The 106,945-nt window shown below is 37.6% G+C and overlaps 11 protein-coding genes and 1 long non-coding RNA gene across 14 annotated transcripts; 5 read left to right on the forward strand and 7 right to left on the reverse strand.

Annotated features, from left to right (window-relative positions):
* Nucleotides 1–9,123: 9,123 nt before the first annotated feature.
* LOC115449251 lies at nt 9,124–11,795 on the forward strand. Its single transcript, XM_030177007.2, has 5 exons — nt 9,124–9,461; nt 9,876–10,039; nt 10,355–10,530; nt 10,816–10,904; nt 11,303–11,795. The coding sequence occupies exons 1-5, from the start codon at nt 9,373–9,375 to the stop codon at nt 11,718–11,720; spliced, it is 936 nt and encodes a 311-aa protein (XP_030032867.1). The 5' UTR covers nt 9,124–9,372; the 3' UTR covers nt 11,721–11,795.
* Nucleotides 11,796–12,503: 708 nt separating this feature from the next.
* Nucleotides 12,504–24,487, reverse strand: LOC115449262. The gene is made up of 7 exons (XM_030177035.2): nt 24,373–24,487; nt 18,085–18,119; nt 17,412–17,500; nt 15,568–17,084; nt 14,835–15,021; nt 14,224–14,270; nt 12,504–14,060 (listed from the first exon to the last, which is right to left on the reverse strand). The coding sequence occupies exons 1-7, from the start codon at nt 24,373–24,375 to the stop codon at nt 13,887–13,889; spliced, it is 2,052 nt and encodes a 683-aa protein (XP_030032895.1). The 5' UTR covers nt 24,376–24,487; the 3' UTR covers nt 12,504–13,886.
* Nucleotides 24,488–34,019: 9,532 nt separating this feature from the next.
* Nucleotides 34,020–34,868, reverse strand: LOC115449252 (histone H1). Its single transcript, XM_030177008.2, has one exon. It carries the CDS (start codon nt 34,834–34,836, stop codon nt 34,192–34,194), a length of 645 nt encoding a protein of 214 aa, XP_030032868.1. The 5' UTR covers nt 34,837–34,868; the 3' UTR covers nt 34,020–34,191.
* A 3,983-nt stretch (nt 34,869–38,851) lies between these two features.
* Nucleotides 38,852–70,445, reverse strand: LOC115449265 (steroidogenic acute regulatory protein-like). Of its 3 annotated transcripts, none has more exons than XM_030177039.2 (12): nt 70,204–70,445; nt 67,257–67,334; nt 65,376–65,524; nt 63,907–64,065; nt 62,421–62,474; nt 61,972–62,098; nt 61,153–61,319; nt 45,121–45,276; nt 44,769–44,873; nt 44,274–44,479; nt 43,756–43,868; nt 38,852–42,363 (listed from the first exon to the last, which is right to left on the reverse strand). In XM_030177039.2, the coding sequence occupies exons 2-12, from the start codon at nt 67,324–67,326 to the stop codon at nt 42,254–42,256; spliced, it is 1,416 nt and encodes a 471-aa protein (XP_030032899.1). In that variant the 5' UTR covers nt 67,327–67,334; nt 70,204–70,445; the 3' UTR covers nt 38,852–42,253. The 3 variants fall into 3 exon arrangements, with proteins under 3 accessions (XP_030032899.1, XP_030032900.1, XP_037295758.1); XM_030177040.2 differs by having other exon boundaries at nt 70,208–70,422; XM_037439861.1 differs by lacking the exon at nt 70,204–70,445 and adding an exon at nt 70,067–70,115.
* A 481-nt stretch (nt 70,446–70,926) lies between these two features.
* On the reverse strand, nt 70,927–75,198 carry LOC115449270. Its single transcript, XM_030177046.2, has 4 exons — nt 73,934–75,198; nt 73,040–73,193; nt 72,515–72,635; nt 70,927–72,058 (listed from the first exon to the last, which is right to left on the reverse strand). The coding sequence occupies exons 1-4, from the start codon at nt 75,025–75,027 to the stop codon at nt 71,838–71,840; spliced, it is 1,590 nt and encodes a 529-aa protein (XP_030032906.2). The 5' UTR covers nt 75,028–75,198; the 3' UTR covers nt 70,927–71,837.
* A 3,972-nt stretch (nt 75,199–79,170) lies between these two features.
* On the forward strand, nt 79,171–82,012 carry LOC115449264 (UDP-glucosyltransferase 2). The gene is made up of 4 exons (XM_030177038.2): nt 79,171–80,021; nt 80,127–80,346; nt 80,574–80,793; nt 80,920–82,012. Exons 1-4 carry the CDS (start codon nt 79,206–79,208, stop codon nt 81,221–81,223), a joined length of 1,560 nt encoding a protein of 519 aa, XP_030032898.2. The 5' UTR covers nt 79,171–79,205; the 3' UTR covers nt 81,224–82,012.
* A 22-nt stretch (nt 82,013–82,034) lies between these two features.
* Nucleotides 82,035–82,479, reverse strand: LOC115449268 (late histone H2B.L4). Its single transcript, XM_030177043.2, has one exon. The coding sequence runs from the start codon at nt 82,441–82,443 to the stop codon at nt 82,045–82,047; it is 399 nt and encodes a 132-aa protein (XP_030032903.1). The 5' UTR covers nt 82,444–82,479; the 3' UTR covers nt 82,035–82,044.
* A 933-nt stretch (nt 82,480–83,412) lies between these two features.
* On the forward strand, nt 83,413–83,835 carry LOC115449269 (histone H4). Its single transcript, XM_030177044.2, has one exon. The coding sequence runs from the start codon at nt 83,455–83,457 to the stop codon at nt 83,764–83,766; it is 312 nt and encodes a 103-aa protein (XP_030032904.1). The 5' UTR covers nt 83,413–83,454; the 3' UTR covers nt 83,767–83,835.
* A 617-nt stretch (nt 83,836–84,452) lies between these two features.
* Nucleotides 84,453–85,018, forward strand: LOC115449267 (histone H3). Its single transcript, XM_030177042.2, has one exon. The coding sequence runs from the start codon at nt 84,488–84,490 to the stop codon at nt 84,896–84,898; it is 411 nt and encodes a 136-aa protein (XP_030032902.1). The 5' UTR covers nt 84,453–84,487; the 3' UTR covers nt 84,899–85,018.
* Nucleotides 85,019–85,525: 507 nt separating this feature from the next.
* Nucleotides 85,526–86,123, forward strand: LOC115449272 (histone H2A-beta, sperm). The gene has a single exon (XM_030177047.2). It carries the CDS (start codon nt 85,690–85,692, stop codon nt 86,050–86,052), a length of 363 nt encoding a protein of 120 aa, XP_030032907.1. The 5' UTR covers nt 85,526–85,689; the 3' UTR covers nt 86,053–86,123.
* Nucleotides 86,124–88,562: 2,439 nt separating this feature from the next.
* Nucleotides 88,563–96,138, reverse strand: LOC115449266 (guanine nucleotide-binding protein G(f) subunit alpha). Its single transcript, XM_030177041.2, has 9 exons — nt 96,028–96,138; nt 92,984–93,086; nt 92,585–92,679; nt 92,075–92,243; nt 91,375–91,472; nt 90,733–90,934; nt 90,156–90,286; nt 89,171–89,339; nt 88,563–88,782 (listed from the first exon to the last, which is right to left on the reverse strand). Exons 2-9 carry the CDS (start codon nt 93,080–93,082, stop codon nt 88,585–88,587), a joined length of 1,161 nt encoding a protein of 386 aa, XP_030032901.1. The 5' UTR covers nt 93,083–93,086; nt 96,028–96,138; the 3' UTR covers nt 88,563–88,584.
* Nucleotides 96,139–96,617: 479 nt separating this feature from the next.
* Nucleotides 96,618–99,538, reverse strand: LOC115449249. Its single transcript, XR_005112516.1, has 4 exons — nt 99,234–99,538; nt 98,732–98,831; nt 98,023–98,174; nt 96,618–97,573 (listed from the first exon to the last, which is right to left on the reverse strand). It is a non-coding gene; the product is annotated as an uncharacterized LOC115449249 (long non-coding RNA).
* Between the last annotated feature and the right edge of the window lie 7,407 nt (nt 99,539–106,945).

The following is a 106,945-nucleotide window of genomic DNA, read 5'->3' on the forward strand; positions in this document are numbered from 1 at the left end:
GCGGCGGTGATTACTTACCTGCTATCAGGCGACCTATTTGCACGTTTGACTTCTCTTATATAATCTACACTTATAATAAATCTGTAGAGAGGTCAATTCTGTACATGAAATATCTTTCCAAAATAACTATCAGGGGCTGATTAGGGATCGATACTGATGCCAAAAATGCAATTAGTAAAATTTTTGTCTGTCTGTCTGTCTGTTTGTATAACCGTTATAGAAACAAAAACTACTCGACGGATTTTAACGAAACTTGGTACAATTATTTTTCATACCCCTGAGCTGGTTATAGTATACTTTTCATCACGCTACAATTAATAGGAGCAGAGCAGTGAAGAGAAATGTTGGGAAAACGGGAGAAGTTACTCCATTTTTAAGCTTCCGTCGCGTGTGCAACCTTAATGGTTAAAAGTTCCTCCGATTTCACCAGGATCCCATCATCAGACCCTGACCTGACAATCGGACCACCTGCATACCACCATACATTAAAAAAACACCCCCGACAAATTGAGCACCTCCTCCATTTTTGAAGTCCGAAATCCACGCGGGCGAAGCTGCGGGCGGAAGCTAGTATAATTATATATTTGCAGTTAGCTACCAACACAATTTTGATCCTAGCTTAAAATACATATTTGTACCGCAATTATCACATGATACGAATTTTTTTTTGCTATACCATTTTCGAACCAAATATTTGCTGAATACATAAAAATTTACATCTCGGTGAGGGGCCCTACCAGGGGTATGTCACTCTCAAACAGTCACTCTATTTGTTTTTGGTCTAACCTCAAATTAATTTTGTTGTAAGATACTTTCAGTTAGATGACACTGGAGAATAAGTTTTCAAAACACTAATCATGCCTTTTATCCCTATTTATAAAATAATTATGTACGTAATTAAATTAGATAAGTAAAAACATAAAAACAAATGTCAGAGGCTATTTTAATTAATTAAAAAAAATATGCATTACTGAAAATTCCGAACGAAATACGATAAAAAATTGACTGACACAATGACAGAGATTGTGGCAAGTCGTCTGACACAATTTCAAACGAGTTGCCACAATATCTGATGATTGTTATTAAATGGTAAAATATTAAAGTTCTCTTTTTGTTGTAACATGACAACTGAAGCTTAATTTAATTTTTCCATTTTATTAATACAAATATAAACAAAACAACGCATACTTTTTAAATTTTATTCTAGTTTCCAATAAATTACATATCTATTTTCTCATAAGCATGTTAAAATATTTATTGCATTAAGTGGCAATATCGCCTTGTTTCCGTAATTTGAATTCCGGTTGAAAATTTTCAAATTTCCCATTGCAGTTTGTGTGCGATAAGTTCGATTACGATTTCCTCAATAATGAAAGAACTTTGCTTATTCAAACGGACCACCGCTGCCTTCTTACTAATTCACCCCCGGGCTTTTGTTATTTGTTTTGCACGCGATAAGGAACTGATAAAATATTTGGACAAAATGTCTCATGTTATCTTGGTTGTGCGATTGATGGTAAATGACATTTATATTTTTTATAAAAATAATATCGATAGTACTCATTAAAATCGTACATAATATTTACTTAGTCACCGCGATGGCGAAATCTGCGCATTTAAATAGTCTTTTTAAAATACGTGTGGGAATCTGCATACCTTAAAATTATGCGATATTCATTTTTGATTTTAAACTATGAAAAATCTGTTGGTAGACAAGATTGTCGTTATTACGTCATCTTGGTTTAATATACTTATTTTGGTTTGACTATTGAATAAACAAATTTCAGAGCTGTATCTCTAATGGACTAATTCCTTGCATTTGTATTGTGTTATAAATACATGGCATCATTTATTATTTATTATATTTTAATAAATTATTGTATTATTTTTCAGGACCATTACATTATGTCCCTAAAGCAACTAGTTATAGGTGGAAATCCTGGCAGGACAAAAGGTTTCAAGTTTGAATTAAAGTTCTCGACAAAACTCTTAACTGAGGACAAGAATATACATAAAAAAAACTTGCGGTACACATATACATAAGCACTTTGAGAGCTGTTATAAATTATATATTGGTGCTTTATGTAGAACTCCATTTCCCACTTTGAATCTAGGTAAGATATTTTCCACATGTTGCGCCAAGAAATTTACAGGTGGAACTGATTCAGATACTTATATATTATATATCTCCTTAAAAGTGCTTAGACTAGATGTTGTACCCTTAGATATATCACACTGACGGCATACGATATATCACACTGATATATCAAATGCATAATGAATTCGCTGTAAATTCGCGGCGGGCGTGCAGCGAACAAGCCGTGGGTGCGTAGCGTTCACGCAGCGGGCTCACAGTTGGCTACGCATTTTAGACAGTTAGTAATAGAGTGAATTCAGATGAGGAAACATTTCTATTAGCTTTGTTAATTGGAAAAGTAACTAAAAAAGGGATATTGCCGTGGTTACATGCCACCGTATTAAAAAAAAGTATGTAAGTTGGGACTAAAAGTACAGGCGACAGCACAACAGCAGCCTGAGTGCTTACTAATATAATTTTATTTAATTTTTTTATAATGTGTGTATAATATATGTGTGCTAAGCGAATTTGGCACACGGAAAAAGTTGCAATAATATAAGATAGGCTGGGTGCTTTTTATCCCCTGGATAGTATTTTAATTGTGAATCTGAGTATAAAATAGACAGTGCTATGCATCGATACTGTTATTTAGGCATTTTTCTAGCGGGAAGGGCTTTTAACGTGCGTGACACTACGAGAAAATCTTCTCTAAAGATCTCGGCTTTCACTTTTCTGTCCGTTCATGTCTCTCATATCGAATTATGTTACAGAACATTATACACCGGATATTCATTTCATGAAAACATGGATTTAATTGCCGAAAGAAGCACATATCTCACCGGTAATGCTATATACATATCTTACTTAAAGTCAGATTACTTAGAGATGCTACGCTTCTTAAAGTTATAAAAATGTTTACTTAAGGTGGTAGCTCAAGGTCCATTTTCATACATTTTGTTTCGGCTTTAATCTGGGTAACTAAACAAGTATTGGCAAGTAAAGAATTTAAATTCACGTCTAGTTAGTGATTAGTTCTCGCAGTTGAAGAAAAACGTAAAAATAATTAATAATCATGGATATTTCGGCCTTTAAAATTTCGTCATATTAAATTTTAAAGGCCGAAATATCCATATTAATTATTTTACGTTTTTCTTCAACTGCGAGAACTAATCACTAACTAGACGTAATTAAATTCTTACTTGCCAATATGTACAGATTAAAAAAAATGTATAATCTTAAACTTTTAAAATTTAGGATGTTAATTTTGACAAATCACACTAATGATGAGGCTAAGGTATAATCGTTATTGAACGTATTCGATTATCGATTACCATTTTTATAAAACTTGATATCGATAGTTGCATAATTATTTGGTATGTTCAGATGATATAAATATTTTTTTTATTGAATTATCTATTTATTATTGGTAAGACATTTCCATTTATGTTTTTTTTAAACCCTACACCACTTGCAGTTATCATTGTGTTAACTATTTAAATCGTGAAAACATTAGATATATGAATTATAGATTTTTTTACCAATAAATGTGATAAATTACAAACAACTCGAATATTTGCAAAAAAATAATATAATTAAATCTAAATGCAAATTTTTATATTATCGATTTATTTTATTTCAATGGCGATTTGCGATAGTCCGTGATTGTTCATTATGATAATGAGTGGCACTTCAAAATAAAATATGATATTACCTGTAGTAAATTTTACCGAAAAAAAAATACGAAACTTCATGTGAAGGAGCTGTCAAAATTATCATCCTATATTTGATAACGTATAGTTACTAATTAGAATTGGGTAGGACATGACATGAAAAAGAGTTTGTAAGAGTAGCCTCATTTTAACATTGAGCCGGTACAATGTCCTACTTCAAATTAGGCGAGGCGTACTGAGGCGAGGCGCTTTAATGTGCGCCTTACAGTATTTTTGTAATGATAACACTCAAAATACTTTCCTCTGACTCGCGACTCGAAACGCAGTACCATAATGTTCATTGTAAAATAACGTCCTATTGTAATTGTCTACCTCTCTGTCCTCGTCCTATAGTTAACCACGGAGAATGAGTAACGCGACTGCCGCGACATAAAGTTTAAAGTAGTACAATATATAATTTTGAGCCACTCTTCCTTTTTGACGTTATGTACGGGACAAATGTACCGCTTCTGATATGTCCTACTCAACAAGTTACTTTTCCTTGCTCGAACAGTAATATTCATTAATGTTTTATTTTTCAGATATTACTAAAGTATTTTCGGACCATATCTACTGCCTTACAAGTAGGTCCCGAAGACACGCGGTATACAATACTCAAATTGGTTTATTCCAAAAAATATAAAACATTTACGAAAGCGAAGGGAAGACGATTTTCACCAGAGGAAAAAAATTGTCATTGTCTTTATTCAAAAAAACGTCCTAAATATTACAAACTTTTATGCAAGTATTTTACTCTACCATCATCAAGAACTGTAAAAAGCCAAATTAATATAATCGCAGGAATAAATCCTTTAATTTCCCACTGTTGGAAATAAAGGAAAAAGATTGTTTTTGCTTTGGTCTTTTTGTCTGTGTCATATGATGCATACAAAGATACAAGAGTTTGCTTCACATTAAAAATGCTCTTTTTCTAACTACGCTTTGGTTTTTATAATAAAAGGCATAAAAAAATATTTTAATCAGCCAATAGCATATTATTCCACAAATGGACTTAATAAGATAGAGCTAAAAATATTAATACGAACTGTCTTGGAAGATGCCATTGATGCTGGGCTTAACGTAATCAACACTACATGCGACCGGGCACCCGTTAATGTCGGTCCCATAACAGAGTTGGTTAAAGAAAGATGTAACTAAAGCTATATATTTACGGAAAGGAAAAGACTGGTAACATGACATAATACGCGTTAAAGGACAAATAACAACCCCGTTTACGAGCTGTTGTGGCTGAACATTTAACGGCAAGAGCAGAATTCCAGCAGAATGTCGTCAGTTAGTAGATTTCACACTTTTACTTAAGGTGGTAGCTCAAGGTCCATTTTCATACATTTTGTTTCGGCTTTAATCTGGGTAACTAAACAAGTATTGGCAAGTAAAGAATTTAAATTCACGTCTAGTTAGTGATTAGTTCTCGCAGTTGAAAGAAAAACGTAAAAATAATTAATAATCATGGATATTTCGGCCTTTAAAATTTAATATGACGAAATTGCACGTGCCTTAAACAAAAATACCATTTCTTAATTTTTCTACTCTGAGTACGATTATGTATTTTTCATATTTTTTGAATACTTAATTTCAAAGAAACAAAAAAATAAAAAACCGAGAAATTCTTGATGACGTCACACATACAGTTGAATAAAGTGTTTCCTTGGTCCACCTTTCTTTTTATTAACTCTTGGTCTCTCGTGGCTCGCCGGCGAGCCAAGACAGCTACATGACATTTGCGTGTGTCACGGGATTATAACCTTATATACTACATAATAAGGTTATTTTTCCGTCACACGCGTAGCTGTCAATGTTTGGCGGCAAACATTCAGCTACCTGTACATATTTGAAAATAAAATTTTGACAAGTCATGACGGGTTAAAAAAACTAAGACATCGTCATTTATCAATGTCAAAAGATAATATTATGCCGGCGCCACAGATAACAAAAATATTTGAACTCATGTGTGGCACGGGAATTTTCGTATTTGTGCAAAGTTTGTTTAAATGTTTACGTATTATCTTGTCATTCGGTATCGGTTTTACGACCACACATGAAGCATTCAAAGTTATCGAGTTGCTTGAATGGGAACTGATTATATATGGAAACCTAAAAGTAAAAGCCATAAAAAATTTAATTTGGTCAGTGTCTGTAATAGAATACAAATACGCAAATACCCGTGCCAAACATGAGATCAAACAAGTGTTCTAATATTTGTCTGTGTGTGGCACCGGCAAAGACGTTTTACAAATAGACGCGTCATAGACTAACAAAATTGCACATAAAACGGCGCACTATTCACTATAGCATCATGACTGTACATATAATTACAAATTGGCTCGATGAAGTCTTTTAGTTATACAGGTGTCAAATTAACGAAGGACCAGCTATACCAGGTTGATAGAGGATTAATTTATATATATATATATATATATATATCTATACTATTATATAAAGCTGAAGAGTTTGTTTGTTTGTTTGTTTGTTTGTTTGTTTGTTTGTTTGTTTGAACGCGCTAATCTCAGGAACTACCGGTCCAAACTGAAAAATTCTTTTTGCGTTGGATAGCCCTATGTTCGTGGAGTGCTATAGGCTATATATCATCACGCTATACCCAATAGGAGCGGAGCAGTAATACCTAATCTCAGGAACTACCGGTCCGAACTGAAAAATTCTTTTTACGTTGGTTAGCCCTTTGTTCGTGGAGTGCTATAGGCTATATATCATCACGCTATACCCAATAGGAGCGGAGCAGTAATGGCTAATCTCAGGAACTACCGGTTCGAACTAAAAAAAATATTTTGTATTGGATAGCTTTTTGTTCGTGAAGTGCTATAGGCTATATATCATCACGCTATGACCAATAGGAGCAGAGCAGTAATGCCTAATCTCAGAAACTAGGAGTTTGAACTGAATAATTCTTTTTGTGTTGGATAGCCCTTTGTTCCTGGAATGCTATAGGCTATATATATCATCACGCTATGCCCAATAGGAGCGGAGCAGTAATCGCTAATCTCAGGAACTACCGGTTCGAACTGAAAAAATATTTTTGTGTTGGATAGCCCTTTGTTCCTGGAGTGCTATAGGTTATATATCGTCACGCTATGACCAATAGGAGCGGAGCAGTAATGAAACATGATGCAAAAACGGGGACAATTTATTAGTTTTGAGAGCTTCTGTTGCGTGCGCTGCGTAAACGGTTAAAGTTATGCAACAATAATGTATGACGGGATTGTTCCTCTTAAAAAGTTCTACAAAAATATATCATAAAACAAAGTCCCCAGCTGCATCGGTCTGCCTGAACGTGTTAAACTCAAAAACTACCCAACGTATTAGGATAAAATTTGGTATGGAGACAGTTTGAGACCTTAGGAAGAACATAGGCTCCCGGGAAAATATATAGCGTGACTTTTATAACGGAAAACTTTAGCCCGAAAAACTTTATAACGCGGGCGGAGCCGCGGGCAAAAGCTAGTATATATATATATATATATATATATATATATATATATATATATATATATATATATATATACATATATATATTGTATAACCCTTCTGTGTCGCCTAATAATATTGCATCGTTCAGAAAATATTCAATCGTTCCTGCGTCGACCTGCTTGCTTTAGTTGATGTTTTGTTAATGTTACAACCGGTACCTACATTTCTGCAGCAATTCGCATTACTTCCTTTATATTTTATGTAACAATTATCATTTTGTATACGACTTATTTATGATTTCATTGTTTGATCATAATGCTCATTTTGTGTTTATTGTATGTTGTAATTTAACCACCACGTAACCCATAATTAATAGTCAAGTGATGGCAATTTAAAGATAATATCATGTACACAAGTGCGAAATTATTTTGCTTTTATCGCGTTAATTGTTAGAATCTCTCCTTTTTTTTAGTACATACTCTATTTAGATCATATACCCACTGTTATGGTATATATCTAATATGTATTGGCAATTTGTATCGCATTCGCATTTCGCTGTTGATTACTACCCGGTTTCATAGACCTGTTTTAAATCAGTTCTTATTATAATTATTTAATCTTTCTTATTTAACAAATTGTTAAATTAATCTGTTTGATATCTACATAAAATATTTTTTATATTATTATCATAAGTAAAACAACCTTCGCATGACGAAGAAAGTATATTTTAATGAATGCTAATCTTTATAGTTCCTTTTTCTATGGATAAGTATAATGATCATTGTAAACTTGATGTTAATTTCTTTTCCAGTGAACATTTTCAATTTTTAAAAGTAGCGTGACTTATTTGTGAAATAATTTTGTTTGGCTTAGAATAAGTTTGTTCTTGTTAATATTAGTTTCACTTGTTTGTGTAGAAAGATAATGCTAGAATCCGAATTTCCTTTTTGATGAAGACAAAGATAAATAATATGGCTAGCTAGTATGTTTCAGAGTTACTTAATTGCTGTTCTAGATTTGTAAATTTTTATGTATTTCTATATTGAATCGTATATTATTAGGCAATTTTTATAAAAAATAATAAATTCACTTTTATTTGAACATTGATACTTGATATTTATTTGATGATACATTAAAATGATTATCGAAATACAAAAGAATTCATATATTTTTTATAAAGTTAAATCAATTGTTATAAAAATATAGTTTGACAATTGAGAATGTTTTAGCATATTATAAATATCAATGTTAATTATTATTCGTCACAGTATGTATTTTTAGACATAAAATAATTTTAAGTATATTTTATTATTTAGTATTTCGGAATTTTACAGTGTATTACAGTTTATTTTAAAGTAGTATCGTTTACTTTTCCATTGAATATAATTAATAACTAAGATCAAATTATCAGCGCTTACATAGCTTAATAGAGGTGTAATACTTTGTAAATCTAATATAGAATGTGAATATCATTAGTACTTACTATAAGCATTTTGTACTCAAAATGTTATAGCAAAAAAATAAAATAAAAATAATATTTTCAATATGATGTTTGTCTGATTAACGATCTTATTACTATCGAATTATTATGTATTGATAATGATAGAAGTACACTGTAAATAAGATGTCAGAAATATTATACTACGACGGCATAGCAAATACAGATCTGCTTCTAAGTATTTTAATACTTGGATTGCCGTCTTCTGCACTTTTAAAACCGTTTGCAAAATAATAAAACACAATAAACCTGAATCGTGAAACGCAACGAAAATCGCGAACGCCCTCTACCTCACAAGTATGAAGCAGCCGTAATGTCGATTGGCACAAAAACCCAACGAGTAGGCTCTCTATTTCCATATATATTATAATTCTCTTTGGGCCCTACAGCTAATTTACTTCACAAACAATTCGCGCGCAGCACGATAAAGGTTGTCAAAAACATAAAAAACTCAAAGGTTTTATAAAAAATGAATGATTACTCCATACGTCAAAGTAATCACAATTTTACACAAGTCTACGGAAACTATTTGGAAAATTCGTGTAATGCATAAATTTTACGTTCAAAATGATGAAATTCGACACTGGCCCTGATCGCAAGAGTACTAGGGTTGGATACGGGTCGACTGGCGGTTACCCAAAATGCCGGTTTTCACTGCCAACATACCAAGCCTGCTCAAAGTGGGGGATAGAATCGAAATTGGGGGCAAAATCAAAGAGAGTGCTAGAAAGTAAGTATTTTTTTTTAAAGGATACTAAACATGTATCGCTGGATTACGTAATGACAAGGGAATATTAAAACGATGGAAGTCCAGGCTTATAGCTTTAGGTTGATAAGGCAACACAATTAACACAGGCCTATAAAATTATAGGCCTGCGTTTGAAAGATACAGGATTGAAGTGATAATATTTAACACCTATGGTGCGTTTATAATTCTAAATTAATATTTTCAAGCCTGGACTCACTTCATAAAGTCAGGTACCTAAAAAAATAGGTAAATCACACCTTATAATATAGCATATACCAAACGCACTATATTTCAAACCTAAAGAGTTTTATGCTGCCTTAAAAAAGTTAAGGATCTCAACAAAGAGGTACCTCACAGCTAAATTCAGCTGCTACTTCGTTTGATATGTTTCCCCAGGATGTCGGTAAACCTGTGCGCTCAGGAGGGCGAGGAGCCCAAGGATGTGGTGCTACACTTCGATGTGCGCTTCCACCGGGACAACATTATCTCGCTCTCCAGGAAGAACGGCATCTGGATCGGCAGCGGCAACTACGATACTAACTACAACATGTTTGTCCCTGGTTTGTGACGTCATAAAAACTTTGCCTGTATATGCGCTAGTGTTTACTAGATGTATGATTTTCACCGCGTTTATGAACCAACATTTCCAGAAAAATTATTGATTCACAGCTGGTTTAAATAGAACGAATTGTGAGGAACCCAAGGTTATATCTGATTATTAGTCTTACTTAGCATATTATTATTACACAATCTTGATCTACACCAAGATATAAATCTTGTTTCGTCTGTATCAGGAACTATAAAAGAAAGAAGTGATGAATCTAGGAAGAAGATAATAAAATACGAGGAGATGATCCTCATATTTCAATTTGCAGGCACAATCTTCCGCATAATCTTCGAAGTGAAAGACACTGACGTGATCACGATCTACTGCCAGGGCAAGTTCCACTCGAACTTCTTGCCGAAGATCCCATTGTCGATGGCAAGGTACATCGTAGCGTGGGCTGACGTCGAGAGGATCACGCATTGCTACTTCCATCTGGGCAATAAGGTAAAAGACATAGAAAGAACTAGCAATAATGTGGAAGTACTGTTGGTTCTTATAAGTAGACAAACATTTGATCAGCACAATACACAAGGACGCACCAATATCCAAAAAAAAAAACAAAAGACCAGCAGAGTTTATATCCTGTGATATTGTCACAAAGATTACATTTTAGCACTAAAAGTCAATGCGTGCCTAGCGATAGTTTTCAAAATTTGGGTTAGGGATTACTTTTATAGACCGAACATGTAACTTCAGAATTATAAAAAGGCTCACACAAGTGTTTATCAGGTCGTGAATGGTGATGAAGCGGGATCTCCAGGAGGGTTCGTTCCCAAGTCCCCATGTCCTACCATGGTCGCCGGCGATACCAAGCGATGGTATGTAATAAATGAATTTGACCTTATACCAGATGTAATACATCCATGCTCTATTCACATCGAAAGACGAAAATAAACTAAGCGAACTATGGATGTTATAATTACATATCTTCCCACCCCTTGGCGCTAACTTTTGTTTAAAGAACCAGAATTTTTGTGGGTTAATTTCATTCCGATCAGCTGTTGCATCCGGTAATACATCTGATATTCTTTTAGGGCACCTTTTTACCAGGTACATTGTATGCAACACATTGTTGGGTTATGGAGTTTGTTCTTTTTAATTACTAATAGTAGTACAGTTATGTAATAATGATACTAAATTCACGTTCTTGATATTTTGGACATGACTTAGTTTCTACTCATTTCTACTTTCAAACATGGTGTATTTATGTTCATAGTCCAAGAATGCACAAGAAACCTTCTCCCGGCTCACCCACCATACACTCCTCAAACGAAAGCTCCGATGATGACCAGAAATCTAGGCAAAAGGCAGACGTCAGGACAGACAGATTTTTCTACGACACCCTCATGTGTCAACCAACGGAGCATCAGAAATTCGGCTCGCCAAACTTCAAGAGGCGCGAGGCAAGTCTCGCCAGAAGCAAAGAATATTCTAGAAAGTACAGGGAGCTGTCCGATACAGAGAAGAATGACAGTGAAGATTATTCCGAAGACGTTTCGAAGGTAGATTCTTCTATGGCGGAGTCACAGGATGTCCTCCAGGAGCTCGGGCTGAAAAAGAGGAGCAGAAGAGGGAAGTTTGCCCCTTTCGCACAAGTGGTCAATTTCATGGGCAAGACTGCAAAGAGGAATTAGCATGATTTTTTTTTTATTGTAATGTTTTATGAAGTTTATGAAAGTTGTGTAAAATATTTTGCATTGGAACTGGTATTGATATGTTTTATTTTTAACAAAGTTAATTGACACAAATACGCGCAATATTTGGGTTAGAATATTTTATTATTCTATACGTTGCAACTGCTATGACTCTAGGAGAAAAGAAGGAAAGGTGATTGCAAACTCCTTTTAGACCTCGCTATACTTATCATAATGAATAACTACACAATATCCAGTTTTCCTTTCGTTTTTACTCATGTTTCCCCTGACATGAATGTGCAAACGGCGAACAAACTAAAAGCACCACTTGCGCAGGAAAAGATCTTACCTGAATTTTTACTTCACCAGTCTTCTACGTCTCCTGATACTTTTTAGACGCCAAACACACGCTCTTTACTGTTGAGGACTGAAACCACTAAGTGGCAGCTACAGATTGTCAACATGTGATAACTTTCTGCAGTTAACAACAGATGTTTCACGCCTTAGGTTCTATGAGTGTCAATTGTGATTCCAACGACTCACTTACCAAGATAGGACATATCTTTAGGTATATAGCAAACTTTCCAGGTAGGGATGGAATCTAAAAACATTACGGTCTTTTTTGTGGCGTCTTCAGCTATGAATTATTGATTGATTTGAGTACATATATATTTGATTATAATCTGTTCGCCTTTGCACCAAATTAGACCAGCTTGACATCGACTGGCTACCTCGAGGCTGGTGACCCCAATTACGATCTTAACTTATAGGAAAATTGAAATGTCAGTGGTCACTTATGATGTTTATTCATCGCAATAAATATAATACATATTCATTTAAATGTAGATTTCTTAAAATAATATTTTACAGTAGGTCTTGAGAAACATTTGCTTAAACCTAGGATATAACAGACGCTTGGAGGATGAACACGTGATCTATGAATGTTTGTAATGTTGGTACAATCTACGAAACTATTATAGCTGTCAAATGGACATAGCTCCCTTGCACTAGCAGTCTATGTACGGACTTAATGGCCTTGCATGATGTTTAAATTTCTTGGCGTGTCATTTTTTCCCCTCATTTTGTAACTAATTCAATTGTCTAACTATTTTTTTATTGGCTTAAGTATATTAAGCTCCCAGAAGACTTATTTACTAAAGTATTTTCCATTATTAACATTTTAATCCTTGGTTAACATAATCAGCTTTTTTCTCTGTTTCTTAACTTTAATGTTGTTGTTGTTTTTCGAAAGGGAGTAAAAATTTAAATAAATACAAAAAAGTAAATTATAACTAAGTCAGATTATGTTTAAACTATTTACAAATTTCCTAATCTTTATCAATAAACCTTATTCCATATCTAGTATGATGCTTTTTGCATTACCCCATCACGTTTTACAGCCTCTTAGGTGAAGGAAGCCATGCCATGAACGTAGCACGATGCTTCCATCATTGTGTAAGCTGATAATAGTCCGCACTCTTTATAAAATAATGACCTATTTCAAAATTGTTAATTTGTGGCAGTCGTCGGAAAACTAATTTTTGTTTGCTACCTTTTATTTTGAAGTTGCTATAAAATTGAGCTTATTAAAGATAGGTAAATAATGAAACCTATAGCATGAAAAAAAAAGGGAAAAAACTAAAAGGTCGCAAACAGAAATTGGTTGTTTGACGATTCCCACAAATTGGCAATTTTAGAATGGGTCATTATTTTATTAAGAATGCGATACATTAACTATCCTCTAGCAGAAGTCAAACTTCAGGAAATTTCCGCCTCAGACGCGACTTTTAATGCCAAAATAGGTATTCCGATCAAATCGTACAAAACCCTACATCTGCCAAAACATGGGTCGCATGATCAGAGTAAAGACTTGAAGCTCGTCGGACGGCGCTTGGAGTGCAATTGTTATGGTCTAGTGTCACATTAGTTTCGATAAAAAAAATGTGCAGTCTGATTTTACTGGTTTCAGATTATTTCTGATAAAAAAATTAGTAAGCAAGTATAATAGGTAAATTGGTAGCAAAGACCGGGTACCTGCATTAGAACGGCGTGATTTGGCAAGCAAGGGACCATTTTTAAAAGTAATCACTTCAGAATAGACTTCACAAATATAAAATTTAAATAACTAATATTGCAATATACAATCGGCCTATATCTGCGCTGTAATTAATTTTTAACAAATTCGCAGATTATATCAGCGTGTTCTTCACTAATGCCTATGTGTAAGAGTTGTGCTTTGGAGACCAGGAATAAGGACTCTCCATCAATTTCATGGTCTCTGAATAGGGATGCTGGTTCGTTCCAGCTGTGTTTCGTCATGTAGTCTGCTAGCTGTTCCACCTGGAAATAAATTCAATATGATATTATTATTTATCTAAAAATTGATTGTATCGATTCAAATGTACTTTAAAAATCGATTTTACATGTAACAGTGCATAGAATTATCGATTTTATAATGTCCCTTACATATTTTTACAAAATTAATGATTAATAAGATATTTACCGTCCATGACTTCACAATATTTTTCTGCACTTTTGTGAAAGGTTTTTCTGTAAAAATACGAATAATTTATTATTACGCAGCCTCATAAAACAATAATACAAAAACTACAAACTATAACAAATCAACTCGACAGAAAGATACATCCCCTAGGAGGGATTCATTCCGATTGTAAAAGCAGCTATAATCTTGAAAAACTTTGCCCAGAATCTTAATAGGCTTATCGATAATGTATAACCGTTGTTTATAATTTAACTAATTATAATATCTAAAATTAACAATCACACAGCACGCATATATTCCCAAAGGGATATGCAGAGGCGTAGGTAACCAAGGCATCCGTTAACGCCATGTGTGTTCCGTCTCATAATGTGATAGGGGGCGAGCCTATCGCCATATCCGGCACAAACTACACACTCTGACCTGTTACTGAGCATAAAAACCCAAATATCTCTGCCTGACTCGGGATTCGAACCCAGAACCTCAGAGTGCTGCCGTACCGCGCATGCAGTACAACTACACCACTGCGGCAGGCAGTATAATATATATTTTTACTTTATTTAGTTTACACGAGTATTCAAACAGAACTAATTTTAAAGCAGAATGTAATTCACCTTCTATTTCTTCTTTAGTGCTACTCTCTTGTTTTTCCTCTTCGTTGTCTAATTGCAAGAAGTGAAAAGGTAACAGCGGCAAGTCAATCGGAACTCTCTCTATCGTAGAATCCTTTGTATCAACTCCTTCTTCTTTTATTTCTTTACCGTTGTTTGAAGTGATTTTTTCTTTCAACGGTTTTCGAATCTGTAAATAAACAATAATATTAATTTTGTTCTTGGTCTAATTCAGCTGTGAGTTTGAAGTTTCAATTAGAGGTGGATTTGAAAATACATCTGATATGCTCAGACTTGGAATTAATTATAATAATAGTCTCTATGATAAAAATACCAAACTCGGTCAACCATTGAACCGAACAACTATGAAATAGGGAATAATTATTCATCATCATCATCATCGGCCACATTAAATCCACTGCTGAGCATAGACCATCCCAAAAGATTTGCAGACGGACCTGTCGAAAGCGGCCTGCATCCTGTAGGTTCCTGTGACCTTTATCAAGTCGTCTTACATTCCATCTGTCCATCTTGCAGGTGGACGTCTCGAGAACCTTTTTGCCCCATATGCTGTCAGTTCTGCGAACTATATGCCCTGCCCACTACCATTTTAGCTTTCTAAACTACTGATAGAGAGTACTGATTAAACTACTAAAAATTAATTCACAGTTTCTAAAAATGCTCGAACTTCCAAAATAGAGTCATAGTAAAGAGATACTTTGAAATTCATACTTACAGGGAAAGCTACATTAGATTCTTGAATGACGTATCCATCTAACACATGAGTGAGGATCTGATGGCCATTCAACAGTTTGTCTCTAAATTCTATTTTCGGTTCCTTAACTTCAGCTAGAACTTTCTTTTCTGGCTCCTTCTTTTCTGGAATCTCTTCTTTCACAATTTCCTTTTTAATATCCTGTTCTACTTTAGATAATTTTTCGTCCGGATATTCAATCTTTATGATTGTTATACTATGTTCATTTTTGACTTCAGTTTCTTTAGCGATTTTAGTATCTGTTTTGATAATCTCCTTTGGTACAATTTCTTTATCACTGAGAACTCTGCCTTTTGCCTGTGTGAATACTGTGTTCCTTAGTAGTTTCTCTTTTTCAGTCTGACTTGCAATTGATGTTGTACTTGTTGTGGTGACTGGTTCATCAAGTTTCACAAGATGAGCTCCATTGCTATTTCTTTGCAGAATTGTATTTTCGTTTAACATCTTTTTAAGGACGCTATGAACTGCCTCCTTTGTGTCATTTGTTTGTGTGTTGCTCACTCGACTAGCCGGATTAATCATCATCTTCTTATAGACTTCGTCGGGAGATTCACTTTTCCTTTTCCTATTAAATTGTGTGTTCTCGACATTCGCTGGATTATTGGCGTTAACTCTATCTTTGTAAGTAGTTGCGTTAACGTGCGGAGTAGGCTGTATAAGCTTACCTATATTTGGCACATTATGCCTATATTGTGGCCTAGGTTGAACAGCTTTGAAAGTATAATTTTGTACGTTTGTTGTTTTTGGAACAGTATTGGCTATACTGTGTTTAGGAACGATGTTTGTATTTGTTGCTGTTTCTACTTTCGGTGCCATCTGTACAGGGTTGGAGGCAGCGTATGTCGCCACATTCACTCGTGGCGGATTGTTTGGCAAACTGGTTGTGACCATCCGTTGGATGTTTGATATATTTTGGCTACTAATTTGTACTGGTCGCGGTGGTAATGTCGCAAATGTTTGACCTACGTTTTGGGTCATGACATTCGGATTCTGCATGACTTGAGGCCTCGCGTTGCTAAGGTACTGGTGTATCTGAGGTCGAACGTTCATAAAAGTTCTTTGTACTTCGTTTATCGGCTGCTGTTGGTTTGGCATACTTACTCCAATATTTGGCGCCATTTGTCTATTAGGAACTATTTGATTTGGCATTTGGCAAAGGTTTGTCATTTGAACAGTCCTTTCTGGTAGATTGGCTCCAACATTTGGCACAGTTTGCATCATATTGTATTGTTGAGGCATGTTTTGTAACTGCATTGGCCTTTGCTCCTGTGTGTTTTGTGCAATTATCTGCTGCGCGATATGGTATGGATAGTTTTGTATGTACATTTGATTTGGGTCTATATTCTGTTGCATATTAGGTACGATATTGTTTGGCATCTGTTGGACGTAAAATACTTGGTTTTGCATCCGGTTTTGTATCCATGGTGGTGTGTTTTGTGGGTTTATAAAGATGGTTTGGTTTGGCTGGATTTGTTCTCCTGTGAATTAAATAATTATAACGTTATTTTGAATTTAGATATTTTTCAGTTCATGGATGTTTGAAGATTATTTAGACGCCTAAGCCTAATAGATTAAAATAGAATTTCATACATAGATAGTGAATAAAGTTCTAATCTGGGTTTTGCAAAATATTTCTAATGCAAATTATATTATATTTTCCAAAAGTATTTTTACCTATCTTCCCGCTTAATTTTTTTTACAATCTAATAAGTAGGTAAATCCACACTTAATATAAAACTGTTGGTGCAATATTTATCGAGTAGTAGTTTAAATAAATATCCAGGAACAAAATTATTTAAATTTACCTGGTGGAACTAAGATTTGTGTTTCGTAGACGACTTTGACGGGACACAACATCATCTGTTGTGACATCTGCTGGGCCATGGGCTGTTGGCTGAAACAATATATTAATTGATATCACATAAGCAGCTCATTGATGTCAAGCTGTAATTTTCCAACCTTATGTATAACTTATAAGGCCATGGTAAACCTATACCAGGTTATGTACTACAAGTGTTTGAATAACTGGTTATATTTAATTATATCACGTGAGCCAATTATTGCCCAGCGATAGCAAGTTGCAATGAAATTTTATACCAAAAATTCTATTATTCTAGCAACTCACACACGCAATGACGACTAAATGACACCAGCGTAATTGCCGCCTTGATGGCTCATACAATGTGTATTGGGTTTCCCGAGGCGCAGGAGTGGATCCACCGGCGGTTATTTCTTGAGTTTGTAATTATTCTACTAAGGGCAAAGGGTGAAGATATTCCCGTCTTCCCATTATTCGGAAGGACAACGCTATTACATCACAACACTAGCCGAATGCGTGTGAGTTTACCTCCAGCCTTGGCTAGGCAGGTAGGATTATAGACAATTTGATTAATTTTGGTGCCAAAGATATCCCTATCGACGTACTTACATACCTACAGCCTACACTTATAAGAAAACTTAAGCATAAATTAGACTTACCTAAGCTGATCCGACTGACACATTTGTTGCTGCATCTGAAACAAGAAAAAAATATAGAATACCACGTTCCGCCACAGGAATCAGCGAAGATCTCAATATTCTTATACTATTAATATTAAACTATTTTTTCGGATTTTATCTTGATATTAATGTTCCCCCCCCCCCCCCCCCTGACCACGAAAGCTGCAAAGTCTTCGAAATATCGGGAGAAATCTAAAATATTAAAACCGCGATAAAATGCGAAAAATAGTTTAATTTTAATGTCTGATATTCGCGTAAACATAGGAAATCATTATTCTAATACTAGATTCTTTATATCAGGATATCATTCAATATTAATTAGGGGAAATGTATGAAAGAACCTCAACGCTTTAGCAGTTGACTACGATTATTTAGAATTTACTTACGTGTTACATGTTCTTGTTTGGTAGACGATTAGGGAAAAGGTTGCAAATTTATCTATAATATGAATACAAGGTATGGCTCACGACTGACTAACCATTAAATACTACTGACCGTAAAAATTCCACTGTCTACTTGTTCATGATAAAAGTAGCCGATATGTGAATCCAGAGTCTATCTATGTGCCAAATCTCATCATTAAACAGTTTCGGCGTTCTTTTAACAAACATTAAAACTTCCAAATAAGTATATCTATTCACATGTGTCCGAATTATACTGGTAAGTAGTAAGAGTTTATTGAAGCTTTATTTTTTTACCATCTGATAAAGCTAGGATTTATAATAGGTACTAGTAAGAATCAAATTATTGAAGCGTTGTTGTTTCAATCATCAAATAAAAGTTATCTTCTATCTATACTTATAATAAATCTGTAGAGAGGTCAATTCTGTACATGAAAAATATTTCAAAAATAACTATCAGGGGGTGATTAGGGATCGATACTGATGCCAAAAATGCAATTAGTAAAATTTTTGTCTGTCTGTCTGTCTGTCTGTCTATCTGTCTGTCTGTCTGTCTGTCTGTCTGTCTGTCTGTCTGTCTATATAACCGTTATAGAAACAAAAACTACTCGACGGATATTAACGAAACTTGGTACAATTATTTTTCATACTCCTGTGCTGGTTATAGTATACTTTTCATCACGCTACAATTAATAGGAGCAGAGCAGTGAAGGGAAATGTTGGGAAAACGGGAGAAGTTACTCCATTTTTTAAGCTTCCGTCGCGTGTGCAACCTTAATGGTTAAAGCTACATAGAAATCATGTATGACGGAAATGTTCTCCTTAAAATTATGTAAAAAATATCCCACGACAGCATATGTCTATCTTTTATGGTTGACTCACACTGACACGTGTAACTCCCGATAGCTTAGCAGTTCGAAGCTTTCTCATTATATTTGTTTACTAATCTTAGGAACTATCGGTCCAAACTGAAAAATTCTTTTTGCGTTGGATAGCCCTTTATTTGTGGATTGCTATAGGCTATATATCATCACGCTATACCCAATAGGAGCGGAGCAGCAATGGCTAATCTCTGGAACTACCGGTCCAAACTGAAAAATTCTTTTTGCGTTGGATAGCCCTTTGTTCGTGGAGTGCTCTAAGTTATATATCATCACGCTATGACCAATAAGAGCGGAGCAGTAATGGCTAATCTTAGGAACTACCAGTTTTAACTGAAAAAATCGTTTTGTGTTGGATAGCCCTTTATTTGTGGGGTGCTATAGGCTGTAGGTATATCATCACGCTATGACCAATAGGAGCGGAGCAGTAATGAAACATGTTACAAATACGGGGACAATTTATTAGTTTTGAGAGCTTCCGTTGCGTGCGCTGCGTAAACGGTTAAAGTTATGCAACAATGATGTATGTCGGGATTATTCCTCTTAAAAAATTCTAAAAAAATATAGAACAAAGTCTAAAACAAAGTCCCCCGCTGCATCCGTTTGCCTGAACGTCTTAAACTCAAAAACTACCCAACGTATTAAGATAAAATTTGGTATGGAGACAGTTTGAAACCCTGGGAAAAACATAGGCTCCCGGGAAACTACTACTTTTATAATGGAAAACTTTAGCCTGAAAAACTTTATAACGCGGGCGGAGCCGCGAGCAAAAGCTAGTTTCATTAAATATTTAAATTATAATCTGAGCCATTAGCAGGACTCTTGGGGAACTGCAATGATATACGAAAACAGTGCTCGTCATCCTGATCTACGCCTGTATCAGCCGTATTTGTGATACGGGGACCCTTGGGCTTCTCTTGGCCATCTACATTAAACTAAGCGGGTATCTAAAAGTTCGCACTACTAGAGGGAACCCAACAAATTTTGATATAGAGCCCCATTGCTGCAAGCCACGCCACTGATTTTGATGGTTCTAGATATACAATTTAATTCGCTATAACTATTAGAAATTAATTTGAATAGCGTTCAAACTGCAACATATCAGTTATTACGCACTGCTGCAGAAATTAGTAAAGTGAAGATAGGAATTCAGATTAAAATTCGTAAACAAGAAACCTAACAATAACGAATATATAAAGTTGAAGAGTTTGTTTGTTAGTTTAATCGCGCAGCTAAATTACTCCTGAGTACTTAATTAATAGGCTCCTTTTTATCTCAGGAACATGTTTATCCCGAGAAAAAACCCATACAGACCAGCGGAGCTGCAGACAAAAGCTAGTATGTTATGATAGAGTCTAGCGGCTGAACATGGTAGTCACACTGTAAACATTGTGTTTTGAAGGTGAATGAATCGTCTCGGGAACACGACTGTCTCACAAAGAACTAAGTTGAAATGACGAGAAACAAACACATAATGGCTTTCTCCCCGAAGAGGTTAGCAAATCTGCAACAACAGCATCAGCTTTCGGTCTTATGTGTTCCATCCCATAAAGTTATGAGGCAAACCTATCCCATATCGAGCCCAAATTACTGACGAGCTGTTGCTGAGCAAACACAGAAAACACTGCTTTACTCGTGATTCGAACTCGGGACCTCAGAGCTAGTCGTACCGTGGACGCAATATAACTACACCGCGGAAGCAATTTCACAAAAAACCGGCGTGAGATTGAAACTTTACTGTTATTTTTCATAAGTTTCAAGTCTTACTAATTATTTCTTTAAGGCCGGCAATTCATCCATAAATGATACTTCTGGTGGTTATGGGATTAGGTGATCACTCATTTCATCACCATCAATGCTCTAAATAAATATAATGTCTGCACTTTACATTTCCCAGCCTAGCTTTTTCACATCTATATAGTTAATAAGTGCTCGGTATTGAAATAAAACTAATCGAGTTTTTTTTATATTATAATGTTTTCCCGACGTTTCGAAGACTGCAGCCTTCATGGTCACGGGGGGACTGAGGTGTTGGTCATATCTCTTAAGTACCGAGCACTTAGACTGACCAGCAAAAGTGGATATGCAAGATGTTACAATATGTGTGGCAATAGTGACCGAGAACATGTTAATTAAACAACTTCGAAGATGTGCCAACGGCAACCTTACGTTCCATGTAATAAAAAACAAATGTTCCTTCACTCAGTTTTTGTTATAAACCAGTTCGTTGCTGAAGATCAGAGGTCTCCAAACTTTTTTCTCATAGACCCTTTTCAAAATTTGCTGGTTTCGGTGGAACATCTTATTTTTGGTTTCACAGAGAAAGTGCATTACAACTACCGCCCAGCCATCGCGGAGGCTGTCTGGACAGTTTTGTTATGGTCACCATGCCTGTTACGACTCCTATCAATATTATCTGCATACATTAATAGGTGAAGTGAAGCCAATACTTATCACTTTACTACCAAACCAGATATATTTTCGTGAAACCCCGCTTACGAATTGTTGACCCCCCTTTTTTGGTTACACACATAGACCCCCGCCAAGTCTCCTGTAGATCTCTGAGACCAACTGGACCACTTTGGGAATCAATACTGTCAAGTGTCTACAGAACAATCTACAGCTCATGTGTATGTATTTAAATTCCCGCCAAATATCTAATGTCTTTACAATATGAATTTGAAATTGGCGCGTTTTTTCACCAGCTAGAGAATCGCTTGGCTAACAAATCCAGACTATACAAATAGATTCACACCTTCATTCGCGAGAGGGTAGGTAGACAAAACAGTCAGCTGGCAGCTTGCCGATCTTACGTCTCGTGATAGGGGTGCGTCTGTCGCCATATCGGGAATAAATTCCAGTCTCGGGCTGCACCCCTGTTCTTTATATTTTTTTATTCTGTTTTTTATCCGTTTTGCGGTTTTTCTACAACGGTGGCACGCTTTAATGATTAAGAGGTAGATATTATTATATCCTTTGCCTTAGACTGGATATTCTAGCGAGGAAGTAAGGCAGAATCTAGCTACAAGGTCCGAGGTAAAAACATACTAAATCATAATAGCAATATTCAAACTACCTATACTGCCCCGATATCATGTTTGTATAAGCATGACTACAATTTGACTATGAGTTACTTTTACTTAGGAGAGTTCAATCTCAATTAAGGGGAAAGATAAAACTCATTAACTAAACAAATACTCATAATAATTGCTTAATGGTCAAACCGTCACTAAAATATAAGTCAAATGTCTCTATCAACGAAATACGAAATTGTTAAATGCATACTCAAAAAAATTGCAAATGAAACAAATTGTTTCTGTCGAAATCGAACCTGCGTGACTTTTAACCTTGCCGCGCTGCCCGCTGCGCCACGGAGTCAAAACAATGTTTAACTACGAAGCTATCGGCCCCTATCACAACAAAAAAGGAATTGGCATTCGAAGGACTTTCGCAAAAGTTCTTTAAATTCCATCCCTTTTTGTTACCCTCATAAATCTTTAAAAGGGTCGGTTTCTATACGCTGGCCAAAGAAAAACATTTTAAACCTTATTACATAATGCAAAGGACGCAAAATAAAATGGCATCGTCCTCCAAATCCATTACGATTGACTATATGCGGTGGAGCCAATGGAATATAAACTCTATGTATATATAAATAAAGATGTATTCAGTGGTAAATAATGTTGCCGAGGGTATAATCCCAGAAAGGCAGACATATTTCTTGTTTTTTTTTGTATACATAGTGTTTGGGGTCGGCGTATCGATATCTGGTTTATCGTGGATATTTTTTTTATAGTTTAAACAAAAATGACCCATAATTTCCTTTGTACTTTTTAATTTTAGAATATATTTTGTATTTGCAACTTTATTTTAAAAGTAATACGAGAGAGTTATTCTAGTCATTACCAGTAATATCTGTGTTCATTTAATTATTGTATAAAATAAGTTATTTTATATTGATATTTTTTTTTACTATTTCATTATTTGATCCATTAAAATAAAAGTAAAAAAAAATCAAACAAAGTACAATAATGATGACCGCTATCCAAGAGTCTACGAATATCCCAATAAATAACTAGGTCATACCCAAGTAAAAAAAAAAGATTTTTCTTCACGATAATATGAATATTGTGACTAAAAAAAATAGAGTTGATTTATGCATTATGCATGTTGAGTACCCTTAAACTGGACAATAACAGAATTCCAGGATTTTTATTTCAAAATTGAGTGAAACACGGACCCTATTCCATAATGGGACGGATATACCATCAAATCATTACTGTATTAGTTTATGCCTAGCCGTCACTTCATATTAAAATCATCTGAACCTATTTAAAATACTCAATTACAACATTAACCCTTCCCGTGACATCGTTTAAATAAATTAAAATGGAAACAACGTTATTATCTGACAACGCTACGCTTTATCGACAAGAGTCTTCAGAGTTATCGATAACAGGCACAACACTAACATAAATATAGGGCACTACGGGGAACGGCGTACCCCGCCGAGTTCTCTATAAATAAACTGGCGTGTGCGAGTGAGATAGCGAGACACCGGCCGCCATGTTGTTAGAGGGGGACGCGAGAAATAATGAATGCAGGCACCCGAGTCCCGACTATTTTAGCCTCTAGTGCAATGGAATAGGAATAAATTCACATAAACATTACAGTATAAGTAGATACACGTTGTATAATTTACACATATATATCACATTATTTATGTATTGAATTTTTCAATTAAAACATAATAATCCAATAAAAACAATGATTTATAAATACTGGCAGATTTAACAAAAAAATAAATCATCATTCAGTACGGCGACCCTATTCTAATTTCACCCATCTGTGACGTCACGTTCGAAATATGACTACATTTAAGTATAACGACCGTGGGCCATCAATATTAAAAACATTTCATGCCCATACATTCAACAATACAGTAAAAATATGTTACAACACAAAAAATAAACAGAGCGTCTCACCATAACGTTAATCCAGCGTCGCACGCGTCGAAAACGTCAAAAAACAATCTTGAATCGTATCAAAACGTCACCAGTACTGTGACTCCGGACATATTTCGAAACGAAATGGCTGCGCGAATAACACGAGAGGTGAGCAGACAGAACGATGTGCCTCTACCACGAAACACCAACCGACAAACGAAAACGATGCGTATCGTTTGTTTCCTATACAAAATATAGTACAAGTACCTGAGGTGGTATCGATCTGTGTCCTTCTCAGTACCGTGGTACCAGCCCGGTCTAACCAATGGTGTAGGTCTCGGGAAAGACGCACCGCATTGGACGGTACGTGTTTCGAAATTCAAACACGTTCTGTGACCCCGATATCCTAATGCCATGACTCACGCATTAACTCAAGTATACTTTTCTCACTCTCACTAATAAGGAGCTACCGTTGGTGTGAGTGAGATAAGTATATATATTTCTTCAACTTGAAACGTTAAGGATAAGTGGAAATTGTTTTTATGACCAACGATCGATAATAATTTGTACTTTAGAATAACAATGTTAAAGATCAAAATTGTATGCCAGCTGGTGATTATGATAAGGCTGACGTCAGCGTCGTACAATGGCCGGAGTTAATAAATTATACATTGAATTTGGGCCTATAATTATTATGGACGTATCAATTGACGTACTGTTTACCCTATTGTTTAATATTATACAAAATGACAATATTTATGTTATGTAAAATGTATTGATACCTAATAAAAATAGTTGAGTTTAACATAAGTTTGTGACTGGCTCTTGTCAGAATTTTTAAATGTAGATTTCAATAGGTTAACGGTTTCCGCCAGATAACTGAGGCTGGCAGAGTTCTTCGGTTTTACAGTCTGTTACGCGAATTAAATAAAGTTATTCTGTGAATGTAGTTACAGGTTCCAACTAACAGACATTATAAATCACTTTTATTTCCATTAGGTACTGTACAATGTACTTATAACATCGTATTTTTTTTAGAACAGGTTTCCCAACCTTTTTTCGTCGCGCCCCGGTTTTTCAATATTACATCCAAGACCCAAAATCAGCATGTATTAATATACCGTGTTACTTATGGTTATTGGCTAAACGTTTAAAAATAAACATGACAAAAATAACAAAACATATGTTTGAACCTCTTTATACCTATATATTTTTCCATGTTAATTTACGAACAGATATTTTTTGTGATATTTTAATTATAATCATTATTTTTATAACTACATTAATTACACCAGTAAAGACACGTTATGGTATAACTGACTGAATTAACGAACGTTTTTTTTATATTAAAAATACTTTTTTTTAACCCAAATGTAGGGTAAAAGTCGGATAGTTGCCTCGAACGGATACATGCCTCCGTTTCGAATACACTATGATAAGCTTGTTGATAGATAGCGGTTAATCATAACCGAAAGTGCTCCCCGTGCAGGCCTCGGTGCTGCATGAGCCGTTGAAAAAGGCACACGTATTTTGTCCGTATGCGCAAATATCTTCCGCGACTAAGCTTTGACGAGCGCTGAGATTATATTAGTAAGCAATCTCTGTTGAATATTTTTATTAATTATTAATATTTTAGTAACATTTTTGTTTCTTTACATGCATAAGGGTTTAAATTATACTGTTATTACTCTTTATTCTACTAATAGAACGGGCAAGTATCCGTACCAAAAAGGATAGTTGCCCCAGAGCAACTACCTATCTGCGACTGAACGAGCCGCGAATACTTGCTAAAGAACACCTATTCCTGCCTAGGATGATTTGCGAGGCTATTCTAATTAAAAACAAGTGAATTTCAATGGAGAAGATGGTTGGAAGCTTGCACAAGCCTGGGATCTAGTTCTTCATTTAATTAAATCGAAACCCAATAGAACGGCTGCCAGACTTCAAGACACTGTGAACTCATTCTGCGTAGATTGGACAGTCAACAACTAAATTTAAAGAATTTGTGGTATAATTGTAAAATGTAGGTAAGTAGATATTGACACTTTGACTTTTCGGATGACCAACACCTTAGTCTCTCCTGTGACCTATTCCATGACCAACCTAGAAAGTCCTCGAAACGTCGCTTAGGGAGAAAATTATAATATTAAAACCGCGATAAAATCCGTTAAATAATTTAATTTTAATGTCTAACATTCGCGTAAACATAAGATATCATTATTAATGTTTTATTAATAAATTACGTGTTCTCGAATTTTATATTTTGAAACTAAAAAAGATTATTTTACTTTTAAGTGTTGATTATTAACAAATTAATACTTATTAAAGGAACTTAATAAATAATTAATATCTACTTAAATTAATCGATGCTAACGGCAATGGTGATTGCTATATAGTCATATCTTTATTATAAATAATAATATTTTTTCAATAATTTGTAAACCTAATTACCAGTTTGCGGTCTATTTTCGTTGTAATTTTATAATTTTTATTTAACTTTGATTAGTGCTTAATAAACGGTTATAGTTAATATAGACTGATTACTGAAATTAATACAAGTATATTTCTATCTGAAAAAAACCTAGAGAGACATCTATCCTCACATGAGGCAAGTATCCCCCAAAGCATTATTTATGTTAGGCTACTATCGGCTAAAGTAGGCAAGTATCCCACTTTTTAAAGGTCAAATAAAACAGAATTTATTCAAAACAAATATAATTTATATAAAAAAACGGGTTAATATAGAAGATTAATGACCTATGTTTCAATATACACTTTGAATTTAACATTAAAAAATACATATTAAGTATAACAGAGCATTTTTGAAAAGTGGCGCAATTATGCGATTTTTACCCAATGTAGCACAGCATCGAGAAGGTAGTATCTAAGTCAAAGGCGGGAAATTTTATTAGTGATTGGGAATGTACGTTAAACGGACTTTCTTCCTATCTAAGTTTGATATATCTACGTAAATTAGGAATGCATTTTCTTGCTTCATAAACAGCAGTAACAACTATAAGATAATCTAGTGAACCATGCAGTGGCGAAGCGTCCATACAAGCCGATTCCTACCGGCTTCCCTTTTAGGTTCATTTACGATTGTCTTAGTTTTTGTTTTCTGTTAAATTGGGCGCAATATGTTAACTAAGACAATTTTTTTGCCTCGGGTTACCTTTTGAAAAATTTCACCCATCGCCACTGGAAGCATGTCATAGAGCAGAACCTCTTTTTCTGATATATCTACTGCTACATCGATTACAGGGGCAGCATTGCTCTTTCATTAAATTAAAACTCAAAATGTAAGCCGGGGACGTAACCTAGATATTCTACTGTAATGTAGAGCGTTGCTGGCAGACTTTCTAACTCGAATAGTGCACAAACGAAACGGAATACCGGAAAGTGGGGACCATCACGCGGCCATCTTGCGGAGTTTATAATAGCTATCAGTTTTGCGGTAGAGGCTTACGTAACATTTCGAATTCTCTTTTACAATGTATCAATTTTGTAGGTAAGAAAAATATTTACACTTCAATACTCAATATGCCAATGATGGGTCATCTATTCAACTGTTTAGAGCAACGGGGATTCTACATATGTGGTAAACTGCAAATTGACTAAGAATTAAACATTAAGTACCTACTTGAACCCACCCCAACGCGGCTAGAAATAATTTTCTTTATTGATGAAATTACTTTTACCTAGAGTATTAATTACGTAAATAAACAGAATATGAAATGGTGTCAGTGGTAAGATATATTTTATATCCGCCCGGATGGCAACCACCGTACACAAGGTGTTAAAACCCGTCATAGTGACCCACGTTAGTATGTCGCGTTTTGGGATCGGCCTGTGCATATCCGGACCCAACAGGCCGGCATAATTATGTCGACTGCCGTAGGTTGAACATCTCTTGTCAATCGACATTCTATTGGACCCTACTCCACTTGCCATCAGGTGCAGTGACTTCAAGTGCAAGTGCAAAAAAAAATACCTACATATTTAAGTTATTAAGATAATCTAGTTGTAGGTACATTTATAGATTAACTAAGGAATAGAAAGTACCTCCATTGCGTCACCTACACCGCTGAGAAACCACTGTCTATTGCATACAGTACCTATTTCTTTTATCGAATCGATCAGTGTTCTTTTATTGAATACCATCAAACAGTGAAATCAATGTGCTATTGCGACTATAGAGGTTTCTCATTCTATCTGTCCAAGAATTATAGTTGCAAAAAAGGCATTTTTTTTTATAAGATGGTACCATAGCTCACATAGCAAGCGTCTATGGGCAAAATGAGTAAGGAAAGCCAACAAAACGTGTGGTAACACGATGGACAGATTCATCTCGTTGTGATATTTTCTTGTGGTGTTTTCTCTGTTTTCGGGTACATAACCAATACTTCCAGACAGTGAAATTTTCCGAAAAGGAACCCGACACAACACATGCGTAGGTACTAAGTACTAATATCCATTAATGCGGTGTGCATATCGTTCTAATAATAATTAGATTTTACATTAATTACGAAAGAGAAGCCGGTAGGAATCTGGTTATACTGCTTCCAGGAGATATTAGCAGATAAGAATTTACAATAAAATATAGGTACAATGTGAAATTGGACAATTCTTTTCGGCACTTTGGAATTTTTTGCTAATGAGCGGTTGAGATTGGATGTTTGCGTCAAGAGACTGAATTTGGATGTGGCCTTTTCGTATCATGATTTAAATTATATTAATATATTAGGTATACATATATAATAAATTTTTGAATTAAAATCAAACACAGGGTTTGATTTCGAAGTGGATAATCTTTCGGCTGACAGGTGACACCCTAAATATCCCGCCCATAAGTAATATGAGTGCCTATCATTATTATTATTATTTTTAGTTTAGTAAAAGGTACAAATAAGATAATACAAACAACAACAAATATAATAATATACACAAATCAGTTAATACAAATCACATAACACATAAAGCCAAAAAAAATCCCAACATTTAAATAATCCATCATCTAATTATAGTAGGTATTTTGTAATCAATAAATTTCTTGAGGGGGTAATTCACACATCCTATCCACCCTTGGAACCAAGTTGATACGCCTATATCATCATTTCAGCCGGGAATCGTCCACTGCTGGACATAGGCCTCTCCCATTGAGCGCCACAGGGACCGGTTCTGGGCCGCCCTCATCCATCGGACTCCAGCGACCCTCACCAGGTCGTCGGTCCATTTCGTGGGGGGCCTGCCGACGCTGCGTCTCCCGGTTCGTGGTCGCTACTCCAGAACTTTTCCGCCCCAACGTCCATCAGTTTTACGATCTATGTGTCCTGCCCAGTGCCCACTGAAACGCCTATATGCTTCAGTAAAAATAGCATTAATAAAAATTAAAACTACTTATGAAGGTACTAGCTTAAAGATACCATAACATTTCTAGTAGGCAATATAAAAATATAAAAAGAAAATAACTGCACACGCCTGATGAATTTTAGGCGTTCCTACTATAACTATTATTCAAGTTGATCAGAGCTTTTAAACCTGTGGTACGACAAAATGACCGGTTTGGCGAGGTCGCATACGAAATTATATGCTAAGGTTCCGGCGAAATACCAACCATTTACAAGGAAAATATGTGCCTACTAATAATATGTGAGGGAATATATATTTGTGTCTTTATAATATGTGGATTTTAAGAGCGTTTACGCATCCGCGCGCCGTATGTCTCAAAAACAGCACTTTTCGAAGGAGATAATATCCATCAAAACATTATTTTAAAAACATATGAATTAGTAATTACTATAGAAAATTTTGTTGTCTAAAAAGTTAGTAGAGAAAATTTTTAGATTTATTGAGTATTTGTAAATTGTTTAATGATTACTGAACAGAGGTTTTCAAATTTGCGCTTCGAACGTCTATTTCGAAGCTCAAAATATCTTAAACCACTAAGGAACATAACAATATGTTATTTTTATCTAACTAAAAGATCCTGAAGAAAAAGTTAGTAGAGAAAAAAATATCTTTTTATGTTTAATTCATGAGAAATAAAAATTCAAAGAATTCGAAAATTTCAGAAATGTTGGTCATTTAAATGATTTTTTTTTATCACTATATCTTACTTAATTGAATATAATATTGGATTACTATAATAGAAGAACATCTCCTTAAAAACATACCATTTAAAAATTCTACAAAATTCGTTCTGTTATTTTTCTATAAATATTTTAAATACCACTATAAAACGCAACGCGCAAATCGTTTCAAATTAGTCCGCCTTGAGGCTTTCTAGAGAGAGGACGTATCGCTCGTCGCTCCGGCCAGACTCCAGTTGGCCTTTGCTGTGCGTAGAAAAAATAGTCACGTGTATACAGTGATTGCCACATCTTAGTACTTTAGTAAGTAAAATATTTTTTTCTTTAATGAGTGACAATAATTTTCGTAGTTCTATAAATTATTATTATATTATTATGTTTCAGACACAATGGGAAGTAAAGCTATTTCTAGGCAAGAAAAGGAAACGCAACAACGCTGAAACTTCGGCTAAAGCAAAAGCTAAAAGATTGATGTACTAATGTTATAACATGCGTCAGTAGTTATGGTTGTTGCTTTTTACTCATTAAACACTTGAGCAACAGTTACTCGAAGGAAAAAATGGAACCTTAAGCTAAAAACAATTAGCCCATTGAAATGTTACATGAGCTTTGTATTTTTAGAGGACCCAATATTATTTTTAGAACATGTGTGGGGGTCAATAGAAGCTTAATCTCAAGTTTGTGAGGTCGCCCTCCTTGTCCCCTGGCGCCATCATGGAAAAAGGGGTGAAAACACTTTTTTCGCGATATCTCGGAAACTATGCGTCTTACATAAATTTTGTAAAGTCATAATTTGTAGCAAATTGTTTTGCCTACAAATATGTTAATATAACTTTTTGCCATAAATTAAAAATTAAAGAAGTTATAAGCAAAAATGTGAGAAAATGTTTATAAAAGTTTTCTTTTTTGCTCTATAACTTTTTTTACATTTTACAAAAAATTACCTCAAAGTAACTTGTAAGTGATCTTTTGAGGAAAATTGTTCCCTATAATTTTTTTTTATTTCATTCATTTAAAACGCTGTTACAGCGCTCCAAAGTTTACCGGGTTCGTCAATGCTCATGAGAATCCGGTCGAAACATAATGTTTAACTTATTTTTGTTTTTTTTTTTATTGTAAATCTATTATTACAATTTTTGTTAAATTCGTACAACTTTACTTATTTATTCCTAACTCTTTTCTTTGCCATAGAACTTACCAAATTTAACTTATCGAATGTTATGCAGGTAGAAAAGGTATGAGTTACCATTTGGGGATAAAGGAGAAAAAAAACATATTTGCAGGCAAAACAATTTGCTACAAATTATGGCTTTACAAAATTTTTGTAAGACGTTAAATGTTACGACGAGTTAGCTAAATGATTGAAATTAGCTGCAGAGGACAGGATGCAAGAGGCCGCTAGAGAAGAAACTGATAAAGATGTTGCCTGTAGCGATGTAAAGACGGTATTCCCATACTTACAGTCAAAGCTGACTGCTGTTGGTCAAAAAGTACAGAACCAACTATTTTGCTTCATCGTGTGTCGCAAATATTATGCAAAACTATGGATACAAAACTGGTAAATTGTTATACATGTATGTACAATCGGTCGATTGATGATCGATGTCACTGAGAAGCAATACCTATTAAAAAAAAAAAACTATCCAAAAAAATATAACCAACTTCCAAAAAAAGAAATCTTTTATTTCTCACTTTTTAGTTATACATCTAAAAATGACATCTCATTACATACACCTTCTGACTCAAAATATAAATTCCAATATGTAATTTCTAATGACTTAATTTAAACTTTCAATACGCTAAATATTAAATCTTGCAGATCTAGGGAGTAATTATGTGGTCCATTATAAAGATCGTAGCACAGTAATTTTCCTGTTTTTTTGTCTGATTACGGAGTTCTGGTGCCTATCTTTCGGCTTCATGATGAGCTCCACTTTACTAAGGGTACTTTTCTAAATGCAAATGCTTAAATTTTTAAGCATTTACATTTAAAAGTGAAAATAACAATTTGTAAAATTGCCGTTAAAATTTGTTAAAAATGTTTATTTTCTTTTATAATTACAAAATGATACATATAAACTATTTCATGATGAATTCTTATATATTTAATAATAGAATTCTTCATTTATCATAAATTCATAAATCATAAGTTACATACCAATTAGATAATTAGAGCGAAAAAATCAAAATTGGTTGGTCTGACTATAAAGATAGCCGACGCGCTAACTCTACGCACACAGCTACGCAACGGCTCTGTGTGAGTGAATTTTGCGAAGAATTACCTATAGTTGACTTCACGCGCGGCACGTAAACGCTCTTAAGGAAATAGACATATTTATTTATTTAATGTTTACAACAGACAATATACAGAGAATACATGATTTTTACATATTGCAATATTATGGTATCAGACAGTAGTGTTTCTCTAATTACAGTAAACTACTTATAACAGTATGCATAAATTATGATGTAATAACTCAATTAAGGTTAATATAAAAGAGTACCTAATTAAAAAATAAATAATAAAAACAATGATGTACCACTATACCTTGTGAGTAAATTTGTTTGTTGAAAGCAATATAAATTTTCATGGGTAATGTGTTCTGTGAAATTAGACAGCAATAGTCAATTGAATTTAATTATGTACCTATATATTATTGTTAAGATATCTATGCCCTTCAAAGCAGTGGTTATGTCATTATATTTTATAGTACCTAACTCTCACAATTGGCGAGTGCTTTCATGCAGATAATGGAGCTTTATATTTTTTGCACCGTTTGCACTCACCATGACGTTCGCCATGACATATTTGCTCTTTTTGTATTTTTATGTTCGCATGTTTTTAGTTCTTTTATTTTATTTCTTGTCAAGCTGTTTGTGCCAATAAATGTATTATTTTTAGCAAAACAAGCAGGTTAGTAAATGAGTCATCTGATATTAAACAATATCTACCGACAGTAAATACCCGCAATATCAAAAAAATCGCAATGTTATTGGTTCAGTATAGGTACTTGTTTATTTTCATCCGTGGCGATTAATATTTTGGAGGGATTTGCTAGCCACTAACCACTTGCTAGGGTTTGCGTGTGGTCAAACCCCTTGTGCTTCCTGCAAGAGCCTAGGTACTGTCATACCTGCCACTTATAAGTTCATATTTCAAGAAGACTGGTTTTAAATATTTTTTTCATTGTTAACTCTTTAAAAGTTAAGTGACGATGATTTAAGTGTGGTGTGTACCAATTAAATGCATCGACAAACTTACATAATTAATCAATGCTCCCCGGGAATCGAACCCAGAAATGTTTTCCCCGATGAGATAAATATAAAATAAAAAACTGGTTTAATTCTCAAATTATTTATTATACATATCAACAATACTTATTTATACATTTGTCAATATTTAACATCATTTTTAACAATAATCACAGAATCCAATAATTCCTAATCCACTATAGTTAATATAGAAGCTGAAAACTTAGAGCTTGGCTAAGTTTTCTGTCGCCATTACCAGCGTGTTTGAACACACTGGATGATTAGTATTTTTTTTTTTGTATTTTCCATTTATCTCCTTAGTGATTTCTTCCTCTTTTTCTATGATTTTCTTCTTTAATTCCACTTACAAATTTCGTCTTTCACTTTTCATCTTAGATACCATGATAATTGTCTCAAAGGCTTGCCAATATTTGTTAATCATGTTTTTGCATAGGTATCCTTTAATTTAATGATCACCTTATTATTATAATTCGATATTTTTCTAGCATTCTCGTGGTCATTTAGCTTTCGGTTTCATCTTCGGTGGTTTTATGATAGATCCAATGCTCTTCCTCTTCATCATCATGGCCCTCTTCTTGGCTGGAGTCTGAACAACTTTAGCCTTCTTCTTCTCGTCGATCGCAACTTCTTTGCCTTTCTTCTGTGCCGGTTTTGACTTTTCTCCGGCCTTACTTTTCACTTTTACCGCCTTCTCCATTGTTTTCTTCTTTTCTCCTTTAGGTTTTTCTTTTTCAGTCTCAGTTTTCTTTTTTTCTTCAGATTTCTTCTTTTCTGTATTTTTTTGCGGTTTCTTAGTTTTCTTTGGTTTGTCTTTGACTGGTGCTAGTTTGAACGATCCTGTTGCTCCGACGCCTTTTGTCTGCAGAATGGAACCATCTTCAACGCCGCTTTTGAGCTGTTTGTTGACCAGATAGTTGATTTTCTCCGCGTTTAGTTTGTATTTTTCTATGATAAACTTCTTAATAGCGTACGTAGATACTCCTTTCCTGCTTTTTAATTCCTTGAGCGCTTCATGTATCATCACTTTAGTAGTTTTCTTGTTATTATCGGCCAGTACTTCTTCTGTTGGACTTTTTGGCGTCTTTTTCTTTTTCCCGGGAAGCGCGGATTGAATTTCGATGTCGGAGTGTTCGGACGACATTTTTGTTCCGTTTAACCAAATTGGATTTTAAGTTAGTGCGCGCTTAGCTAAATGGCGGCATTACCGTAAGGAAAGCTAATTTGAAGATCCTTGCGACAATGCCATTTTGATCCTTATTGGTTGAAATATTCAAAAAATATACCTACCCACATAAGAAGTTATCATTCTATTTCATTTATTGCATGTAAGAAAGCAAGTATAATTCTACTATTTTATAGGCAGATTTATTTTGTCCTATTTTTAGTAATGTCAAAAAAATGCGATTCTTAAACTGACTGTTACACGTAGGTACCATGTTTTAAATAACCTGCATTTATTTACATTAGTGGGAGAGTATCTAATTATTTAATGAGTTAAGACAAATAATGAGCAAGAATAGCAAGCCAATAAGTATAATTTTGGTTTGTTGACCATAATAATATTATTTTTGTAGGTATTACAATTACGTAGGTACTTAACTAATTACTTAAGAGTATTATAGAATGTTTTTGAAATTGCCTTTTCTCATTTCCTTAATGAACATTTAAATTAAACTATCTTCTAATGATAGGTACATTGAAATGAAAAGCGTAGTACCTACCTACCTACTTCTAAGTAGGTCCTATGATACTTTATTACCTACAACAAAGGAATTATTAGTGATATTATTTTCCACTATAGACATACTTAACTCCACATTATTCAAAATTACCCACATCATAATAAGCATAAGTTATTCTAATAACTTCTGATTGGTCGTTACTTTCGCTATTCATCAAGCACCTTTATCTAATTGCAATATACGGTTTTGACGAGGGAGGAATATTTTTGTTTTTTATTAGGTGTACTTAGATATGACTGAAGTTTTGTCTAATTTTCTTTTATGTAAAATAGTAAATGGATATTAATATTTTTGTAACTTGACGAAAAAGCAACAGATACTTAACATTTATTTGCGTGCTTTTGTTTTGTTAAATTTAAAGTATTATTTGAAAGGCCCCATATAAATATTGGCATCTATAATAATCATGATAGAATATAAATACAATACTTACGTCATACATTTACACAACAGAATAGAGTTCGTTAAAAATAAGTGCTTATATAGGTATACTTAGCGTGGATTTATTGGGAACCCGTTTAAATAAAAAGGCTGTAAGTTTTATCAGATTCTGTGTTAAAGGCCATAATTCTACGAGTTATTTAACATGGCGGATGCTTCGCGCCAAAATCAATTAAAATGTAAGAAAGAGACAGTGTATACCGCTCTCTTTCACAAACCGGACCGCTAAGATACGTCAACGGCGTGGGGCTTGAAAATGGCACGTCTGGTTAATTGCTTTATTATGATAATTTTATTAATAGTTTTAGCTGGTTTTGCGATTATTGATAGTACACAGGTATTGGGTGAGTACCTAACTATTGACTTGACAATTTTTTATAGGTACATTAAATAATTTGGATTTCACAAATTGGCAAAAGGATATGGAATATCTACCGTATTTGCCTACAATTATTATTTACAGAATAGGCACAGATTCAACTAGTGCTAGTACTAGGCGATATAGGTACTTAAATTCGGTCATCGAAGGCGTGTAGACAAGGAAAATTTCGATTGCTGTAATAACAATGATCCGTATCAATCGCATGTAGACAATAGTTCGGTACCTGCTCTCCACAATATTCATTACGATGAAATGTGCTTAAAATGGCTAATGTAGGTATTAACTTGAAAGGGAGCTATACCGGTCCTCCGAGTGAACACTTGAGCCGCTCTAAACCTTAGCATAACCCCCCCAAGGGCCAATTTGATGCGCTCGGTCTTCACACCGAATACACGGCCATGCACAGGGAGACATTTGTCACGGCCCTAGTCACACAGTTCACATTGAGGCCTATGGGGACTTACATACATTTCCTGGCCTCCTCCCTCCTTCCTAAGAGGGTTCTTTCTCCTTCCTCCACACTTGCTTCCCCAGATATCCCCTCCCAATCTTCCTCCAGAGTCCTGCAGTCACTAAGCCATTCCAGTATCCCATTCGGAAGTTACCCCCCGTGTTGACTGCGAGGTCTGATACTCGAAAAAAACCGTTAGCATTTCATTATTAACATTTATGAAATACATATCAATGGTCAAGTCACAACATGACGCGTGACAAGATGGACAGAGTAGCAGAGTTGTTACAGAATGGTATCATAGTGATAAACAGGGGCGGTTTTAGGGGGAGACGAACCTGGCAACCGCCCAGGGCCTCGCGCCTACAGAGGCCTCGCGCGCGGTGCTTTGGAGGAATTTTTTACGATTCCAAGCAAACTGTTAAAACCGGGGAGTTTTCTTGCGCCGTCCGGGGCAACGCGTTGTATTTTTGATTTCGCCTGGGGCCTCGCGCCCTCTAAGGCTGCCACTGGTGATAAAAGAAGTGGAAGACAGCATATACGATGGGAAGATAAACTGAGGATGACAGCTGGAGATGAGAAACTCAAGATAGATAATGAAAGTCTTTGAAGGAAGATGGTATCCTAAAGACGATAAAACACGTGGAAGACATCATTTAGGATGGGAAGATGAACTGAGAATGACAGCTGGAACAACTGGAGACGGGTTAGGTAATCAAGATACACAATAGAAGGTGTTAGAGTAAGCTTTTGCCAAGACGCACACAGAAACAAGACTTGTTATAGTACAATATTCTTGTTAATATCTGCTACTCATTCTCATATTGGAATTAAAGGGATTAAGTAATAATAACAAAAAAAGTTAGGTTGGCCCTCATACAGCTGCGCGTGAATATCGGTAAATTGAAGGGTTGCAAGTTCGATCCTTGCACCGAGACGAATATGTTCGCCAATATTTGTAAGTATCTAATGTCTATAATCTGTCTCAAAATTCTTGACATTTATGACACAAGGCTTATGTAAAATTGAGGGTCTGGACTATGGGATATGTTGATATTTGTTATGGTTTAAGCTAGTTTTCAATCGCTGCTCCACTATAATGTTCGTATGTATGTATGTAAATAAAAGATAGGTAGGTATGTGGTTTTGCTAATTTTTTTTTCACTATTTACGAGCTTGCTGTTCGCCTGATTGTGATACGACCCATAAACAAAAGAAACACGATTCAACAACTTGAATTACAAAATAGAATTTGGTATTCCACTGCGCTCGCCATCTTGAGACATGAGATGCTAAGTCTCATTATGTCCAGTAGTTACACTGGCTACAATGTCCTTCAAACCGGACCAAAACAGTAACTCCACACTGCTGGTTGACGTCAGAAATAGACATTGCGGTGGTACCTACCCAGACGAACTCTCACATATTATGAGAGGCTTACCACCAGTAGTTCTGAATCTGTCTGTTTTCTGAAGATTTTTTCCTACAAGACTGTATGAGATATTCTAATAATTCAGGAAGAACGTAGTGCACTGCTTTCTAATTTAAAATTCGGTTGGTGTTGCTACTGTTTGTGGGCAGTAATGGTGTTCAAAATCAGGTAATAGGTTTGCTCATAATTAAAAATGACTAGCTTTTGCTCGAAGCACCTCCTGTGTGAAAGGCCCTTCCCGGTATTAGTTATTTGCGTCTCTGCCTACCCGTTAAAGACTTCACCTAGTTGAATGAATTCCTCCTGGCTAGATGAACGTCTACCATGGCGGCCAATTTTAACAGAGATCAGCCAGGTGCACTAGTGTGTGCGCAACACACAGGTGCACTCTTTGTTCCTTTACTCTCATAGTTCGGTGAGACGGCAAGCCGACATTACTAGAGAGAAACCCGGCGCAGGACCAACAGCTTTACGTGCTTTCCGAGGCACGGGGGTATCACACCGCTGACTTTCTGTCTTCGAACTACGACTGAATAATTTTTAAGATGGAAACAGTCACAATTATTTTTGCTCGACCCGGGAATCGAACCAGGACCTCAGCACGATTGTCTTACTCGTACTGTGTACGCATTACAATTATACCATCTAGACAGTCGAATTTCTCATCGAATATAAGTATGGGACCTTACCGTAAATAAAACTTTAGAATTGTTTAATAAAATTTTATTATTAGGTACATATAAATAACTAATTATGTAAATGCACAATTTTTGTAATATGTCATTTTGGGTGAGATAATTATGTTAAAATAATAAATAAGTTTCTATGTTTTCTTTCTCTAGATACTTTCGGGCAAATACATAAAAAATTAGGAACACATAATTTTATAATTAGTACAGATCCGGATTTGGAAGCCGAGTTGATCACAAATTCACAATTGGAGACTTTATAGGGGGGTCTCGTCCCCCAAAGTTGCCTGACATGAATTTAATCTCTACCTAATACATTTTATCTATTTTTTTCTACAAGGAGTATTAGCTTCATATATCTTTCTATGTCACCGGCAAAGTGCAAATGTAGACATTGTTAATAATTTGTAAGTGAAAAACCGTTAATTTAAACTTTCAGTAAAAATATAAATGTGTAAAATAAAATTGTATTTTTACAGGTTAAATTCAGATTAAAGTATAAAAAAATATTTTAAAGAGTAAAAGACAAGATTTATAAATAAAATAAGATTTCGATACACATTTTATTTGCGTACTTAATTCAAAGACACTCATCGTATCTACTGAGCAATAATGTGTGGTAAGCTTGGAGAACACATTGTGATTTCGGACAGAATTTAATACAAGAACATAATATTAGGCACGAAAGAAATGCATGACAGAAAGTGAAAGGTCAAAGGATGTACTGTATAATTATGTAGGAAATGATGTGATAAGATAGAAGTCTTATAAAATCGAATATACAGTTTTGGTGTTATAGTCCATGCTGAGCTGGCTGCGGTGACCGCAGGTTCGATAACGATTTGAGTCAAAGTTAGTATAACATGGAAATATTTATTTGGGATGGAAATGGGAACGTAATTTTCCGTTTCTGCATATCTGACACAAGTTTTTTTTAATATATTCTATATTCGTGATGATTAGGTCTAATTCATAGATACATTTTTAATTGGCGTATTTAGTATTGTTATATGGGTGGTGCAAGTATTTTTTTCAAGGAAGATGGATAAATAAGTTGTGGCTCATAAACTGGTGTTATAATACTGTCCGATAAAACACCGCAGAATTAATTTGCGATTTTCTTTGTTTTGCCTACGAAGAATTAAAATAAGTTTTCAGTGATAGCTAAATTATACTATAAAAATAAAAATACAAATCTAAATAGTAAAATAATTCGTAACAGTGTAGGCCCTTGGTTGGAGAGCTATTATCAACAGCGCCATTTTCAATCTGCCGGTAACATCACTTTTCAGTATTATCTGTGCAGGATGGTATCAGGTCCACCGCTTTATGTAATTTATATCACAATGCTATTTATAGAGTATAAACGTTAACTACATGTTCATTAACAGCTAAACGTGTCAATGATTACTGGTAAATTCTGTTGTTAATATATTTACTGACTGGTGACGTATTATGACGTCCTGATTAAAGTCGTGACGCAATAAGACGTCGAATTGTATTGATATGGTTTAAAATTTAATTACAGCATTCATTCGCTTGTAAAATCTATTGTTTCGGATATATTACGTCTTAAAGAAAAATAACTGTAGGAAAAAATGTTTTAATACTATTACAATTAACCCATACATTATCCTCGATCAACTTATAAAATAACCACTCTGGGGAATCATATCTAAAACAAAAAACAGGCTCAAAAAATAAATAAAATTGCTTATTATTTTCAAGGTTTTGAGGTCTTAAACGAAACTACTTATACTTTAAAAGTAATAAACAGAGCCACTGGTCATTTTCTATCTCAAGCTGTGAGTCATTTTATAAAAAAAAAGACAGAATTATTTGATTTAGTATCAGTACTTTAAAAGTTAGTTTAAAACATACTTAAGTTAGTAAAATGCATTAAATTTGATACTTTCAAGTTACTAGTGGCTTCATTTATTAATTCATCAGTTTTCTTTGCAGTAACACTATGTTCTGTCATGATTTTTACTCTACTGTGTTGGGATAAATATTAGTACAATTCATTCAATAGTAAAAATATCTATATGTACGCATTACATTGCTTATGATTATGTCGATGTATATTTTATATACAAATGCTATACACAAGTTTATAAAAAAGTTACATCTTAAAACCAAGTCAGGTGTTTTGTATTTTTTTTTTCGTATTTTTTGTTTCGCACTAGACGTTTTAAGAAATAACTGATTTACTGAATAGTTCGCTACATTCATATCGCGACCGTAATTCGTTTAAACTTACATTTAAAACGTATTCTCTCGACAGCATGATTAGATTATCAGTTGCCATTTTTATGCCGGCATGAACAGCTAATTACACATTTCAGATACATTTATATACAAAGTTAGCTTCACAAGGCCGGATTTAGGAGTTAATTTTGGGGTGTTATTAAGTTTCTTGACATTTACTGTTTAGTAACACAGCCACAATGCTATTATAAATTTATTTATATTTATATTGGTGTGTTAGCAGATTAAAGCTTACAAAACGAAGGGAGGTTGCAACTAAAAATAACCTCTCACATTCCCTCCTAAATCCACCCACGGGCACAATAAATACCAATTAACGTTTTATAAAAAAATATCTTTTAAAGCATATTTTTTCGGGAGGCTTGCAACCGTAATGGGAATTTTATAACTACACCCAATATTGGTACAAGCCTTTGCCATTTTACAATATAAAGTACGCCAAATACATTATTGTACTCATACGCCAAAATATTGCTTTCTTTCTAATTATTTTTCTGCAGCTATGACAGATGTGAGTAATCAAAATGAGGATGAAGAAAAATGGAAATAATTTTAATTTTATTACACTTTGTTCTTTCAATTACATTTCATACATAAAGACGATTTGTTAGACTTATAAATCAATTAATTACGGAACAATTCAGATAGCAGATAAGAAATATTTTGGTTACATTATCTAGATAACTATTAATGATAGCATAATTATTAAAAAAGAAAAAATATGCCTGATAAGTTCTATGTAGTAAATTTGCAAGAAATACGTTATCAAAATTGTGATAAACTCGCCGTACGCTACTGCATTTATTAAATACTTAAGGGAGGTATATACTCATCTAAGTTCCAAAATTGGTTGTTTTAGGTGAAATAAAACCCTTTTAATTATTTTTTTCTAAAACATACGTTACGATTATCTAGGGTTAAATTGTTATACAAGATAAAATATACTACGATAAACTAATACAATATGAATAGGTATTCAAATCTAAGGCACTACGTGTTTATCAGAGCACTGCCCCCCAACCTTCCTACTGGTTACGGCCCTGTAATAATTTTAAAATAAAAATCTGTCATCGCTACAGAAATATATCTTCACAATCGAATCCTAACTACCCGTGTTTTATAAAAAATTTTGAGCCCGCCAATGTTTGGCACTTTAGAACCTGCCTTGCTCCTTCGCTTCTGCTACAAACTTCCTCACGTGTACTATGTAGTCCAACATCACAGTGGAGAATGCTGCGTCCAGGACGAACTGAGGTATCTTGCCTGCAGACAAAATACATAATCCAACAATTACATATATTATTCTAAACAGCAGATGATAGACGAAGCAAAAAAAAGAAAACAAGATAATAGAAGAATATTGCATTACATGTACAAAACGAGAAAGGTAATAATATTTATTAACAACTGAATACGACTCTATTTCGAGAAATATAGATTTAAATTCCCTTAATCACCACTTCTCTTCTTAGTCCAAATTTAATAAGAACCTTACAAATAACACATTAGAACTCTTTTTCAGCCATCACACGCCCAACTATTCCTCATTCGTCTTCAATCTGTTTATTGCTTGCGATGTTGGAAGCATTATGTCGAAATCCAACGCAGTTGAAAGCGACTGTGTGGGCTGTACTATGATCCTTTCTATCCTGAACATAATTTTACTCATCATTTCTCACGTCCTTAACTATTCCATCACAATTTGGACATTTCCAACTGTCTGTAAAGAAGCTCAAAGTATTCCCATTCCGAAATAGGCTAACTCCTCTATGTTTGCCGATTTGCGACCGATATCAATCCAAAGTTTTGGAACTCCTCATGCATTCCCAGATCTGTGAATTCCTGTCCAAAAAGTATCTCCTTAATCTTCAATCTAGCTTTCGACCTGTTCACAGCACTACCACATACTTGCATGCATGGAGAAATGGATCCATGAAGAAGGGTAAGCTGAGAGTTTTACTCTTCTTGACATCAGCTATGCCTTCAATATTGTTGATTTTGGTGTTATGCTTGGAATATTGCACTCTTTTAATATATCTCCAGCGGCAATAATTTGGTTTGGCAGTTACCTCTTCGGACGCTGACGGCGGATTTGCATTTACGATAAATTTTCGTTTTATTGCGCCAAAACGGTTGGCATCCACGGGGCGGGGTTCAGACTGACTCCTCTTTGTAGTATTCTTTAACTTTATTTCCCATCAACTTCGTTCTTCCTTACGACCTTTTTGCTGACGATCTATAAGTTTACTCTCAAGCAGCATTGTATGTTATGACGAAGGAGATACGGACCGCATTTGTGAGTGGAGCAAGGCCTATGGATTATCTATCGATTCTTCAGAAACGCAAGGCTTAGTCATTAGCAGACATAGGATTTTAGCTAAATTAAACTGGCCTGTTCAGTGACACTGCCAAAAACCTCGATATATATTTTGATATTTTGCTTTTTTGCGGTCCATTGATTCAGGAAGTTAGAAAGTTGTTTGCAACAGCTGAGTCTTTGCGACGACTTCATCATTTTCTTCCTGCTACAACTAAAATTTCACTTGCATAATCCCTTCTTTACTGGTGCTTCCTTGACGGTAATTGTCACTTTATTTGCTTTAGTCACTGTAAATTTCATCAAATTAACCTCCAGGTATAAAAATGATACTTTACCTTTGAGGTCGCAGCACATGAGCCACTGGAAGGTGGTGTGTGTCTCGATCTTGCCGCCCGCGGTCTGCACGTTACGCGGCTGCAGGTACCAACAGCCCACCTTGTTGTGACCTCTGCAATTATGGAAACTCTTGTTACATTTATGATTTTTACTTCACCGTGTACTTTTCATGCGTGGGGCATATGTGACGTTATTGGTATGTTAGAAAGACTTTGCCTAAGCTGTATACTCAATTAGTATCTTTTTGGGTTGGTTGGGTAGCTCTGGGCAAGTTATGTTGGAAAATTCGTTTAAAGGTTCCTCGATGTAGAAATCGTATTACTAAAGGCCACCTTAGTCCATAATATGATCTACTATTAGACAATGCTCATCATGTAGATGTACTACATCAACCAAAAGAACAAGAACAAGGTGTGATGTAACCGATTGGATTGACTGCATGCACTCTGTAAAAATACTCCAGGGTCTGGTTCCACCACTCGCGAGCCGAGTGGTGGCGGATGAACAGGCCGCTCACCTGACCATGTCGCGGTGCGGCGGGTAGCCGGGCACCTGCACGCTGACGCCGCTGCTGATGTACGCGTCGGGGTCGCGCTCCACCAAGCGGCCGTCGCTGGCGAGCTGCGCGGAGCGGCGCAGGTTCACGAAGTCCCGCGGCGCGATGATGCCGCGCCCGCCGCCCGCCGTCACTTGGTACGTCAGGTCTATGCCGTCGCTTATTTCCTGGTGATAGATTTGACATTGCTGTACTTTCGCAGTGGAAGGCAGGAGTACAGGGATTGCTAATATATTTTTTTAATTATTTGATCACATTAATGACTTTTTCGTATTCAAAACAAGAAGCTTTATGATTTGATACACGGTATTCGCTGTATTAGAATAGATAAAACAGATTATATCTGGATATGTAGTCCCGAACGTATTTGCTTTCGATCACAATGTCTTCTTTATTACTCAGTTTAACATCCTGTAGCTGACATACCAATCCAAGAATTGATACCAAAATGCTCACCTTTATTAATTCACTCTTCAATATGGTGGGGTTCCATTCTGGCAGTTTGGTTATGTTGTTCTTGAACTCTTCGTACAAGAACTTCGGTGGGCATTCCACTACACCCTGGAATGAAATACCAAAATCAACCTTAAATTATTTCATCAAAATATCTGGTTTGGCAGTTGTGGTTACTTCCGGTATAGTCGTAATAAAACCTTCTCGTCGTAACTCGTAAATTGGGGGCAGGTCTTTCTAAATTTTATTTACTTAACAAATAGCATACAAGACTCCACTTACCATCAGGTGTAGAACAGTTTGCCTAATGCCTAGTCCTTATAAATAAAGGAAGTAATATTATGTTCATCCCTACCGTAAACCTATAAACCTTCCCGAACAGCTCGGTCCGGCGCGACTCGACCACGTCGCCCTTCTGCACGCCGCGCTTCTCCACGTGCCAATTGGGCAGGTTCACGATGCGCCACGCGTTCACCATGCTCTCGTCTGCTTGCGCCTTGTACTCATCTATCTGTTGACAAACACTGCTGTTTATACCGAGATCCGAAGCGGGTTGGACATTAGGTTTTCTATTTGCAGTTTGTATAATTTTGAGAATCATACATGTGGCATAAAGAAGTTTGATATCATGATCATGATTGGACTCCTGTGGTGGAGAGAAATGTTAGCAATACGAAACGCAGAGATCACCGGCACCTGTGTACGAATTTTGTAGCAATAAAGCAAAATTGGTGAGAACCGAAGTGGACAACCACAAACCTCGTGGAAACAACGATGGGAGAACAAAGGATATACAGTAGTCAAGGAGCTATAATTATAGAAAGAATAATTTAAAAAAAAGAATAGTAAAACATGTTTTGTTAAATGGACGACGTCTTCCTATTCTCTGTCGGCGATCAGAAGCACACTGCTGCGAAACATAAAACCTATGCCATCAAAACTTACTGATAACCAAGTAGGATTGAACTCCTCCTTGCTGTTGTCTCTATTGAAGATGAACCGCATCCACTGCGTCAGCGTGCTGCTGACCTTGGACATCTTCGACTCGTATTCCTCATGACCGTTCACTTTGCTCAACTCCTCAAGTTCTTTCTCGGCTTGTTCGGTATCGATATTTGGAGGTACCTCCGTTGGGACCAGGTGGTTATCCATTGTTCACTTGTTTATTTGATTTGATTAAAATATGGGTCTTGAAGATACTATGGTAAAGTTTGAATGAATTGGACTTTCCGAAATAGCAAGAAGCCGAATTCAAAGAAAGGCTAAAACTAAAATAAATAATGTTGAATTTTCCCTATTAGTGTTATTCTAAAATAGTTACTACTTGTTTATATTTAATTTTGATATTCCTTCCCTGAATACGGCACTGCTATCAAGAAATATATTTCAAAATGACATTGAGAATACCAGGAACACATAAAACAAGTGATATGCGAATAAATTATTTCTGTCATTTTGAAATATAATATAATGTAATATGGCAAGTGATAATTTAATAACTAAAAGCGTCTACGAATAATTCTATCTTCATTTTACTTCATGTAGTTGTCCCCTTCTTTTTGAGTACTACATTTTACATCTCACTCACAAAGACGGGCATAGTTATGAATTAAGATGACGTCCCATGCCTGTTTCAAACCTGTATGGTAACAACGTCGTTGTCTATTCAGTTATGCGCGTAGCTAACATAGTATATTCTATCTCACTCAACAATATTGCTTCATTTTCAATTATTACAGAACAGCTGATCTCTTACTCATTTCTGAACGCCTGGTACTTTCAATATCATATTAAAATTATTTATAAAAAAAAAACCTAATAATGAAAAATAACCGATGTCGTTTTATGGTATCCTGGTAACTTCGCACTAACACAAAGTACCTTGGTCAACTTTTTTTATTTGACATAAATATATAAATAATATTATTAGACACGCGCGCACTTTATCACCAGCTGCAACGGACTGTCCGAGTTTATCATCGAAGACCTAATTACATATTTATCACGCATTATACACACATTTTATAAATCCTTTTGTAAGTCAATCTAAATTATTGTAAATTGGATGGCAACTAAAACGGCGTCACGGCCTTTATCTTTTTGTGAGATAAATAAGCCCATGATTTTATCCTAGAAGGGTTAGACGGAGGCGTAAATGGCGTACCCACATTCTAAGCTTTGGTCCGATTTCTGTTCTTAGGTAATTTATGTGTGTATTTACTTATTGAAATCTAAAGTTTTTTGTGTCCGAATTAGAAAATTAAACCAGAAACTCATATCTATCAGCCTTTGTTTGCAGCAAATACACTCAATAGACATATAATATTTCTGCAGGCTCAATATTTATTTTAGGTCCCAACATACAAGAGCTATAGAACAAACAAATTTATAAGCACCATAAAAGTATCAAAAGAATGCTCAAGAACGTTTGCTTAGGAGAGCGCCTTAAGCGACTGATTTCATTTAAACCTAATAAAGTGTCGTAGCTTAGTTCTTTGTTTTCACAACACTGACAAGCGATTACTCAGCAAAACTGTGCAAGGTCAGTTCCAATCATAGCTAAATAAACAAGTATTTTAACTTTTTATGGCCATCTTAAAAAAAATATAGTGTTATTTAAGATGACCAAGACGCAGTAACTATTTTGTTTTTAATGTTTTATCTATCTATGTAGGCGAAAAAAAACATGAATATAAATAACCCATTAAAATTGTTTAACATACAAACGAGCATACGAAATTAAATCATCTAATAACTAATAGGGTACCGGACTCATTTTTGTTCTTAACAATTATCAAATATTTACATAATATAAATTATAACACCAAAGAAATTATTAAAATCCAGTGAAAAATCAACAAGTTATAAGCATTTGAATTTCGGTGGAAGGGGTAATTAACAAGAAACAGAAAAGAGACAAAATATCCACATGTGACGTCATCGGGAATTACGACGCGTGCGAAAGAAAGAGATGAAGCGATATCCCCACATCGCGCCCACTTCTGCACATTACAATATTTTAAATATGAATTACTCGCTCATTTCTTAACCAATTTTTATGCTGTTTTCGCAGAAGTGCTTCTTTTTCGTATTTAAAGCCATTACACATAGAATAATGTACAAAATCAAGCATAGGCCGGTCCCCTATTATACGTGTTATGTAGAATATCAGTTTTTTTGTGATCATTATGTAGAATATTTGTAAATTTCTTATGTTTATGCGAATGTTAAACGTTATCGCGGTTTTTTATATTATCATTTTCTCCCGACGTTTCGAAGACTTTGCAGCTCTCATAGGCCCCCATGACAGCGAGGGTTCGTCTGTTCCTTCACAATTCACCCACATCTCAAAATTGATTAATTACCACAATGATATCGATCTATCGATATTTTGGCAACACAAAGGACAGGTACATAAAAACAGTTTCCGAACGACACAAAGAAACAAAGTAGACTAGCGTACTTTGAATCAACACAACAATTTTATAAGATGCGGTCAATTGAACTACACTATTGGCAAAACGACCTGGCCATTTATAATAGTATTGTGTGTAGTTTTTTTTTATTGTTAGGACATGGACTTTTTTTTTTATTTCTTTGTATGAGACGAGCTTGCCGTTCGCCTGATGGTAAGTGATACGACCGCCTATAAACAGTAGAACACCATCCAACACCTTGAATTACAAAGTATTGTTTGGTATTCCGTTGCGCTCGCCATCCTGAGACGTGAGATGTTAAGTCTTATAATGTCCAGTTGTTACACTGGCTACAATGTCCTTCAAAACCGGAACACAACGGTAAATATACACTGCTGCTTGGCTGCAGAAATAGACATTGCGGTGGTACATATTCAGTGGGACTCTCACATATGAGACACCTACCACTAGTGAAAGTATACGATTTGGAGTTGCGTGAGGGCTTTTCAAAAGTATTTTATGCGACTATATAGTTTTTTTTTTGGTATTGGATTCCATTGTCAACAACGTGGGAAACCTAAGAATGGGATACTGGAATCCCACGGCTTAGCGACTGCATGAAGGAAAGTTGGGAGCGGACAGCTGGAAAGGAAGTGTGGTGGAAGGATAAGGAAACCTCTTAGGATGGGAGAAGGCCAGGAAATGTTCGTAATGCCTCAATGTGAATGGGACGACTATTTAAGTTGGGTTGCATAAATGCCTCACGAAGACGACAAATGCGTCAACCAATATTTTGTCACTTAATTTACTAGGCCTTTAACAAGGGTGGTAATATCGCTATCTCTTTAAGAAGCGTCTTTAAAGTTCAATATTGTTAATCTAAAATTCTGCTTAAATCAAAGATTATAAAATCGAGTCACAGGATATCTACGCGATAAATAACGTAAAGATTTTGCTCAAACTCTATATTCCAATCGATTAGATAATTATTCAACATTATTAACTCGTGTTGCTGGGCTGTCGCGACGTCGATTTATTATTGTTACAACACTTATAATTATAAATAATAATTATACTAGCTTTTGCTCGCGGCTTCGCTCGCGTGAAGGAGTTTTCCGGGATACTTATTTTTTCCGACTTACAGGCCGTTCAAGTATTACGTAACACAATGTGTGTGGGTGGGGGGGTGTTACGATGCGTTACAGGGGCGGCGGGGGGTTTCATACAATACGTTATGTAACATTGTTTCTTTTTAAGGAATAACTAGAAGGTAGAAAGGTATTTTAGCGACTTTTCGGTATTTTGCGTAAAATAATTGTGCATTGTGAAAAGTCAGTGGTGTGTGCCCTTAGGATTTGAACCTGCGGACATTCATCTCGGCAGTCCGTTCCACAACCAACTAGGCTTTAGCCGCTTTTTTTCGTTCACTACTAACAAACATACAAACTTTCATATAAATATTATTGGAAAATGCGATGGTCGTTTTTCATTTTTAATAAAGATTTATTTTAATATATTGTCAGCTTTTTTTAATAATAAATAATTAATAAAGTCTAGGTAGCTTGCCTTGCGATAGCTAGGCATGCATAATTAATGTAGAAAAATTATATTTAGCCTACACTATCTATTAATATCAAATGTTGCTTGCCTTTTTATGTTCCAATAATTATTCATTTTTGCGTAGTCTCTATTTATTTATTTTATTTTATTGTACACCAGGGATAAAAATAATAAAACAAGATAAAACTAATTTTAACAAAAAATTAAACCGCCTTCAAAAACCACTCAAAACCAAAAAAATTATATCACATAACAGGTATATACTGAATACCAATTTTGGAGTCGGTGCCTAATTAAAATTGCTAGCCTCCTAAAATACCTCTTTTTTTGAGGTCGGTTAAAAAGAGAAAAAAGTACAAATGGCGGTCTTAGCGCACAAGGCAATCTCTTACAGACAACCATGGGATGGATATAAGAGAAAACGGAATAATAAGGGACAGCATAAGGTAGAATTGTTTTAATCCTAAACAAAGATAAAAGTGTGCACGTTTTTATTTTTCACTATTATTGGCCCATTCCCGCACAATAAGAATTAACATAGTTATTTAGTTATGTGCATTAAATATTGTTGCCACTAGGCGTTGTTCGCGGCATCGCTCGCGTGAAATACATTGTATCCTACGTGTTAATCTATCTATGGTTTATGCGTGTGCCAAATTTCATACAAATCCGTCCAGCTGTTTCAGAGTTTAATTATAACAAACCTCAAAACTTTCGCATTTATTAAGCAAGATTAAGAGGATAAAACTATTGTAGTAACATTATAGCTAAGGGGCAGTTCAAGTATTACGTAACGCTATTTGAGAGGGAGGGGGTGTCTTGTAAAACGTTACGATGCGTTACAGGGGCGGGAGGGGTTCGTACAAAGCATTATGTAACATTGTTTTTTTTATTTTAAAACAATAACAAAGGTATTTTAGTGATTTTGCGGTATTTTGCGTAAAATAATTGTGAATATTCCCAAAAAAATTGTCACTTTAGAGTTACATAACTTTTGGGAGGGGGGTCGTACAGGAAAACGTTACAGCGTGTAACATAGGGCGGGGGGACCAAAAATCTTCAAAAATTGCGTTACGTAATACTTGAACGGCCCCTAACCTAATAAGAAAACCCTTAGCTAAATATTGTTTTTTATGCAAAAAATATAGCATACTCGTGAAGGTTAGTACCTACACGATCTATACGATATGGACGAAAATAGTGTTTCAAATAAAAACCGGTTCCCTCCTCGCGTCGATTCAAAGGCAAACTACTAGTTCACCTAATCGCTTGAAACAAAAAAACTAACCAACTTAGCGAGTCGGAATGAACACCGATGGTTCCGTATACTGTGGAAATTTCAGTACGCTACCTATTATACCCTAATGGGTTCATAGTATAAATGAGCCCTTTAAAGATCGGATAGAAAGACAGAACAGTCTTAAACAATACGATGATATGCAGGTGTGGCTCGTAGTTATTCGTGCATATAATTAAATGGGCCTCCTTTTTTCGGCAATCTTCTTTAGGTCACAACTGTATTTTTGTTCGCAATAGCCCTATGTCATGTGGATGACGTTCAAGTCCAACATCCTCTCCAGAATTTGGCGCTGACCACCGGGGTTCGTTCGACTGCCCGACCCTAATGCCTGTAGCCGCATGACCGTAGCTAGGGAGTTGAACCCTACTTTAGAACCGTTCTAGACCACACTTGAGAAACCCTTGCTTCACAAAGGCCCAGCGTGGCGTACACCCTTCGTTAAATTCGGCGAACGTTTTTTTTTTCCTCTCACCAACGGCCCACGTAGAAAAGTTCTAATCCATATCCAATATGCAGTCGTATGGTCGGTCTCACGGGTTTGTAGTAAGTAGAGTGCGACAATGTTTTTCATAGATATGTTATAGGATTGTAACATTGTATTTTGTTTGGATGTCTGTTGGAACTTTTGAAATGGAACCCTAAAAATGCTAATATAAACCATATAGTAATTAATTAAACATTTTCGTAGCGTTAGTGCCGGTTTTGTCAGATTAAGATCTTATAAAAAATAATTGTAAAAACAAATATGATTTTAAATTTTTTTTGCACATTTTATTAAAAAATAAAGCAATGCAATAAAGGAATGTTGTAAATTTGATTACAATATCTAAAATATAGGATATAAGAATGGAACAGAAAGTAACGAAAGAAGATTCTCAAAGAAAGGGAAAGAAGGAATGAGAGGATACTTTCCTACTTCCAGTCTTTTCATGGAGCAGAGACGAATATAATTGCAGTTAGTCCACATCTCAGACTGGAAATTTATTTACGTAAAAGTTCGTTTCCAAATGACAGATGAAAGTTCACGAGCACTAATAGATTGTTAACTGTGAAGATAAATTCGAGCTGCATAAAAATATCTTATCTCTGTCGGCACACTTTGAAAGATAGTTAGGGAATTGTATTATCAAATTGAATATTAGATTCTATACATCAAATAACTTGTAAATATCGAAATAATACTTATCTCACACATTACCTTCAACGTGAAAATATACTATATTCCTTATGCTTATGTTTGTGAAAATGATACAAATAACTAATACTAAAATGTTCATATGGCGGCTTACCAGCAAATGAGATCTCTTGCTACTCTATAAATAATGAATTAATACTAATATAGTAGGTAGTTCTAAGTGTCAATACTCAAAAAAACTCGACAGCGTCGAACAAAGGTGCTAAATTACGCGTCAAATTTCGTCTAGATGTTATTCAAAAATAAAATTGACAATATCATGTTCACATAAAAAACGAGAAATTAAATAACCGCCAAATATTCAAAACACGAAACATAACAATTAAATTTGGAACTACGTATTAGCATTGAATTATAATATGTTAGAGGTACGAACTACGAGCACAGTGCCCTTCGCCATAGTGTGATTTAGAGACCGAACATCATAGGCAATACCGTCTCAAAATATCTTTTTATAGAAAGAGATGGTGTGAGTAAGCGGCCAATACTTTCTCTTTTCTGTAACTCTGATGTGACACAGTGTATGTACAACACTGATCCGCAACTGCAAGCTTGTGAAACAGATTAATCAGAATTTAAAAAAAGGCAACTGGGCACACGTTCCTTTATCTCTTTTACACTAACAATTTTACTGTAATAGAAGCAGCAAGCACGTCTACTCTGTATGCCATAATAATAGTAACTCACCGTCGGTGTTGGACAGTCCGTCTCGATTTTTGTCTCCACTATCCCCATAGCGGGCAGAGACGGCACGTGTGTGGAGCCACGATTCTCAGATCAATAAAGTATTATTTTAAAACGTTTTCCGTTTGAATAATTTATGTTTGTCTATCACGAACCAATATTAAGGCACAACGACAACGTATGATGTTGTTTTATAAACTAAATAATACGACGAATAGGTCGCTCTCTTTCTGATAATTATCAGGTTTTATTACAAGCATTTGTAATGACATCTATGAGTTATAAAGAATAATGGCGCTACACTGTGTTCTTAACGTGAGATGTTAGTTTTTTTTATAGTTAGATTAGTTTTTTTTTTATTAGTTTGAGTGTACATTGTATCGAACGAGAAATATCGAAATTCGTCCCAATATAAATAAGTTAAATTTTGGAAATCTGACTGTAGGAGGTCAGTGGCAAATAATAGTAGAAATTCACGATCTAAACTGTGACGTCACTTGCGTTACAATGCGGTCGTGAGAGAGAGATGGCAAGATGTACCCCCTATGCGCCTAGTCTTGCTAAATAAGACATTGTTATCGTATCGTATCGTATATTTGTTTGTGTACTTAGCTAGGAATTTTAATGAGGTACTGATTTTAAAATTAGTGAGTGATAATGTTAGTTTTTGGGTTTTATTTTTATAGTGGTTTTTGAAGGCAGTTTAATTTTTGCTAAATTTTATTTTTATTGTTTGGTGTGTGTTGTAATAAATTGATCCAATAGATCCGCAAAAAAAAACCCTGGAAAAGTCAAGAAAGCAAAATACTCGTACTTAGCTTGGATGAAATTCTTATTTCAGTTATTTTGATTTATAAATCAATTGTGAACCGATTTTGATGGAAATTCTAACCAATTGGAACTTGGAACCAATATGAACGTATATACTTTTAATTAAAAGGGTATTTCCTAATCAGCTAATAATTTACTGTTGTGCTGTAAGATAGTTCTGAGGTAACTAACATTTAAAAAAAATGCACGATCTATTGAAAACCTCCTCTTTTTTTAAATCGGTTACAAGGACGGTGTTTTAGAATGCTTTAAAACACTGTCGAATCCACTTTGAAGGTACATTATGCAAAGAGATAAAAGCTATTGTACTTTTCTAACGCCGAATGACAGTAATCTACAATTTAAATACATTCCGAATATCTTTTCGTTTTAAAGCAAATTAAAGTAACCTCTTCGTATTGCATTAAGATAGTAGGTATGGTAATTACTTAATTGTTTTTCTTAATTAATGATAATCAAATGTGACGTTGCGAAATCGAACAATTAACTCAATTATCAAAGTTGCTGTAATATTTTACGAATTGTATTTTGAGAAACACTTTATGTAGGATTTTTTAACATAATTCCCAAGTGGATCTCTCAGTAGGGATCGACGAGCGGGCGGTTGGAAACTAAATCAAATTCTCAGAGCAACATGATTGAAAAACGTTTGTGTCGACCCCATATTAATGAGGTAAGAGATAAGACAGGAGAAGGTCCACCAAAATCTATACATATCATAAAACAAAGTCCCCATAAGCTGTCTGTCTGTATGTGATCGATTTTCTCAAAGTCTACTGAAGTAATTTTTTTACAGTTTTTACTAAAAGATAGTGCAATTCTTGAGGAACGTTTAGGGTAAAAACACATTACTGTTTTACGAAAATTGACTGGAATATAACGATTATATAAAAAGCGGCGATAGCCTAGTTGGGTGTGGAACGAACTGCCGAGACGAATGTCCGCAGGATCAAATCCCAAGGGCACACACCTCTGACTTTTCTAAAAATCATGTGTGTATTCTTTGTGAATTTATCGTTCGCTTTAGCGGTGAAGGAAAACATGGTGAGGAAACCTGCACATCTGAGAAGTTCTGTATAGGAATTTCGAAGATGTGTGAAGTTTACCAATCCGCACTAAGCCAGCGTGGTGGACTAAGGCCTAATCCCTCTCAGTGGTAGAGGAGGCCCGTGCTCAGCAGTGGGCAAAGTATAAAATACAGGGTTGATATTATTATTTATTTATAACGATTACTGTTGAAGAGGTCGCGTGGTTCTACAAAATATCGTAGGTCGGGATTTACGCGGGAATAACATTGTGACACACTGCTTTCCACGCGAGCTAAGGGGCCGTTCAAGTATTACGTAACGCAATTTGGGGGGGGGGGGGGGTGTCTTGAAACACGTTACGATGCATTACAGGGGCGGGAGGTGGTTCCGTACAATACGTTATGTAACATTGGTTTCTTTATGTTAAAACAATTACAAAGATATTTTGGAGACTTTCCGGTATTTTGTGTAAAATAATTGTGAATTTTCCAAAAAATGACACTTTAGAGTTTAACTTTAACTAACTATAACTTTTGGAGGGGGGGGCAGGGGAGTACAGAAAACCTTACGGCGCGTTACCCTGGGGGGGGGGCGGGGGTGTTGGTCAAAAATCTTCAAAAATTGCGTTAAGTAATACTTGAACGGCCCTTAAGCCGGGGACATAGCTAGCTTGTTATAAAATGGCTTATACACCACGACAGCCATATCTATAACAAACACGACAATCATGTTTTATTTAATACCGAATTCTTTCAACACGGAATGTTCCACTGTCAATGTCCTTGAGTGAATTAAATACGATAAATATTAATCAGGAATTTAATTTCGTCAAGCCTACAGTAATCGCAGTGGAAATGTTAAGTCACGTGGCATTAAAATGGCTCCAGGAAACGTGAGATATAGACATGGGTCAGCAGAGGCGGCTCTGGCTCATGTGGAGCCCGTATGCAAGAAATTCCTTGGCGCCCCTTAGGAGACAATGTAATAATTATACATAAAAATGAATCCCTATTTCCCTTGGTCACGCCATCACGCGTGAACGGGTGGACCGATTTCACTATTTTTTTTTTGTTGTGTTTGTTATTGTCAGGAGAAGGTTCTTATGAAAGAAAAAATGCAAAAAATTGCGCGGAATATTAGGAAATTTAAGAAAACTAAACGAAAATATTATTTTTTTATAACTGTCAATTGTTTGAAATAACTGTCAGCGATTGACAGAATGCGCGCGTGCATACATAGTTAAGATGGGACAACGTCTGTCCGGTCAGCTAGTTTTTATAAATTTGGTAATATTAAATCGAGTTATTGTGTATAGTCTTAACATGAGCGTAGGTTGTTTGAGACCGCGAGTGTCGCGGGCGACACATGTCTCTTTAAACGTGTCGCGAGCGACGCTCGGCGTTCCCTAACACACTGCGCCCGTGAGCAGCGCACACCCTGCACAATAGGTAAAGCCGCCTCTGTAGGGCAGTCCCGTGACCAAGAAGGCTGCAGTCTTCGAAACGTCGAGAGATAATAATATAAATAACAGCGAAAAAAACAGTAAATAGTTTTATTTCAATGTCTAACAAGAAATTATAGTGAGATATAGTTTCTATACAAATAACCTACAGGCCTTGAGTTCTGAAGGGATATTCGCTTCTAGAGCGTTCTATATCAAATTAGGCTATCGAGCATTTTACAGAACTTTGATTCCTAAAAGACTAGAAAGGAGCAAAATGTGCCGTTTTTCCTGTCCACAAATGCACACACTAATTCACATAGATCAGTCGACTTTGCTAACCATCGCCCGATTAACCTTAATTAAACGATTAATCAATAGATTGACATTTCTCTGTCATTGGCGATGACAGCTCATTCCAGTTTCGCGACCGACTTAACCTCAATATATATTTAGTCATTAATGTGAGAACTGAAGTGATCTCCGTCGACTTTTGTTCCGGCTCGTCTTGGTGACATTTTTAACACGTTTTCATTAGCTTCAGTCGTATGTTAGTATGTAATGGAAACTTTGAAGACAATTTTGAAGTTTTTCAAGATGTCGGATTAATATGAAAATTTATATACTTATCAAGGATTGACGTCAATGCAATAATACGAAAAAAAAAACTTAAAACACGCTTTTAAAATTTAAAATAAAAAATAAATTTGAATTAAGAATAGTGTAAAAAATTTGAAAGAATTTGAATTAAGAATAGTGTGGATAAGAAAAAACAATTGCAATGTTAAAAAAACGTGGTGTTAATAGATTTTTAAATTACATTTTTTCTTATTCTATTGATCCCACTCCTAATTATATTATTTCTATCATTTGCATCGCAGATATAATCAATATTTATGTTGACAACAAAAAAACATCCAAATCAATCAATCAATGATGGAGTTCTGTAGTAAATAAAAAAAATACACAATGTTTTTAGAGCCGGTTAATTAACACATAAATTAGAAGTAAATGGATTGAGTGATACCCGAACTAAAAAATACGTGACTTTGTGTTAAGGCGTTGGTGTATTCTTATGCTGATGTTTTAGTAACTACACTGACCCTGAGTGTTGGTAGTCCAAATATAATGTTAAAGAGGAACGTGGCGTCCCTAAAATCGATAGTTAAGAGCAGCTCTTAGTTAATAGCAGGGGCACAGAGTCACTGCCTAAAATTCCGCGGTGGCCCTTTTCGGCGCATTAGGGACGGCTGCGAGCTTCCTCTGACAGAAGTGTCTAAGTCGACATCCGCAGCCGCTCCTGCGCGGTGCGGCCTCAGAACTCGGACAACCGAGGGACGCTCTCTCAGCGCTACCGGCAGCATGAGGACAGAGTCGCTGCCTACCGTGAGGAATAAAAGACCAGGGGCCCCATTCAAGACAGTGTAAACTCATAACACAACCGTGTCATTATCAATGGTATTCTGTATGGAAATTTCTATCGCATTAAAACGTGACGCGGCGCGTTAAGGGCCTTTCAAGTATTATTTTTAAGATTTTTGAGAACGTTTTCCTGTACCCCCCCCCCCCCTCAAAAAGTTATGTAACTTTAAAATTCATTTTTTCACGAAAATCACCAAAATACCTTTATTATTGTTTTTAAATAAAAAATCCAATGTTACATAACGCGTTGTACGAACCCCCCCCCCGCGCCTGTTACGCATCGTAACGTTTTACAAGACCCCCCCCCCCTCTAAATTGCGTTACGTAATACTTGAACGGCCCCTTACGTGTTTGTTACGCCCTGTAAAATTAACGTGTGACAGAGAATAAGGCCCCATCACGTTCTACATCAGCCGGTAGGTAACCACGGTGCAACACATGTTATGCATCACGTATTTTGCCACGATTGCTCCTTAAACCGAACCATTACAGGCAATTATCTCCAATCACATCGGTTTCAACTAGGGTTGTCAAATCTATCATACTAGTTTTGTAGATATGAAATTTTTAAAAAATGTTTGGATATTTGTTAGAAGAAACCGGTGAACAAATTTAGAATAAATTTGGTGCAGAAATAGGCGACTTCGAAGAGACATTTTATCTGGAATAAATAATACTATTGTGTAAGCACAGTAAGATTTTCACATTAGCTGAGCGGCGAGCACTTTGTTTAAAATAAATTTGATTTTAAATATTTAATTACTTTCTACGATTCTATACAATTTGTGTTTGTTATTTTATTATCTGTCTCTCTTAATACATTCGTTCTAAAAAAATAATATCTACGTATATAAAATAAATGTAATAAGACATACAAGAAAAACAGATGAGACAGAAAAAATGGTAATAATTATATTTTATACAAACTATATCGTTGCGTAGATTTTTTTAAGAAGTACTTTTTTTTCTTTGGAAACAGACAAGCTGTTTACCAATAAGCAATGACTTCAATAAAATATGACTATCCCGTTGAAGCTTTAGCCCTTTAAGCAATCATAATCATAATCATAATAATCATAATATTTTATTTGCTATGAATGTAGGTACAAAAACATAGGATGGTAATATAATTTATAAGTTCCGATACATTCTGCCAGATGGCGTGCAAAAATTAAGCATTGTAAATTTTTTGACTTAAATCAATTTACAAAATGAATAACTTATGGTAATGTTAAAGAAATAATTTCTTATTACATAAGGAAACATTTACAAGTTAATGACAGCAATAAATCTTTACGTAAAACTGGCTTACGTTTACAAATAGTTTGCATGAAATTGTATTCGCAATATAAGTATTTAACCTAGTCCAATATATATTTAAAAATACACTAACACGCATTTTCGCAAAACCCTTAGTATATCATTATCAGCAATAAATAAAAATCTTCGGGTATTTATAATTAATTTATCACTTTAACGTGATATGATAACGCTGATTAATTATAGGCCTATTTGTTATCACAACTAATCCCGCCCAGGTGAAGAGATTTAGTTAAAGACTGACGGAATTCGCAAAATTAACGCATTACACGTGACTAATATGTGCACAGAGATATTATCGATATATTATTAACATATTATATTTCATATTTAATTACTGTATTTCAAAACTAAACCAATGTCTCGAATTTGTTGAAATTCTCGTGATTATTTTAATTTCAATTTAGTACAACAGAAAAATAGTTTGGAAAACTAGTTTCATAATAAAAAAAAAAATCGCCATAAACCACAGAAACTAAACTTTATTGTAAATTTGTAGTTTTTAAAAAAGGGCTCGAAAAGACCCCTAATTCATAACGTATTTTTTTCGACTCCGAAACTCTATAATTAAAATAAAAAAAAAATCTTCACACTTATATCTAATATACAGAGTAAAAAAGAACGTCTTTCAGTTACAAAAAAAAATCCCCATTTTTCCCTGCCTAGAAATCGAATCCATTGAAATGATTTCAGTAGAGTAAGATCGATGTGCAATTGGCAGACAATCCAATGCTGCACACGTGACATAAATAGGTCAGTTATATCTTATCAATATTATCTGTAATCTTAAGCGTTCGCTTATAAGTCAAGGTTGTCGCTTAACTCCAAATATCGGTATCGTTTGCATCAATGTACTTAAAAAAGTGAAACAAGGTCGCTTAAAAATATATACGGTTGCGTGACAACCCTACCCGAGTCATTTTGCCGGTATTTATAAAAAAAACATATGAGGAACTTCATATAAAATTATTACCACAATAGTTGTAGAATATTCGATGCATGGCAACCCTAGATTAGTTGAGGTTAAATTGTCTAATCAGAGCTAAATGTCAGATGCTCGGAGTACTTTTCAAACTATTGTAAACACCTTTCACTTGAGAATCGTATCGTTAGAACAACCTAAAATCCCATAAAATGTGACGTTCGGTTTTGATCTTCAGGTTAAACAATCAAATCACATTATATTTGTAAAACACGTGTTTTAGAGTATTAGAATTTGTATCCAATAAATAAGTTGTAACGTAGGACAATATCACGGCAAAAACTGAATATCATAATTACACCTCTGTCTACCCTTTGGATACAGAAGCATGAGCTTATACCATAAACTCAAGAATCACTGGATGCAACAAAGTTTTATAACATTCCTAAACACAAACACACACAGACAGTAACTTATTTACGAATATTATAAACAAGTAGAGATAGGACGGAGAATTGATAAATCGATTTTCATTTGATAAGTCAATCGATTTATAGCATCGATTTATATGAAAAGGACATTATCTGTTACTAAAATGAACGCTCTTACTTGGTTTGATTATACGGCATTAATGACAGTTTAAATAGAAAATTTAATATTTAGTTTAAATAAAATAAAGATAATATGGCAGACTAATAAATACAATTTAAATCCAACGTTACAGGATTTGAATGTTAAGGTATAGATATTATGTTGATTTACTTCCAAAAAATATTGATCAAACGAATTGACTCGAGCTAGTATTAAAGCAAAACTTCTAAAGTATAATCAGTGATTGCTTCATTAATGACATATGAAAAACAAATCACGAAACATTTCATTTATATTTCATTATTAAATATAAACGCTTACATAATATCAAGTTGATTCATTAAACGACTTAATTCTCCAACATTTTAATATAATTTCTAAAATCGATGCTAAAGTAAAATTTATAAATCGATTTCAAATCAATCTCAAGAACGAAACACCCATTCCCTACTTAGGAATGCATTATTAAATTGACATTTGAAATTGTGTTGCCAATGCGGGAATGAAAATCTCCCATTATTAAAAATACAAATTAATTTTAGCGTAATTAATTACAACCTAAATGTATTAATATTAACTTGTATAATAAATTTAAAAAATACCTTAAACGGGAAAACTCTGTATATCTGAAAAGATTTATATAAAAATTAATAGGTATATGTTAATGTACTGCTTACCTGTTCTTGAGTAAGGATGATCTGCTCGCCGGGCCTCCTAGGTCTGGGACTCGACTCCGGAGTCTCAACCGGCGAGAACCACTTGACCGTGGACTCCGCGTACGCGGACTGGGGCCCGGCCGCCTGAGGCGCCAGTAATGGACTCCGCTCCGAGACACCGTGCTGTACTGGGAACGAAAGGTCTTTTATAACCCAAGGCTGGTCAAACTTACACGCTCATAGGATTTGGAGTTAAACAAGACAACTGCTTAGTAAAAAAACAAATTAGTCACTTTGCATTAGGGGCCGTTCAAGTATTAAGTAACGCAATTTGGGGGGATGCGGGGGTCTTATAAAACGTTTTATGTAACATTGGTTTTTTTATTTTAAAACACTACAAAGGTATTTTAGCGACTTTCCGGTATTTTACGTAAAATAATTGTGAATATGACAAAAAAAAAATGACACTTTAGTGTTACATAACTTTTGGAGGGGGGCTTATAGGAGAACGTTACGGCGTGTTACATGGAAGGGTGGAGGGGTCAAAAATCTTTAAAAATTGCGTTACGTAATACTTGAACGGCCCCCTAGCTTCTAAGAAACATCAACAGATGTAGGTTGTAGTGGTGAAGGGTGAAATTTTTCGAAGGGATCACAACGGACAGGAACTAAAATGCATGAATGGGATCTACAAATCGTTTTAATGTGAATCTGATTGTACATAAATTATAAAAGAGAAGTCGGCAGGAATCGATTTCTATAGACCCTTCGCCATTGGAAGGTTATGTCTATTTATGGTATAGACCTATATCAACTGTTTTATGTTTATTGTAAACTTACATATAGAGTCGAGCACTTGTTCCTGCGGCAGTACCCGGAAGTCCAGGAACCACGCCTCCCCCCAGGAGAGCGTGAACGACGTTAGTATTAGGAACACTTGGTACACTGGCTGCGAGGCGTTTAGCCACTGTGTGGACAAAACAATTTTTTTTTTATTATTTTTATATTTACATAAAGCAAATACTTTGAATCCCTTTTTACGAAAAAACACTGACTGAGGAGTATGAATTTTGCTACGGTTAAATTTACATGGAAAAGGTGTGCAGAAAGCATTAATATTTTAAATTCAAAAATTAATTATTAATATAATTTTGATCAAATCCTTTTGAAGATAGCCAAGAACTAGCATTTTATTGGAAATTCTGAGCGAATTTATAATGTGCAGATTTTTTTCTTTTATAACTTTCTTGCAGTTTTAATTTCAATGAGTAGATTCAATGTTAACTTACGTCGTAAACAAACACTTTGGCTATTAGGAAGGCACACGTACAACTAGTTGACAGCTGAAAGAGAAATAATAATTTAAAAGGAATATACATACACATCATCACGACTCAGCCCTTTAAAGGTCGATAGATGTATCACACCAACATTCCGCGGGTGGTAATACATATTCAAGACGTACAGGGCACTAAGTCTAAAGCCTGGCTTCCTAACCTGGGGGTAATTACCCCTAAATCAGCTATTTCAAGAGGGTAAAAAAGAAGGAACTTAATTATAAAGATGTTTGTATTGTTTGTTTTGATAACATTTTGTCGGTGGGGTAAAATTAGTTTTCCATATAGATCACAGGAGAAATAATATTGAAAACGTTACGAACCATTGGTCTACAGCATCATAAAGTGAGAGTAGCATCCAGTAAAGTCGATGACAAGAAGTGTTTCCCAACAATCTACACAGTTATACTGGGAGCTTAGAATGTGACAAAATAACACACGACTCCGTGTCGTTTCATTGTGATTGGCTGAGAGACTACCACGTGACTGACGCATCGGTCTCTCGACCAATCACAAACGTCGAATTAAACGACATTGTTTTAGGAGTCGCATTTTTCGCATTCTAAAGGGGCAAGGCTATTTCCGCTTAGTTTCGATTTTATTATTGTTATTTATTGTTACACACACAGACACGCACACGCACACACACACACCCACAAACGCGCACGCTCCACAGCACACACACATACACGGGTACACACCAAAAATCCTGTTATTCTAATTTTAAGCATTAGTGTATATCAAATATTTTGTATAACTACATTACTGTAAGGCTAAATTGCCTGTTTTATTTATTTTAAAACAAAATATTATATCTGTATTTTCTTATCACTACCATAGGACAAGCGTGTGGGAGTCATTGTATAATAATGTCATATTGTAAAAAGTTTTTACTGTCATATTAAATATATTTCTTTTTCAATTTAGCAACACGAAAATTATGTAACCAATTAATTTATACTATTATATTATAAAGCTGAAGAGTTTGACTGAAAAAATGAATCTCAAAAATCACTAAACCAATTTTGATTTATTCTCACCAATAGGAAGCCACTTTACTCCTGGTGCTATATGCTACTTTACATACATAACATCACGCATTTTATCCCCGAAGGGGTATGCAGAGGCGCAACTAGGGCACCCACTTTTCGCCAAGTATGTTCCGTCCCATGATGTGATAGGGGGCGAGCCTATCGCCATATCGGGCACAAATTCCAGACTCCGAGCTGATAGCAGTAAAAACCCAAATATCACTTTGCCCGACCCGGGATTCGAACCCAGGACCTCAGAGCGCTATTGTACCGGACGTGCAATACAACTACGCCACCGAGGCAGTCATGCTACTTTATACAGAAAAATTATGGGACTTTTATCCTAGAACAAATTACTAAACAAGCGAATCCGCGAGCAAAAGTTAGTTACTTATAAAGATACTCACAGCAATAACGCTCCAGTTGTTTATAGCTAGCACGCCGTAGAACAGAAGCAAGAACCCGAATCGAATAACCGCCACCACCACTATGTCGAACAGGGAGCTCTTTATGTTATACTTTATTATCTCTTTGTCGAATATTTGTTCGAGAGTTTCGCCACGCATCTGTAACAAAATTGTTATTTATTTATTTATGTATATCCAAATTTTAGATACTATTACTGGTAGGTCTCTCATATATGAGAGTCCGCCTGAGTAGGTACCACCGCAATGTATTTCTGCCGTCAAGCAGCAGTGTGTAGTCACTGTTGTGTTCCAGTTTGAAGGACATTGTACCCAGTGTAACTACTGGACATAATAAGACTTAACATATCATGTTTCAAGATAGCGAGCGCAGTGGAATACCAAACAATACTTTGTAATTCAAGGTGTTGGTGTTTCTACTGTTTATGGGCAGTCGTATCGCTTACCATCAGGCGAACGGAAAGATCGTCTCGTAATTCTAAGCCATAAAAAAAACTTCTCGACTCCGAACTGCGACTGAGTAATTTTTAAGATGAGAAAACCCTGTCACATAATTTTTGGTCTCCCCGATATTCGAACCCAGGACCTCAGCGCTGTAGCCATACTGATTCCGCGTAAACATCAAAACTACGCCACCGACAGTCAACAATATAGTAATATGATTAAATCAGTAGCGTGCATTACGTGGTATGCTCAACGCAATTATAACAAGCTGTTTACGCATTTTCAATAACATTTAATATTATCGCTTGTGATATGAAAATTCATTTGGCTATTGCAATTAATGCGATCGATGATTAACTGAATGCAAAACAATAGCAGTATTATGTTTTGATATCCTTGTATGAATAGGAATTCAGCACTGTAGTATATACTGTCCCACTGCTGGGCAAGGGCCTCCTCTGCTACTGAGAGGAAATAGGCCTTAGTCCACCACGCTGGCCTAGAGCGGGCAGACTTCACATACCCTGAAAATTCTTAAAGAATTTCTCCGGTAAGCAGGTTTTCTCACGATGTCTTCTTTCGTCGTTAAAGAAATCAATTTACAAAGTATACACACATAACTCTAGAAAAGTTAGAGGTGCGTGCCCTGGGGTCTTGAACCTGCGGACATTCGTCTCGGCAGTCTGTTCCACTCCCAACTAGGCTATCGCCGTTTTAATGTATGAATGGCCTGAATTTACCAATGTGGTAAGTATGTTTTTCAGAAAAATATATGGTTTTACTTTGCTGTTGCCATCGATATGCCAGTGTAACTACTGGACATAATGAGGCTTAACATCTCACGTCTCAGGATGGCGAGCGCAGTGGAATACCAAACTATACTTTGTAGTTCTAGATGTTGGATGGTGTTCCTACTGTTTATGGGCGGTCGTATCGCTTACCATCAGGCGAACGGCAAGCTCGGCTCGTCATTCAGAGGAATAAAAAAAATCTGTATCACTTCTCACCATAACACATATCAGCCACATGAGACTCGTGAACAGCAGATCGAATGTGACGAAGAGACAGAAGAACCGTCGCACGGAGGACATCTTGCCGCCCGGCCGGTACCGCGCAACGAGGTCCTCCGCCGTCAGGTTCACCGACTGAGAGTTACCTGTGGAAGTGAAGAAATTGATAAAAAAGAATCATCAAAATCAGTTCAGCCAGGCAGAAGATCTGAGGTAAAGTATATGTTGAGGACACCATAGTTGATGATATCATTTTAAGTGTTTTCTGATGTATCTCCGAAGTCAAGGGTCCAACAACAATGAAATTATATATGGACATGGGACCACACAGAAAGCACCAGCTTTCAAATAAAAAAAATATCATCAAAATTTATTCACCCTGTCAAAAGTTCTGAGGAAACAAACATAAAATAAAAATCGAATAAAGAACCTCCTCCTTTTTTTTGTAGTCGGTTTATAAGGTCGGAGGCCTCTCTCCCATGCCTAACAGGAGCAGCTTCATTGCCGGAAAAACAAATCATAAATACATTTAAATCTATTGATTTCGTTGTAACTCAACCGTGTAAAAATCACTCATAAAGACCTAAGGTCAGGGGGCATTTTCCGTCTATAAGGGCAAATCCGTCTATTTGCGGGCATTCTATTCGAAGGACAACTTCGTTAGCCGTATAGGTAAGATTGTCAAAAAAATCCTATTTCCCTATACGGCTATAATAGCTGTCCTTCGATTAGAACGCCTGTAATTGCAAAAGACGGATATACCCTCGTAGACGGAATAATAGGGCCGTGCCCTTAATTAACAAACGATAATTTTAATTAGTGTTTACTACAACGTGGGTTGACATTAAGGTGGCACACAGCCGATCTCACCTAAAAACATTCACCGTATCTATATGTATAACATAAAAAGGAATCTGGGTTTTAACACCAGACATGTTTAACATAAGGCATTCGGCGTTAAAAACTAAGGCTTATCTAATTGAACATGCTAAGTATTGCGTTGACTCCACATTGGAATGACATAAGAGCGGCAACAAAAATGTCAATGAAAGCTGTTTTGATTGTGCAATAAAAATCTGCGACTTCGCCTAGAATAGTTATCAATCAGCATAAATCGAAATTGATTGACGTCATAAACGGATTTAAAGACGGAATATACATAATATTATTTTATTACGCACTAAAATAACTTCGCGTTCGGAATCGAATGTCATACTTTCACAAACTTTCGCAAAAGAATAAATAAATTATACGCCTTTCTAATCTCTTTTCATAAATTATAATATATCCCATCAGACCTAAATATTTGTTTTTTTTTATATTGCCAAAAATTGCTTGTCTGAACGTACTAGGTTATACTAACATTATTTCATAGGGGCGGAACTATGTGAATAAGCTTCGACACTCAACTCTCAAGTCTCTCGCGCGATTACTATGTAAGCTCAAAAGCTGAGTTTTCAATCAGATAAAAGTTATTTATATGATAAAAACACAAACAAATTAAAAATACACTTTGTATAAATAAAGTTCTTTAATTATAGTCTCACTTTTAATTCAGTCAGATTATAATAGACTAGATTTGCTTGCGGCTTCGCCGACGTGAAAGTTTTCCCGGCAAATGCCTATATCCTTCCCAGGCTCTCAAACTGTCTCTATACAAAGTTAAATCGATATCTTTTCAGTAGGTTTTGAGTTTATTGCGTTACAGATAGATGCGATGGGAGACTGTTTAAAAATAATTAAAACGACTTATTACAATTAATTAAGATGATAAAAAAATCAGGCCTTAGTTTTTTTAATGACTGACCGAAATTCGACTTGTCTTTATATATTATTTGGTGAAACTATCAAAAAATGAAACAAATAATATTTACTCACTCAGTGTCCTATAGGGGCTGTTGTGGCTCAGGAGGGACTCCGCCGCCACCCTGATGTACGGGTCTGACATTGTGACCTCTGAAACCATTAGGGGTCCATTACTTATCAAATGTCAATATTATCAGATAATTGGAACTCAGCTTACATTAATGAGCATGTAATTACAAAAAATGTGTCAGGGCCAGGAGTAGCAAACCACTGGCAATTTTTAAATATGTCTTTAAAATTAATGTAAATAAAGTGGCCATTGACAACGTGGTTATGAACTCCTACAACAGGCTACTCAGGCAATTATATAGTGGGATATATTTACAGAGTCTTCCCCGCCCTCACACCCACTCCTACAACTCCTGTAAGCCAGGATCAACACTGGCTCGCATTTTAAGACACCGAGCGGTGAAACTCGGCTAGTCTCAGGGAACACTAATCTGTCTTTATCCCGCAATGAAGTTAATCAAATAGAAAGATAGGAAGGAGTTGGTAATGCTAACTGTCCACTTTCCTCCATAGCAAAGCGGGAGAAAAAATAGTAACTAAGGAGGCATTTAACCTCAAGTAAGAGGATGTTTATAACTGACAAGCCAGTTGTAAAGCACCACGGATAAAAAATATATTATGGTCTTATCGTGAGTTGTTAGATTAGATTACAATATGAGACATGGCAAAAACACCGGAATGAACAGAAATTCCGTCTAGTCTCTACAAATTGCATGTATACAACCCCAGATGTTATTTGTATACTGCTTAACATATTGGCATCTGTCAATTTATATTTATATGTTTAACTGGATGAGGTTTATCAATGACGGAATACTGATCACCCATTGCATGTAAATTAAAAAGTGTGGAGTTGTAAATTTAAAAATAATAGATCTGTGAATAATTCTGATCTTTGTTGTATATCTAATTTAGTTCATGTCAGAAGGGGCCAAAGGTTGATAACCCACTTACACACTGCCATACATTACTAAACTATGCTCTAAATAACTATTTAATGCCCACAGCTTTTATAATAAAGATCATTCTTATTATACGCTTTTACACAATAAAAAGTAGCCAAATTTCATTAATGTGTTTCATCCAAATCCATTTAGTTCAAATTTCCCAAAAATCCCATCTAGAGTATATATGAATCATACATAGTACATATATATTGATGTATGAATCAAAATAAGTCATATATAAGCATGTCAAAAAAGTTGTTCTCATTGATCAATTTTTGAGATGGATCAGAGTAAGCTAACTCAGTCAATAAGTTATCATTGATGTTTCATCAATTTTGCTTACAATAAGACCTTTTGGTGAAAGGTATTAAATTATAAAAGAAGAAAAGGGAAAAAAAAATTAATAATAACAATTAACTTTCAATATACATACAAGAAACTATGTGCTTGAAAACTATCACAAAAGAGCAGTAAAATAATGATTAGTAATGACAATAGGGTACCAGACAAATTTTTGTTCTTTAATATTATCAAATATTTACCTAATATAAATTATAACACAGAAGGGATTATTAAAATTCATTAAAAAATCAACAAGTTATAAGTCTTTGAATTTCGATGGAAGGGGTAATTAACAAGAAACAGAAAAGAGACGAAATACCCACTTGTGACGTCATCGGGAATTAAGACGCGTGCGAAAGAAAGAGATGAAGCAATATCCCCACATCGCGCCCACTTCTACACATTACAATATTGTAAATATGAATTACTTGCTCATTTTTTTAACCAATTTTTATGCAGTTTTCGCAAGAGTGCTTCTTTTTCGTATTATTAACCATTACATATAGAATAATGTACAAAATCAAGCATAGGCCGGTCCCCTATTCATTTGCTATAAATAATTGCCCATCATATAAACAATGAAATTTGTCAAATATTACAAATGTGAATGTAAATTATATAAGAATGTAATGTTAATTTAAATAAGATATTATTATAAATCGCACTCGTAATAAAATAATGACCTATTTCAAAATTGTTAATTTGTAGCAGTCGTCGGAAAACTAATTTTTGTTTGCTACCTTTTTTTTAAGTTGCTATAAAATTGAGCTTATTAAAGATAGGTAAATAATGAAGCCCAAAGTAGAAATTGGTTGTTCGACGATTCCCACAAATTGTCAATTTTGGAATGGGTCATTATTTTATTAAGAGAGCGAAATGTAAAAAAATAGACAGCTGAGCAGCTAAAAATGGAATTTGGCATACAAGACCACAACCTGGAATTGAATTTCTAGAGTAATTTTATCGACCTGGAGCCTACTTGCACAATCTAGGCTAAATAGTTTATGAAACAAGGTTAAAAAGTTTTTGATCCGATCATATTGGGATAGGATTAGGACATGGCATTAACTTACATTTCTATAAATATTTGGTTTGAGGAATTTTTATTTGCTTAAATGATTGTAAGGAATAATCAACCTTATTGCTTGTTAATAAGTTGTTGAATTACTATGTCTTTGTGGCATGACAGAAGAGTAAACCACTTGTAAATAGATGGATCAGGTTCAGAAATAAACACATGTATCCAATAAACATATTGTGTTATATTAAGATAGTTTGCAAAGTTGGTCAATAATCAATTATATAAAGTTGTTAGGAAACATCTCGGGTGTTATGCAAATAATTTCTACTCGACCTCCAAAGTCTTGTGACATAGAAGACCTATGATCTCGCCTTTATTGAATTGATTATTGTTATAAAGAACTTCTAAATTATTAATCAAATCACTTCTTTGTCTATAACAAGCCTAAATAAGGTTGAAAAATTAAAACGTGAATGCAAACAATCTGAAAAACAATGACTAACTTTTACATTGAACCTGTTTGTCAGAAGTATTCATTTAAGAGGAAAAATATGGGAAACAAGCACGTTATGGAACAAAAGACTGTTGAAATCTAATCTTATTTCGATTGGCATAAACAAAACAACAAAGGGTGACATACCTACTTGTTTTTAACACAAATTGTAAACAATTTATTACATTATTCGATGGGCGTTCACTTCATATAAACATTAGCACAATATTATCGATTGCATATTGCATCTGTGATTATATTAAATTAGAAATTATGTTATCAAACTGTTATCAAATTAGCACAATAGATGCATACAAATCTCAATTGACTAGGGTCCGAGTTTTGTTCCGATAACTTTTAGACTATTAATACGACAAACTAACATGACGTACCCGCTGAGACTGGTAAATAATGCTAAAAATACAAAACTGTGTTTTTGGAACAACAGTGACATTGACGCAACTTTGACAAAACATGCGTTTCTTTTCACGTATTTTCTTACTTTCTTTATCTATGCTTTAAAAAACAACACATTGTAAATCATATAAATAAAGACCTTAGATTTTGTTTAATCATTATTACATTTAAAACAAAGCTTTAAAATTCTATATTTAGAGTCTATATTTAAACATTTTAATACGATGATAATATAATAGCAATGACAGTAATATATGAGAATTACACCCTCCGATAGATAGATAAGGTTAGGGTTAAGTATAATTATCTATCTTATTTTATAGAAACACATATAGTAAGAATATCAACTGTTTTCAATCTCTCAATAAGATAATAAGACCAGCTGTTGATAGGTAGTTAGGTATAATTGAATAAGATTCAACATAACTCAATATTACAATAAATAATACACAATAAAATTCATAAAACTTTATTTAATCTCCAACAATCGAATAAAATACACCCATTATTATGAAATAAGTACAATTTTTGGCATTTTGCAATCAAATTAAATTTTATTTTAATCGAAATATAAATTAATATCGTACACAAAATTAATAATATTATGCTTTAAAAATTATCATAATACATTGTTTTCTATATTGTAGTCTCTTTATTTCTTTGTTCTTGATTTGAAAACAATTTACAATAATGCTATGGACGCGTAGTTAATACTTATATAAATACAGTATTAGGCTGACTTTGGCCTATAATTATCAGCTCGTAATTAAGTCTCTCTCACGTATGATGCGTCGTAATCTGTCATATTCTACCATCAAGGTAATAAGATCGACGTTGACGGTATATTACCAAGTAATTATTCGTCTTATTACCGTAGAATAGGTACTCAATTGCATACAGTTGCCGGAAATCCCCAATAATGTAACCTAAATTACAAATCCGGAAGCTTTTTTTTTACTTCCACCTCCTACGTTAAGTTATTTTGTACAATATAATTTTGTCTAAAACACTGTATTGTTATCCTTGCAACACGGTAAATCTCGAGTTATACATAGGGACACATGCCCGCAATAAATATTTTTTATTGTAAATAGATGGGTCGTTAAATCGTTCATAATGATTATAAAATTGGTAATTTGGTATATTATAATTTAGATAATAATAATTATTTTACTGACGTCTGAAAAACATTGTCATCAAAACTTACAAAATTTATATTTGAGACAGTTAAAAGCAGTTTATAGACAATTTAATTGCTCAAGATTCAGCATTTAATTACCTAAAACTATGCTATATAATTTATTATCTCACTTACATGTCATCCTTCCCACATCACGCTCCTATCACCTGTAACGGACACTTCCCTAGTAATGGACACTTGCGACCCGATTGTCCGGAGGGTCTGTAACGCAACAGTAAGACGCGACAGCTCCTATAGACGCCACGCCGAGGGACAGCACACTCACACAGCAGACCGCTGCGGATGTGATGTCGTTGAGGGCTGTACCCGGTCTTGGCTGCATGGACAAGAGTAGGAGAAGTCCAAATGCACTGAGCAGGGAGAATGATGACAGCACTATGTAACCTGAAATAAAAAGTATACACTGTACGAAGATGGTAAATGTAACATTGCATAGTACGACACATTAAATTTATAAAATCGCTCAAAAGTTAAATTTATTAATTGCTTGCTAAAGGATTAGCAAGTCTTCCATCAAGTTCCTTAAATTATTGAAGATGCGATGAACAGAAACTGGTGGAGACAAATAATCCGCTCTAAATGTGGTACCTACATCCAATGATGACCACAATCCTCGGTCTTGAGGGACCGACTACAGAGAGAGATAGGATTATCGTCACGCCTGACTATTTATTAGAAGCAACTCCCACTACGGTCGTAAGGTTATCAATATCATAAGGAACAGTAATTTTACTAACAATGTCTTTTAGAAAACTTCCATCTATGAAAATAACATTTACTTACCATTAGAGGAATTATTTTCTTAATGACCTTGTTGTAAGAATTGAATAAAATTCTTACCAGAAACATAATTCCTATTGGGCAGTAGTCTTTGTCTCTTCGACCTGAATCCCAGCATGCCTAGAAGGAAGCTGGTGAAACCGGCTAGCACACTGAAATCTAGGTAGTAACGTCGGCCGATCTGGAACAAGATTTCAAACATTTGTAAATGGAATATTCAGAGCAAAGAGGTTTATCGTCTCGTTTGCAACCTTATTAGTTGACAGACGCTTGATATTTTTAATTACTTACTTGTATTAGAAATTGCAAATGTACAAATAGATAAAACAATGAGAATATTTTTTTTAAATGCTATTAATAGTTATAAATTGTTGAAACTACGACAGCATAGGTTGTGTCGAACAACTTGATGTAATTGCTGTTTTTAATTCCGTTCTAAGTCAGGCAAGGTGCAGCTTATAAAACCCGGTGCAAAATTCTGGTTACCGTCAACGTTCACCATTAATTAGTCGTTGTATATAACATTGGATACTATACTGTTTTCAGCCTAAGGTTAACTTAGGCGAGAAGACAATTGGTACTTACAGCATACATCATGTAGAAACTCAGCCCGGTGCTAAGCGCTCCACATAAAGTCAGCATCAAGGTGGCGATGGTCAATGACGCGCTTGCTGGGTTCTTTATAATAGACAAAGACTTGTAGGATTCGTCGGAATACGTGGACGGAGGAGGCGCAACCCTGTAATGTGGAGATATTTACTTATAATAACACAAATTAAAGACAGAAATATGAATGAATCCCCCCTAACCCAATTTTGATCAAGGCGGCCATTCTCGACGGAGATCAGCCGGGTACGCAAGTGCACAATTTGTTGCACAATACAAAGTTGCACTCTCTGTTCCTTCACTATAGTAGACCGGTGAGACGGTAATCCAACATGTCAAGCGCGGGACCAACTGCTTTACATGCTTTCCGAAACAAGGGAATATACTTACTCAGTGTTTATACCCGACCCGGGATTCGAACCCAGGCCCTCAGCGCGGTAGACGCACTCGTACCGCGTACGGATTACAAATCGGCCTCCGAGACAGTTAACACACAAAAATATAATCCATACTCTGGGCTTTACGGTTGGCCTCTTCTGCTACGACAAACAGGTACATATTTACTTAGGTATGTACCTTACGTACATATGAAGTATGGGTAGAAATATTTTTTTATACCTATAAAAATAATTCTCCATAGTAGGTACATACGTAAGCTTTAAGCTTATGAATTTATCACTAAAAGGGAGGTGCGTAGAGCATTCACGGTTCGTCGCATTTAAGTAGATAGGTACATAATATTTCCCCTTTTTTGTGACAGACGCGGCGGTTCGACTACACCATATGGGCGTAAACATAACTTTGTTATTTACAAAAACACTTCATCCATGTTAATTAATGGTTAACTGTTAACTTATACGTATTTCTACTTACCTGGGTACAATAACAGCCGTAGTTTTATCTCTTCTCACACTCCGGTCTCTCCTGCTCTCTCTGCTCGCATCCCTTTCGAAACTGTCCCGACTCTTCTCGCGAACGCTCGTCACAAATACGTCAGGTCTTTCAAAATCATCTGGCAGGCCGTAGTTCAATTTCTGCTGCGCTTTTGGCGATATAGGAGACGTCGCGGTACTTCTCGAGAGAGTCAAATTCGCGCAAGACTTCGACGGAGTTACTCCATGAGTTGGGGTACTTGAAACCATCTTCTGAGGCGTTGCTACGTATCTGGGTTCCAAGCTTTTGTTCGGCGTCATGCGGACGGACGGCTGTGACGCGTAACTCTTCAATTTCCTTGGAGTAGACAACAGCTCGTGCAACTTTTGCGTCGCAATATTATTTTTTGTCGGCATATTCGGCGATGTGAAGGTAACGTTGCATTTCCTCGGTTCTTCGTCGTCGGACGGAACGATCGCGTATCTATGCATTTTACCATTCACTGTTTTGACAATTTCAGTCGGGATCTCCTTAAGTTCATTATCCCCTGGCCCGTCAACATTGTATTCCTCTATTTCTGAGGCATCTGCTTCCACGATCCTCTTTTTTGTTGGTGAATAATCTACATCTTCCAGATCTTGAATAATTTCATATCTATGCTTCGCTCTGTTCTCTTCTAAGTCGTCGATATCGAGGCTTCTGTCGTACAGCATCTTCTTCTGTTTGAACTGTGCCATCTCTAAATCCTCGCTCCTGGTTCGGCACCTGACTGTGCGTGTTGGTTTGTAAATCAAAGACGACTGTCGGTGGAAGGTCCTGTGTTGGAACTTCGGAGGCTTTGGTGGCAATTCTGGAGGTTCGTCTTTGTATTTACCGGCCGGCGTCATTCGCAAAGGATTGTCAGAAATATCTGTCCTCAAAATTCGGTTGGATATTTCCATTTTTCTTGGTGAGTTTGCTCCCAAAGGCGGCATTCGCTGTCGTTCCGGTGTTACTATTTTGGTCATGCATGATTTTTGCGCGAAAACTATCTCGCTTTGTGAGCAAAATGCCGGGTTTGAATAGTATTTGTAAACAATTTTTGGTGAATCCATTTTAAGCGTATTTTCCCCTTATAAACCTATTGCATAGTTAAATTCACTCAAACTTTAGGTAAGTGGTAGTTAACTAATTTTCTAAACACTATATTTTGATTTACACTATACTCACTAATATTTTATAATCTATAACTCACTTATAAAGTAGATTCTATGTGTTTTCGTAACGACGACTAACCGTCAACTGAGGGGATTCCGTTTTCGAAAAAAACGCGGGATCGGAAACGGCGTCCGCGCACCCCTGCCGACTGGCACGCGCTTACGAATTCCAAATTCAAATGTTTGTCAGATTTAAATCGTACTCTATTTCACACATGTAAAGTTGTAAATCCCTTAAACAGGATTTTAATTCAAACATTATGCCCATATCCAAACGGGTTCTATCGACTTCCGCGGTATGAATGAAAACCTACCTTATTCCGTAGCGAGTGACTTGAAAATGCGCTAACTACAATAATTTAAGTATTTACCAACGGGCTTGTGCAATTATTGAATGAAATTTTGTGAAGGGTCCATTGTACCAGGGTGAGTACCGTTTATATAAAATCGAACTTTTGATTAAATTGAAGTGTGGCAGCAGTAAAACGATAGAAAATTTGTCTTCTTCATAAATCGGATTTAGAATGTAGTTCTTTGGAATTTACAAGCAACTATCACAAAAGCATGATGTTTTCGAGCTACTGCCACTTTCAATAAGAACAGGATCTTCTTACAGCCGTTTTGTCTTATGGCAAAACAGAATTTCAACCCCCATTTGATATAAAATTAGGTACTTATAATATATCTAAAATGTTCTGCCTTGAAAGCATTTCAAGAAGTTTACTTCTTGAAATGTGTTTTAACACATAGCCTATAGATATTGATATTGAAATAACAGTAGTCGCTTATTTATGTATATTTACGTACTTAGCTTGTTGTATATAAAGTCTAGGTAAGTAGTAAATAATATACATACATAACATAACATCACGCATTTTATCCCCGAAGGGGTATGCAGAGGCGCAACTAGGGCACCCACTTTTCGCCAAGTATGTTCCGTCCCATGATGTGATAGGGGGCGAGCCTATCGCCATATCGGGCACAAATTCCAGACTCCGGGCTGATACTGAGCAGAAAAACCCAAATATCACTTTGCCCGACCCGGGATTCGAACCCAGGACCTCAGAGCGCTATTGTACCGGACGTGCAATACAACTACGCCACCGAGGCAGTCAAATAATATACCCTAAACTAAATAATATACCCTAGTAAAATTATAACTATTCAAGAAAATCACACTCAGTACCCATCAGCTGCTAGCAAAAATTGTAAACAATGGTTCTTCTCCATAATTCTTGTTTTGTAGTCGCATATGCTTAGAATATTTTGCAATAAAACTGGTAAGTAGATTGTATGTAAACAAAACGATTATTAAGAATAATTTGCTAAATAAATGGTTTTATTGTAGGCAACGTCATCAATTAAGTGTCTAAAATTGTTCTTTAAAATAATTTATAAAACTCAAGTAAGTATATTAAAATTACACGAATATTTAACATAAAATTAGATGCGAAAGTTAACGAAATACTTTCGTGAACTACGATGAATACAAAAGCATACCTATACCTACCGGCCTTTTTAGACCGGTTGGTAAGCATAGCAAAGTTCCTTTACCTCGAAGGTAAACACCTTACCCCTGACATAATAATAATAGTGGGGTGTCGTCGGCGCGTGCGCACCGCGCGTAACGGTCGCACACAGCTGCGGCTAGCAGCTGCTGTCAGACGCCGTCAACATTTGGCGAAATAATTTTACATCTATCAACCAAGGGACCTAAGGGTACAGTCCTTTGTTAGCAAGCTTGTCTTACTATTTAATTTATTTTAAAAAAAAATGTACATTCCTGAAACTTAACAGCACGGTTGCATCTCGGAACTGTTTAGTTGCGTGGAGCAACCGCGCCGGCACGACTCCTATTTTGCACATCTTTTTTTAAATTAAATATTTCTCTGATACCTACGTGGATATGAATACGATTCTTATTCTTATTCTGGCTTGTTACAGTGACTGGTATAAGTGACTTAATAGTGGTACATTCAGTGTCTTCAAATGAGAATTAATTATACTATTGTTTTAATTACCTATAGGCATTATTAGTAGGTAGCCTTGGAACAAGTCAGTTGTTAGATGTGAAAATGAGACGATAGTAGATGGCATGGGTAGGTAAGTATTATATTATATTTTTTTTCGATATTATAGTCATTTTCTCCCTTACTATAATTATTATCGATTATCTATTCTAAAATGTATTTATTTTATTTATTTAGCACTTCAAATACAAATGTGTCCAGGTGGACATGCCATGCCTGAACATGCCAGGGGATTTTCTAGCAGTCAACGTTATAGTGGTGCAGAGATAATTTAATTATGTCAAAAACCCATCTATCTAAATCATTGTATTTTGAGCAACCTTATTTAGGTAAGAGTATTATTATTTAAACGAAATGTTGTCATCTTCTGGATAACTAGCGCGGGCCCACAAGCCGTTTCGCATGCGGGCCAATACACGACAAGCAAACCTTGAACTTAATAAATCATGATAAACATGTAATAATATTAAATATATTTGGCGCCGTATTGGTGTAGGTGATAAAGAAATCCTTAATTTAACTTAGGGAATAGTGTCTTAGAGGCTAGAAACTAGACAACTAAAGAAGATTTTGAAAGCTTCATTAAATTCTTAGTTATTTTCGTGTACCTACTACATGACTAGGTAGGTACTTGTTTGTTGAATTTTATCCATAATAACCTTGTTTCTTCGTAAGGTAGCTTTTCACTAAGAAAGGAAGTTTAAAGTTTTAACAGCCAATTTTACTCCCAATTTATTTAACAGCTAACAAACTTTCTCTTGGAACGGGCTGCCGAGACCTATGTCCACAGGTTCAAAACCCAGGGGCACGCACGTGTGTGTGTGTACCTATTCTTTGTGAATTATCACTTGCTTTAACGGTGAAGGAAATCATCGTGGGGAAACCTGCATACCTGAGAAATTAACTCTATACGAATTTTGGGATATCCTACCAAAATAGGATCACCATAGCTATACGAAATACAATGCAAAAGGGATAATTTAAATTTGACCGTGGAGTAAAAATTATCTCTAAACAAATATAAAAAAAACAAGAATAAGATAATAAGTAGGTACTTAAAAAAATTACCCTTAAATGTACACCTACTTATAATATCGACATTATAATAATCTATAATATAAAAATGAATCGCTAATTGTCTTGCTAAGCGAAAATCTTGAGAGCAGCTGAACCGATCTCGCTAATTATTTTTTTATAATATTCCTTGAAGTACGAGGATGGTTTTTACGAAGAGAAAAAATTAAAAAAATGCCTGAAAATGTCTAAAAATAACACTTTTCTATATTCCCATACAAAAGATTCGTAATTATACTTAAAAGTCAATTTGAACTTTAATACCATACTATAAAGTTAAAAGTGTTAGTGGGACGGTTCCGAGAAGGCAAAACAATTGAGTGACGTTAGTATCGAATAAAATGTTAATAATGTCAATATTTATAATGATGGCAAGAATTTTAAATGTTTTATAATTATAATTTTTTGGCATAATGTTATTATTGACTTATCAACTTTCTCTTTTCTTTTTTTTCTTACTGACTCGGAGTCTCGAATATCAGAATTAGTATTAAAAAAAATAATTAAATTAAAGAATCGACTGTTAGGCGGTACGAAGTTCGCCAGGTAAGCTAATATTTATTAGATTCGATGAATTTGATATAATCGTATATTTCTTATCCACCCTTTGACGTCTTACATAATGATTTGGTATACGACTGGACAATCATTTTGTTGCGTTTTCCTTTATACTTAATATTAATTTGTATAATTGTAGATGTAGGCAAACGCAAGCTGTACACCGTTAATTAATTATTTATTTCCACTTTATTTTTTGTTTAGATTTTTGTTTTGCAACCATTCATGGTTAGTAGTTAGTAGCTTTTAATTAAATAATTCTTAAAATTTCGTAAATTGATCTGTCATAAGTGGTACTATGTTTGACCAAGTTATTAGTAAATTATTTTATTTTAAATGCCTGTAATGAACTTCAGTTGTCCAAACATTGAAGGAATTAATTTTCAACAGAACTTTATTTTAAACTGCGACAAGATGCCGGCATTACGCTTTCTCTTATTTTTAACAATTGCATTTAAAATCGACGCGGCAAAAATATTAACAGTGGCACCCCTTCCTTCCCTCAGCCATCAGATCATTTACCGTCCGATACACGATGAGCTGATCCGACGAGGACATGAAGTCACATTCATAACGACCAACCCATCGTATCCAAACGGCGACGCACCGAAAAATCTCAGGGAAATTGACGTCGGGCCAGCATCCTATGATATGTGGACTAAGGAATTTAATGTAGACGTGTTTGGAAAGAAGGTTTTCTTAACTAAAGGCGTCAACAAGACAGTGCATCTAGCTCCCAAAATATTTGGGATGCAGCTGGCTATGGAGAAGGTGAAGAAGGTTATAGAGAACAATAATTACGATCTGTTGATACTGCAGGGCTGGTTCCGCGCCACCATGCTATTATCCCATCTACACAAAGTGCCCGTGGTCAAGATATCTTCTTTTACAATGATGTACGACAACGCGCTCACTGCCGGAGCTCCGAGCCATCCATTATACCACCCAAACAGCTTCCAACAAAGAGCGTACAATTTGACATGGTGGGAGCAGATTCAGGAAGTATACAACAGTTTGAGCGTGGAGTACACGTTCTACAAAAACGAAGATGAAGAGACCGCGATGCTGCGAAGATTCTATCCGGACATACCGGATCTAAATGTGCTAAATGACAATGTGGACATGTTGCATGTGAACGCGCACCCCATGTGGGACAAAAACCGCCCGATGCCGCCCAACGCTGTGTATATAGGTTTTATTCATCAAAAACCGCCGAAACCTTTGCCTAAGGTATGTGGGCATCTTTAGCCGTCATATGCAAGTGTTATTTCTAAACGCTATCATGGAGTATACTAGCATTTTACGTAAATTTTGTTGTGATAATGTGCCTTTCAGGACATCCAAGAGTATATGGATTCATCTGAAAGCGGCGTGATCTACATGAGTTTCGGTACGAACATCCCGCCCTCGAAGTTGCCGCAGAACGTTAAGAGGATGTTTCTGAAGGTGTTTTCCGAACTGCCGTACGACGTGCTATGGAAGTTCGACGAGGATCTGCCCGACCTCCCTCAAAACGTCAAGATATCAAAATGGTTTCCGCAATCTGACATATTCAGTGAGTTTCTTAATAAATAGACACCGAGCTACATAGCAGAATAAAGATAACGAATAACACAATGAGTCCTTGAAACTGAGAAAGAACAACGTTTTTAATTGCTTATGCTTGTATTAATTTAACCCATATACAGATGTTTAAATAGTGTAGTTTAACATATGTAAGTAATATAGATAATATCGTCCGTAATAAAATGGTAAATTAGTACCTAGACTAACCTATTCTAGGACACCCGAACCTGAAGTTGATCATAACGCAAGGCGGGTTGCAGACGGCGGAGGAGGCAATAATGGCGGGAGTGCCAGTGGTGTGCATGCCGTTCCTGGGGGACCAGTGGCTCAACGGGGAGAACTTCGTGCACCACGGCGTCGGGAAGATGCTTGATATCGAGACTGTCACCGAAGAGGAGTTTAGGGATGCGATTGTTACTGTCATTACTGATGAAAGGTTAGTTAAAACAGATTGAAAGAAATTCAATTTATTATAAACTAGTGGAGAAGGTAAGAGACCAATTCTCCAATTGTTTTCTGTTGTGTTAGTCTAGATTTATTAGGGTAAGCGTGTGTGATGCAGATATCGCACGCGCATGTCTCGGCTGCGTGAGCTGGTGCTTGACCGGCCGCTGCCGCCACTGGCGCGCGTGCTGTGGGCGCTGGAGCACGCGCTGCGGCACGGGGGGCGCCACCTGCGCTCGCCTGCCGCCAACCTACCCGCGCGCCGCTACTACGAACTTGACCTGCTCGCCATCTGCATCACCGCTGCATTAACCCTTGTCTCGATACTTGGGTTTGCTGTCTACTACTTGACGAAAAAACTTCTGCGGATGTTTTACATTAGATTTAGCGTAAAACCAATTATTACTAAATATTATAATTAAAAACAGCTTTAAATATGAACTGATTGTAAATAATAATGTAATCTGTACCTAGAGATTTTTCAGATTCCAAATTTATTTATTTGCCTCCGTCCTAACCATGGAATGATATTATCTAACAATGATATACGTTATAGGTATATACCTACTACATATATCCAGACTGCGCAGGAACCATGAACAGAAACCACCGTAAACAACCATTGGTTCTCCCACCCCCTAGCTTTGACCGCGGAAGCCAGAACTGTTCTACTAACTAATAGGTACTCCCTTCTGAACATACCTACCAAATTTCATTTACCCTCTTTAACGAAGATATAATCCTTTACTTAAGTGTATTTGAATTCATAAATATTTATAAAGAATGGAATATGCGTTGGGTATAATTAAAATTTGGATTTTTTTTAATAAATGGCTATTATTTACTTTTTGTCGTAAATTATAATGGGTATTTTATCAGATGGAGATAATTTCTTTTGAAGCCATAATTTAAGGATATATTGTAATATTTGATATCAATTACCATATTATAGTTCTTTATAATATAGACGATATAAATATGACAATGTATACTCAAACATGACAGAAGGTCTCAGCTTTTGAAAATTGACTCAAAACTGCATTGTATAAAATGATAATAAATTTTACTTATAAATAATACTGTATATTCCATATGATATAAAAACTAACATAAAAAACCTAAACTCAAATTAAATCATTTATTAATTAAATAAATCCAAATAATTGGCATTTTACAATAAATAATGTACTAATCTAATCAGGTGCGGGTCCAGTCCATCGTCCGATTGTACCATTCGCATCAGTCATACTTCAGCGGACTCCGCCGCTTGGCTCTTGTAGAACATGTTGATCGCCTTCATGCCTTCTATGTTCGCGTGCGTCGCCAGTTCTCCAGGTATCAGAAGTCGTATCGCCGACTGAACATCCTTGCTGCTCATCGTGGTCTTCTTACTGTGTGCCACCAGCCTCCCTGCCTCCACCGCGATCTTTTCCAGCATATCGTTAACAAAATTGTTCATTATCAGCATGGATTTCCTCGAAATTCCCAGATTGTCCTGCGCCACGCTGCGTAATAATTTATAAAGGTAAATTGAAAAGCTTTGATAGTTCTTCTTTTTCATCTTCTTGCTCTTCGATATCGGTTTCTCTACGAGCTTCTCCATAGATTTGAGCGGTTTCTTCGGTACTTTTGTTGGCGCCATTTTGTATTTTTAACGGATGCGAAACGTGTTTTAAGGTGGGTTAAGTAATGTTTTTAGTACGTCAACGACTTGTGGGTAAGCAAACTTATTTAGTTTAATCAGCCAATTGGAATAGGAAATTATTTGTAATTGTTTTGCATATTTTTGTATAAAATATTTTTTTCGTACCTACACGCTAATCTTCGAAAACAGCAAACCGGTTTCAATGAATATATTTGTTTAGTGACATATTTCTAGCTTGAATCATAAGGTGAAAGGTAAGCATAAAATGCGGTCTGGGGTAGAACAATATCTGCCGGGTCCAATAGATTAATTAGAATTTAAGTACGAGTAAGAACTTACTATTGGACTATATTAAATGAAAACAATTTACGGTAATACAATTTTTTTTTAGATAAAACGATCTACTAATTTTATAAGTTTCGCAGAATCATCTAGTCACAACCCGTTTTCAGGACTGAATGGCATTACTTACCATGCATAGGTACTTATATTATAACAGATATTATAATTTATAAGTCAGTTAAATTAGGTATTCCAAAAAAATTACTAGACTGATAAAAAACCTACACATGATGTTTCGTTCCATAAAGTCATCCCACATTACAAATAAACTGTTTATACCTTCGGACTACGTAATCTCGGAGAAACGTTCATTAATTCCATCTGGAAACGCCTACCGCCAGCACTGCATTTCCAGAGATCATTATTACCTCCCACTTATGCACTCTGGAATGTATTTCTTCACGCCGTGTTTCCTCAAGGTTGTTCTTCAAGAAACGAGGTTTAAAATAAGTATTTTAAGGTAGACAGTGATTTGACATTGCCTACATCCATTACGACGGTAACCACTTACCATTAGTAGGGCCGTTAGCTCATCTGCCTTCAATGGCTATAAAAAAAGTTCAATATCAAACTACCCACAAAAGTATCCAACACCAAAATAACGCAACAGGTCTATAAAAGCCAGCGAATCGCCCGCCCGTTGTCATAACACCACCGACAACCAAGATGACCGGTCGCGGGAAAGGAGGCAAAGGCTTGGGAAAGGGGGGAGCTAAACGTCACAGAAAAGTACTACGAGACAACATCCAGGGAATCACCAAGCCCGCGATCAGAAGACTAGCAAGAAGAGGCGGAGTCAAAAGAATATCTGGGCTCATCTACGAAGAGACCAGAGGAGTACTTAAAGTTTTCTTAGAAAATGTAATCCGAGATGCAGTCACATATACAGAACACGCGAAGAGAAAAACTGTGACGGCTATGGATGTTGTCTATGCCCTCAAGAGGCAGGGAAGAACGTTATACGGCTTTGGAGGTTAAATAAATTATTTTTTGTGATTTAAGTTTTTTTTTTCTTTTTGGTTGACAAAGGCTCTTTTTAGAGCCGCATAACTTTTGTTTCTCTCGACTTACGTTAAAACTAATGTTTTATTTGAAGTGAAAATAAACAATGTATGTACCTACTTACTAAGTAGTTTTCATAATAGTGCAATAAACAATGTATAAAAATGAACACATTACCCAATTGAGGATTCCTCTCGCCATCTAAGGAGACGTAGTTGTCGTGTGGACTAGACTGGCGTCACCCACCCTGTGGATTGGGCGCGTTTGGAGAATTCCCCAGGGTTACCCCGAATAATAGGTGATTAATAGGGGTCAGGGACTAATAGGTCGGGGTCGCCGGTGAGCGGCAGGGGCCTGTCCACCGTTAATTTTTGCGTGTCTAGCACATCGTGGTGACTCGGGATGGAAGGTAGCATGAGTTGCCGTTGACGCTGAGAGTCCTTCAGCGCAGGGGCTTCTGTACCCATTGGTCTTAAATTAGAATTCTTTCCTAGGCGCGTACCCTCTGATATATTAACGCTCGTTCGTTTACCTTCTCTATAAAAATATCGTAATATAGTGCACCTAAACATTAACTCTTATTAGGTGGGTACTACGTACCGAGAAATCATCCACCAATAAAACCATCAGAATCCGTAAAAATAGTGGGGATACGTCTATAAAAATAGCTTCATCCAAAGCTAATCACGGCAGTGAGATGGCGCGCACAAAGCAAACCGCACGAAAATCGACAGGCGGTAAAGCACCGCGCAAGCAGCTCGCCACAAAGGCGGCTAGGAAGAGCGCCCCCGCCACAGGAGGCGTGAAGAAACCGCACAGATACCGCCCAGGAACCGTCGCGTTACGAGAAATCCGCCGATACCAGAAGAGTACAGAGTTATTGATAAGGAAACTCCCTTTCCAACGACTGGTGCGAGAAATCGCTCAGGATTTCAAGACGGATTTGCGTTTCCAGAGTTCAGCAGTCATGGCTTTACAAGAGGCGAGTGAAGCGTATTTAGTCGGCCTGTTTGAGGATACGAACTTATGCGCTATACACGCAAAACGAGTGACTATTATGCCTAAAGATATCCAGTTGGCGCGCCGTGTTAGAGGAGAAAGAGCTTAGGATAAAAGTTCTTTTTGAGATTCGAAAGAGCAATCAAGAGTCTAGAACAATGACGGATTATTTTTTTTTTGTTAATGAATGAAGAGATCTATGCATGACAAAGCTCTTTTCAGAGCTGCAGTTGTTCTGTTTCTTGACGACAAAGTCCCTAAGTAGTTATAGTTTCGTAACTTGTCCCTACAGAATTTAAACTTGTAATAATATCTAATAACTTATGCTCCTTAACTCGTATAGGTTAATTTTTTATCAAAATATTACAGGGAGAGATTTTGGTTTTGTAGAAAAAGCAGAGAATAGTACCTACTAGATACTACGGTTAAATTCATAATAATTATATGATGAACATAAATGATGGTGAAAGAATAAGTAAGTATAAAAAGATTTTGATAACTAAATTAAGATAAATAGAATATATAACCTAATACTTAAGTAACTAATATAATTTTTAATTAACTGCAACCTCCATGTATGTATTTGAAAAAATATAATATTTAAAAAGTGTTTATCGTTAAGATAATATATCATTAAGATAATTGCGCACATTTAGTTGACCAAATAAATGTTTACTGATACAGGCACTTAATCATAATATTTTTAGCCCGTGTACGAATACTTAGTCACGCTTAAAACAAATGAATAAATTAGAACTACCTACAAGTACTTTTTAACTCACCAATAAGTGGGTCTTCATTGATTGGCCCGTTTTATAAATTCATCACTCACCCAGCACTAGTGTTGACACTCCAAAACCCTTAAGCCACTACAATTCTCATCGAAGTTGTGCAGTCACCATGTCTACAAGACCGTTAAAGAAAAAAAACAAGACCAGATCATCCCGAGCGGGTCTCCAGTTCCCAGTGGGAAGGATTCACAAGATCCTCAGAAACGGGAACTTCGCACCGAGGATCGGAAGCGGCGCACCTATCTACCTAGCAGCTGCCTTGGAATACCTATCCGCCGAGATACTGGAACTGGCAGCAGAAGCTGCTAGGGATAACAAGAAGACCAGAGTGATACCGCGTCACATCCTCTTCGCGATACGGAATGATGAGGAGTTAAGCAAGATGCTGTCAGGAGTGACGATATCACAGGGAGGCGTGCTGCCCGCGATCAACCCGCAGCTCCTGCCGAAGAAGACGGCGAAGAGTGGATGAGGACGTGGTGATTGTGTGATGAAGGTCGAATAAATGGCCTGATTATTGACAAAGTCCTTTTCAGGACTGCATGGCATTTGTTTCTTTGACGTCAAAACTACTTATTCAACAAAAGTAATTATTAAGTAGGTCCATAGTTATTATATTCATATGTTCTAGTTTTTATCGATTTTCACATAACCGTTAAACATAAGTGTGTACCTACTATTCTTTGGAACGATTTTTTATTGTTGGAGCATCCAAATATACAATAAATTATCAACAAATGAAGTATTATTTTCACTTCTCTGTATTAATAATAATAATATCAGCCCTATATTATATACTTGCCCACTGCTGAGCACGGGCCTCCTCTACTACTGAGAAGGATTAGGCCTTAGTCCACCACGCTGGCCTAGTGCGGATTGGTAGACTTCACACATCTTCGAAATTTCTATAGAGAACTTCTCAGATGTGCAGGTTTCCTCACGATGTTTTCCTTCACCGTTAAAGCGAACGATAAATTCACAAAGAATACACACATGATTTCTAAAGTCAGACGTGTGTGCCCTTGGGATTTGAACCTGCGGACATTCGTCTTGGCAGTCCGTTCCACACCCAACTAGGCTATCGCCGCTTACTAACTTCTCTGTATTAGTATGGTAAAATATTCCGATTGCACCACCAGATGACAGAACTTTCGTCGTAAACGTTGGCTATGTAACGAACCCTCAGATTACTAAATAATAAATATTATTCTTTGCAAACCAGTCGTTTATGATGTCAAATACAATCTTAAGTAGGTGGCAGCACATGTTTGTGCATTTATATTGGCTGTCTGAACGAATTTTGAAGTAGGTAAGCAAGCGCAGTATTTTTTCGAAATTGCCGGTAGGTACGTGTGAATAAATACTTATGATGATGAGCAATGACCTTCGACTGCCCATAATAGCGGCGAAATCATGGGTTTCTAGACTTATAAGAATCATGTCCAACAGTACGTAAACCTTTCATTACGATAAAGACTTTTCAATAAGGATAAAACACAATGAAAATGAATTAATGTAAGCACCAAATGTCAACAGCGCTATCCGCAGACATTTAATTTGTTGGCCAGTTTTGTGTGATCAGATGTTTACCGATTTTAATAAATATTGCCGACGTTGAAGCCAGAAATAACAGAAAATGACTAAATGAATGTCAATATTTATCTTTCATCATGGTTTTATACAATTTGAAACTAGGTATAAATGTATCAGGTTTTTGTGTTCTGCGGCCTTGGCAGTTTCTCCACTGCACCTGTTGGTAAGTGAAATGGCGTCCAGCTGTATTCTAGAAGCCTTTCTACAATTGTTAACGCATACATTAAGTACGAGAATGACTTATAACGACAGACTTTTTGATAAGATATGACGTCATGATTAATATAGATTTTATGTTTTTAATTATTGTCAATGATTGGAAACGGCATCGTGGCAATTTTTTTTTTGCCTATGGGCCTTTAATCAACACCGTGGGAATCCTGCAAATGGGATACTGGAATCCCCCGTCTTACAGATTGCAGGGCCCAGGAGGAAAGTTGAGAGGGGATAGCTGGGAAGGAAGCTTGGGGAGGGATAAGGAAACCTCTTAGGATGGGAGGAAGGGAAGAGGTCAGGAAATATTCACGTGCCCTTATAGGCCTCAATGTGAATTGGCAACCATGAAGTATACACACTTTACTATGTGCCTAGGGCCGCGACAAATGACACCCGTGCATGGGCGTGCAAGAATTACCTCGGGGGGGATGGCATCATAGATATCAAAAGGTGAAGATGATTATCGATTATCCATCGCCAGTCGACATAACCATAACAACCTGTTCATATATCAATAGAATAAGAGAAATTAAAATGTAAACTAAATCCACCTGAGCAATCCTTAATGATTGTTTTTAAAGCCAACGTGGGTTTACTGATAAAACGAATACATTAACATCCATATGGACACTATTAACAAAACGTATAATGGCGTACAACTATTGAGCCACGGGAATCTTAATGAATATGCCAAGCATCTGCAAAACTGCCATTACACGCTGGATTTAAGAATGTGGTATTAGATCGGACAAAACAGCTCAAATTCGGCAAAGAAAACTGACGTCTTCATGCAAGTATTCCTTATAAGATAACTAAGTACGTAAAGAAATCGAACAATCATTCGGTCTCGATCGATGAACGAATCTGTCACATTCGGTCGCGTTTATTCACGCTTGTATCTATGGGCGCCGCCAAAATTATATTTAGGGAGGTACATCTGTATCTACATACTATAGTAGTTAATCCATAACATCATTCCTTATTTTTTTTAAATAAAAATCGCACGGGTATTTGTAAGATTTCTGTGGTATAGTTCCCATTGTCATTCAGTTATTATTTTTATGATTTGTTCAGGACAGTGGGGTGCACCCCCTCTTACCCCCCTTCCGGTGCCCATCCTTGTAAAATCTGACATTTAACATGAAGGTTGTATTAGTACAAATAAGAAGCACAACGAGTGAAATACATTTATTCGTCAATAAACCCCGATGTTGTTGAGTATGTGCGTGAGTATCATCTGGTGCACGTCCCTGAAGACGGTGCGCACGTTGTCGGTGTCGGTGGCGGTGGTGAAGTGGAAGTAGCACTCGCGCGGGCGCGACGCCTCGAGCACCACGAAGCGCTCCGCCGACGCGCCGAGCTTGCGCCGCTCGCACTTGCGCTTCGTCAGCTCCTGGCACGTTAATTAAAATAATTTTCTAATATGTTACTTCATAAAATACCACTTGTGGAAAACTACCTGATTTTTAAATCTAAATGACACGATAAATGTTATTCGACGCCATCAAAATATATTGACTATATAACGATGCTACTCCGTACGAGATCTGGAGTTCGGTACGCTCATTGTGTTTGAATCAACTGTACTGCTATTGATTTGGATAAATTTTGGAACACTAAAAGGATCATTTTAGATGGACATAATATATTTTTGTATCCTTGCGAAGTATGCAATGGGAATTATATTCTGAATAACTAATACTGTTTAATATCCGTTTCTTAGTAAGTTATCTAACGCAAATAAAGCCGCGAGTAACTTGTAGAATATAAAGCCATATTACAGCAAACAGACTCCTGATGAACAGCTTGGTCCTGGTGTACTCGTCGCCGGCGGCCTGGTACTCATGGTACTGCGGAAAGTATTCGCCGATACTGCGCCCCTGCGACACTTTTGTCTCCAACAGATCCTGCTTGTTCAGGAACACGATCAGTCCCGCGTCCAGGAGGAATCTGGAACGTGGGTTTAGTGTTCGTTGATCTAGTTGAAGTTAGCCTGTGGTATCAGTGGTATTGTCGTAATAATAATAATATTAGCCCTGTATTATATACTGTCCCACTGTTGGACACGGGCCTCCTCTACTATTGAGAGGGAATAGGCCTTAGTCCACCACGCTGGCCTAATGCGGGTTGGTAGACTTCACACACCCTCGAAAATTCCTAATAGAGAATTTCTCAGGTATGCAGGTTTCCTCACGATGTTTTCTTTCACCATTAAAGCAAGCGATAATTCACAAAGAATACACACATAATTTTTAGAAAAGTCAGAGGTGTGTGCCCTTAGGATTTGAACCTGCGGACATTCGTCTCAGCAGTCCGTTCCACAACCAACTAGGGTATCGCCGCTTTTGTGGTAATACTTCAGTAAAAGAGATATTTTTTTTTCCAAATGATTCGAAATTGGTATTTTTATAATCAAAGATGGGTAACAATTCTGTCTCACATAAGGTGGGGGGGGACGTCGAGGTTCCGCTAAGTAAAAGAGATTTGTATCTACGATAAACAAGATACCTGAAATTCAAATTCATATCCGAAACGAGTGAGAACCTCGTTTCAAAAAAACGGATAATATAGCAGTAATAAATTTGCATCGCATAGTACAAAAAAAACCTTGAAATAAAAAAATAAAGTATCGTATATGCGTATTGATATATAACAATAATAAATTTGCATCGCAGAGTACAAAAAAAAATTGTAATAAAAAATAAAGTTATCTATAAGTGTACTAATTTTATAATCTGTTTTGCTGATTGCCGTCATGATTCTTACCTGCTCTGCCACACGTCTTCGAAGAGATTCAGTGACTCCCGCAGCCGGTTCTGCGTTCCATCTTCTCTTAATGTCTGGTCGAAGTCGCTGCAGGCTACTAGGAACCATATAGCGTGAATACCTTCGAACACCTGAAATGATAATAACTAACGTAATAGCGATACGATCTTTTTATGATATAGGGGACAAACGAGCGTTAGGTTAATTTGATGGTGAGTGCAGTAACCGCCACCCATGAACATCAGCAATGCCATGGTGATGGGTCATTTTGATCTAGGAATCTGGGTAGGCCAGTAGGTGCCTCCCCAGATTCCTATGCTTGTTCTCCCGCCAAAATACTGCCATATACTTATATATTATACGTATTTTTGCTACACCTTAGAGTTTTAAATTAAGGTCAAGACTGGTTTAACAACTTATATTTCTTAGTGATAATAAAAGCGATAGCTAGATAGACATTTTTTTCGATATACAACAATGTAGCGCCTGCCCAAACCAGTTAGCAATTACACTAATTTTGTGAACTCATTTGAAAATAAATCCTACCACCAGCATCATTAAGTACGTAGTTCTATACCTGTATCCATTTCTTCCTCTCCCCTCTCTGTCCTCCCACGTCAAACATCCAAAAGTCCTGCACACCGCCGTGCATTGATTTGGGCACTTTCACTTTAAACTCTATTTTCTGTATGCCCGTGGTTTTCTGTCGACATCTTAGTATGTCTGCGTCTGTGGGCATGTAGTCGTGTTTCGCGACAAGGTCTAACCTGTCTAGGAAACTGAAAAGATGCACGGGAATATAAGTAGGTTTCTAATAGATAAATCTTCAATAATGTATTCGCTTGAATAACATCCTTATTTAAAAAAATCATAATGTCCATTATAGGTAATTTTCCCTATTAGAACAAAAATACGAAGAATATCCAATAGTATAGGATGAACATTTCTGCCGAAAATATTTAAAGTCGGTCTGAAAATTATTCATTACTTATCTTGTTTCTTGGTAAGAAGTTTCAAAAATGAAAAATTAATAAAATTTTATCGTCCTCATTATATCTTGTTTTGATAACTTTATTTTCAGGATTTATCTGCAAACATCTAGAATTTTATTTAAACTGCGAAACGACTCATGGCCAATATTTACCACGGCCAAGATTAGGGTGAGGTGTAGGATATGCTTATTTACTGTTTTGCGTTAGGAATCAGTTAAATGCCTTACTATTCTGCACTGTCGATAAGTTGGTACTCGTTTGATCTTTTGAAGCACTCCCGTACGCCTCCATCCCTCCATAATGCTCTGACGTGGTCAAAATAATCCTGGAATTATTTTGATATTAGTACAAGCAAACCTCTTACATACTTCCGCATTAGGTGCATAGCTTCCGCAGGAACAGACGGTGCAGTACACTGCGGACACCAAGGCCAGGGAGCTTCTAAACCCAGTAGAACCTCTTTTGGGTCACCACCCTGTAAAAACTAATAAAGCATCTTAGCCACCAAAAAGTAAATCGGGATTGTGTTGGGATTGTGGGAAAAATTGGGGATTGTTCTTTTGCTCCCGCTCGTGTCCTTGCATCGGTTAAGGTGGCCACTAGTCATTACACATCACGCTGGGGGGCATTTTTTGCACGTGGGCTCTTGGTTACCTAGCTAAGCACGTAGGTACGTAAACACATATAGCCGTTGGGCCTATACCTAACCTCTCTCCGGTCATGACTGATTGCTGTCTCACCGGACTATAAGAGTGAAGGAACAGAGAGTGCACCTGTCTATTGCGCACACACTTGTGCACTATAATATCTCCTGCGTACCTGGCTGATCTCCGTTGAGAATGGCCACCATAGGTGAAATTCGGCTAGGAAGAATTCACATAGCCACGCGTAGTTTTAAATGAAGTTATAACTGTATGAGCACGATACCTCAGTATAGTCACGTGGACCGTTGGGCCCGCACTTCAGTATAATCTGCTGCGACTGCACGTTTTTAGGGTTCTGTAACGATATGCTCAGCCCGGACATGTTGTGGACTATCTCGTATATCGACTCGTGTATGTTGAACCTGATGTGTTTTATCTTTTCCTGTCTTTCACTGAAATGATAATCGTTAAGAAAAGTAATACAACTACTTTTCCTACTAGCTAAGTTGATTACCGTATTACATATACATTGTTACCAGGATGTAAAGATAAGCAACTAGCAAAGTCATTCGTAAGTTAAGGCGCTGTACAGACGATGTTATCTTGTTTCTACGAAATATGTTATGGAAATTAAAATTGCTCCAGCAACTTCAACTGTCAGTTTCATAGTAGAGCTGTGTTTTGGTCTCAATTTGACAGCGTCTGCGTGACGCCTTAAAGCTTTATTCTACTAAATAGATTGACTGTTCAGAATATTTGTAACTGTTTGATATATCATACTGTTTCATCGTACCTGGCAGTGAATCCTTGCACGTGTAATATCTTCATCTGTTTTATTATGGTAGTTTTCCCACTCTCTCCCGTGCCTAGTAGAAGCAGTTTTATTGCCTGAAAAAAAATCCACAGGTGCATTTAAATCTATTAATTTGGTTGTTGGTAACCTAAAAAGGCAGCATTTTTCCTAGCCGTAGGTACCTACTAGGCGTAAACATCAAAAATGTATTCGTATTTGAAATAAACGATTTTCACATAAAAATAGAGTTTAATTTACTTATTATTATTATTATTATTATTATTAATTGCAATTGCAGTATATAACTATAGAACTACGTCGTTGGTTAAATCATTGAATACAATACGGTTCAATACGGTACTTAACTACTTTGGTTTTATGATAGCTATTTCTACTCACACTGTTATAAGTTTTGATCCATTGTTTGATTTGTCTGTCTATTTCAACTGAATGCTCTTCATCTTCGTCCTGGCTTTTCATACACGTAAATATACGCATTTTACTGGAACATACAAACAAAAGTTTTTTAGTATTGAGAAATTAAAACTTTATAGGTTTAAGTAGCCTACTATTTTTATTTGTAGCCCTCTTGAGAGCATTTGCAGAGTGAGAGTTAAAATATTTTTTTTAAAAATTCAAGCCGAACTGACTATAAATTTGATGATAAATCAACAGTTATTAAGGATATCACATGAAAATTCCCTAAAGAAGTAGGGAAAATTGTACTTTCGCCGTAAACACTGACATACGTCAACTTTTACACAATTTGGGTTTGAGTAAATATTACATGGTACTTACTAACAATAAAAATATGTTTTCAGTATCATTATGTTAGATATTTAATTTAACAATCACATAAGCAATGTGTTCTTATTCAACCCATCTTGGAAGCGAAACTGGTGCTATCATTTAAACTCCTTTAAGTGGTATATGTCACAGTACTAAACACGAGACAGAAGATTTTTTTTTGTTACGGCACGAACTGCGTCATTCCGTCTCATAATAAGATGGATATAGGCTCTGGCTCGCCTAATCCTTATGGTATAAAGATGTGAGCTTGTGCTTATCTATGTCCAAACGTGATAATTATGTAAATTTTGAGGGAACGTACCAAGATCGTATTATTGCAATGAAGTACCTATTACTATTAGGTATAAGTTAAAACTGATAATAAGTCAGTAGCCAGTAACCGATAGTTGAGTTTGTACTCATAAGCCTAAAGTTAGGTTATGATTGTCTCTATCAACTAACGCACCACACAGGAAACAAAACAACAACAATGAATTTCGATATCCTTTTCATAGAATTATTATAAAAATAACATTAACTTTTCGGTAGCAATTCAATCAACATTGATTAGTTGATAAATTTACTTCGACTAATTAATTAGTTGTGTGTTTGTGAGTTCGTCATCGTAATCGGGGCGCCATGAATAAATGTATAAATTAAAGATAAATAACACTTTCCTGCAAATTTTGATTTGGGACAACCAACCAGGAATTTATGTTTATAAAAGTAAACGTAGTAACTGCACGAATTCGGCGACATTAGGCAACAAATAGACCCAAACCTGTAATATATGTTTGACCCAAAAAAAATTACAGTAAATTTTATGTTTACAAGGATATTTACGAGTGCTGTAAAATCTAGTAACTTTTATTTTGCTCGCGGCTTCGCCCGCGTCAAGGAGTTTTCCGGGGAAAAGGTCCCGCTATATGTTTTCCCGGGATCGAATGTAGCCGATAACCTTCCCAGGGTCTTAAACTATTTCCATACCAAATTTCATAAAAATCTGTTCGGTAGATTTTGAGAAAATCGATAATATACAAACAGACAGAAGAGTGGACTTTGTTTTAATACATGTATAGATTACATTGATGGAGCCTAGACTAGATGCCTTTGTACAATCGTTACGCTAATAAAAAAAACGAGTAAATAAGTATATGGGAATGACATATCTTGGAGATTTTTTTCCTATATACTAGCGATAAACTTATCGTCAAAATAGATATATAATTCCCATATCTATTAGCGTTACTATTGTAGAAAAGCGTCTTGTCTAAAGGTCCCCAATCAAACGAAATACAATAGCAAAGCTACTGCTTTTGTCGGTTTTGCGTAAGCTATAATTTTTTTTATTATTATATTTGGGCAAAGGAATTTGTTCCGTTTGATGACTCAAAAATTTATCAGTCGATATAGATAGCATAGTATACAAAAAATGTTATTTGAATTGACCTCCTTAGACTATGAAACTTGTATCTTCTTAAGTATAAACACCTACCAATCCTTATAGTATTCATTTAATTCTAAGCCGATTCGCGCATGAAGGGCTGAAATGGCATCCCTAACACAATTGGCATTATGACCTCGGCATTTACCTACAGCAGGGTTAACCTTATCATAATTATCAGGGTCGAATACTTAATTAAGTTTATTGTTATGTGTATACAAATATTACATCATATTTTTTTCCTCGTTTTATATGGACACGCCAAAGTGAACATGCTACACCTGATGATAAGTGGAGTAGGGTCTAGGTAAGTGTTTCCCAACGTGGGGCCCACGCCCCTTAGAGGGGCAATTTGATAGTTTAGGGAGCAATTTAAACAGAATTTTCAGTTTTTCATTACATGTTTTGAAATTTTACTTACGATGTTTTGATAACAATTTCATAATGATTTCTTCTTAAAACTTAAAGGGTAAAAGTTATGTATGGGGTGCATAAAAATTTTAGAAATGTTTGGGTGGGGTATGGCTTAAAAAAGGTTGGCAAACACTGCTCTAGATAGTATTGATTGACGAGAAATGATCACACCTTGCCAGTAGAAACAATTATGCCGGCCTTATTGAAACCTATACACATGCTGATCCCAGAACGCGACATAGTTAGGGCCACTGTGGCGGGTTTTATTGTATATTTTATATTGTGATATTCACTATCCAGCCGCATACAATTATTATCTATCAGCAACTCCTTATACACCTTTTAATATAAAATCCTAATGATACTGTCTAAAGTGCTTGCAATAAGAAGGTTAATATCAAAAAACGCGTAACAAAGCGGAGGCGGTGGGGGATCTTTCCAAAAAACACGAAAATTACATTTGTAATAATCTTACAATGTCCCTCAAATTGGCAAGTATCTACACACTTTTAGGACGTGTGTTTAGTGATAAAACCAGACAAAGGAGTTGTATCTAATTGATGTAGCTCTTGCATACATCATACGCAATAAAGATTTGACATCACAACTGTTATAGTCACACCTAGCAATGGACATATGCGATAGGAATCTACGTCAACGAAGCATCTAATTTGAGGTATATTATTGTTTTGATATACAAAACATAAAATATAATCCTTCATCACCTATCTTATCAGTATGAAAGCTCCACGCAACAGCCTAAGTTGGTAATAAAAAAGTGTAAAAATATACCGACCTTTTTTATAAAAATACAATGTTAACCCACACAAATCACAGTTACGAATTGTGTTGTTTTTTTATCGCAAACCTATTATCTGTATAATTGATAAACTTATCGAATATTATCAGATATAATTGTGGATAAAGAGGGAAATTTATCGATAGATTAGCAGGCATTAGTCGTGCGGTCGAAGGCGGGGTTACGTCGGCCGCCATATTTGCGTTTTGTTTTTTGCAGGCGCGTATTTACCTGATAACATTCCTGAAATGATTATTTCGCACTCTTAGTAAAATAATGACCCATTCCAAAATTGCCAATTTGTGGGAATCGTCAAACAAACAAATTTCTGTTTGCTACCTTTTAGTTTTTTCCCATTATTTTTTTCATGGTATAGGTTTCACTATTTCACCTATCTTTAATAAACTCAATTTATAGCAACTTAAAAAAAAAGATAGCATACAAAACATAGTTTTCCGACGACTGCCACAAATTAACAATTTTGAAATGAGTCATTATTTTATTAAGAGTGCGATATAGCGCAGACCATGCGATTTGAGGAGCATAATACAAACCAATAATAAAAATGTAAGTATCATATACAACGTCTTTATTTACAAATATAAAACAATTATAAATTATATCAACAATTGCTAAAATCAAATTAATTTCACTTAATCTAACACTAGACACACACGCTCCGAAAAATCGCACAAATTACAAAACATAACTATATTATCACATTAAATAGGAAGTTCTTCATATATGTGTCTGTATGAGTCTGATAGAGCTTTGTCTGTTTCTATTGACACGCAGAATACCGGAAACTGTAATGTACCGGTCTGCAGGATATTGGGGACTGTGTAGGCGATATTAGACCTAATCTATACAGACAAGCTTAAAATTGCAATTTTAATTATTGCTATTGATTTTTTCGCAGGCGCTTACTAACTGACGAGCAACTTACGGTATTCAATAAACGATCTTAAGGGAATTAAGTCGATCCGGAAATAGACCAATCGGCATGATAAAATAGGCACGACAAAGTAACCTCACTGCACTTGATATGAAGTGGAGTGAGGTCCAATAGAAGTTCGAGTGACGTGAATGATTACTCGACAGTTGACACAATTATGCCGGCCTGTTGGAACCGGATATACACAGGCTGATCCCGGAACGCGACACTTGGTGGGCCACTATGGCAGGTTTAACACCTTGTGTACGGTGGTGGCTATCCAGGCGGATATAAAATATATCCTACTACCAGCAAAAAATAAGGATTGTTACATACTTACAAATTACTTATTTTGATAGGCGTATTCTTGGGTTCAGATCGAAAATTAAGATTGATAGTATTTATTGAAAATGATCTTTACTGGTCTCATCTTTCAAGCTATCATACTGATTTATCGGAGCATGTATGTGCATGAAACAAGAATCTTCTAATTTTGTCTATACTTCATTCAAGCAACATGGAATCGTTGAGCTGCAACTGTACCATCTGACTGCCGTCAACCAACACACCGTCGCGTAGCAGAAGCTGCATGCTCAAATCCGATAGCTCCTGGAACATAGTTTAGCAACTGTAGTCGATAGCTTAGTCTAGTTTTGAAAATAGGTGCACTAATTCCTAGTCTCCAGAATGCATGACGAGACGAGCTTGCCGTTCGCCTGATAGTAAGCGATACGACCGCCCATAAACAGTAGAAACGCCATCCCACCACCTTGAGTTACAAAGTATTGTTTGGTATTCCACTGCGCTCGCCATCCTGAGACATGAGATATTGTCTCATTATGTCCAGTAGTTACACTGGCTACAATACAAACCGGAACATAAGTGACTTCACACTGCTGCTTGGCGGCAGATATAGACATTGCAGTGGTACCTAGCCAGGCGGACTCTCACTAATGGGAGACCTACCACCAGTAGTATAAGCCGACCCTTGCCTAAGAAACGAGGGATCATGTTAAAGAACTACCATAGTAGTATTTTTGTAGGGAATCGAATCTCACCTCGCCAGTGACGCCGACTGACAGAGGGTACGTGTCTGGCTGTGGCCGGTCGTCTCCCCCACGCTGAAGGATCTTCGGTCTGCGCAGGCTCTTGTTCATCAACCGACTGTGGGTCAGGGATTGGAACTGGTCCACTGTTGGGCACGGCACGGCTGATAAAAAGTATCGATAAAATTAGCATATTTTATTAATGGGTTCACAAACAATTGTTACACTAATCAAAATACATTTGCAGTAATTTTAATAAGTGCACAATAAAAATAATATAGTAAAAAGAAACCAGAAAAATAATAAACAAAACAAAAAGTATATGAAATGAAAACGAAAAATATTAAGATCGCGGATAGAGGCTAAACACGTATACCATGAGATGTCTAGTCAACAATAATATCATCTTAGTAAAACAAACACACATCACGCCTTTATAACTAAAGGGGAAGTCAGAGGTGGATGGCATTCATTTTCGCCTGTGTGTTTTGTCCCATGATGTGATAGGGGGCGAGTCTGTCACATCATGACAATCATGATTATGTCACATCATCATGCCTGTGTTACATCAAAGACGTATTTCAGACTCTGGACTGATATTGAAAAGAAAAAGACAAGCACACGCTATCATAGCGTTATTGACAAAATGTTTATGGATTTTTTCAATTACTATACTAGCTACTAGAGGGCGCTCATTAATCAGAATATTTTACGTAGTCACCTGTCCGATCCGGTGGTCTCCCGCAGGCTATTTGAGTTCGTGGCACATCGCTTAGCAAGGACAAAGCGCGAGGACAGTCTGGGATGATGCTCGACGTGCCCTGGGAATTGGATGCGTTAATAAAACTTTATAACGTGGTTATAGTTTGAACTTAAAGTCTAACGCCCGTATTCATTCATTCATAAATGTATTTTTCTAAGGATTGCTGTGATAACAAGTCTGTTTCACAGCTTTGTTTATCTGACAGCCAACTAGATTCAAATTGTATCTTATTATTAGCCAATCACAACGGTCCTATGTCTACGTACTGCGAAGGCTGCCATGCCGTCAGCACTGAGGAACTTGTTATCACAGCAATGCTCCATCCTTAGATAAATAACATCTATGAATAAGGGGGAAAGTCCAGACATTTAGTTAGAATTTTGATAAAATTAAATTTCATCATTCAATACTCTAAAATTACAGATTGAGGTTCTGATATGAGTAGCAGTATATTAGGTACCTTTGAAAACGATATCTTGGTGATCTCGACCACTCTGTTGTGAGATATGTTGTTCGCGGCGAGCACCCTCGTGATGTCCTCCGGTGTCGGATTCAAACCTTCTATCTAGTAACGAAACAACACTTGTTTATTAGTTTTATTATTGTGCTTGTAATTGTTTTTCAACTCGACAACAACAGTGAGTATATCTATAGGTCGGTTTTATTTAAACTCCGTCTACATTTTTGACTGTATTCCAGTTCGCTGCGGAGTTAGTGCGGCATATTTTTTTAATAGACTAGAGAATGCAGTGTGAAATATGATGTAGTAGTGGGAGCAGTGTACCTCTATGACGGCGCGCGCGGCGGCGTGCGCGAGGCGCAGGTGCGCGCGCAGCTGAGCGCGCGTGGCGCAGCGCCACGCAGTAGTAGTATGTAGTAGTAGTGGGAGCAGTGTACCTCTATGACGGCGCGCGCGGCGGCGTGCGCGAGGCGCAGGTGCGCGCGCAGCTGAGCGCGCGTGGCGCAGCGCCACGCAGTAGTAGTATGTAGTAGTAGTGGGAGCAGTGTACCTCTATGACGGCGCGCGCGGCGGCGTGCGCGAGGCGCAGGTGCGCGCGCAGCTGAGCGCGCGTGGCGCAGCGCCACGCAGTAGTAGTATGTAGTAGTAGTGGGAGCAGTGTACCTCTATGACGGCGCGCGCGGCGGCGTGCGCGAGGCGCAGGTGCGCGCGCAGCTGAGCGCGCGTGGCGCAGCGCCACGCAGTAGTAGTATGTAGTATGTAGTATGTAGTATGTAGTATGTAGTAGTGGGAGCAGTGTACCTCTATGACGGCGCGCGCGGCGGCGTGCGCGAGGCGCAGGTGCGCGCGCAGCTGAGCGCGCGTGGCGCAGCGCCACGCAGTAGTAGTATGTAGTATGTAGTATGTAGTAGTAGTGGGAGCAGTGTACCTCTATGACGGCGCGCGCGGCGGCGTGCGCGAGGCGCAGGTGCGCGCGCAGCTGAGCGCGCGTGGCGCAGCGCCACGCAGTAGTAGTATGTAGTAGTAGTGGGAGCAGTGTACCTCTATGACGGCGCGCGCGGCGGCGTGCGCGAGGCGCAGGTGCGCGCGCAGCTGAGCGCGTGGCGCAGCGCCACGCAGTAGTAGTATGTAGTAGTAGTGGGAGCAGTGTACCTCTATGACGGCGCGCGCGGCGGCGTGCGCGAGGCGCAGGTGCGCGCGCAGCTGAGCGCGTGGCGCAGCGCACACAGTAGTAGTATGTAGTATGTAGTATGTAGTATGTGGTATGTGGTAGTGGGAGCAGTGTACCTCTATGACGGCGCGCGCGGCGGCGTGCGCGAGGCGCAGGTGCGCGCGCAGCTGAGCGCGCGTGGCGCAGCGCCACGCAGTAGTAGTATGTAGTATGTAGTATGTAGTAGTAGTGGGAGCAGTGTACCTCTATGACGGCGCGCGCGGCGGCGTGCGCGAGGCGCAGGTGCGCGCGCAGCTGAGCGCGCGTGGCGCAGCGCCACGCAGTAGTAGTATGTAGTAGTAGTGGGAGCAGTGTACCTCTATGACGGCGCGCGCGGCGTGCGCAGGTGCGCGCAGTTGAGCGCGCGTGGCGCAGCGCCACGCAGTAGTAGTATGTAGTAGTAGTGGGAGCAGTGTACCTCTATGACGGCGCGCGCCGGCGCGTGCGCGAGGCGCAGGTGCGCGCGCAGCTGAGCGCGCGTGGCGCAGCGCCACGCAGTAGTAGTATGTAGTAGTAGTGGGAGCAGTGTACCTCTATGACGGCGCGCGCGGCGGCGTGCGCGAGGCGCAGGTGCGCGCGCAGCTGAGCGCGCGTGGCGCAGCGCCACGCAGTAGTAGTATGTAGTATGTAGTATGTAGTATGTAGTATGTAGTAGTGGGAGCAGTGTACCTCTATGACGGCGCGCGCGGCGGCGTGCGCGAGGCGCAGGTGCGCGCGCAGCTGAGCGCGNCTGGCGCAGCGCCACGCAGTAGTAGTATGTAGTATGTAGTATGTAGTAGTAGTGGGAGCAGTGTACCTCTATGACGGCGCGCGCGGCGGCGTGCGCGAGGCGGCAGGTGCGCGCGCAGCTGAGCGCGCGTGGCGCAGCGCCACGCAGTAGTAGTATGTAGTAGTAGTGGGAGCAGTGTACCTCTATGACGGCGCGCGGCGGCGTGCGCGAGGCGCAGGTGCGCGCGCGCAGCTGAGCGCGCGTGGCGCAGCGCCACGCAGTAGTAGTATGTAGTAGTAGTGGGAGCAGTGTACCTCTATGACGGCGCGCGCGGCGGCGTGCGCGAGGCGCAGGTGCGCGCGCAGCTGAGCGCGCGTGGCGCAGCGCCACGCGCAGTAGTAGTATGTAGTAGTAGTGGGAGCAGTGTACCTCTATGACGGCGCGCGCGCGGCAGCGTGCGCGAGGCGCAGGTGCGCGCGCAGCTGAGCGCGCGTGGCGCAGCGCCACGCAGTAGTAGTATGTAGTATGTAGTATGTAGTATGTAGTATGTAGTAGTGGGAGCAGTGTACCTCTATGACGGCGCGCGCGGCGGCGTGCGCGAGGCGCAGGTGCGCGCGCAGCTGAGCGCACCGCGGGCAGCGCCACGCAGTAGTAGTATGTAGTAGTAGTGGGAGCAGTGTACCTCTATGACGGCGCGCGCGGCGGCGTGCGCGAGGCGCAGGTGCGCGCGCAGCTGAGCGCGCGTGGCGCAGCGCCACGCAGTAGTAGTATGTAGTATGTAGTATGTGGTATGTAGTAGTGGGGAGCAGTGTACCTCTATGACGGCGCGCGGCGGCGTGCGCGAGGCGCAGGTGCGCGCGCAGCTGAGCGCGTGGCGCAGCGCCACGCAGTAGTAGTATGTAGTATGTAGTATGTAGTATGTAGTATGTAGTAGTGGGAGCAGTGTACCTCTATGACGGCGCGCGCGGCTGAGCGCGCGAGGCGCAGGTGCGCGCGCAGCTGAGCGCGCGTGGCGCAGCGCCACGCAGTAGTAGTATGTAGTATGTAGTATGTAGTATGTAGTATGTAGTAGTGGGGAGCAGTGTACCTCTATGACGGCGCGCGCGGCGGCGTGCGCGAGGCGCAGGTGCGCTCGCAGCTTAGCTCTGTTGTGTATGAGCCACTCTTTATGTAGTATGTAGTATGTAGTATGTAGTATGTAGTAGTGGGAGCAGTGTACCTCTATGACGGCGCGGCGGCGCGCGAGGGCGCAGGTGCGCGCAGCTGAGCGCGCGTGGCGCAGCGCCACGCAGTAGTAGCTATGTAGTATGTAGTATGTAGTATGTAGTATGTAGTATGTAGTATGTAGTAGTGGGGAGCAGTGTACCTCTATGACGGCGCGCGCGGCGGCGTGCGCGAGCGCAGGCGCGCAGCTGAGCGCGCGTGGCGCAGCGCCACGCAGTAGTAGTATGTAGTATGTAGTATGTAGTATGTAGTATGTAGTATGTAGTAGTGGGAGCAGTGTACCTCTATGACGGCGCGCGCGGCGGCGTGCGCGAGGCGCAGGTGCGCGCGCAGCTGAGCGCGCGTGGCGCAGCGCCACGCAGTAGTAGTATGTAGTATGTAGTATTTAGTATGTAGTATGTGGTATGTAGTATGTAGTAGTGGGAGCAGTGTACCTCTATGACGGCGCGCGCGGCGGCGTGCGCGAGGCGCAGGTGCGCGCGCAGCTGAGCGCGCGTGGCGCAGCGCCACGCAGTAGTAGTATGTAGTATGTAGTATGTAGTATGTAGTATGTAGTGGTAGTGGGAGCAGTGTACCTCTATGACGGCGCGCGCGGCGGCGTGCGCGAGGCGCAGGTGCGCGCGCAGCTGAGCGCGCGTGGCGCAGCGCCACGCAGTAGTAGTATGTAGTATGTAGTATGTAGTATGTAGTAGTGGGAGCAGTGTACCTCTATGACGGCGCGCGCGGCGGCGTGCGCGCGAGGCGCAGGTGCGCGCAGCTGAGCGCTATGGCGCAGCGCACACGCAGTAGTAGTATGTAGTATGTAGTATGTAGTATGTGGTATGTAGTATGTAGTAGGGAGCAGTGTACCTCTATGACGGCGCGCGCGGCGTGCGCGCGAGGCGCAGGTGCGCGCGCAGTTGCAGCGCGTGGTGGCGCAGCGCCACGCAGTAGTAGTATGTAGTATGTAGTATGTGGTATGTGGTATGTGGTATGTAGTATGTAGTAGTGGGAGCAGTGTACCTCTATGACGGCGCGCGGCAGGCGTGCGCGAGGCGCAGGTGCGCGCGCAGCTGAGCGCGCGTGGCGCAGCGCCTGCACGCAGTAGTAGTAGTATGTAGTATGTAGTATGCAGTATGTGGTATGTGGTATGTGGTATGTAGTAGTGGGAGCAGTGTACCTCTATGACTTGGCGCGCGCGGCGGCGTGCGCGAGGCGCAGGTGCGCGCGCAGTTGAGCGCGCGTGGCGCAGCGCCACGCAGTAGTAGTATGTAGTATGTAGTATGTAGTAGTAGTGGGAGCAGTGTACCTCTATGACGGCGCGCGGCGGCGTGCGCGCGAGGCGCAGGTGCGCGCGCAGCTGAGCGCGCGTGGCGCAGCCACGCAGTAGTAGTATGTAGTAGTAGTGGGAGCAGTGTACCTCTATGACGGCGCGCGCGGCGGCGTGCGCGAGGCGCAGGTGCGCGCGCAGCTGAGCGTGGCGCGCGCCACGCAGTAGTAGTATGTAGTAGTAGTAGTGGGAGCAGTGTACCTCTATGACGGCGCGCGCGGCGGCGTGCGCGAGGCGCAGGTGCGCGCGCAGCTGAGCGCGCGTGGCGCAGCGCCACGCAGTAGTAGTATGTAGTAGTAGTGGGAGCAGTGTACCTCTATGACGGCGCGCGCGGCAGCGTGCGCGAGCGCAGGTGCGCGCGCAGCGAGCGCGCGTGGCGCAGCGCCACGCAGTAGTAGTATGTAGTAGTAGTGGGAGCCGTGTACCTCTATGACGGCGCGCGGCAGCGTGCGCGTGAGGCGCAGGTGCGCGCGCAGCTGAGCGCGCGTGGCGCAGCGCCACGCAGTAGTAGTATGTAGTATGTAGTATGTAGTATGTAGTATGTAGTATGTAGTAGTGGGAGCAGTGTACCTCTATGACGGCGCGCGCGGCGGCGTGCGCGAGGCGCAGGTGCGCGCGCAGTTGAGCGCGCGTGGCGCAGCGCCACGCAGTAGTAGTATGTAGTATGTAGTATGTAGTATGTAGTATGTAGTAGTGGGAGCAGTGTACCTCAATGACGGCGCGGCGGCGGCGTAAGCGCAGGCGCAGGCGCGCGAAGCAGCGCGTGGCGCAGCGCCACGCAGTAGTAGTATGTAGTATGTAGTATGTAGTATGTAGTAGTGGGAGCAGTGTACCTCTATGACGGCGCGCGCGGCGGCGTGCGCGAGGCGCAGGTGCGCGCGCAGCTGAGCGCGCGTAGTATGTAGTATGTAGTATGTAGTAGTGGGAGCAGTGTACCTCTATGACGGCGCGCGCAGCGCAGGTGAGCTGAGCGCGCGTGGCGCAGCGCCACGCAGTAGTAGTATGTAGTAGTAGTGGGAGCAGTGTACCTCTATGACGGCGCCCTCGGCGGCGATCGCGACGCTCAGGTGCGCGCCCAGCTGAGCGCGCGTGGAGCAGCGCCACGCAGTAGTAGTAGGTAGTATGTAGTAGGTAGTATGTAGTATGTAGTAGTGGGAGCAGTGTACCTCTATGACGGCGCGCGCGGCGGGCGTGCGCGAGGTGCGCGCGCGCAGCTGAGCGCACCGCGGGCAGCGCCACGCAGTAGTAGTATGTAGTAGTAGTGGGAGCAGTGTACCTCTATGACGGCGCGCGCGGCGGCGTGCGCGAGGCGCAGGTGCGCGCGCAGCTGAGCGCGCGTGGCGCAGCGCCACGCAGTAGTAGTATGTAGTATGTAGTATGTAGTATGTAGTATGTAGTATGTAGTAGTGGGAGCAGTGTACCTCTATGACGGCGCGCGCATAGCGCGGGCGCAGCGACGCAGTAGTAGTATGTAGTATGTAGTATGTAGTATGTAGTATGTAGTAGTGGGGACAGTGTACTGTATGACTATGACGGGCGCGCGGCGGCGTGCGCGAGGCGCAGGTGCGCGCAGTTGAGCGCGCGTGGCGCAGCGCCACGCAGTAGTAGTATGTAGTATGTAGTATGTAGTATGTAGTAGTGGGAGCAGTGTACCTCTATGACGGCGCGCGCGGCGGCGTGCGCGAGGCGCAGGTGCGCGCGCAGCGAGCGCGCGGCGCAGCGCCACGCAGTAGTAGTAATGTAGTATGTAGTATTGTATGTAGTATGTAGTAGTGGGGAGCAGTGTGCCTCTATGACGGCGCGCGCGGCGGCGTGCGCGGAGGCGCAGGTGCGCGCGCAGTTGAGCGCGCGTGGCGCAGCGCCACGCAGTAGTAGTATGTAGTATGTAGTATGTAGTATGTAGTATGTAGTACGTAGTAGTGGGAGCAGTGTACCTCTATGACGGCGCGCGCGGCGGCGTGCGCGAGGCGGTGCGCGCGCGCAGTTGAGCGCGCGTGGCGCAGCGCCACGCAGTAGTAGTATGTAGTAGTAGTGGGAGCAGTGTACCTCTATATGACGGCGCGGCGGTGCGCGAGGCGCAGGTGCGCGCGCAGCTGAGCGCGCGTGGCGCAGCGCGCGCCGCACTGCGGGCAGCGCCACGCGCACCCGCCGCCGGCACCTCCCACCCTGCACACACCGCGTCACCACACTTTTAACTTCTTACAATATAGGCATCTATTCTCACTTTCAGTCACTCATGATTATTAGACCTTTTTTTGTGACCTTCGAGCGACCGCCGGGCCGAGTCCCTAACCCCATATACAACTTAAGCCCATGCACGGCCTACCAGCTTAAACTCCGCGATGGCCCTCTTCGACGCATTTGAGACGGCTGCGGATTTCCTATGGCGTTGACGTGTCTAAGTCTGCGACCGCAGCCGCCCCTGCGCGGTGCCGCCTTGCGGCCCGTCACCTATGGGGAGGCAGGGGCTCAGAAGCCCCGCGCACCGAAGGACGCCCTCGGCGTCTACGGCAGTATTAGGCCAACAACCCACTGCCATCCATCCCGGGGGTTAGCCCAGAGATGTGCAAAAATGCACAAACCTGCACTAGGGCGGTCAGCCCCCTGCTGCCCGCCGCCGACCCCCGTCGTGGCCCCTATTAGTCGCCTCTTACGACAGGCAGGGGATACCGTGGTGGAATTCCCCAATCGCCCCATTCCACAGGGCGGGATGATTATTAGACCTGTATATTGTTTTCCATTTTGTATTACATTAACTTTTTATCTTCAGCTCCACCTGAATGAAATAATTTTTCCGGAATAAATATTTCCCAGGATAAAAATACTTACAGCACTCAGAAACAATATAGCTTATAATAAGTGAAAAAATATATCAAAACTATTTACTAGTTTCTGAGATTAGCGCTTTTAACAAACAAACTCTTCAAATTTATATACTAGTACAGATTTCAAATAACTTACTTTAATAATAATAATAAAAAATCCTACCAAAAAGACTGTACTGTAAGCATAAAAGAAATATATGAAATACCTGCAATGACCCGCACCGTACTTGTCATAAGAATTCCCAGAGTGGGACAACAGATGCGCCTCCAGGCCAGCTCGACTACTGTATTGCTTACCACAAGTGCCACAGCAAAATATACCTGAGAAGCCATTCAAATATTCATTATACACTATCTTATACTTATAGCTTTGTCGCCGAGCGTCGTTTTCAGTAAAAAAACTCTTATATGACAAAAGAAATCTTTCAAATCTAT

This window comes from Manduca sexta, chromosome 18 (genome assembly GCF_014839805.1).
Source record: "Manduca sexta isolate Smith_Timp_Sample1 chromosome 18, JHU_Msex_v1.0, whole genome shotgun sequence".
NCBI lineage: Eukaryota > Metazoa > Arthropoda > Insecta > Lepidoptera > Sphingidae > Manduca > Manduca sexta.

Bases quoted from the DNA above. Each gene is read 5' to 3' on its own strand.
- LOC115449266 (XM_030177041.2), bottom strand. From the start codon at position 93,082: ATGCGTATATTTACGTGTATGAAAAGCCAGGACGAAGATGAAGAGCAT. The intron at 90,287-90,732 runs GTATAGAACTAC...TTATCATTTCAG, and splicing joins AGAGGAAGAAATGGATACAG to GTGTTCGAAGGTATTCACGC. The intron at 89,340-90,155 runs GTAAGAATCATG...CCCACGTTCCAG, and splicing joins GAAGACGTGTGGCAGAGCAG to ATTCCTCCTGGACGCGGGAC.
- LOC115449251 (XM_030177007.2), top strand. From the start codon at position 9,373: ATGCCGGTTTTCACTGCCAACATACCAAGCCTGCTCAAAGTGGGGGAT. The intron at 10,040-10,354 runs GTTTGTGACGTC...TTCAATTTGCAG, and splicing joins CTACAACATGTTTGTCCCTG to GCACAATCTTCCGCATAATC. The intron at 10,531-10,815 runs GTAAAAGACATA...AGTGTTTATCAG, and splicing joins ACTTCCATCTGGGCAATAAG to GTCGTGAATGGTGATGAAGC.
- LOC115449272 (XM_030177047.2), top strand. From the start codon at position 85,690: ATGTCTACAAGACCGTTAAAGAAAAAAAACAAGACCAGATCATCCCGA.
- LOC115449270 (XM_030177046.2), bottom strand. From the start codon at position 75,027: ATGGATTCACCAAAAATTGTTTACAAATACTATTCAAACCCGGCATTT. The intron at 72,636-73,039 runs GTAAGTACCAAT...ATCTTGTTCCAG, and splicing joins GTTTCTACATGATGTATGCT to ATCGGCCGACGTTACTACCT. The intron at 72,059-72,514 runs GTAAGAATTTTA...TTTTTATTTCAG, and splicing joins CAATAGGAATTATGTTTCTG to GTTACATAGTGCTGTCATCA.
- LOC115449269 (XM_030177044.2), top strand. From the start codon at position 83,455: ATGACCGGTCGCGGGAAAGGAGGCAAAGGCTTGGGAAAGGGGGGAGCT.
- LOC115449264 (XM_030177038.2), top strand. From the start codon at position 79,206: ATGCCGGCATTACGCTTTCTCTTATTTTTAACAATTGCATTTAAAATC. The intron at 80,347-80,573 runs GTGAGTTTCTTA...AACCTATTCTAG, and splicing joins TCCGCAATCTGACATATTCA to GACACCCGAACCTGAAGTTG. The intron at 80,794-80,919 runs GTTAGTTAAAAC...TGTGTGATGCAG, and splicing joins ACTGTCATTACTGATGAAAG to ATATCGCACGCGCATGTCTC.
- LOC115449252 (XM_030177008.2), bottom strand. From the start codon at position 34,836: ATGTCGTCCGAACACTCCGACATCGAAATTCAATCCGCGCTTCCCGGG.
- LOC115449267 (XM_030177042.2), top strand. From the start codon at position 84,488: ATGGCGCGCACAAAGCAAACCGCACGAAAATCGACAGGCGGTAAAGCA.
- LOC115449262 (XM_030177035.2), bottom strand. The intron at 17,501-18,084 runs GTAAGTCTAATT...ATATTGTTTCAG, and splicing joins TGTCAGTCGGATCAGCTTAG to CCAACAGCCCATGGCCCAGC. The intron at 17,085-17,411 runs GTAAATTTAAAT...TTTAATTCACAG, and splicing joins ACAAATCTTAGTTCCACCAG to GAGAACAAATCCAGCCAAAC.
- LOC115449265 (XM_037439861.1), bottom strand. From the start codon at position 70,100: ATGAATACTTCTGACAAACAGGTTCAATGTAAAA. The intron at 61,320-61,971 runs GTAAGTTTACAA...TTTCGTTCCCAG, and splicing joins ACAAGTGCTCGACTCTATAT to TACAGCACGGTGTCTCGGAG. The intron at 44,874-45,120 runs GTAGGGATGAAC...ATTTCATTCCAG, and splicing joins GGAAGGTTTATAGGTTTACG to GGTGTAGTGGAATGCCCACC.
- LOC115449268 (XM_030177043.2), bottom strand. From the start codon at position 82,443: ATGGCGCCAACAAAAGTACCGAAGAAACCGCTCAAATCTATGGAGAAG.